At 42.0% G+C, this 144,179-nt stretch overlaps 1 protein-coding gene and 1 long non-coding RNA gene across 5 annotated transcripts; one reads left to right on the top strand and one right to left on the bottom strand.

The window, feature by feature from the left end:
• Window positions 1-37,014: 37,014 nt before the first annotated feature.
• On the bottom strand, window positions 37,015-40,424 carry LOC147302027 (uncharacterized). The gene is made up of 3 exons (XR_015127079.1): window positions 39,526-40,424; window positions 39,060-39,299; window positions 37,015-37,611 (listed from the first exon to the last, which is right to left on the bottom strand). It is a non-coding gene; the product is annotated as an uncharacterized LOC147302027 (long non-coding RNA).
• Window positions 39,004-138,293, top strand: zeb2b (zinc finger E-box binding homeobox 2b). 4 transcript variants are annotated; one of them, XM_086281728.1, is made up of 10 exons: window positions 39,004-39,685; window positions 41,086-41,226; window positions 112,962-113,216; window positions 119,698-119,766; window positions 122,901-123,089; window positions 124,485-124,699; window positions 128,506-128,614; window positions 129,659-131,661; window positions 134,376-134,556; window positions 136,085-138,293. In XM_086281728.1, exons 2-10 carry the CDS (start codon window positions 41,154-41,156, stop codon window positions 136,657-136,659), a joined length of 3,669 nt encoding a protein of 1,222 aa, XP_086137854.1. In that variant the 5' UTR covers window positions 39,004-39,685; window positions 41,086-41,153; the 3' UTR covers window positions 136,660-138,293. The 4 variants fall into 4 exon arrangements, with proteins under 4 accessions (XP_086137854.1, XP_086137855.1, XP_086137856.1 ...); XM_086281729.1 differs by having other exon boundaries at window positions 39,005-39,685; window positions 112,965-113,216; XM_086281730.1 differs by having other exon boundaries at window positions 39,005-39,685; window positions 134,376-134,478.
• The last annotated feature ends 5,886 nt before the right edge of the window (window positions 138,294-144,179 follow it).

Raw genomic sequence — 144,179 nt, 5'->3', positions numbered from 1 at the left:
ATTGCAATGAAAAAAAAATCTATTTTTTAAGAGAGCAACAGAGACTGCAACAAATATAAACACAAAGTAAAGAAAGAAGAACAAGTGATGCACAGTGCAGGCTGGTTTTATGGAATAAAATGTCAAGAACAAGAGAGACTTCAAGAGCAGCCACCTAAACTCCTTCTGACACCTCCAGCTCCTTCTGTACATTATTCTAGGAATCAGACGCAGAATATTTAAATGGCTTTTTTTCTGCTCTGACTCTGAGGACAACCATTTCCCAAATATTTTAAAATATTTAACAGCTGAATGAAGCTGTTACTATCAAATTTCCCAGTAATCAAACTGTGTTTCAGATGTGTGGCATTGTGCACAGATTAAAAACAAGGGTGAGTAATTAGCTTTGAGAAACTGGGACTGGCTCTCCACAACAGTCCCAGTTTCTCATGCAGCCCCTTGGGAAAATTAACTGCTCACCCCTGCTCTATAATGTCGTGCACGTTGTCGTTTGACATTGTACAAGTGCATTCGTTAGGAAGATCCTACTTTTCTCTCACCTTTATGGTAAACATGTAACTACAATACTAATGACTTTTTCATCGTGTTTTGGGATTTCTTACATCGTCTCACATAATGGCCACAAACAATAAAAATCTTGCAAAAAGAAAAAAAAAATCCTGGAAATCCCCATCTAAAATTCATCCAAAGACCAAACAACAGTTTTTCGGTGGGAATGCACACAATCTCCAAGCCTGAAGGCAGTGCATCAGGTTAGGTACGTGACCGGGGGAAAATTGTTGCTTGACATTTGTGAATATGTCAAAGAGCTTTCCACTGTTACGGCAGTTTAAGGCCCTGCTTGCCGGATTTGCCTCCCTGTGACTTTGCATGAAATATGTCCTGCACTGTGTCAACACAGGAGCCCTTCAACTTTAAATTTCATTCTGGGTAAGAGAACAGTAAGTGCACAAGTCAAGTGACTCTAAGGGGACTTCCAGGGAACAATATGAAAATCTTCTGAGGAAAATGCTTTTAAGGGAAGATTGTGGGTTTTTTTCCCTTTATTAAGCTAGGAACAGTTGAGAGATGACAGGAGTGCAAAGACACACAGTGCATTCAAATCTGGGTCGCCTCGTTGCATATGGGTCACCTGGTTAACCCGGTGAGTTAAATGGCACCCTGAAAGGCTGGCTACATTCAAATCAAACTTTACTTCTTGAACTTAAAAAGCTGTAAAGCTTTAAATCAAACTGACATGGCTTTGTCACTGACAGTTGAGCCATAGATTATATAAAAAGAAAGTGTGGATATGAAAAGTGAAGCCAATGCAATGCAAAAATGGTAGCAAAAAGACTTGTGGTCTTATAAAGTCTATGGGCTCGACCTCACAAAACACTTTCCTGATGAGTTTATGAGCTCAATTACTGATTTCGGGTGAGTGAGCCCATAGAGATGGATAATCCAGTTTATACTCATGTCAAAGTAAGAGCCACACCTCCTATTTCAAATCCAATTACAACACAATAAAATGGCGATGGCAAAACTGGTCAACTCCAGTTCTCAGAATGAATGGGTACCATCCCAGCTGGTCTTTTTAGCTTCTACTGAAAATGAATCCCACAACTTCCAACTGGAATTACGCTGAGGACAGGAAGTTGGCAGGGTCAGAGAAAAACCTTTACCTACTTCCAGGTGAGCGACTGAAGCTATGATCAATGAGGATAACGAATATCACTGATTGACGTATGACCTGGTAGTAAAGAAATTAGAAGGTTACCTAGGCAACCAAAGCCTAGCATGTCCACGAGCAACCGGCTTCAAATTCCAGTGTGGACGCAGCTTTATATTGTCTACAGGTGGATCCCTACTGGATATTTAAAGCTATAGTTGCCTAGGTAACCCTCATATTTATTTACCACATCATTACCACATTATTAACATTCATCGGTCCCTGATCACCATGCTAGTTGCTTCCTCTGTGGATGCCTCTTTTACTCTTAATCCAAATAACAATTAAGATCCAACTATGTATTAATAAAGCTTCCACATGAATTTGTTAACCTAATAAAATACAGTCTCATATTCTGAATCTCGCTATAGCATAAAAAAAAGTCCTGAACCCAAATATAGACATATGTAAAAATACCTCACTTTATCTATTTTTATGTGTTTACTGAAAACATCAGATAAATAGTTTTCTGTTAATCAAGCTGCCACTGATATAACATTTCACTTGTGTGTTAAAAAACAAAGGATTCAAGCTTCAGTATTGAATGCAGTTTATTTTTTATAGTGTACCCATAACTTGCACATTCACACAAAAACACAACAAATCCCAGGCAGGAAAGAACCGGACAACCTCAGTCCTTTTGGCTGGATATCTGGGGGCCTCTGTGACAACTCACGCCCCCTCCATCGCCTATACTGCCTATCAACCTCCGACAGGTCAGGTCCTCATGCACACGTTCGCCGAAGGTCCCCAACACACGACCTCTCCCCTGTCACAACTGTCACTTGACTTTAGCAAGCAGAAACCCCTTTTATCAGAAAACCTGAAGCTCGGCTCTGACAAAGCCGGGGAACTGCCAGAGACTGACCCTAGTGTATATTTAGCAGCAGCTTGGCAGTCGCCCATCCCAACTGTTGAGGCTGTCAGAGCCTCACATGCAGAGCAGCCTGCCCTCTTCCCCCACCTCACTTTGATTATGTTGAGAGGGAGTCACACAGAGTGGGCTCATTGTTCATTCAGTGGCACATAATCAGGTAAAGGCACATTTGTGGCATAATTATCCTGTTTAGCCCTGTTGAGACTCTTTGAAGTGTTGATATCTGAAAGTATGACGCAGGCTTCTGAAGGTTTGCTGGCAGTTTCAACATCTTGCAAAATTTGGTGTCCAACAAAGAGGTTTTGGGCTTCCTCCAGAGGAAAATCACTTGCTTAATCAGCTTTCTTTAAGTTCTGATTAATTTATTCAAGCATAAAATACATTTTATATCAGACAGCTAGAAAATTGACAGACTTCTGTTAAGTAGGGTCACACTGATGCTATGCCTACACTATATGCATACCAATTGTACTTAGGTTGGCTGACACCCCCCCCCCCCCCCCCAAAAAAAAAAAGAAAAAAAAGAAAAGGCACATTGTTGCCCAGGGAAATCCCTGTTTCAATCCTTGTTAACAAAGATTCCCAGATGTGACAAAGTTTGAAAGGCCCAACTCAGTTTTCAATCCAGGCAACGATTTTGAAATCTTGCATCGCTCGTTTAAAGATTTATCTGCTTTTAAATTTAAACTAAATGTTAATGCTAGATGAGTAAAACTCCTTCTCATGTACATTTGCAGATTCTCACTAACTTACAGACTCAACCTGTATTCAAGATTACAGTCATCACATTGGGTTTCTGTTAGTATCCACTCCTACCTACAGATGTTCACCATTCACTTGCCAGGTCATCTTGTTTCCTTGTTATTCAAGTCAAGTCAAGTCAAGTCTTTCCGGCTTTCATGAACTTTTGGACTAGTTTTTGTTTTGCTGTCTATAATTTATTGCCTTTATTTTATTTCTCTTTTATGAGCTCTGCCTGATTCAGATTAAAGACCAGATTTTAATTCCCTTTTGCTCTAGTAGGAAGCTCAGACCAGAATTTTTTTTAGGATATTCCTGAACGTGGCCTCTATAACTCTCGAGATATTTCACTTTAGATCTGAGTACCAGAACCAGCGACCAGACCAACATATATGATATTTCGCTAGCTATAACTAATGGCATCTGATCAAAAGTGATGATGTTTGGTCTAAAATGGCTTTAAAAGTCATGAGCTGACTGATTCATTTGATATATAAGGTCAACTGCCATCAGAGCTATCTCTTTGTGCACGTCTGGATGACTTGCAGCTTGGTGGATATTTTTAGCTCGGCTCCTGGAAGTGCTGTGTAAGCATACTTACCTATGCATTTGTAGTGGATCTCCCTTCTTGTGTCAAAATGACAAACATTCAACTTGAATTTCATTTTGGGGGAAGAGGACAAAGTCAACTATGGCGAACAGAGCAGGTGTAAGGATTGTGTCGGTCTAGCCAAAAAAACTTCAGTGTGAGCAGATGGACAATGTTTCCTCTGAGGTATCAGGATATTCACAGAACTTGAGCACAGTCCTGTGAATGTCCAAAAACAGCACTTCCCATTCACGCCCTTGACATGTTGCACCGTCTTCGGACCGGGACACTGTGGGTTCTTCCACTGAAAATTGCTTGTTTTTTCTCTGGTTTTGGGAAGAAGAACACGCTCTAATCTGCAGTTTTGCTCCTAAATGTGAAGGTTAGGTCAGTATGAAACAGAACTAGACGTCTGCTCTCTGTCCAAGTTTGAGGTCCATGGGGAAATCACAGAACACGAACGTGGAAGCACAAGACCTCAAGGGAGCGATCTAAAAATAAAATAGTGCTGGAAAAAGTCCAGACTTGCACAACAAGTATTAAAGCACCCGAATTTTAATCTGGAAAGTTTGTTTGCTTATCTGTATTTGTTTATTAGTTTTTTCCTGCTGTAAAATTGTTTATAGAGAGATTTAAAGAGATTATTAATGACTGAGAGATACACAAAGTGGAAGATACACAATATAGTATTTAGCTACTGTCATGGATATATAAAATCAAGCACCTAGCTATTCTTTTCTTCCTCCTAGATATTCCACCATCAACTTAATTGATTTATTGCAAAGTGGAAGTGCTAGCAAGCTTCTAAATTTGCTCAACCTCTAAAGTAGGGATGTTTTATAAAAGCACGGCACGTCTTTTATAACCGAAATCTGACGGTTTCATCTTTTATAACCCTCAAAACCCCATAACCCTGCAGTCTTCTGATGAAGTGGGCCAAAGGAAGTTATCTAAATTAGACATTCAGCATCAATGCAAAATGAAGCAGGGCCCCATCACCTTTCGAAGCTTTGAGTGACTTGCAAAAAAAAAGTGTGCTATCACATGAAGTTTGCCACCACTTGGGCATTACCAGGGGTGGGTTGTACTTTTTTTTTCATGCTTCATAATGTTCTTCATAACATCATAATGATATGCCCTTGTTATGCCCTGCTAATACCTTTGCTTCCCTTAAACCCCAAGTCAGCTCAGCTTCAGCGTGATCTCCCCAGCATTCAGGACTGTGTCATCTGCAGCTTGTTTTCTACAGTAAGAGTGAAAAAGGTTCCAGTGTTATTAACATACAGGCTTACCTTTGTTCCCATGCATGCTTGCATTATTCCGTGTCAAATCGATGCAATGTGATGTGTGGTTATTGTGGCGAGAGGAAACGCATGAGGTCTCCTTTGCTTACCTTCATCTCTGTAGCTGTAATACAATGAGCAGCAGTGCAGTGGTGCAAACTTTGAGCTTTAGATGATGTTCTTAGACACACATCTTTTAGCAAGAGGGGACGGTGTGAATTATTCAGCAGCGCAAGATGTCGTCTCTTCTTCCACTTTGCTTTTTTCTCTTCTTCCTCTGCTGTGCATGCTTTCCTATTTTTCCTCCTGATCTTTTTTCTTTTATGTCTGAAGTCTCTCTAAACTTCAAATAAACTGATTAATTTAATCTAGAAATGTATTCGTTATAATTCTTCTAACAATAAAATCTTAATTTGTGTCTTAAAGTTGGACGTCAGGCATTAAATTGGCACTAAATAATATAGCTATTTCCAAAACAAATGCTGCTTTTAAGGTGCATTAGATAAGCTGCATGTAGTAATAAACTAGAGGAAGTAATCTTTTATGAAGTGGAAGGTAGAAGCGCTGCCTTCGTCTTTTTCGGTGTGTTCACAGTCTTCCCGTTGAGTTACCTTGCAGGCCTCAGGGAAGTTAACACACACTGACTTTCACTGTATCCGAGCGCTCGCTCTGGCTGAGCGCCACACATTGCTTAGCGAGAATCTCAAATTGAACCTAATCGGTTCTCCAGTCACCGTGTTTAAATGGTCTTTCTGCCAGGTTAATGGGATTTCTGTTGAAAGGTCTGCGCTCGACGTCTAAAGTGGTCCAGACAATCGCAATGAGCTCCGAGTCAAGTGTGATTAACCCGCTGACCCGCCTGTAGCCATCGCGCCTCTGCTCCCTCTCAGCTCCACTGGAACTGTGTTCGAGTCAAGTCCGATTTACTTATTAGGATGTAAACAAGGACGCAATGAAACAAAGAGCAATGAGTAGAGCGGACAGGAGAACTTTATCCCAAGCCACAGGGCCTGCAATTTTTCTTTTTTTTTCTCTCCCCTAACACCTTCAGTTCAGAAAAACAAATTCTGAATCCAAGTCTTGACACTCAACAGCCATCTTGGCAATGCCTAGTTATTCTGAAGCCCCTACAGTATCTCAGTGATTGTGGACAGATGGTTAACTTTCATTTAAAAGGTCTTAAAATCAGATCTGAAATCTGTGATGAAAATTAAAAGTTTTCTAGCATTTGCCTAAAATAAGGCCAAAAATGGATAAGACTTTAACTATTTCATGAGTTCCTCCTCAAAACACTTTGGCTGGCAATTAATTATCAGTTATTATTGCTTCTTCAGCAGATCATCTACCTCCATCTCACCCTCCCACGCCTCACTTTCTGCCCAGCAGCTCCATCTTCACCTTCTTTGTCCAGTATAGCTACTATCCCTCCTCTGCACATGTCCAAACCACCTCATTCTTACCTCTCTAAACTTTGTCTCCAATCTGCTTGACCTGAGCTGTCCCTCTGATGTACTCACTTCTGATCCTGTCCATCACTCACAGTGAAAATCATCTTTAGTTTGGCCTCCTGTCTTTTTGTCAGAGCCATCATCTCCAAACTGTACACCATAACAGGCCTCACTACCATCTGGTAAACCTTCCCTTTCACTCATACTTCTAGCCTTCTGTCACACATCCACCTGTTTTTGTTTCTGCTGACATTCATTCCTCTTCTCTGCAGAACATACTCCACCTCTTCAGGCCATTTTCTACCAACTCTCTACACTCACTACATCTCATTCTTGATGATCTGCATGCTTGATTAGGCAAAGGTTTTATATTAGATACCCTTAGTGACGCAACCCTCCCAGTTTGTCCAGGCATGTTCACTGCCTTGTGGTGCCAGTGGATGTGTTACCAGTTATTATTGCTTACTGTTCTTAAAATAGTTAAAGCAGACAAACCTCTAGCTTCAACCAGATTGCCTTCAGTTTTTAAAAATTTGCGTGTGCAAGGCTAATAAATAGGTAGGTTCTGTCAAGTATTGGCCAATGAAATCAAATGTTTAAACGCTCTCAAGTGCACAATTCGGCTCAAGTCAAATTCTGTCCCTGTAAAAAAAAAAAAGCCAAGATATTCTTGCGTTACTGGTGTCTTTACACCTTCTACCTGTGGTTTTGCTAATAGTACCTGGAGATATAAATGCACTAATTAGTAACTAGTCTTACTATCAAGGTTTTGCAACTGACTTCCTGTCCAGTGGAAGACAGAGTTACAGAGACAAGCTACATGAGGCAAGCACTATAAAGATAAAGCCCATTTAAAATGAGTTTTCCATCTCTTCCAGTGGTGCATGTTGATATCACTATGAGATTATGTACAAGTAATTCCTGCGAGCCAAAGGCTCTCTTGGATCAGGTCAAAGAGAGGAAATGCCCTTTATATGATCACCTTAGGTAGGTGGAGTCCCTCCCACCTCCTGTTTGTGAGGGACAGCCAGTATGAGGAATCAGAAGATGGCTTCTTGTGAATCATGCAAAGCTACTGGAAAAGAGCTAATAAGGCCCCATTTAAATAAATGTGCTGTACTTTCGTAAGCTAATGATTAATTTGAGTGGTATAATGGGAATTATCAACAACTTTGCAGGTGCTTTTAGGTTTTGGTGGTTGCAGTGGTATAGCCAGCGCTCACCTCACCAATGTCAGTTTTGTGGTCAGTACCACAAGCACAACTTTAACTTGTGATAAACTTGAAAAATGGAAATTTTCAGGGAGGCAGAAATGAACACTTGAGTTGTCCTTTAAAAGTCTCATTCAGAGGACATATGGGACCATTTCCAATTCCCTTTTGCTTTTATGTTCCGGTATTTTATCATCTTATTTCTGGTAAACTTTTGTTGCTTAACGTATCGTCTAGTCTGTTGTCTAGCTATCCAGCCCTGATAATGGAGATTTTTCCGCATTGATCCACACGGAGCTTTTATGGCGGTAATCAACCGTTTGTGTGGGTCAGTGTCTGTAATGATTTCTCTCGTCTTCTGCCCCCTGACCTTCATGTAGTATAAATCTAAGTGTGTGAGTGTGTGTGGTGTATTATTGCTCAGAATTAGCCAGTGAACCGTCGTCGTACATGTCAGGGAGGCAGAAATGAACAGTGTTATCACCTCCGACGGCATCCCCTGAATGAGTATTCACTTCTTTCTGATTCAGTATGTGAATCAGTGAAGCATTGCTGCTCCTGCATGTGTGTGAGCACATGTTTATTTTACCTTTAATCAACAAGTGAAGTCTGACTAAATGTGACAGCTTTGTTTTCTGTTTGCTACCAAGAGAAGCCATCAATATCGGTCTTGACGCAGGCTACATAAATGTCTGACATTTGAGCTCTACCTTAGGCAATTTCAGTGCCTTTATTAAGTCCTGCAACTGTATTTCATGTTAAAGATTAGCTGAAGATTAGTCAGGGTGTTCCTGAGTAGCACAGTGGTTAACACTGTAGTATCACAGCAGGAAGGTCCTGGGTTTAAATCCACCATCTGTCTGGCTTCCTCCCTCTGTCCAAAGACATGCAGTTAGTGGGGTTAGGTTAACTGGTGATCGTAAATTATCTGTATATGTTAATATGAGTTTGAATGGTTATCGCTCTGTTTTAGCTGTGTGATAGACTGGCGACCTGTCCAGGGTGTACACTACCTCTTATTCTATGACAGCTGGATAGGCTCCAGCCCCTCTGCAACGCTGAATTACATAAGTACAAGAAAACAGATGAAAGGCTGGATAGTCCGTGTAGCGGGTGCGAAGTCAAAGTCAAAATGGAACTTGTTTGATAACTTTACTGCTGCACTTTAAAATAAATTTCCGTTCCAGGATTTTGCTTTTGTCAGCAATATAAGAATTTTTTTTTTTTATGGAGCCACATGATCCATAGTAGTAACTCCTAAAGAGAGCAGGCGGAAGAAGAAGGTCCATTGGGCCGTTTTGTGTAGATTTCGCAGCTGGCCAGGCCTGGGACTTAAACCTAAGCAACGAGAAGAAATTTTTTAAATAATTAAAAATTATTTATTAACAGCTCAAATTAAGTTACATTATAGAGTAGAGTGCCAACAATGGTAAGAAGTAAGAGAGGATCCTTGGAATGTAGATGCTGGTGGCGGTGGCTTGTCACGTGACAAGGATGAGGTGGGTCACATTAATGAGGGTCTGAAAGGCAGAATGACAAAGATCACTGAAAGTGGGATTATGGTGTCTATGTCAGTGTGTCCGCTATGGTCCAGTCAGGTCTGAGTGATGATGACAGTGAGGATCCGTGATGATGTTCACATACCTGCTTGTTTTTCTGTGACCATACACCTAAATTGTTTTCCATGAAAGTAAGACTCTGTTGTCCATGGAGAACTAACATGACAATGGACCAACTCCACTCTGGTAGCACAAGTCTACTGTACTACAGCAATAACCACAACCAGTCATGTCAAAGCTGTCCAAAAATACAAAAAATACTAAGGAGGCTATGGGATTGGCCATGTTTTGTTGGTTTGCTTGTTTGTTAGTAGCAATAAACTTTTTAAGCTGATCTAGACCTGAATCCATTAATTAAAGGAAGGATTCTTTTTCAAATTAACAAAACTGAGAGAAATCATGTTAATAATCTCTAGTAAATATGACAGACTAATGGATTAATGAGGATCCAGTTATCTTGGGCTTCTGAATTGCACATTAACAACACTACCTGGACCAAAGAGTAGAAAAGCTTCTTTTCCATCCATAACTGCAGAGGTTCAGGCCCTGACAGCTGACGGTGGAGTCCTTCCCATTTGAGGCTCTAATTGGGAGCTTTAATAATGAGATTTTTTCAGCATTAACCTACCTAATATCTATTCCACCAAGAGTTAAAGAGATCAGGTAATATCCCAGCTCAAAGCCTATAAACCACTTTGTCAACCGGAAAGCTAAGACACACCTACTGTCCATGGAAAATTGCCATCATTTGTTTTAACTGAGCACTTTTTGATGTCGCAGTCACTTGTCAGTGGATATCTCATTTGGGAGGAAATCTTCACATGTTCACTTCAAACGCTCCAGGCAAAGGATTTCCCCTCCCTTTTTGTCAAAAGGAGCTTGCTTTCAGAAATTGGGGTTGATTCTGTGACAGCTACAGTACATGTGTGAGAACTAGGTCACACAGTATTTAGAATACTTATTTATCAGCACTTAAAGAGGTTACTCGTGCCCACCTAGTGTGATTGGAAAGTGTTATTCCATCAACTTCTGTAAGTGAAGGGCTTATTTCAAATATTTTTGACCAGCTTAATAAGATGGTGAAAAAAATTAAACATGACGATAATTTTTTCTCGAAGTTCTTGGTGATGATAATAGGTGACATACAATTGTATTCCTTCCTTAATCAAAGAATGCTCACTTCCACACACATATTTTAATCTTGGACTCTTCTAAAGTACCAAGCTTTGGTGCAGCCCCTCAATTCATCCACTCTCTTAAACAACCAGTTTTAACCCCTCCTTGACTTGATCCATGATTATGTTTGGAATCCCTGCTGTCTCTGACATGCATGCAGAGGCAAGAAAAAAAACAGTCAAAAAAGCAATCTGATACGTGGGCTTTTGGCTATCAGGGATTATTTGAACATATAAAGTCATCTTTTGAAATCTGAAACCATCACCTTGAGGGTGCAAGCAATAAGACGAATGTTAGCCAAGTAGTTGGCTAGCATTTTTGGTAGCCAAGTAGTTGGCGCTTTGCATGTTTTTAAATTATGGCATATTTAAATGAATAACTTTCGCATTTAAGAAAATCTGTGATGTGTATGACTTGAACTTGGATCCACAGCTGACCCATTCAACCTCCAAATCTGTTGGAAGTGAGGTCTTTTTGCATTTAAAAAAAAAGTGTAAAATATTACTTTAGTGTGCACAGACATGACTCCTGTGTTCATGAGAACACACAGATCAAAATTTGTGTTCAGTAAATGAATCAGGAACACAATAAATGGCAGTTTATGACTAGTTAATGAACTGCTGTGTTGGTGAAACACTCATAAACTGCTGTGATGCTGCATTGTGTAGTAAACCAGGAAACAAATAATATTGACAACTATTAACAAAAAGTTCCATTAATATTAAATTGAGACAAATATTTCAGAGCCTGAAATTGTGACAATACATACTCGGTAGACATTCTTGCTTTAAGCATACAAGCTGATGTGTTGGAAAAAGCATAGGCCTGATTTATTTGTGCATATCCTTTCTAAACCCAGCTCCAGGATTCCCCATTTAAAGCATTAGGATGTTTCTGCTCCGCTGTAGTCCTGGACTGAAGCTGTTTTAATTCTCCACAGCTGAACTCCGCAGCTTCAGTATTAAAAGGGATTTCAAATAAAACTCACGAGCCAAGTCTGCTGTATTCACTTACTAATGTTAACGGTCGTGCCTCGGGAGTGGCTGACATAATATTTGACGTGAGATGCCAAGTGTGAGAAAGTGTGTTTTGTTCTCCTCAGGGTGTGGAGGTATTAAACCAACTGGCTGGATTGGACTGGAGAACCTGTTGACTGACGGGCCAGAACAGATGCACAGGTACACACACACACATACACACACACACATTATGTACAGTGCATGATGATACTGTGTTTGCCTTTCATGCCTCATTTTTAGATTGGCAAACCAAAAACCATACACAATGTGGATTTTTTTTAAATATTCTTCCTGTGTAGGAATATTGGAGGCCTAAGCAATAATTTTTTTTATTAATGAGTTTTGCTCAATATTACCTTCCTTACATCATATTTGACCACAGCCACGTTCTTCCTATACACCCCATGAGGCATGAAGCAATCATTTTTAAGTGAATTGTAAATGAAATGTAGAAAATCAGTGGTTGTTTGAACATCAATCAGTAAATAATCGTAATTAAGGTACAAACATTCGGTGCAAACTCAATGTATACCAGTCAACTAAATTTCATTTAACCAGATCCCATTCAATTTAACATTTCACACAGAGAGTGAAAAAATGTGAGTGAACGCTCAGTGCATCATGGGAAACACTCATCATAGGGATATTGCCTTACCAAAAAGGAAAGTTTTAAGTCTAACCTAAAAAGTAGAGAGGGTGGGATATGTGACTGACCAGGTTGGAACATGAATATTTTTCCCTGGTGACCAAAAGTTTTGATAACATCCTCTAGGCCTGTGTGACTGGGCCTAAATTAGCTATAGAGAACAAACCAGTTTTTGTACCAGCTTACTTACTTATTTTTGTTTATTTCTGCTGTACAGCATATTTTAGCACAGGTGTCTATGTATATCTACAACTGTGGCTGAAATACTATATCCATGAATATCTAAATTGCTCGCTTCAGCCCTGAAGTTTTATCCTGAACTAAGAATGAGCCAAAATGTCATCACTAACTGCGATTACCCGTAAAATTCCTGTGCACAAAACCGACACGCACAGACACACACGCTATTTCCCAACAGGTGCAGAAGAAGATCAAGTTGCAGCACTTTTTCTTCCTCCCTCCTCCTCTTGTCCTTCCCGCCTCTCTCTTTCTCAAATTAATGCCAGCGAGAGCGGCTTTAGAAACATTTCTGACGTGCTTGTGTATGTGTGCGAGGGGGTGAGGAGGAAGGAGGGGGGGTTGCTAATAACCAGGCAAGGTACACTAATCTCCGATGGCAACATTTGGTTTACCTTAAGCTGGAGGGACAGCTGTATTAAAAGCAGGAATTATCCTAATCAGTTCAAACTCCATCCTCCTCCCTCCCCACCTCCCTGCTTCACCTCTTTGCATATAAAACTTCCACATTAGGCTTAAGAGTACAACGGCTTAGCTGCTGTTCGCCCTACATCTGTCTTCCCTCTGTGACGACCAATCAGAAAGGTGGATAGAGGAATGAAGGGAGGGAGGAGAGACGGGGGGAGGGAGAAGGTGGATAAAAAAAATGAAAGATGGAGAAGAGTGGAGGGGAAGACAGTATAGGAAACAAGAGAAGTAAAGGGGAAGAGGGAAGGAAGGGAAAACTGAGAGTCGAGGATACAAACGTGGAGAGCTTAGTGGTAGTTTTGAATATCTAGTTGTATCTTCTACTCGTTTTACAGTTTGTGTGTTGAGTTGTTGCAAATAAAGGCATGTAAAGCCATGATATTTTCTAAAGAGAACCGGACAGTCTCGGTCGTTGTGTCCTTGGGCAAGACACTTCACCCGTTGCCTAATGGTGGTGGTCAGAGGGCCCGGTGGCGCCAGTGTCCTACAGTTGTGTTACATTATGCTTTATTTACCTCTGTGTTAAACAATGAATATTGCACCCATGGCACTAATAATGCATTGTGTTGATGGATTAATCAGACACATGTGAAATTTAAGTGTTTCGCTCATCTCACTCAATGTATCTCCAAAAAGTAACAGTAACTGTTTAAATTCAATTGTTAGATATGTAATCTCTAAATGAATCTGATTACTTAACATGTTGCTTTTGTGTAATATTTAGTGTAACTATTGCCTTTTCAAATTCATCATCCATTCATATTTAGTGATGAGTGAAACAAATTTTGGTGACTGTAATGTTACGTACGGGCTTATGATAATCATTACAGATTGAACAAATGGGAACGCGGAAATATTACGTTCACAGGGTGATGATGAGTTTGAAACTCAAAAGAACTGTGTTTTATCATATATCTTTCTTAAAACATATAGATGTTAATAATGGCTGCATGTGTGTTTATTGGGCAAAGTTTCATACAGATTGACTTACCGGTTAAGGAAGAGATATAATGTATGCAGACATATAGACACTGATTGGCTACATATTAAATATAGCTTATGCCGAAAGGTTGGTGAATAAAAATGAAATTCTCTAAAGAGGAACAGAAATATAATATGGCAAATAAATCACCACATGCAAGAATCACGTGCCTGAAAAATGCAGAAATTTAATGCATGAAACAAATATAAAGGCCATATTTCCTGTACTGTGCTTGCCACTATTTTAGGTTGGGCTGTTGCTCTTTTAATTGCACAAGCTCTTCCTTTGCAATGCTTTAAAGGCACATGACTCAGAGTAGCACAATAACTTGTCCTAATATGCTGGATTATAACAGGAATAAATGCAAAAGCACATTAGTTTGTATTTTATTTAGCAGACTTTCTGAAAAGAATGCCGTGCATTTGAATTGAAACTCATGCATATTTTACAACTATTAATGGGTCAATTTTTTTCTTTCCTACAGCATCCTTTGGTGGTTGAATTGACGCTCTGGCATTGGCGTAGGCACTGAAAAAGGAGCATTTTGCTTATGCTTCTCAACTCTACATTAATGGGGAACACTGGTGCATAATTACATCATTAAAGTGACATGTACTCATACCATGACTCTTAAAATATGAAAGTATTGAAATAATCCATTTAAAATTCTAAGGAATTTATAAATCTTTACCTTCAATACTTTTGTATTTTATCTTCTATTCTGACCTACCTTTAGGTTCAAATGTTCACAAATGGTTTTAGGTGTAATTAATTTATGTACGTATTAAAAACTTCCCATTTTAGTAATTTTTTTTTTTGGGGGGGGGGGGGGCACTGTGATTAGTTCAGGTGCAGTAGGAAGCAAGATAAACTCTGCCCTTAAACAGTTTTTCTGCATATGAGGTATGTGTATTTCAGACCTGCTCTGCAAACAGCTTCTATCTGGCTTTTTTTTTTTTTTTTTGCCTCTCTCCGAGGCCCTCGGCACCATAAATCCGACTGATTACTCCGCACCCCTTTTGCTTGACTGAACCTTCACAATCAGCCGTGGCCGCCAACAATGAGGCCCTGATGAATCAAACATCCATGGCATTAGTTTCACCTTGCTGCCCCTTTCCCATGCGCCACCGCCTCTTTGTCAGGCCCCGGTTTGATGAGAAGGACTACTGACACTGGCTGCACCTATTGATAGACAATTCTGTAAAGACAGACCTCAACAGCCCTACCAATCCACAAATGCTCCTCCCTCTTCTGCACACACCACAATTCTTTTACCCCCAAAAATAGGCAACAAAACTTGACTGGTACACCAAAACCCCTGATGTCTGTTTTGCAGGAGGCCTTGTGTTAAGGTTTGAGCTTTTGGGGTGCTTGATTGCACTGTCCGAGTATTTGCCAGACTTTTATGAACTGCCCCTACAGTGCACACAGGCAGCATTAAACACATTAAAACTTAATAGATAATGATAATGGACTCAGAAAAGTAGTTTGGCAGTGAGGCATTGCTTTATATAAAGGCTAAACAATTCAGCCATTAATAAGTCTTAAACCCCGATTTCTTTTCCAACTCTAAGAAAACCAACCTGTACTTGCCCTAAAAAATAAAGCAAAGTAAAAGATCAAATCTTACTCCATTAAAAGAAAATGCAACATTCAAAATTGTACCACAAACCATAGATGTACACTCACATCTTTATCTTTTATAAAGTTCAAAAGTTTCTTAGTGTAAATATCAGCCAATCACATGGCAACAACTCACTGTGTTTAGGCATAGGGACATGGGTGAGCACGAAGTTCAAAGTGAGCATCAGAGTGGGAAAGAAAGGATTGTTAACAAACTTTAAATGACTGAATGGTGCATGGTTGTTGGTTGTTGGCACTTCTAAAAAATAGCCGTAAATGGCTTGGTGACGCCAGAAGTAAATTCATACAGGCTCACCTGAATTGAATAAGAGAAGATTGAAAAAATATTGTCTCATCTAATGAGTCTTGATTTCTGCTGCAACATTGAGATGGTAGGGTCGAAATTTGGTGTAAACAACATGAAAACATGGATTCATTCTGCCTTGTATCAAAAGTTCAGGTTGCTGCTTGCTAGATTTACACCAAATGTTGTTATATGTTAAAATTTAAGTACCGTACATGGACATGCAGTGTCAGAACCAGTTTATGCCTTTATCCCATTATCCCCTAATGGTGCCCATATTCCAACACTTTAACTGTTTCTGGCTATGGTTATGCTAGGGTAAAACCAAAAGTGCAAAGGTTAAGCTGGGAGCTTCTCTCAGTTCATGGACCTCTTTTGTTTGAACCTCCAGCCCCATTTCCCTCTGATAAAAAGCAAATCTTTGAATGTGAATATAACGTATATTTAATACTTGTGTGGTTTTAGTCAAATTTGGCACCGAGCTTCCTCAATGAGCTTCTTAGGTTACACGCTCCTGTCCAGAGATGGGCAGTAACGCGTTACTGTAATCTGATTACTTTTTTCCAAGTAACGAGTGAAGTAAGGGATTACTACTGTAAAAAGGGTAATTTGATTACTGTTACTTTCCCGTAAGCACGCTGCGTTACTAAAACCGTGATTTTTTTGCGTGTCTCATGCCAAAGATGTAAGCGAGTGCCACGTTCGTGGCAACAGCTGTGTGCAGATCAACAATGGATAATATAATGAGTGCGGGAGAGAGTATGAGCATGCAGCGTTTAAAGCGTGGAAGTACTGACCTTACTTTGAGTTTGATTCTGTAAAAAGTGACAAAAACATTAGTGTCTGCTGTACAGTGTGTGAGAAGAAAACTTCTTTTTACAGCGAAAAAAACCCCTAAACTTCCGAACAAGCACTGACAGTACGCTGCTACGGGAATGTGAAATTCCAGGATCCTTCCACTGAACGCTACGACACCTGCACCAGGGTAAACCTCCGCCTGCCCCACTCCTGCTATACAGGTGAAAATAGAGCAACAGGACTGCTGAGACTTTGATTTTATTTATTTTCTGCTGTGTTTCACTTGCATTTATTTGAAAGACTGAGTGTAAACACAAAAAACTATTTTATTTCATATGCTGGAATGTGCAGAAAATAGGTTTAAATGTTAAACAAATTTATTCCAGTCAGTGAATGTTGCATATAATTTAATGCTTGCTTGATGCATGAAGTTAAAAGATTAAAACTAATAAAATAAGTTTTAAAAAGAGACTTTTCCATTTGATTACGTTTTATATGATGGATTATGCAGAAAAAATAGAATTGGGCTGAAAGATCTATTGTTTTATTACCTATTCAGGTTGTAAATCATTTTTTTAAAAGTAACTAAGTACTTTTGAAATTAAGTAATCAATAAAGTAATGGGATTACTTTTGGGGGGAAGTAATCAGTAATTAGTTAGTGATTACTTTTTTCAAGTAACTTGACTAACACTGCTCCTGTCAGAGCACTTAGATCTGCTACCCAACTTCTTCTGGAGCAACCTCGTTCTTGGCTGAAGCCTCGGGGCGACCGTGCATTTGCTGTAGCTGCCCCAGTCTTATGGGACAATCTTCCTGCTGCTATCCGGGCGTCTGACTCTATGCCACTGTTTAAATCATGGTTAAAGGCTTATTTATTTAATCTTGCTTTTCCACCTAGCTAATATTTGGTGTGCTTTGATACATTTTTATCCGTTATGCTTTGTTAAGTACTTTTATGTATTATGATTGCCATGGTTTTATAATTGCTACGTGCTAGCTCCTTTCTCTTTTCCCTCCCATCTCCTTTTTCCTATCTTATTTTGTCAAGCACCTTGGTATACCCTTGATTTTTTTAGTGTGCTTTATAAATAAAGTTTATTAAACACCTACAATAAGTAGCAACACTGATGGGTTAGATAGAGCTAAGTACTGCAACAGTTACAACCTTGGCTAAATTTTTTACTGCTATATTTTCAACTTTCCAACTTATTTCATACTTCCTGTTCATAATCGTTTTCTCCTTAGACTAATTTTAGCTAATGTTTTCTTTAGTTTGGTGAACTTTGTCACCACTCAGTCCATACTGCCTGACAAATTTAAATATTTATCACCCGCATTTTCTTAACCATTTAATTTGGTTATTCATATTATTAGCTATCAGTTTCAGGTGGTAGCCTGTAGTTCTAGAGAGCTATTTTCACAATTTGTTTATTTTTTGACTGTTTTTTAATCAGTTTGAATTTATTCCTTTTGCCTGTATATTTCCACAGCTTTTCTGTTATGTGTAGTTTTCTCAAAAGCTTTTATGTCTGCTCAAGTCCAGTTAAATATGTTGTCTATAACACAGGTGTTTTTTCTACCTGGGTTTCCTCTTCAGGGAAAATGAAGTCTTCGCTTGGTGAAAACCTGATTTCAAACAGCAAGTCCTTATTATCCTCTGCAGCCGGCACAGAGGTGAGTTTCTATACGGGTTTAAGTGGTCCTCTGCCTGTTTCTATGGATTGCCTATACCCTGTGCAGCAGGCAGCTCGGCCATGCTGCGCCATCATATCACTAGCAGAAGATCAAACTCTAAATGTACTGTGAAACTGTTTGGGGCCACTAACAGCGAGCACACAGCCTGGTGGAAATGTGTGTGTGCGGGGAAGCGACGAGAGCGAGAGAGAGGGAGTTGCTATAATGCTCAAGGCTGGTTCTAATGAGAGAGAAAGAGAAATGGCGTTCACTGTGAGCAGCGAAAGCTCATCCAACGTGCTACCCACAATGTTTTATTCATTGAGATATATTTGATTATATTTGAATTTAATTGACATTTGGAGATAAATGAAGAGTTTCGTTCCAAAACGAGACATCCACTATTTAACAAACTTAACACCTCTTCTTAGAAAGTGATGACTGGCATGGAAGTGAAATCATATTTAAAGCCTATTGTTAATTGTATTTATTACCTGAGGATACATTTTCTGAATAACAGTGAATATCGCGATTGTTGAGAATTGGTTAGTCTTTTTAAAATCTGTTATAGAAAGCAGCAGTATATTTAAAATAAATTCATCCAACTTTGCCAACAGATACAGTAATACAAAGAGCCATTCTGCATACTCTTTTTTACTACTTTTACTTTTGGTAGCTGTAATGTACACCTATGTACCTACTCAAAGATCTTTAAAATGTACTCACAGCCAGTGAGCTATTATTTCAGTCTTTTAAGAAATACATGAAACATTTTTACGTAACATAACTTTTCCATATGTTATTACTCCCCGTACTGAAAGTAGTAGCGCTGATGATATAATAGGTTGTTGATTTTTAGTTGATCAAATTGTGCCTAAACCCAAGTTTATGGTTAATAAATTGCAGGAAAGAAAGACACTGTATATGGGACATTCAACATAACTGTGAAAGTTAGTTTGGTATTGAAATAAAACACAATTTATCCAAGAGAATGATAAACTGAACTGACTAATTAAAGTTGGTGCCTTAATCTAACACATAGTTGAGTTTTGGCCCCTAAACCTAGCTCCCAAAGAAGTAGAGTTATTGGTGCTTAAACCTCATTGATTGGTTCAGATTAAATGTCTAAACCTAACTAAGTGTTTTAGTTTTGGTGCTTCAACCTCATCGAGTAGTTTGGTTTTTGTGCCTAAAATTAACCGACTAGTGTGGCTTTTGGTTCATAAACATAACCTAGCAGTTTAGGTGCATAAACCTCAGTGATTGGTTTGGTTTTAGTGTCTAAACCTCACTGAGTAGTTTTGTTTTTGTGCCTAAAGTGAACTAGTTTAGCTTTGGTTCATAAAGATAACCTAGTACTTCCTGGCTAGGTTTGAGAACCAGTTTTTGTGACTAATCTATCCGAGTGGTCTAGTTTAGATGCTTAAGATGTGGCTCTTGATGCTTTGTAGTGGGGTCCAGTTTGGTTTTGTGGTAGATGAACTGGTTCAGGATATCTACATCACAAAGTTCTGCTTAACAAGTCCTCTAAAGCTTCAGAGGTCTAAAATTATTGTATAAGTAGTAAAACAACTAGTATACGAGATACTATTTTGACCCATAGTTTGTCCCTTGCAACATGATATTTGGAAAAACTTCAGGGTATTTTCTCTTTAGAGAGAACTAGGCTTGCTTTTTGCACCTATTTCCAGATTTTATGCTAAGCTAGGCTGAACAAGTCTTGGCTCCAGCTATGAACAGATATATTGAACTTTAAATATTAACAAACAAAGTAATTTGTTAGAAATATTGAGGTTTGACCCTTTTAGTCAGAGGTTCAGTCATATTTCTTATGACAAATTGTATCTGGCATCTTATGTGAAAGAAAGGTCAGCAGGTACATTCATGGGAGGCTAAACTAGACAGATATTTCAGGACATCTAAAGCCACCTTTGTGCTATTATAAAATGATGCCCAGTCTACATTTTTTATATATTTTCCAGTGTTCCATAATGTATTCGGCAATTCATCCACTATTTTCTGTGCTGCAGTTTGAAGGTTTCAGAAACAGCACAGGAAACATTTAACAATGTTGCTTTCATTTGATTTCATTTTTTTTCTAACCATATAAATGCTGTCTCTTCCTCTTTCTTTACTGCACCTCTCTCATTTCTGTATGTGTGGGATAAATCAGTCATGTTTCTCTCTTTCTCTCTCTGTCTGTCTCTCAGTAATTTCTGTTTCCTTTCCTCCCGTGGAGGCGCTCAGCAGGTCGCTTCACATCTCCACCATTCCGGATGGAAAGGAGATAAAACACAGGTAAATATGCAGGGACGTGTTCAGTTAACCAGGCGGTGTGTGCGTGGGGGTCGGCAACTAGTTAGGAGGTAATCTAAGTGTGTGTGCATGTAGACTGGACTTTGCCGAGTTTGTGCACAGCAGTCTGTGCTTTTTTCTCCATCTACAGTATAAAGAAGAGTTAAGCTTTGTTAGTAAAACTACTACTAAAATCAGAAATAATGCTAGTGTAATGCAATATATTTGTTTTTAGTGTTCTTGTAGTCCAAGTTTTACCTGTTTATCGACTCTTTCACCTGAACCAACAGAGGAAAAGAGTGGTACCTAAGACACCAAAGATGATTTAGGTTAGAAACGTGTTAAATAGTCATAAAAATGTAATCTATTCTTGTACAAGGACAGAAATTGTCTATTTTTTACATTACATTCAGCATGACCTTCAAAGTATTTCTACTGGAGGAATGTGATGTAAAACACATTGTTTCCATTGTGCTTTTCTGCTCTTACTGATTATTAAAGACTGATAACAGTAGGGATGTCTAATTGAGCAGACTTAGTATCTAAACGCAAGCAAATGGTTGTGGTGTTTTTACCTAACTTCCATACCTAAACCTAACCAAGTAGTTTAGTTTGGTGGATAAACCTTAACCTGTAGTTTTGGTGTATAAAGCTAATGTATTAGTTTACTTCAAGATATTAAACCTAACCAATGTTTTCTAGTCAAACATCTACACCTAAGTGATTGGTTTCTGTTAACAACGCGCTTTGGTTTTGGTGCCTAAACCAAATTTATTTGTTTTCTGTTGGTGAGTAAACCTAACACAGTAGCTTTGGTGAAAAAAACATAACCAAGTGTTTTGGCTTTGGTACCCAAACCTAATTAATAACTTCACTAGTCCCTAAACCTGACCCGGTGGTTTTGTTGAATAAACCCTGTGTGAGCAACAAAACGACTTCCTCTTCCACCAGCCGCTCCAGCATTCAAATTTGGACTTTTTGACCCTGAAAGCATAAAAAAAATCACTTCCTGTTAAGATACACAAATCATATAAGACTGGGCAAAAAATGATAGTTATGAAAAAAGAGGCAAATACCTATGCAGGAACATGAACCTGTTAAACTTTTTCATAGAATTCATAGAAAGTGTTAGAAGTAGTAGTAGTAGTGGTTAAAAACTGCACCATTATCAGAAGCTGAAGAAACCTTTAAAGCGCCCGTGTAGCCTATCAGAACTTCATGTTTAGTTATTGTTTTGCCACTGTAAACTTTTGACAGTGGTAAGTTCAGTGTGTCACCTTTGAGCATGGTGCCATGAATGAAGACTGCAGTTCGAACAATAGCCATTGAAAAACAATGTGACCGGGCTCCTTTATGGAGAGCCTTTCATGTGTTTAAACACCATAAAGGTCCTGTGTGGAACCCTGTGAAATGGTACTTGGCAGCAGCAAATGGATTGTTGAGGCTTACATTCGGAGCGCTGTTTTGAACAGTTTCTGTTGCATGTACGCAGACATTTGGAGTTTATCCATGGAATGAAAAAAGAAAAATCCCTCTTTGTTCGGGATGATGGCTTCCCTTCAGTCTCAACATGTGTCCAGCCCAGTGAGGTTTAAATCTGCCCACCTGTCCACACACTAATCCTCCCAGCCTTATTACAAAACTGTGCAATTAATTAAAGGCTCAATCGCCAGGATTAGTAACCTACATTCAACCTGATACTCATATCAGTATCTACAGAAATGATGTTTGCAGGGATTTAGGGAGGGAGAAAACGCTGAATTTAAATGTCTCGAATAACATAAAATCCACAAAATGAGTGAACAAAAACAAACCAGAGGTGGGTTTCATGCAGCAGCACTGCTGTTCTCGTTTACAGTGGCATTACAGAGATTAAGATTATCTGTGCTGTATGTTTACAGCATAATGAAGCAGGTCTGATATAATGACCATCAAATCTGGATTAGGTCATTCACAGCAGAGGAGGGAATTTATTCCGGTGATTATTGTGAGCGGGCTGAGCTCCACGACAATCCCAGGCCAGGCTGACGTATGCCTGAACACCACACACACACACACACCTTTGGATACACTTATTGACTTTGTAACTAGATTGTTAGATTTTCTCAGGAGTGATGAAGAAGATTCCCACCTTGGATTTCTTCCTGTTTAACTCGTTCACATGTAGAAAATCACACACACACACATTCACACGGAAGAGGTGAAGCGTGCGTGTGCATTTATGTGTGTGTGTGTGTGTGTGTGTGTGTGTGTGTGTGTGTGTGTGTGTGTGTGTGTGTGTGTGTGCCGTTACAAAAGCAGGTTATGGCGGCACAGAAATGACACGGTGCAACAGATGATGGGCATTATCCCATCAACCTGCTGTTTCTGTACACTCTCTGTCCCCTCTGTGTTCTCTTTGAAAGGACAGCAGGAGTGTGTGTTTGTGCATGTGTGTGTGTGTGTGAGAGAGAGAGACATGGATGAAGGGAGGGAGTCCTTTCACACACACACACACACACACACACACACACACACACACACACACACACACACACACACACACTCTGCACCTGTCACAAACAGCCTGTCAGAGGGGAAGAAAAGAAAGTTCAACCATGAGGAAGAACTGAGGGAAAAGGGGTGTTTGTTTGAGCCGATTTGGGGTTTATAAGGCCATAACTGACTGCATGTGTTGCTAAAATTAAAAAGGTTTTTGAATTCATAATTCAGTAGGTGTGGGCAATCAATCAGATGTGATTTTCAGTTAAAGCAACATTTCATTGTCTTCCAGGAATGATCAAAACAGGATAATCGACATAAAAAAAAGGATAATTCTGTGTTATTAATCCAGCACATCCCTTTTCAGTACAGTGGTGACTTTGCTCCCTTAATGTGTATTTATTCATTTATTTTTAGTTGACACCATCCAAGTGTGAATTTTTAAAAATCTAAACGGCATATCTCATATAGGACGTGCTGTTGAAGCTGCTTCAGCCTGCCTGCAGTTGTGACACGTCTGCTGCTTTGCAGCCCACCTTGCCATTCATGCCAGCTCTTGCTGTTATTACAAAGCGTAAACTACATTTGTTGTATGGAAATTGGAATTTTCTCTTGAATGTAGGGTCTTGATTGAGTTACCGAGTTGTTTTTCCAACTAGTTACAAATAAAGGCTTGAATTGTTTTGGCAACAAAAAATTTCGACTAGCCAGTATTGTTCAGATATAGCAATGTGTTCTAGCGTCATGATGGATCCTTTGGCGTTGCTGCCTTAAAGTGGTCGCTGTTGCATTGTTGAATAACCACAGATAACAGTGCTCTTTTAAAGAGTTGCAAAGATTTGTTGAGTAGAGTAACTCAGTAGGAACCAGTAAGGAAACAGCAATTTGCTTCCTGTTTGGGAGATTTTTGTTTGTGCTCATTTTCCATTGCTTGGTTTATACTTTACCTACTATACTTTCCTTTTCTTTCCGTTTAGCTTGCTGGTTACAATCAAAGGCAGAGTTCAAAATTAGTCTTTGGCTTAGTAAATTTGTACTACCTTATTTGACAGAAATCTGTGCTACTTCCAATCGCTTAATCTTGGGTAAATAATACTCCAGTTAACAAAACTGGATAAGTAGTGGGGTGGCTGTGGCTCAGATGGTAGTGTAGATTGTCTACTAATTAGAAGGTGGGTGGTTTGATCCTACCCGTGGTTCTTCCTTCCCTTAGAAAAAAGGGGGTTGCTTTGAAATGGCAACCCCGGCTGGTGTCCATAGACTTTGTCTAAATCTTTTAAACAACCATTTTAAAAAGAATGAGATTGCAATTTTATTCCACACAATCACAATAATTTAAGTCTTGCTGCTTAGATCTTATATCATTGACACTGCCACGTTATTGTCATTACAAAGACGAGAGTGTTAAGCTTTTGGCAAAAGATTTTGATTTGGGTTCAAAATTCGCCTCTTCACACCATGTTAAAAAACAAGAATGTGACCCTGGCAATAATCATCAAATTTTACAAGCTGTCCCACTGTTTCCAGGGAGTTCTGAGTGTCACCAACGCCAAGGGACACCTCAAGGGTATCTTAAAGTTGCCAGTGACTTGGAAAAACGTCAGCATTTGACTCCATGTGAATGGAGATGGAAAGGCATGAGGACAGTTGAATTAAGGATCTCTCACAGCAGGAGGAGCGACGAGGATCCTGACTGATGGACATCCTGGTCTTGATAAAAGACCAGTATCAGCGCAGCATATCAGCAAACACGAGAAGATCTGCATGCGTACGAGTATAAATGTACCTCACCAGAAGGTTAAGTTCACTGCCTGTAAATTGCCCCCCCGCTACCCCCTCTGTCACCCCCCCGCCACTACCACCACCACCGGACAATAGGCTCAGCAGTGGCCTGGTGATTGCCTCTTTTCAAATGGAAATGCCGGTTGCCTCTCTTCTGCCTGGTTCCCCTAAGCAGTGTACAAATTACAGTTTACAAGGCATGCAGGAATAAAAAAAAAAAGATGGAGTAGATAGACTGAAAAAAGAAGAAGGTGGGAGGGAGGGTGAGCAAAAGCAGAATATCTTTTCTCCCGCTATGTTTTTTTCTTTTTTTAATTCGGCAAAGTGACATGTAAATTAGCCTTTAAGTGCTCCACTTGGGGACTGCGATCGTGCCCTAATTGTCACAGTCAATTGTGGCCAACAGTCTCTTCAATCCAGGCAGCTTTTGACAACAAGCACGCTAGGATCAAAAGACGAATCATCGACTCCCCTCCTAACACATACGCCAACACACGCACACATACAAAGAGAAATAGAAGCGAGAGGTGCGAGTGATGGTTTTACTCGGCGAGGACCAAACGTGGAAGGAAGTGTTGAACACAACAGCAATTTGCTTCCTACACCAGCTTATATTCCCCAAAATCCTTTGAGTGTCAAGATAACAAACGCCATGGATGACAATGTTGGAAGGATAGTGCGTCTAAAATGAGCAGTGGAGGTATACAGTGCATCCAGCAGAGCGTGAACTGACTTTCTACGAGTTCCTACAGGGCCATAAACTTTAGCAGAGGATGAAACAGATCTGTTTGTCTGAGGCAGCTCTGAAAAATAATGCAAACATCTGAAAGCCCAAATGAGCAAACTGGGAACTCTGTGAAGTCTTATCGAAGAGGCCAAGGGTTCAAAGCTGACTTCTCTGCAAAGTTACCCCACAGTTGATGGCAAAAAAAAACAAACATTCATTTGCTGCAGTCTGGTTTAAAGTTAGTGATCCTTTGGGAAGACACACATAAACACACTCAAACCAGTTGTAGTCATGTGGTCCTAGGCAATAAATTAACTGATAGTGAGTTTGGACAGTTGTAGGTGATATTCTGGGAATCAGTTTGTTTTACTGAATTACTTCTGTGGTATAATGTGCTTGTTTTACGCTTTACTTCACCGATAACACCAACACCCTAAACTCTAACCCTTTGCTATCATAATATGTGGCGTTTAACTAACACACATCAAACACGTTTTCCAAATAAAGTAATTTTCCTTCCCTCCAGACCTTTTGGGGTTAAAATTAGGGGTTCAACCATCCAACGCACCAGACTCACTCACCGTGAAACTAGAAAAAGTGCAATGCAAACTGATTGCCTTCAAAGAAAAATTGCGCCTCACCACCAAGTTTTACTTACACCAATCAGGCATAATATCATGACGACCTGCCTAATATTGTGTCGGTCCACCTTTTGCTCCTAAAACAGCTCTGCACCATCGAGACATGGACCCTACTAGACCGCTGAAGGTGTGCCTGGGTATCTGTCACAAGGTATTTGGAGTCCAAGTCAACACCCAAACTTGGTGTTGTGCTACTCAAACCGTTTCTAAACCACGTTTGCTTTGTGGCAGAACATTATCCTCCTGAAAGAGGCTACAGCCATCAGGGAATACATTTTCCATGAAATGGTGTACATGGTCTGCAGCGATGATTAGGTAGGTAGTACGTGATAAGGTAACATCAGACCAGGCCACATTCTTCCATCGCTTGCTCTCTAATATATCCCACCCACCAACAGGTCCCATAATGAAGAGATTATCAGTGTTAGTCAAATGGTGTCCATTTCTGGTTTGTATCACACGTTGCAGTTTCACCACCACTTTGGCGAGCAGTTTGTGACTCCCTTGCGTCTTCTATGCAAACAACAGGTGACTGTGGCTACGTCCACGCTAATGCGTTTCCGTCCACACTGAGACGGCGTTTTCGCTGATGGAAAACGCGTTTTGAAAACGCTCTCAAAAGCGCATACATTTGGTAACTGTGCTTTCGTGTTGCAGTGTGGACAGCAAAAACGCAGACTTTCTAAAACGATGATGCATGTTAGTCATATGATGCAGTCATGTGACCTATTAAACTAAGGCTACGTCCACACGTACCCGGATATTTTTGAAAACGCAAATTTTTCTATGCGTTTGCACCTTTCGTCCACATGTAAACGGCGTTTTTGGTCACTGAAAACGGAGATTTTTAAAAACGCCTGCCAGGGTGGATATTTTTCGAAAACTCAGTTTTTGCATTTACGTTTGAACGAGAAAAACGGAGAAAATGCAGCGTCCAAAGGTGCGCGCCTTTTTTGACGTCACACTGTGCGCCACATTATTGTTTCGGTGAAATGACTTTTTACAATACTGTTACTGTTAATTGTACTCTCTGCAGTGTTTAAATGCTTACATATACACACACAGTTTCTGTCCCTCCACACATACGACTCAGTTCTGCTTCTATGCTCCAACTTTGTTTACTTTTTCCCACCGAGGCTTCTAGACTTCTGATTGGCCAACATTTCTGCACGGTTAGGAATATATCGCCACCTGTTGCTTTGGCATGTTCCTAGCAGCGTTTTCTTTTATTTCTGCGTTTACGTGTGGACGGGATTATTTTTTAAAACGAAAACGGAAAATCTCTGTTTTCAAAAATACCCGTGTACGTGTGGACATAGCCTAAGAATAGCGGAGGGCATTATACAGCAGTTGTTTTGTTTGCTCTCAATTTTGACTGCCCTATTAAAGATTAATATCAGTCGGTACATGCTCCAGATAGCTTTTCTTCAAATTCTTTAACTCTCACTCGCTTTTGCTACTTTGTACTTTTGTGTTACTCGCAGCAACAACTCCACCTCATTGTTAGTCCATTTAAAAAAAACTCTGTGCTTTTCCTCGACCTTTTGGCGCGACGTTTCAAAGAGGCAGGTCGAATCTTCTTGCGTTTCACGTATGCGCAGTACTGGAACGTAAGCGTTTTTTGGCCGTTTCAATGTGGACGCACAACTCTGTAAAAACGACTGAAAACATAGATTTGAAAAAGCCGTTTTCAAATCTATTCGGGCTAGTGTGGACGTAGCCTGTGTCAGACTGCCAATGTCTAAAGCAATCCACAGGAGGTTTTTGGTCCAGTGCAATCTACCTCATTTTAATAAGTTTCCCCTAGCAACCGTTTGGGGAATATAGAGGGCCTGAGTCTCTTTCCCTCTGAGTCTTTTTCTTTTTCCGTGAGTTGGCTAAATCACAAATTTCCATTCCTGGAGGCAACACCAGTTCTTAAAAAGTGGCCAGCATCCAACCCTGGTTGAGAGGATGGTTAGCTACTGTGCCAATCTGAAGAGAGTACAACGGCCCTCCAAACAGTTAGTGACAGAGCAAACTGGTTAAAAAGAACTCGTGTCTATGTATTTATAATCTGTCAACTTGGCCTATTTAATGGAAGCTAAAATGTTATAGCACCTAAAAGTAAGACTTTAAAGAGAATAAAAAGTGAATGTTGCTCTAAAAGCGAGTAAATGCCCCATAGACCATTGAAAATAACAAAACAGAGCATCTAATTTATTGCTAAAAATGTTTGCCACCAAAACCCACCCAGTGTTTGGTTCAAAATTGATTGGTTTGATTTCAGCCAAATGTGTTTACTTTTTAAGATATCTTGCTAACAAGCAGACAGGGGAAAAGCTTTAAAGGCTGATATTATTCCACCCAAGACTCATCCACTTCATACCCAACAAACTTTTAATACAGCTAATCATTTCAGCCTTTTTAATCAGTCCACATATACTTTACCTATTCTTGAAAAAGAAATGATACTAAGGAAAATTTTTAGCTGCAGTTGCATGTATTTGCATTCCTAGGTGTTGCAATATTACGTGGGATTGCAGGTCTTATTTTTCGCCTTTATCCATATGTTTAGAAACTTTTCCTCTCTGAGCAGTGCTTCTTTCCTCTCTGAGTGAGAACTCGCCGAGAGCCGGACAAGGTTTCTGCAGATGTAAGTTAGATCTTTTAATTCTATCCGTGCATCCTGAGAGGATGTAAACTCATATACGGAGGCAGATATTAAGAGCACACCGATATGCAAATGTCTGTCGAAATTAGAGCTACAACAATTATTCAAATGTTTGATTAATTATTCATCGGAGACGCCGTCAATTATTCATTTCGGTGAGCGATAAGTCGTCTCTCTTTTTCTCCCCCTTCATCTCGGAGTGAAAAGTTTTCTTGAGGGATCTATCAGAATCCCAATCAAAACCATTTTATTTGCGAAGTGCAGTAAACGTGCAGGATTTGTTTTGGTGGCAGCAGACAGACGCTACACTTTAAATACTGTCTCTTTGTGCTTGTTCAAAAATGCTCAGAGCGTTTCTGATAATGGTTTTTACAAGAAATAACTGATTTCTCTATATCTCTGTTCTCTATATCTATATTCCTTAGATCTCCATATTTCTATTTTCTCTGTGATCTGCATCTTTCTGTCTATTCTTTATTTTTCCATCTCTTCTTTCTATATCATTATCTCTATGTGTCTATTCTCTGTATTTATATTCTCCATATCTCTCTATATTCTTTCTATGTAGTTATCACTCCCTTTTCTGTATCTCCTTTAAGGTCTGCCTCAACATAGCTGTTCTCTATTGAAATCAATCTGTTTTCTAATGCTACACTGCGGTGTAATTATCTTAAGCCACCCCTCCTTTCTTTACATTTTGCTAGGATAATGGAAAACAGATGGGCTGGTTTATTGACATGTGCAAATATACGTGTAAATGCAGCATATAAGGCAAAATCCAGAGTTTGTACAATTCTAACAAGCTTGAAATTCAATATTTGTTGTGACCACCTTTATTCTTCAGCACAGTCTGAACTCTCTTAGGCAGCTTTCTTGTCATTTCTTTAAGTCATCTTCAGGAATAGTTCTCCAGGCTTCTTGAAGGACATTCAAAGCTCTTCTTTGGATGTTTCTGCCTTTTGTTCTGTTCTCTGTTCAAGATGACCCAACACTGCTTCAATAATGTTGAGGTCCAGGCTCTGGGGAGGCCAATCCATGACTGATAGTGCTCCACTGTGTGTTTTTCTATCCAGGTATGATTTTACTGCATTGGCAGTGTGTTTGTGATCATTGACATGATAAAAAATAATGCTGTTGACAGGATTGACCAGATTGTATTGCATAGCGAATCAAACCTGATGGTACTTTCTGTGTTCATAATTAATTAATTTTGACAAGATCGCCAACACCACAGACCCAAATGTAGCTCAAACCATGACAGAGCCTCCATTGCATTTTACAGATGGCTGTAGCCACACACTGTTGTTCCTTCCTGCTGATCTTTGTACATACTGATGATGATTTGAACCCCAAAATGTCAAATTTGGATTCATCACTCCATCAAACCTACTTCCACTGATTTTCAGTTTAGTGCAATCTGCAGTCTTGTAATTTGGCATACCTCAGCCTTTTCTCCGTGTCAAGAATGGCTTCTTGACAACCATCCTTCCACAGAGACCATTTCTGATGAGGCTTCAGTGAACAACAGATGAATCAGTTGAGGGTTCAGATGGATCTCTTAGGTCCTGTGTCAGGCCTTTGCTGGATTTGTTCCTGTTTCTTAAGGTCGTGACTTTCAGATACAGTTCACCTGCTGTAAATAGTAGTTTTAGTAGATAGTAGTTACTGTAGTTTTTTTTTCTTCTTTTGTCTTCCACATTTCCAGTTTCCTCAATTTTTTAAGGACACACTGCACACCATGAGAAGTTTTATATGACAAGTTTTCAGCCAATAGCTCTTTGGTAATCACAAAAATTGTATTTTAAATTTGTCAAACTGTGTTATCTTTGACATTTTTCATAGATTTAACTGAAAAATGACTAACTAACAAAATGTCAAATAATTCATAGGTCACTGCTTAACAAACTAGAATTCCTCTGAAAATGGTGAATACAAGAACTGATCCAAAGAAAAACTTTGAAATACCTCGAGGAAGCCTGGAGAACTATTGCTCAAGACCACATTAAAAAAATGACAATGAGGGGTTGGCTCAAGACTTTTGCATAGTACTATACATCTACTCTAAATGTCAGTTACGTCCAAGAAAATAATACATACATACATACAGTTATGTACTTGTACACTGAATATGACATATTTAAAAAGCTCACGTTTGACTTTCCTAAATTACAGTTTAACAAAAATTAAATAGTCCCGATCTGCTGGGGTTTCTTTACTCTGTTGCTGGTTAACCTTTGTGTCACGTGAATATGACAAAAGATGTCAACGTGTGTCTGGCTAAAATAAAAGTTTTCATTCAGTTTTCTTTCCCACACGGTTGCTTTTTTCCCCTCTTTCTTGAAGACTGTCCACAGGAGAAAAGGGCACAGGATGTGTTTGTCTTTCTTTTTTTTAAAGTGGCTCAGTCGTGGTCATTTGTAGAAGACTCTGCTCGGGTTTTCAGCTAACAAGAACAGCATGAAAAATCAATACCTTTTTTTAGTGCGAGCATTTGTTTCTGCACCAATCAGCTATGCAGCGATCTTGTTCTCTCTGCGAGCTTTCTTGTCCAACTGAGAGAGATCAGAAATGCTCAGAAAAAGAGCAGTTTTTCCTCCTCTCGCCCTTTTTCTTCCTCACGGCCAATGTAAACTAAATTCATTTTGCATGTTTGAAGAGTCCTCGCAGATCACACGCTCCAGCCTTCGCCTCTCGCTCTTTAATTGTCCGTCAATCTCTGGAGTTGTTGTGGTGCCGGGGCTCTTGCGGTGGCTATCACAGAGCCAAACCCCGTCGAGAGATTTCCAGTTTGATGTTGCAGAGCTGGAAGAGCCACAAACGAGTGCAGAGAGGAGCCAGAAAAGGAGATGTGATCTGGGATACTTCTGTCGTGCATTCAAACCCTCTGAACGCCAACAACAACCGTTATTTTAATTGAAAAGAGGCGAAGCTCGCTTTCGGGGCTAAAGCACAAACTGTATGCTGAGGCTTTAACACTCGAGGGGCTGAGCTGCAGCCACTTGACAGCTGTTTTGAATTGTAGAAGTGCATTTTCAAAAATGTCCCTCCTCTTTTTTTTCTAGACCCACTTTCTGGTCAAACCAGCTTTGTTTGATTTTCTACATGAAGTGGTTATAATTGTATTTACACCAGCTCCCTCCACTGCAGGCATGTTGTTCAAACTCTGTCCATCCTCATAACTTTGTCTAACCTCTGTCTTTCTCCATATCGCCATAAAACAGGAGTGGAGCAGATTTGAAGTTTCTAGCAGTTTAACTCGACACCTAGATTTCCACCCTGTGGGCAAATCTGAATCATTGTGATGATCGCCCAAAGATAATAAAAAAAATCCCCTCTTACTTAATGTCTAAGAGATGTCATATGCCCTTGACACATGAGCAAAGCGACACCACCCATCACATGAGGTGGAGCTGGTGTATATTACTGTCAGACTTTGTGGTTATATCACAACTGAACATTGAGCAGTTGTTGATTGAAACTCTGCAAGTGCCCCTTAAAGTCTCCATGCTCATAAAGGAGGGTAGGTTTTAAGAACAAATGCTGCTTAATGCTACAATCACACAGGCAGCGGCACGACCACAATTATGGCGGCCGAGTGCAATGAACTTGTGATCCTGACAAGTCCTGCAATGACTTGTGGTCAGTTGACGTCCTCAGAGCAACCCTGGTACATCAACTCAGTCGTAAAATACGATGGAGTCAGCGTGCTGTCAGTTTGTGATTGATCAAATTGGTATTTAAATGTAATTGTCACACACACACACATATATTCTTTGAGTCGCTCTTTTTCATGATTCACACCACTCAGTGCCTAGTTGCCAAGAAGTTGGTGTTTTCTATGCAAACAATGTTCAACAGAAAAAATCTGCTGTCATCAAAGCAGTCACGTGACATCCTCCTTGCAACTGATTCGACTCCCAGGAACTGCTTGCCAACTAGTTGAGGAATGGACGGTTTTCCCTAGTGACCAGAAATAAATGGTAAATGGACTGGTGGGTGGATGCAGCTGACATTTGACATCCAATTAGAGGATGACCTGCACAATCACCTGAGCTACAGCCACCCCAGGGGTTGCAAAGAGGCCCTGGTATGTAGTTGCACATATTATACATAAAGCACATATTCTCACACATGGTTAGAAAGTAGGGTTAGGGTTAGTCCTAACCCTACCCTCTGGTTTACCCGAGTTCTAGATTGATCAGCAGCCTGGCTCACTGTACTATCATTCATCGATCATTGATCAGTGCTTCAAATGTATCTTATTGGCGAAGAATTCGCGAAGAATTCGTGGCAAAGCCAGGTGTAGCTATGGCCTCGCAATCATTAACAAGGAAAGCCGACCCTAACAGCACTTACGGATTAGGTAGGATTATGATGGAAACCATGTTTATCAAATGTACAATGATTCTGTGTAGTTAGACAACTGTTTTATGGCATGTTTTAAAATTCAGATTTTTTGCATAGCCGGTATAAAGAGGGTGGCTATCACCTCTTCGTTTGAAGAGTGAAACCAGTGCACAAATGTGCAAAAAGCAGGAGGGTGACTCCTCTAGTTGTAGAGAAGCCTGAAAAAAACAGGCTTACTTCTCACTTACTTACTTTCCTAATTAGTTTTTAGGGTAATTTGCTACTTTCTAGTCTAATTTACTACAACATGATAATAATTTTGATAAAGTATGGTTTAAAAAAATAAATTAAAAAAAGATTGTTTTAGGTCAAAAGTTGCAAATGTGTGTGATGTGTTTGCAAACCAATATGGTGATAGAGAAAAAACTAAATAGTCTGTAAACCAATGAGAAACGTTACAGTTGCCATTCTTTATATACCGTCTATGATTTTTTAGTTATGTGTATTGTCACTCATATTCAAAATAGCAGTTTTTATAGGAGTGGGGGATTTTCTGTACAGAACTGAACAGTAGTTATGTTACTGGGACATTTGTACTAATGCTACTTCGCGATTACCCTGAATTTCATCTGAATCTCTCATTTCTCCCTGGGGAGTTTCGGCTTCCCATGTCGGACAGAATTCTTTGTAAGGCTATTTTCTGCTTTGATGTCATGAACCAAACTGAGAGGGAAACGCTGAATCATTGTTTTGCTTGGAAAAGTGTCAGATTTGTTTTTGGCAATAATTAAACTATTAACTGTGGGCACGAAACAGCAGTTTCAGCAGCTTCAAGCCAAATGCATCAGCGTCGGGATCGTCCTCCGTCTTGACCTTTGACCTCCATCGTGTCAGTTGTGCGTAACTGCAGATAGCGTTGAAAGTTTCGCCCAAATCTGGGCATTGGCGTCGACTGACAGCGTTTTCTCGGCATCAGCTCCACTCCTTAATGGATGGATATCGGTGTGTCGTGACACTTGCAATTCCCCGACTGAGGCGTCGGTGCCAAAACGAGCTCAGCTTTGGCCCGAATGTGTCTGCTGTCTGGCATCTTTAACCTGATCTGTAGTCACATAAAACCTTTCCTCTCTCTTCCTCTCTCTTTGATGTGTCATCAGCAGTGAAACTCCTCTCGGCGACCCAAAATGAGGCGTATCACCCCCTCACCGTCATCCTCCACGAGGCTGATTCTACAGCTCTCGCGGTGCAGATCTGAGCGGCACAGGTCAGTTTTAGATAACAGACACACCCGAATGCATCACTGTCATGCAACACTCTTTTATTTCTCCCTGAAATTAAACCATAAGAGAACAGCACGCACAAACGACCACAATGAGTATTCCCCTCATATTGTAACAGGTTTGGTTGAGCTGCTTCTGCTACTGATGATGCTGCTGCTGCCGGACTGGGCATAGATTCATCACCGCTGCGTCACGTGACGCTCACAGTACTAAATTAGGCCAATAATCAGGGACGCCTGGCGGCTGAGTTGTTGAATGCACAGCATGTACATGCAACAGTCCCGAGGCGTGTTCTGCAATGGCATCCTTCTCTCTCGCTCCCTTCTTGCCTTATTTCAGCGTGCAGCAAAAACCAGAGACGCACACAGACACGTTGATCCCTGCAAATATATCCCTAGCACATTGTGGGCCTTGTTAATAACCACACGCACACACCGGCGGTGTCAGATGGCCAGTGATGTCGGCCACGGAGAGGGGAGAGCGGGCACGGCTGTAACACAAGCGACCACACCAATCAGGGAGGAGACGGGAGTTGTTTGGTCATTTAAGGTTGGAAACAGGTCGACGTAGATCCTGGAGGGTTTTTTCTTAGTTATTTACACTATTCCAGATTAATTGATGTGATTTACACCAGAGCGAAGGGTGCAATTTGCAGGCAAAAGCGGGGATGGAGTGGGTTGTAGCACACCTGTAATCCTCAGTGTGTGACCCTAATCCCAACCATGTCTGAGACAAATGGCATCTGATTTTTTTTTTAGGGGGTGTAAATGTAAAAATAATATAAATAATAATTTGTTTTAGTTCCCTGATTGCAAAGACTGAGAAGAATAATTTTCAAAAGCCCACTCCCCCCAAAAATCAACTTTTTTGTGAGGGTTAGGGTTTGTATTTTATTCAGTTAGTGCAGATTATAATATTATATTTTTATTATATTAGGCACATTAAGACTTTATTTTTTGCTTCCTCCTTGTCCGTTTAGCGTGAGTGCACACCGTTACACTGAGAGACTGGAGAACACCACCCGACACGAAATCAGGAAGCTTCCAGGATGAAGATCTAGCCGTCTTCTAATCGAGAGGTCGGAGCGTCCCCGGGCAAAAATACTGAACCTCAGACTGCTGCTGACAGATCCCTCATCGTGTGTGTGGGGTGTGTGAGCACCGAGTAGAAATTAATATAAGTACAAACACATTTACACTGACAGAGGTATGCAAATTAATATTTTCAAAGGACAAAATCACATGCAAATTTTTACAAACCTAAAACAAAACCTTGATTGATTGAACAATTGGAAGCCAGAGGAGAAGTAAATATTAGCACATATGTGTGTGTGTGTGTGTGTGTGTGTGTGTGTGTGTGTGTGTGTGTGTGTGTGTGTGTGTGTGTGTGTAGTCTCTGTTTTCTTTCAGAGAGATTGCAGATTAAATTTTCACAAGGCAAAAAAAGAGAAAAAGATTCCATGTTTGTAAAAGCTTTTGAGAATAAGGGTGGGGTTTAAAAGTAAGCTGTAAGAGGATCACTTCTCAAAGGATACCTGCACGGACAGAAGTTAAGCCGCAAGTGCACGAACGTGTCTAACAGGTCAGCTTGTTACAGACGGACTCCCTGCACGCTTCTTCTAGAGCAGGAAGTTCGCAGCATCGGGTGAAAGTAACAACGAATAGCGTCTATCACAGATTCTTCTTTAATTCCAGCAAAGTGCTTTTTCTTATTATTATTTTATTTATTTTGAATTTTTTTGCTTGAAGCACAGCACGCATCTCTGCCTCTGATTCGGCTTCTTATTGCTGATTTTTTTCTCCTGCCCCATTAGCGGTAAATACGCCGCCTTTTGTAGGTTTGATTTGTGGTCGTTTACGTGAAATCTTCTGAGGACTCAGTCGCTGTGGGCAAAAACGATCTGCAGAAAACCCACTAAAAGTCAGCTGCTTTGACCTCTGACCTCCCCCGTTCGCCGCCTGTGATCTCAAAATTGCATCCTATGAGTGACGTTTGTTATTATTAACACGGAGGGTTTTTTCTCTCTCTCTTTTTTTTGTAACAGCAGCTGACAGCGAGCGTAACCCGACTGCTCAGCAGTCGCACAAACAGAAGCCGTAATTAGACCGACAGATCCTCCAAATACTGCGAGACGTTCCTGCAGAAGCCTCTGCACTGCTGTCTTTGTGTGTTTACACCGTCGAAAAAAACTAAAAGTGGGCCTTCTCTCTCTCTCCCACACACACACACACTGAGGCTGGGAGAGAAAATTAGGATTATAATCTCGGTAATCAGCAGTCACGCCTGAGGCGGGCAGCTGCAGAACTGCAGAGCTCCAATTTAGGCGTCGGACATTAAAAACCATTAAAACCCAAGTGAATTTCCCACTTATTGATTTTTCTGGGGCAACAATTCAACTTCAGGAAGGAGGAACAACAGAAAAAAGAAAGAAAGAAAGCCAAAAGAAAAAGCAACAGCGGGTAATGTGCTGCGAAATGTTCTTGTTTTTATTTCCAGAAAAGAAAAAAAGCCATAAAAAAACACACGTTTTGATCATTTTCACTTCAAACCTGCACAGTTATCTCACACTTTTTATTCTGCAGGTAATGCGCACACACACAAAATGATGAATCATGCATGTGTTGTTTCGGGTACCCCCCCCCCCTTCCCCTCCCCTCCCTTCATTGAAACCAATATATTCATTAAGCACAAGGTCCCCCTATAGGTCACACACCGACTGTAATCCGTTTTCACGGTGAATATGTGGTGGCCCCACGGACGATGGAGGGGTGGGGGTGTGGGAGAGGTGCCACTCAGTGGGGGCAGAGCTGGAGCTGCGGTTCAAGTGTGTGTGTGTGTGTGTAAGAGAGAGAGTGAAAGAGGAGGAAAAAGGGGGTGGGGTGGGGGGATTATGGCGTGACTGCTTGGTTTACACCGTGATAGCAAATTACACGTGACAACAATTCACCCGGAACCAGAACCACTCTGGACCCCGAGCAGCAACAGCAACGGGGGGCGAAGCAGCTTCGCTGGTCCTCGTCATGCTCAGGTTCCTTGTCTTCCTCCTACGACATCATCCTCATCAGGGTTTAAGGAAGGAGACGAGAAGAAACGATGGAAGTGATTAAAAAAATACAGAAAAACAAAAATAATGAGAGAGAGAGGACACTTCCTCTCCTTGCAGACAACAACAACAATAATAATAATAACAATAACACAGAGGAGGGGTTTCTATGCAAAAGTTTCTTTTGCAACCTCTGATGTTTTTGTTTTGTTTTTTTGGTGTGAGTGTTTGGGGGGGGGGGGGGGGGGGGCATAGGGGTGGAGGTGGTGGAGGTGATGGGGAGGTTGAGGTGAGGTGGGGGTAAATCATCCAGTTCAGCCCCTTGATTGATGATTTAATTAGCCATACAGTGGCGAACTGCAGGGAGGACAGGACGCAAAATAATGCTTTATTTACATAACCAATCAGAGCACTGCAAAGGTGGAGCTTCCTCCCTCTCTCCCTCCCTCTCTCTCTCTCTCTCTCTTTCTCTCTCTCTCTCTCTCTGTGAGTGGTGCAGAGATGGTTGACTTCTGTAATAAATGCGGGATTCATCCTGTTAAGTGGCGTCCAGAAACACACACACAGACAGAGAGGGAAAAATCACTCGAACCATCCCGGAATATTCCTCTGATATTCCTGCGCGGGCTCGTGCGGCTGTGGCGGTGTGACATCACACTCACTTTATTCCAGTTGGGGTCTTTTTTTTATTTTTTTTTTAAAATAAAAACAAACAAACAGAAAAAAATGTAATGATTTCCCCCCTGCCTTCACACACGCGCCGAGGCTGCGCGGCAAGCATCGGGGGAACAAACGGCGAGGACTCCTGCAAACCGGCAAACATGGGACTATTTTTTTTCGTGTTTTATTTTCAGTTTTTTAAGTTGGATAATGCGCCGAGTTTGCGCGCAGGTGCATTGATTTAAACACACCTCCAGAAACGAACCGCAAAAAAAAAGAATAAAACTTGTTCCAAAAGGATCAAAAAATAAATATGAGGGGGAAAAAAATAAAAGAATTAAGACGAGCCGAAAACAAGAAAATGATCATTTCTAACATTTTTAACTAAAAAACGAAAACATTTTTTCAGAACCCAAAAACTAATAAAATTGAGGAAAAGCTGCGTTTTCACCAAATTTACATATTTACAGCGTAAATAAAAACCGAACATCCGCCAATCTTTTGCAGCCAATTACAAAATAATAATAATAATAATAATAATAATTAAATACAGAACACATGTAACTGCCCCCCCCCCCCAGCTCCAGCATCCCTCTCCTGTTTCTGCGACTTAAACCACATTACTCCTAACAACAGGCACACATTTCCACGAGCGAACACATATAAAAATGAATCATCCTTATGAGTTTTTTTTCCTTTTGCCCCCCCTCCCCCAACCACCACCACCTCACCTCCTCCACCTATCTTCTCTCTGCAACACAAACACTCAGAAGACAGGGGTTAAAAAAAGAAGTACACTCACTGTCGCCTGGTTCTTACTCCGTGTCGAAGCCCGACATAGTTGGTTTCACGCTCCAAAAAAATAAGAAGAAGAAAAAAGGGAAAAAAAGAAGACGAAGAAGAAGAGAGAGAGGGAGGGAGGGTAGAGAGAGAGAGAGAGAGGGGGGAACTTGAGCCCAGAAAGATGCTCACGTTTGGCTCTCCTCAATTATCCCCTCCCGTGAAGATAGGTGGCGTGCGTTTCAGGGGGCTTCTCCTCTCTCTGTGTGTTTGCACGGCAAAGAAAAGGAGGTGGAAAGGGAAAAAAAAATGTCATTAGAAGAGGCGTAACACGTCAGTCCCTACCCAGGTTTGTTTCCTGGAGTGGGTGTAAGACATCAGTTGTAAACCTGCCCTAGCAGGAATAGCGGTCCCTCCCTCCTCCCAACTATTTCTAAGGCTTTTATTTCTAAGGCTTTATCAACACCGGTGGAACAGGACCCGCTCACCGCCGCCAAGCTCCCGCTATCAGCCCGTCCTCGCAGCTCCTCTTCCCCGCAAAAAGAAGCCTCTGGACCCTCCTTTAAAAAAAAAAAGCAAAAAAAAAAAAAAAAAAAGAACAAAACAACAAAAAGAAAAACCCAAAAGAGAAAAAACAGAGCCGAGCAGGTATGTGCATCCTTACTTTTCTATCATTTCCACTCTTTTTTTCTTTTATATTCCTCCTCTCTCGCGCTCTCTCTCTTTCTCTCTCTCTCTGTCGCTCTCGCGCTGTCGCTCGCTGTCTCGCGGACAAATTGTGTCGGATATTACAACTTCCACGCGCTCGCGCCAGAGTTTGGGAGCTCCGAAACTTCGACTTACCTGCGCAGGTGGAGAAAGGTGCGCTTGGGTTTAAAAAAATTATTTATTTTATTTTCTTTAAAGGAAAAAAAATCCTCCGCTTTTTACATTTTTCCCACACACACACGCAGACACACGCCTCCCTGCGCTCTGCTCGCCGTCTCCCTCCGCGGTGTCCTATAGAGGCGTCCTGCGGGGTTGTGACAGTCGGGGAGAAGCTGCTTTTTGTCGGGCGTCTGTCGCCGCACAGCCCCGGAGACCCGGAGAAAAAAAAGGCGATTCCGTACGGGTGTCTTTGTTTTTTTTATTCATTTATTTATTTCCTCTCGTTCTGGATCTTATTTGAACCATTTCTCCCACTCGCTCGCTCACTCAGCTCTCCACTCCAATACCCACTTTTCCCAGTAACGGCGATTTGCGCTGATAGATTCGCAGGCGAAACGCGCAATTTGGCTCTAATCGCTTCTTCTACTTTTATGTTTATGCGCCATTTGTGCCGTAAAGCTTTCTTTCCTCTCTCCTCTTTCTTCTTCTTCTTCTTTTGGCACATTTGAACAATTATCTCTCCCCCCCCCCCCCCGTCCATCTGTTATTTATTAGCAGAGTTTGGATTCACTTTATTAAACCTGAAAGAGCAATTTTTGCTCAAGTGTTTATCGGGTGTTGCGTGACTTTTAAATCCCAGGGAAAGCCCTCCGTTTTTAAAAGAACAGAGTGACTGAAATGTGAGTTTGTTCTCCCTAAAAAAGCGCAAAAAACTAGAAAATGATTGTTTTGAAGTTTAATTAAAAGAAGTGGGTTTTTTTTTTAAATATTTTGCTTACAACGGAGAGGAGGAGGTAGAGAGCGGGCTGTGAAACTTTCCTGATTTTAAATAAGAAGAATTCCGCTTCTCGTCCTCAGCCCTGATCTCTGAGCCGATCAGCTGAAAATCTAAATTAGACGGACACGGATCTCCCCCCCACCCTCCACCTCACCGCTCCTCTCCTTCCTTTCCCCTATTTCTCCCATTTTTTCTTTCCTCCTCTCTCTCTTTGAAACGATCTGTCCCTCCGATCCAACACGCATTTTCAGCTTCTCGTCCGGGGCGCAAGTGGATGTGGATCACTCTCACACCCCTCCTCCTCCTCCTTCTACTACTTCACCACCACCACCACTACCTCCTCCTTCCCTTCACCCCAACTCACATTGTTGGTGCTGGTGTGTGTGTCTGTGTGTGTTTTCAGATCTCAAGCTGAAATCAAGGAATCGAGTCCATGCGAGCTGCCATCTGATCCCACACACACACTTATCAATGAAGCAGGAGATCATGGCGGATGGCCCCAGGTGTAAGAGGCGAAAACAAGCCAACCCGAGACGGAAAAACGGTAAGAGAAAAGATGACGGGACGCAAAGCTGCTGCTGTTGTTGTTGTGGTGTTAGTGATGGTGGTGGTTGTGTGTGTGTGTGTGTGTGTGTAGTGTAGAGGTGGTGGTATCTTTGGATGTAAGCCCGCTTTCAAGGCTTCTCGCTGCGGTTCAGGGGTCTGTGTGTGTGTGAGAGAGAGAGAGAGAGAGTCCGCGTTCATTCGGGCTTAAAAAATAAATTATTATGACTATTTACTTTATTTAGTTTTTACGCGTGGATGTAAAGAGAGCGTTACCCCGGGAGAGAAAGTGTGCGTAAATGCGTCCTAGGATTCAGTTTCTCTGTCCTTTTTTTATTTTATTTTATTTTTTTTAGTTATTTATAATTTGAAATAATAGCGGCTTTTAATTGTGGTGAAGCGAGGGGGAGGGTGGAGGGGGTGAAGATTGTCAGGAGGCTTGTGTTGAAAAAAACAAAACAAAAGAAAAGTCCAAAAATGTTAAATAGTGAGAATAAACTTGTGGATGTTGGAAAGTTTGGCGGTTGCCGGCTGCTTTCTCTTTGGGGAAAAAAAGAGAAAAGACAAGAAAAATCGGCCATGGGGGAGGACTGAGTGTCTGCCTGAGTGTAGCGGTCACTGGCTGTGGAGGAAAAAAAGTCCAGTCTTGTGACTTTGAGTTTTTAATCCACGCGCTGGCACTCCGTGACCACCACACACAAAAACACACACACACTTTCCCCCTCTATTTCTATAATAAATCCACGCTAATGGGCCTTTATATTCTTTCTTTTTCATTAGTATTTTTCGAAGTCTTTGAACGCCTCACTGTCGCTGCTTTTCCGGGACATATCTCACAGGAGGTGGCACTTGGCTTCTCTGGTTCACTTTTTTCCTTTTTTGAATTTTTTTTAAACGATTAAAAAAACAACAACAACAACAACAACTTTATTTTCCTATCAGTAAGTGAAGGCAGCACGAGAGGCTTGTATAAATAGGGTGACATGTCCGATAAATGCTGGACATTAATTGGGTCTGGACTGGGGAGCGCTGGAGGTGGAGATTTGTTGCTTTTCTTCCTCCATTTGACTGCACCACACTTTTCCCCACAAGAGGCAAATCTGCAGTGACATTTCCTGGCCCCCGTTATTCCTGATTATTCCATACAGGCTCAGAGAGAGAGTGTGTGTGTGTGTGTGTAAGTGTGTGTGATTCAGCAGGTTTTTATTTGCAGTTTTTAATTTTAAAAGAAAGGAAAGACAGAGAGAGAGAGAAAACTGTGCCCCCACAGGTTATTTATCTAGATCAGATTTCACTTATTGATCCCGCACAATCGATGGCAGACAAGCATTTTGTTCCACGCTTAAAGAGCCTCACAACAGTGCAGGAGATCTCTCACGTTCTGGATCTGCGGCAAGATGGAATAACAAGGACGGAAGAGATGTGATGGTGTGTGTGTGTGTGTGTGTGTGTGCATTTTAGCCTTGGCCACCTGTTTTGGTTAAAAAGGAAATAAAAAAAAAATAATAATAATAGGAGCACAAATATCATTTTCACACCCTTAAACCTGACAGAGCTCTGGCACGGCTGCAGGGAGATTATTTTTATCCGTTGTAGGGAAAGCATGCAGCGTATTCCCGTCTTCTTCTTCTTCTTCTTTCCTTATTTTAAAAGAAAGTACATTTATTAAAAAAAAAAAGTCAAACAAGCCCTCTCTGATGACACCCCCCCCCCCTACTATTCCCTTCTTCCTCCTCACTCCTCAACCCCTCACCCCCCCCACCCCCCCAACCCCCCTCCTCTGGGAATTCAGAGGCTTATTGAGGCTTGGCCACTCTCTCCTCTCTGTCCTCTTCCTGCCCGGGCTCGGGTCGCTCGGAGGGGATGGCGGTTTGTTTACGGCTCGGCTGCCACAAAACACAGATTTAAAAATGAAGAAGAAGAAGAAGGAGGAATGCTAAATATTCCAGCAGATGGATGTCGAGTTAGGCGCACTAACTGGCAAATCAGATGAATGTACACAAATGCGATATACGTTGAATTAGAGCTGGTGTCTCTGAGGCGGCGGTGCGCTAATTCTAATTTGTGTGCCACCTGTTTTGTTATGTTTTTTTTTACTATTTTTTTAAAAATAGAAATAACACACACACACACACCCCTTCCTCCTCCTCCTCCTCTTCTTCGGTGGAGCGCTTTCTTGGAGCCCCTCTTTGACATTCTCCTCCAGATGACTGTTGGCCTTCAGGGTTGGAGTTGCTGCGCTCGCTCTCACGTCATGTGGTATTTAACAGCGCAGTTCGCCACTTATCCCTCTCCCAAAAAAAACCCGCCTCTCTTGCAGATTTCCGAGGAAAATATTTTTTATGAAAAAGCGCAGAAATGACATTTTTTTATTCTCACACGACTGTTAGAACCACCGCAGAGAGAGGGAGAAGAGAGAGAGAGGGTCTCTTCTTCCTGCTGTGAAACTCGATCTCAGCAGCGTGAAGCGTTTGAGAGTTTGGCCTTCGCCAGGTGTTGCTTGTCACATCCAGCTGTGACAGCACACACACACACTCACACACACACACACACACCTGTCCTTATTTTCTTATTACTCAACCAGCATCAAACACAAAAAAGAAACCACGAAAAGCTCGACTCTGTTTTTGCAGTTTGGACTCCCTGCACGAGGAGAGGAGGAAGGAGGAAACACACATGTTGCAGATGTTGCAGGTGCTTTTCCCATCCTGCTTTCTTTTTTCCTTTTCTTTTTTTCTTTTTCGGTGATTCTTCGCCCTCCAAAATACTCCTATTACATAATCCGAAGCAGTCCGAATCCTGCTCTCTATCTATTGCTGACTCTTTCTCCTCAGTTGTGCGAATGTTGTCACATATTTATGAGTAAAATGGAGGAAGAAACCATCTTTTTATTCTTCTTCTATTCTGCTTGTTTTTTTTAAAGTTGTGTTTGGAGCATCTGCAGTCAAAAATTTAGGGGGGTGAGGGCGACTAAGCAAAAAGAGAAGGAAGAGGTTGGGGGTGAGGAGGAGGAGGTTTCACGGGGCGCTCGCGGACAATTGATTGTCAGCGGTAATGTGTTTCATTTACATGTTTATACCGTCAATAGTGGCGAACAAGGGGGGGGGGGGGGCTGGGGGTGTCCACGGCACGCCATTCACTGCTGCCATTCCCATACGGGCTGGCGATTGTTGTGCACCAGCAGACAGAGCAGGAGAAGAAAGAAAGAAAGGACAGAGAGAAAGAGTTCAGCTGTGCGTTATTTTCTTTAAGTGAAATGATGACATCAGGCAGGGACGACTCCTCCGAGCCTCCTGCCTGTCACTGCACTGCTTCGGCATCGAGAGGCCCGATATTCCTCCTGCACGGAGCTAAATATATCTGTGAATGAGATTGCTGTGGAGGGAGGAAAAGCAAAAACATAAACAAAAATATATTCAAAGGAAAATAGAAAAGGAGGGACTTTTTATTCCTTATAAAATTCCTGTGATTGGGATTTATTTCGGAGATGCGGTGTGATGTCTGCTCCTCTTAGCGTGTGCTTTCCACCAGGAATTAAATCAGGAATGTTGCTGCAGCACATGCACGTTTTCTTTCTTCGACTTCTTCCTCTTTTTTTTCATGCTTTGATAAGGCAGATAAAAGCAAATAGCATGGCTTGTGGCTGTACCCCCCCCCCCCCCCCCCCCCCCAACACACACACATATTTTTAAAAAAGGAGGAGAGGTAGAAGCTAATGATCATCTCACCTTCATCCTAAACGCAGGACAGCAAACTTTCATCAATTCCCTCCTCCACCTTCTTTTAATTTTTATTATTATATCCCCCCCCCCCCCCCCCCCCCCCACACACACACACACAGACACACACACACACGCACCACACACCCCAGGGGAAAAAAGGCATTTTTTTACACTTCTTTTCTTAAAAAAACCAAAAAAACTCCTTCCTCCTCTTCTTCCTCCTTCCTCCTCGACCGCCCTGCCTACTTGTGTGGAGATATTTTTTCCGCCTGGCGGCCAGAGAACACACACTCACAGAGGCACGGCGAGCCCGGACCCCCTGACACCGCGGGTCTTTGGAATGCCTTAGGTACGATTTCACTTTCGCTCACATCAATGCTGACCTGAATGCCTTTCATATCTGATCCGCCGCGTCTCTCCTGGTAAACATCCCCCCGGGGGGAGGAGGAGGGAGGGAGGAAGAGGAGAGTAGAGAGGGGTGGGGGGGAACAAAGAAAAGGAGCTCCTCTTCTCCTCCTTCTTCTTCTCCTTCTTCTTCTCCTCCTTCTTCTCCCTCTTAATCACAATTCAGCCCCTTTCGCCGCCAGCAGCAGGGCTCGCACATTTGCATTCAGCATCAGGAAGAAAAAAAAGGGCCTGAGATGAAAAGGGGGGCGAGAGAGAGAGAGAGAGAGAGAGAGAGAGGAGAGAAAAAAGGGAGACGAGGAAAGGGGGGAAAACTAGAGGTGGGTGGGTGGTGGGAGAGAAATAACTAGGGTGTTTGTGGTTGTTTGTTGGTTGTCCCCTGGTTACAAGCCTTTTATAGCCTCCCTTACTCCATTGCAAGGGTCCCCGGGCCCCTCCTGACAGACAGATAGTGTTACGAGATGCCCACACTATTCGTGGCCACTCACACTTAAGAAGAAGGAGGAGAAGAAGAGAGAGGTATAAAAAAAAGAAAAAGATCCTGGCTGCGACCGATTGGATTGTGCACAAAGAAGGAGATAAGAGTCGGGAGCAGGTGTCTGCACGATGCGCTTTTTTTCCCTCTGCTTCTTCTTCCTCTGTTTGGCACCAACTTCTCGGCAACTTTGCACGTGAATTCAAATAAATAAATAAAATAGTAGCCGCAGTCTTTAATTATTTATCTGTTATCGTCGGATTGCCAGAGCTGTAAAGTGTTGGATGGATGGAGAGGCGGGGGTATCATGTGATCTGGATTTCAGTTTTCCTTTCATCCCTTCCTCACCCACAACTTTCCTCTCTTTATTTTTTTTCTTTCCTCTTTCTTTTCGGTTAAGAAGAAGGATTATCGGTACACCTTCCCTCCCTCCCTACTGGCCCAAGCTGCGCAGGATTTAGGCAGATTTACTTCAGCAAACACCTTTGGACACTGGGGCTTGTTGGTGTGGTGGTGGATGGGGGGGGGGGGGGGGGGGGGGTGAGAGAGAGAGAGGAATACGAGTCTGTTTGCAAAAGGGGCCTTTTGTTCGGAGAGGTTCTGGATAATGCCTTACCAGGCAGCCACGATATTAACCCGTGCGTTGGAGAAAACAGGGGTGGAGGGGTTAATGCTTTGCATGAGAGCGCTGTGACCATCCCTGCCGCCGCCTCCTCCTCTCTTGTTTTCTGGGTTTAGTTAAATAAAATTCCCATAATTTTGAAAAAATTCGACTCACATATATATATATTTTTTCATGCAGAATGTATTTGGGCTGATGCACACTCACACAAACACGAAGCAACTGCCAAGAACGATGAAAGCGAGAGCGGTGGCCGGGATCCGTTGCCTGACTAACACCGAGGCATGAATCAGCCAATAGTGAGCCAACTCTGCCCCTCTCTGACTTGCCTTTATGCTTTTAAACCCGCTTGCAATGACACGTCAGACCAAAGAAAAGCAACTCTTTAAAAAAAAAACTTTTTACTGTATCTGTTCCCTGAACCGCCGGTAAGGGTCGAGCTCGGTTTGCTTGGACTCTGGCAGTTTGTGGTGGTGTAAAGGCGGCGGCAGCAGTAAAGATGGAGCAAAGGTGACAGACTTCAAGGTGTTTGTGGCAGCCGGCTTGTCCCCTCCTTCCTTATTATTTTTTTTTATTCCACCACCACCATCCCTGAATTTGACAGCTCCTATCAACTCCCCCTCCACCCTCCCCCTCCTCCTCGCTCTAAAAGTTGCACTCAGATGTCTTTCTCCTGCTTCCCTGACTTTATTTCATGCCTCCATGCGTGTTTTCTTCCACCTCTTGTTTTTTCTCTCTCATTTTTTGGGGGGGACATAAAAAAAAAAAAGCAAACACAGAAATTGAAACTTCACTGGTCCGGCAAATAATTGCATGCATTTGGACTTTTCATTTACACTCTTTACCCTAAGCCCAGGCATGTTTTATGCATCGCGTAGGAAAGATGGTAGGAGGAGGGAGGGAAAAAACATGCATTTTCTCATTTTTTTCCCTTAAAAAAAATATCATGCCTCATTTGAGTCTTTCTCAAGTGAAGATGCAAAGTCTTTATTTGGCCCATCCGTTCCATCTCGTTCCTGCTGTTTGCACTTATTCAGTCGTTGCATTTTCTACGCCTGTGATTTTTCTGTTTTTTCTTTTTTTAAAAATGCTTTTCGACATTCTTTCCACGACTTTTTTCCCATTTGCGAGGGAGTCTGGGCGCGACAGGTGACAGGTTGCTGAGCAGGTGTAAACTAACGTTCAGATTTCATAATTACACAGGAAGGAGGGGGGGGGGGTGCGAGGAGAGGCAAAAAACAGAAAAAAAAGAAGACGAAGAGAAAGAAAGAAAGGAGAGACAACTTAAAAAACACTGACTTCCTTTTTTCTAACAGCGCCGTCTGTGTGCACGGCAACTCTTCTAAAATGTCCCGTTTCTCTGCACATTCATCACGACTACTGCGGCTCAGAGTCCCCCCCCACACACACACCACAAATATCGATCATAATGGGGGGGAGGCGAGGCGTCAGCTCCGATTATGAAGCGCTTTTAACAAACAAGATTGAGTCTTAATAGAGCAACAAAGAATCAAATATAGATTTAATCAAAAGAGCAAACACCTCACAGCTGCTTTGAGCTCGTGTGCTAGCACGCGTGCGTGACTTATCGCTGCTGCTGTCAAGTGTAAAGCAGGGCACAGCTTCATGAAATAATCTATTAAAATAATTTTTTCCCCATTTCTTCTTCTTCTCTCCCCGTTTTTTTTATTTGGCGGCAGCTGCTTCAGAGATGACACCTTTGTGCAAACAAGTGTTGAAAGGAGCCTCCAGTTTTTCTGCTCTGATGTCGGCGCTGCTGATCTGCAAGCGCCTGCTCGCTGCCACATGTACACACACTCTCTCACACACACACACATTTAGTAGGAAACAAACACACACACACACACACACACACACACACACACACACTCTTTGATGTATGTTTGATTGTCGGGTGGAAGAGCTCTTCTGGCAAGGTCACGGCCGCGTGGAACAATCAATAACAGATCGGCAGATTAAGGCACGGTGACATCTGGAAATCTAGGTCCCTTTTTCCGCGCTCGCCTTCGTGCTTCCATCCCACCTTTAATTCTGGATAATAGAACATGCTATTTGATCAGGGGGCTCGCTTTCTTACCATAGTTTATTATTCAGAAGGTGTCCCGCTTCTCTGCCACCTAAGTGCGCCCCTCTTGTTACCTTTTCCTCTTTTTTCTTTCCTTCTAACGAGGACTTGCTGTCCGCTTCTCTTTGTGCTCCGGTCTCCCCCCCTCCCAGCTCCAATCCCGTCTTGCGTGGAAGTAAATTCAGATGTGTTATCTCAATTTAATTGCACCAGATTGCCAAGTGAGATTAGGACAAAATTAGGTCATTTTGCGGTTGCACAAATTTCACTCACTTTCATCTCGCTGTTGATCAAGCACCTTCTTAACCGGAGGTTGCAGCGCAAAGAGGGAGATGGTCAGAAATTGCCCCGACCTCCTTGTTATTCAGACGTTCATTTAACCTTTTGGCACGAAGGAGAGCTGGAACACGGACAGGGAGCGCACCCTCCCCACCCCTTTTAAATGTCATCTGTGGTGCAGGCAGTGGACTCTGAGAGGTGAATCCACGTGTTAATGGGTTCTGACTGGAGAGGGAGCCCCCTCCCCTGAACGCCTCATGTCCCGTCGCTGTCAAACACGAATGTCAAACAAACACCTCCTCAGGTAGAGGGGGGATAATCACACCGACAGGCCTGTCCTCAGCCTTTCTGACACGCAGGAAGAACAGGATGGGGGGGTCTGCAACAGAAAAAAGCTTTTTCTGGCAAGAGCGCAGGTCAAGGTTTTTCGGCAAGGTGGTCTGGCAAAGAGTTCGTGGGTTTGAGTGTAAAATACATGACGGTAAATTAAGGATTTTTGGAGCTGGAGGCTTAGGTTTGACAGGGTCGAACTTTTTGTGGTTGTGGTTGCAGTTTTGGTTTTCAGGAGTCAGAGCACGATTCTGGTTTTGGATTGGAAAAAGCTCTGAGGCTGAATTATTATCGACCTTTAGAAGTCATGATGAGGTGATAAACCCAAGGTTTGTGTGGTTGTAGCTGCTGCTTGCTTTTGAGGTCTTGAGAAATCCGATGAGACCTTTTGGCTATGGCATGCTGTTCACGCTGGATTGTTGGGACGAAAGGGTATTTCCTGACCTAGAAACCTTGCGGGAGACAACTTAGATCTGGTCCGATATGAAGACTCGAGTTCATACTTGGCCTTGTGACTCAGTCTAAGACACAGCCTGGTCTTTGGTTGAGTCAACATTTTATCGCTTGATAGCCTGGGGATGTTTTTGTACATCGCTGAGGGTTTATTCTTTGGGGTTTTCAAAAATCTTACGAATTCCGTAGGGGGTAGCTATCAAGTCAAGGGTTCACCTCTTCTCTTCTGTGTTTTCCCTTCTCATTTTTGGTTGGAAAACCTTCAGGTTAGACTTGTGTTGCACTATCAAGTCATTAGATCGGTGCCTAAACTCTAAACATGAACAACCAGGGGGAATCTAACTCTCCTTTTTGCTCCTCGCCCCACCTTTGTGTCGCCCAACCAGTCCATTTCCCCTTACCTCTACTTCCATCCATCCCAGTCAGTCATCTAATCAGTCAGCCGTCTCTAATTACTTCTCCCCCACCCAAGGGAAGCTACTTCCTTATCGCCTGGCCGTCTTGCTCCGGCATTCCTGAGATAAATTCTCCACCACTTTGTTATTCTTACTACTTAGGGGTATTGGAATTAGCATGGCCATCAAAGCAGACCTTGTACTCTGCCTTTTTTCTCACACACCCCCTCACGACCTTATCTGTGGTCATACATTACAGTCGGGCATGGGGGGGAGGCGTGCCCACAGGCCGCAGAGGTGAATAACGGACAGAGGTATCGAGCCGACTTCAAAGACGTGTGGGATGATGAAGCGATGCAAATGTGCAGCTTGTGGCCTTTGTAGCCATGCAGGTACTCGAGGGCTGCGTGGTAAAGGATTAGTCAAATTGCACTCGGCAGTCCAGGTATTGCATGTGTCCTTTCATATTTCCATGTTTGTATTTATAGAAAACGGCACACTAAAGGGCTTCCTGCGCTGCCAGAAAGCTGTCATTTACGCACCGAGCCAGTTTCACAACCTCACCAGCTCCTTCATACCTGTTAAAACCTCCACTTGGCAATCTCAAGCATCCTGGGGTAAATAATCAGTGCTCCATTCATCCCCACAAACCCCACTTTCTTTTTTTTTTGCTACCGCTTCTTTTTTTTTTTTGCAGATGTACGGGTTCGCCCTCGCTTCCTTCCTTCCTTCCGCTCCTCGCCGTATGTTACCCAACATGGTTTATACCTCAACAGCAAGCAGACGCCGCCTTATAAACTGGCAATCACAGTATCCCTAATGTTATTACTTTTCATAATTAGTTACAGCAACACTCATTCCACGACTGGCGGAAAGGAGTATTCCTTAGTAATTAAGGTAATGAAATATTCATTTATGCTACCTTTTCAGCGGTCTCACAAATGAGCCAGCCATGCTTAATGTCCGCCCTGCCTCTGATTTTATTATGATGGCAGACTGGCACATCTGCAATTAGTACTCGCGCTGACAGTTAGCGTTTCAGTTAGCGGCACTAAGCAGAGGGAGGCGAGGTGAGGTAGCGAAGGGTGGGTTGGGTGCACCCCGGTGCGATTACACGCCCCTCTGCCACCCTACCTACCCCCCCTCCACAGCTTGCAGCTTTTACTCCACTTGTCTTTTTTTTCTTTTGCCCCCCTTTTCTGCTTTTTTCCTGTTACCTTTTTCTCCTCCCCGACGGAGAGGTTACCTTTTCCCAACGGTGCAAAATTGACTTGACATAACTGTTCATCAGTTTCAGTCCTCCCCGCTGCTGTCACCGCCACCACCGCCGCCCTCTCTCTCCCCTAGCTCACCCCAAGGTAGTTTGCATCAAATCAGGCCCAGTCAAGCTTCAAGTGGAAATTGGCAGGCCAGAACCTGACAGTGGAGGAGAAAACGAAGGAAGGGAGGGAGGAAAGAAGCAGGCAAATCACGGCACACAAGGAGAGCCCTGAACTACATCCAAGATGGTGATCGGGAGGTCAAGCTTTGGGGTTAAGTGCTAATAAGTCAGCTCGGAATCAAATCTTATTAGCGAGAATATAGCTAACAGTTTGGATATTTACTGGGCCAGATTGCCACATTTCTTCTTGCTTGGAACCACTGACACGAGCAGTTTTCCCACCGGCTCGGAGCCACGACGTAGCGAAAAACATAAATTTTAAGGAAAGTATGAATATTAATTACCAGCTGGGAGAAAAAGGAAGTCAGAGGAGTTTTTATTTTGCATATTTTTAAAGGGGTGGTGGCCATCTTCTTAAAGAGGGGCCACAAACATGCATCCATATTTGCATATTTTTGGACACATGTATTTATACGCCACCCATCTGTGCATGCTCACTGGCACGCAGGTGCACATGTTTTCCCCTCCTCCTGATCCTCGCTGTGGCCCGCAGTGGGACATTTAGTGATGAAACTTTTAGCGACTCTTCGCATTTGCTCCAGTTCTGTCGCAGCCACGTCACACGAAGCTCAAACCCCTCCTCGCCTCCCTCCTCACAGCTGCTATATATTCTTATTAAGCGAGAGAGGTGAGTGCTCTTTTTCTCTTTTCTTGTTGTTTTTTTCTTGCCCCTTTAATGGCCTCTGAGGATTTTTGACGCTCCTTCTTCACTCTTGCGTCGCCCCATCACACCTTCTCCCTCTTTATCTTCATCTACTTGCGTCATCCTGGCTCCTTCCTCGCTCCTTCCTCGCCACTTTCTCCTTTTCTCCCACCTTCTATCTTAATCTCCCCCCCCCCCCGCCTCCCTAGCCTAGCCCTCATATTTTCGCCCTTTCTCTCATTCCCATTCCCTGCCTCCCTGTCCTCGGCTTTGCATGTGCCTCCGATGGGCTGATGGGCTGTTGCGACAGGGCAGCATTGAGGTAAAACGGTGTGACGGCAGAGTTTTGTTAAGCCGAGAACAAAGGCCTCGGAGATGCCGGGGCCAAGCCATTGTCGTCCCCCCCCCCCCCCCCCCCCCTTACCCCCCCCGTCCCCATATTGGCCTTGCCACAGTTTTGCAAGATTTAATGCTCTGTTTACCTCCAACCAATCACCACTAATATTCAAAGAGGAGCTTCTTCCTTTAAGATAGATCCCTCAAAAAAGAGAAAGACCTGCGGGTTTGCTTGTAGAGGAGTGTAACGCAGGGTATTCATCGAAAATCATAAAAGGAAGTTGTATTCAAATCAAACTGTCAACCTTGGGCCTGCAGTTGTACGGAAGTAGTGGCATGCTCCTTATATACATCTCAAACTTCCTGCGAATCCCATAAATCTTTAAAATAACACCAAATGCTTTTTGCAAACAGCGAGACTGACGGTGACTGTGAGAGAGATAGGGAACAAGTGTATGTGTGTGTGTCACACAGAGGGAACATGTGTGTGTGTGTGTGTGTGTGTCTGGTCCGTTGGAGTTACCCTGCATGGTCTTTGGGCAAACTGAAAGCAGTGCTCAGTGGGATTAGAGAATGAGTGTTGCTGGGGGTGGCGGAGGGTGGGTGGAAGGGGGGCAGAACACAAGAGGATTCTGGGAGGTTTTTTTTTCCCCTGTGCTATAGCAGCAATCTGCTAAAGAGAGAAAACAACTGCTTCCTAAAGGGCGCGTACAAAAAAAATCCTAGATCCTGATCGCTCCTGATAGCAAATCATTTCCCAAAAATGTAACCTGGGAAGCTGGGAGATTTAAAGAAAGGTGCTTAATTTGCACGGAGTGCATAAATAAATAAATCTACAAGTTAAAATACAAAAATATATATATAAATTTATCACATTTTTCCTCTAGCAGGTCTCCGTCTTCTGTCTACACCTGCATCACTCTACAGGAAAAAGTGTTTATCTACCTTTGATGAGAGGGCGTACTCATTAATGGCTTCCCTCTCAATTTGGCTGGCGGATGTAGATAGCAGACAGAAAATAGTTCCTGCATGCTAAAAGCTACTGCTCACACAATGTTTGTGGATTTTTTGAATAACCTGGTCATGAAAAGCTACTTTCAGCTGCTTCCTCCTCTTTGATCCGGCTTCTGACACAACCCTGAAAGGATTAGTGTCTTCTGCTGGAATCAAACCAGTGACCTCATGAAGGACCAGGTCCTTCATGAGGTCCTTTTAGCGCCATTTTACTCAAATTATTCACTCCAAAACTGTGCAACTCACACCAGAAACACCTGCAACACCTAAATTTGACCTTTGTGGCTCAGGGTAAAAAAGTCGCACCTCCAAGCTTACACAAGCATTTTAAGGATTTACTCCGCAATGTGGCACGTTTGCTTTATTTATTTATTTTCGCTTCAAGTGACTCAGACAGTAAAATCAAAGTTTCCGCGAACAAGGGGCCGTAAACGCAGTCGAAAGCGCCGTCATCGAACCCAATGATATTTTCACGAGCGCATAAAGATTATGAGTCCATTTTGGTCGCACCCCATCTGTGCTTTCATTTGCGTCTATATGCCGAGCAGTTAAAGGGGGGAGGCAGAGTTAAGACGCGCCGGTGACTTTCACTCGGTTAGATAGTTTGTTAAGGTCAAACGAGATGGTTTAATCCACATGCCCTTCCTCCCTCTCCTCGAAAAGCCTTAAAACCTCGGGATGATTGACAAGCAAGGAAGTTGATGGCAGTTGTTCCGAGGTGGTGGTGGTGGGGAAGAAAGTAAATAAGACACTTCCTGCCAAATCCTCCCCATACTGCGGCAGCGATTAACGAGTTAACTAAATGAAACAATTTGTCAACAGACGAGTCTATCCAAACCCCCTTCTTTTCCACTGCTGGTTTTTGCCTTTTTTTGCCCCCCCCCCCGCCTCCCTCCCCGCAAAACAATTACAAAATTACAGTAGATAAAAACTGAACGTCGCTCCGTATTTATGCAATCAACATAACGAAGAAACAAAACAATTTAATGTGGAAAAATCATCATTCATCTGCATTATAATTGCTTCTCTTTCACATCTACGGGGATGGTTAATTAAAATTGTGATTAAATGCGCCTGCACTGCCTAAGATGTCTTCCCCCTAAACAGGTGCTACAGAATTTAAAAGTAAAGAGAGAAAGCTAATTAGCATTGGAAATTGAGAAATTGCCTGCAAGAATCGGTGTTAATTTCAGTCACTGATGAGGTAATTTATAAAGGGGGAGCACCAAGGAGAGGCTGAGATTGCAACATGGACTCCCCCACCCCACTGCACCTCACCCCAACCCCTCCATCCACATAACTGGTTTCCCAGCATGCAGGTGAAGCTGTTTGCAAAACATCGAAGCCGCTTGGTATTCTGTCTTAGTTACCGCCGCTTTACGAGTAAAGGCAAACACATATTTTCTTTCCAAGAGGTTAAAAAAGGGAGTCAGGAGAATCGTTTCCAAGCAGTAAGATAAGAGGGGGGTTGAGGAAGTAGGAAGGAGAGGTTGCATCCTAAATCTGCCTAGAAGTTTTTTGGTTGTAGCAGCGCTCAAATGGTGGTTGTAAATCTTTCAATCCAAGTCAGGGAAAACACGACATCGAAGCTGCGGTGCTGTGGGTTTTTTTTCCCCGCTCGGGCTTTGTTGGCCGACGTCCTTCGTCCCACTCAGAGTTTCCAGAAACTTCACAGATACCGCTGATCTCGAGTTCTCGTTGTATGCTCTCCACCCCTCCCAACACTAGTAATTACCTGTCATTGTCCATCATTATAGTTGGCCTTGGAGAAATGTCAGGCCTGGAACGAGACCGAGCCAAGCTGTTCCAGCGTGTTCTGAACTTGGCCGCAACCGGGTCACATCTCCCGTTTCTGAACTCGCCCCGTTGACCTATCTGTCTCATTTATCTGCTTTATCTGTCTCTCTTGAAACGTGTCAGAGTTTGCATAAGTTTACATGCTTCTGTCAGTGGCTCTTCTTTGACAAAGACAGGCCTTGCTCCCGAATAAAAAAAAATTCTTCTTTGATGCTTGACCTTTTCTGATTTGTCACCAGCAGTGGTTTTTGGAGCAAAAAAAACTTCAGTGGCATCAGCAGCTAAAGTTTTCACAGAAATTGCCGTTTTTGAACCGAGAAAGGGGGTTGGACAGGTGGGAGGAAGGGGGTGAGCTAGCAGGCCGGAGATCATTAGGCTTCCACAGCGGTGGAGCTGAAGCATCAGCCAGCGCAAGGTTTAAAGAAAAAAAAAACTAGGAAAGCCAATTTGCTGAGACATACTCTGTCGACCTTTCATCATAACTGGGGCCTTTTTCTTTTAGATTAAGTCCAGTGAGCAGAACCCAGCCGCCTGTCAGCCCGTTAAGCCCCCCTCCTCCTCTTCCTCCTCTTCACTTTTTAACAATCGCCTCTCTCACTCAGCCTCAAAGCTCCCCTAACTTTCCACAGCTGCTATGTGACAAATCATCTACTTTATACCCCTCTTACCCCCTGCTTTTGACACCAGAGATGCTTGTTGCAGCATCCACTGGAGTTCTCTCATCCTAAAACATGAGGTGTCTAGTGTTAAAGCCTCACAGTGGTTGTAATTTGTTCAAACATACTGAAAATGTCAGGATGAATTTGTGGGGGAATATTTATGTATATAATTCAGAACAGTGATTCCAAAGCATGGACACCAGTATTCCTCATGGACTCATGGAGTATGTGGACAGATTGGTTTTAATTACAAGAACTGACTGGTCCTGAACAAGTTTAAGCTGTAATATAACAGACCTGCAACAGAAACAGACTAAATGCATATGTGATTAAAGTTAAAAATAATGATGATACTTGAAATAGCTCTGTACAAGTATGGCTAACAGCTATAATTGTTAGTTAATAGTAATGAAAACTTTTTGCTAGAAATATGGAAAAGCCATTGTAATTGTTATGTAACAGTTTAGATCAGCTAATAAAATTGTAAACTATAGATACTCAATAAACTATTAGTTAAAATGGTATATAAAATATTGGATTTACTGGCTAAAAGTGGAAATGGATTGCTAAAACTTCAGATTAACACACTGAAATCGGTCAAACTAGCTATCAGTATTGCTATTGTTAGCTAACAATGTAAATAAACAAACAAAATTGTTAGCTAAAATGATAGCAGGTGAATAGTTAGCAAAACCTTTTACTTTAAACTAACTTGGGCATAAACTGATAACAGCTAAAAATGTATGGATGAACAAGATTGCTCCTAAGTTGAAATACCTCAAACTAAAATGAAATGTTGGTAATTATTAGTTAAAAATTTAGCTAACAGTTGAAGTTAGCTAAAGCTACAGATTAGCATTTTTTAGTTAGGTAGAAATATAGCTAAAGGAACATATCAAAGTATGTATCATGTATTAGAGCTAAAATTGGTCGGTAAACATAATATATAGCAGTTAAATGGATTAGGCTTTGAAGTCAGTAAGCGATTTTCCTAAACATAAGTGCTAAATGATGCTACGTAAAAGTAGTCCAGATAAATTTTCAAATTAGTTTCTGAATATCTGACAGGCCTCTGACGTTACATCTCGTGAAATAAAGTTGGGCACCGCTCATTTAGAAGCCGTTTTGACCTTTTCCATGTGGTGCACTGGGCAAAAAAATTATCCTAGGTTTGATATTTTCAAGCCTTTGAGGCAGCTTTATGGTGAAACAAAGAAAAGGAAAAGCTGGAGTACATGTCTTACAAGTATATTCCAAAACAGGAATAAGAACGTGAAGGAATTTGCTGAAACTGTTCCATGGACATCACCCATAGCAGAACTCCTTCATGATTATTTTATGACACCCCCCCCCCCCCCCCACCCCCCACCTCTCCTTCCTCTACATCCTTGTCCATCTTCTTCCTCGTCTTCCTTTTCCCCCGCTCTTTGAGTCACTTCGCTGAACAGGTCAGGCAGTAAGTGACAAGGTATTTCGTCGTTTTGTGAACCTTTGCCAGACTGATTGTTCAGTGCAAGTGTAGTGTAACTGAGCCGCTTGTAGCTTGCTGGAGTGTGGAAAATAAGATCGAGGACTGATTTTTTTTCTTTCTCCCACTACCTCCCTCCTTTCTCCCTCCCTCTCTGTCTCCGTCTTGGTTTTACAACAATGTAAGATAGTAAAATAGATATCCAGTGGCTCAGTGAGCGCTCGCTCCCGTGCTCCGACGTTGCTGTCGCTCTTCATACATTTCCGTTCCACCTGACAGCCCACTGTATTGCTCCAACATTTACACTTGCACCAGTTTGACCCGTGACCACTTGTAGTTGCCTATTATGCTATTACCGGCCAGGCGGTAGCCATACTGACTCCTCTGTTTTCACCGGGGTTAGGCATGAGAGCCGTCCCTGTAGTGTCAGAACGGGTCAGAAACTGTTGTCAACATGTTTCTGCACCAATGAGAAGAGGCCAAATTCCACTTGTGTTTCTTGTTCCCTGAAACCAGTTTGTTTTATGGACTACATGAGGAAATCCCTGTAGATACACTTGTAAGATAAAAAAAAATCCACTTTCATTGAGTATTATTTAATAAGGATCTTTGATTTAAGGGATATTCTTTAACTTTGTGAGGTCTTTTCCATGGTTTCAATCCATCTAGCCTCTTTGTGAAAAAATACTTGTATAATCTTACAGCTTCCAAGTTTATGCATCATTTGTTTCAAGATAACCTGTGCTATCAGAATTTATGTACTATAGCAATGTCACGTGAATGTATAGAAAGTTTTGTGTCTATAAAGAAAAAAGAAAAAAAAATTGATTTCTACAAGTTCTTAGCTCATGGCGCTAGTTTAAAGGGGTTGATTTCTCGAGGAAAGATCCTTAAATATTCTCACTATACTGGTGCTCTTTTGCTTTTTCATCCTCTCATGTGCTAAAACATGATTTGCAAGGCTCACTTTTGCTGCTGCTACTCTTATAGGTGACCATCTCGAGTAATAAATCCCCAATCCTTGGCTGAGCTAGTGTCTCGCCTTCATAACCAGCTACTCAGTGCCACAAAAGAGTATTTATCTTACAGGCGATGGGGTAAACCTCCTGTGCGTAGTACTGCAAACTCTCTGTTTATTGCTCGAGGCGCAGTTGAAAGAAGAAGGTGTATTTATCAAAGAAAATCATCCTGTAGCTTGTAACTGTCTTCCTTTGTGATTAACGTTTTAAAGAAGATCTGAAGCGGCCATTTTTTCCCTCCCTTCAGCTGAAAATGAAATTTATGCTTTTATATGGCTTTTAACGGAGGATAGGATGTGATGTTAGTGTTGATGTAGTGGTGGCAGAATTGCAGTTTATAAAAGGGGTGAAAGGGATTTTCTACAACTTCAAAAACAAGCCAGAGGAGGAACAAGAGGAAAAGCCTCCCTAAAACCCCTCCGGGAGAGACTCACACAACGACACCAGGGGGGAGAAAACAATCGCTAATATTAGGAGGAGAGGTGGCAGGGGGGGAAGGAGGTGAAGACACTCTCTCACACACACACACAAAAAAAAGAAAACCTAGAGTTTGTTTATGTGCACATAATGCGAGTCTGTGCGCCCGGTGAAGCGCCGCAAATGGGAGAAGTATGCGTGGGTTTCTCAGGTAACAGGATTACGTGGGCACATAATTGATCCATTTGGGGGAAAAATGACAGGGCTCTAAAGAGGCCTCGGCTTTGGAAATGGAGTTTATGAAACAGGCATTCGTAAATTCAAAGGAATCAATATGTCAATTTTATTACATCTCCGGGCCAGATGGGCATTAAAGGCACAGCTCATCCCTCTGCTTCTCAACCTCTCTCTCTCTGTTCTGTCATCTCATTCGCGGGGTCTCTTTATCTCTGTCTTTCTTTCTCTTTTTTTTCATTTTCTGCTGCTTCTTTCGCTCTCCGATTCCTCCCGTTGTTTTCTTTTTTTTCTTACTATCTGCAAATGTTTGACAAAGGTTTATTGCCTCCCTCCTCTCCCCTCAGCTTTTTACTGTTTCTTTGTCAGCCTCACTGTGTTAGTTGGACTAAGCCGACCAATTCTGAACACATTTACAAAAGGAAGGCAGCCACACTAATGTTTTCAGGTCATTCATGGGAAGCCCTCCTTACAAACAGGAAAACAGCCATTTTCCCCTTTATTATCACATTTATTGTTGGCAAAACTATACATTGAATAGTGGTTGTGCTTGACTCAAAATAGCAGGAAAAAAATGGATTAATCTACCGCCAGGTTGAGAGCTAACAAATTTGGGGTAATATTTCGGTTTGGTTGCATTTTAACCACATGCTAAACAAGCCTTGTTTCACAAACTAGAATATGTTACCTCTCAGATTAAAATCTGGCCTTGCAAGTTTCCGTCTGGGTAGGTCAACCGGGTGCAGATTCCATATAAAGAGATCTTTTAGAGATGGCATAATTAAACTGGTGATTTTTATTGTTTGTTGCAAATAAAGGGTTTTGAGCTTTGTTGTGTTCGAGCCAAAGGTTTCTTTAAGGTGTTCTGTAAACTAGTCTCACTTAGGTTCATTCAGTGAGGGCTGTCGTCAATTGGCCTTGATTCTGAAATGATCAATAAAAGTATATTTACATCTTAAAACTGTCCAGCAACTAAGAGCTGTTACATTTAGAGGTTTGATTGACCTAACAAGTGTTTTTGGGGTTATTTCTGGGGTATTTTGGTGACTGGATAAATCTGCTGAAGTTACAGGGCTGGCTAATTTTACTACTTTAACGCGCAGGCTAAGCTAGACTCCTGTACTGGAGTTCTAGGGTAAAAAACAATGCAAATCTAATCTCTAACATGCTGCCAACAACCTGGTGGAGGTTAAAGATACCTGCTAATTAGCTGACGATGCTTTCTGGCTTATGTCATGGATGCAAAAAGAGGGCAGGCAGTCTCCACAACACATTTTATAAGTTTTTTTTCCCGTTTCCATTTGGGTATGTCAAAGATATCATACAAGATATAAACATTACTTGGACAAGGAAAAAGATTATGGTCAGGGTTAGGGTTAAAGTTTCACGTTACAAAGGAAAAGACAAAAAATGCTTTAGTTAAATGTAACTGTTCATGACAATACGAAAAGCTATTATGTAGGCAGGTTCCAACCCCTTTAATATCCACTTGGTTCGTGATGAACTACTTAGGGGTAGGGTTATGTTGTTACCTTCCAAATGAAGTCTCTTCATTTGGAAGATAAAAAGCAAGGTAATGACGTGTTACTCATACGTCATTTCATGATACCAGACTGATGTGCAGGCAAGTTTTTAAAAGTTTACAGGTTCCAAACTCATTATTGGTTTTGCTCATCCTTCGAATGTATGACACAAGTCTCCCGCCCCCTCTCGCTGTCTTCTTATCGTCTCACTTCTGTTGGTCGTCCCTCTTGTTATCTTTCTGTCTCTTCCTCCCTAATTCCTTAACTCTCTCTCTCGTGATCTTTTGCTACATTATCAAGGTCTCCCTCTCTCGCCGATTCTCTTTCTGTGAGTCGAAGGTTCTCAGTGCCCATTTTGTGGGCCAGATTTTGTATGCCTCCATACATGCGTGTGGAAGAGGAAGCTGAATGCAAGCATGTGGGTCTCCGAGGTATCAAATAACCCTGCCCAGGCAAATGCATCAGCTGAAATATGCTCATCAATGCAGCTGTTGACTCAACACTATTATTCTCAGGAAAAAAATCTGCGAGAACAATAAACAGTTTTAAAGCTTGGCCAATAGTCGAGCTCTTAAAAGGCAAAAAAGAAAAGGATAGAGAGTGGGTGGGTGGGTTGGGGAGGGGGCAGATTAAGCATTCTGCATTTCCCCCGCTAAAATATTCACATTTCATTTAAATACAACAGCATACCAGGCAAGATTTAATTACCATCCAGCGCTATAATGCAAATGAATAATGCAGCAAAGACTGATGCAAACGGATAGAAATATAAGACTCCTGCGCTCAATAGGGGAATGTGAGCGAGAGACAGAGAGAGAAGGAAAAAGTGGGGGGAAAGGAAAGGGAAAAGGTTAAAAATGCCTCTTGATGCTCACTACTTAGCTGGATTTGAAAGGGAGAAGGAGATTGACAGGAAGGAGGAGAGGAGAAGAGGAGGAAGAGGAGTTAGGGAGGCAGCAGCAGCAGCAGCACAATTACAAGGCCCAGCTTCCCTGGCGTTTGCCAGGATTTTCCTTCTCCCATTCCAGTAGTTCATTTTTGGAGTAAGTAAATAATAAGAAGTTGGTGATGCTTGCATTTTTAATTCCACCCCCTCCCCTCCCTGCACTTTTTTTTTTTTTTGTTCAGTTCACTGACTGACATCTGCTATCAATGCTAAGCAGGTGTTCCCGTGCAAACAGACGTGCCCCTGTTTGTGTTTCGCCATCCCCGCCACCGTGCACCCAAATGAGCAACGTGATTAAGAATCCTGTAAATTTTTGAAAGGAAACGGATGGCTGCCCGGCTAGAACGTAATTACACCGCCGCCGACATCCGCAGCTCACCGCTGCAGCAGCCAGAGCCAAAGCAACAGCAGAGAATTAATAATATATAATGGCATCTTTCCTTGTAATTCATAAATGAAATAAAATGAAGGAGGAGTAACTGCTGATAAGTTTTTTTTTCCTCTTTTCTTTTTCCTCTACTCTGTCTCTCTCTCTCTCTCTCTCTCTCGTGGGGTGGGGAGTGAGTGGGGGTGTAGCAGCAGTGGCAATTTTCAGAAATTGAGTCGAGACGATCATCTTCTGCGATGCGTTAACTCAGCTCAGGCTGTGTGTAAGGCGAGCTTCCTTTTCCCCCTTTAGCTCATTTATTTACTAAATGACACCTTCACATATGTCCCCTCACTTCTTTTCTTCCTTTCTCTGTTTTGTCATTATCCCCCTCTTTTTTTCTTCTCCTCCTTCTTCTTCACTTTGCTCTATGATCTTGTATGCAATGGACAATTAGCTATGACATCTCAAGTGGCGTGTAACTTCCTTTTCCTTGAACTTCAAAGGCAGTCGGCACATTAAGTTTGCGCTCTTCTTTGAGACTTTCAGCCTGCAAAAAGGTAGCGCCTTAAATAAAAAGACAATTATAGAAAAAATATTAAAACAAGGGGGGCGTAGAATGAAAGATGAAGCTGAAATGTGCAGCAAAAGGCAAGGAGAGGAGGGGAGCGGGTACAGATGGTAACCTCTGGGGATGCGAAATGAGGTGAAGGGAGTGAAGCAGGAAGAGGGAAGAGGAGTGTAGCGTGACATACAGGCCGACTAAAAAAACTAAACAAAAAACACAAACCCAGAATCCTTTCATTTACTTCTTGTTTTATGTGCTCAATCATCGCTTGCAGGTGCAATATAATCGAGATTTACAAAGTATGGCACGGTGATTTATAATAGAAACCTGCTGCAAGTGCAAAGGGACATTTGTACAACATTTTCTGCTACGCCGCTACGCTCCGCCTCCACGCAGGGATTTGTGGGGTTACCAGAGCCTTGTAATGCACTTTTCACCCAATTTATATCCATTTCTCAGTCTGTATTGCAGTCCAGGCACCTTGGCTACTGTTTCCTCCCACGGCAGCTATTGATAGTGGCTGACAGACATTGTTTGGACAGTGAAAGGTGCGCCTCCCCGTAAACGGTGGCTTGTAAAAGGGAGGCGACACTCCTCTCCTGTCCCCTTTAATCAGAGCCAGAGATGGTTGCATCCTCCCATTCGGATACACGATAATTACCCTTCTCTGTGAACGCTGGGACTTCACTCTGAGACGGGGAGGGACAGACGCTGACAATTATATTAGGCATGTGTGTGTTTGTTTCTCTGTATGTGTAAATCCCTGTACGCTGCCTTGTAGCTACCTTTCCCCAAACCACAGCTGAGAGAGTTCGGAGCTCATGATGATATGAAATAATAAGGTGTAGTTATGTGTGCGGCTCCCGGCTGTAGCAGGACAAACATTGTTTTTGTCTGTTTGCTATCTCGATAAAGCGCTGCTGTGGCTGGGATCAGTGGGCTGACTGTATGTGTTGCTCAGTGGGAAGAACAAGGCACTAACACAGCTGGGGTGAAAGGGTTCGGGTCTATTTGGGACAGCAACACGAAATATGGGGACATTTTTACATAATTTCTTACAGTTCATTTAATATAGAGTCTTCTATGGTGTCCTCGAACTACATCAAAGTTGCTGTAGATCACACAAAGTGATGCACATAACTGTTATTGGTATATTTTTAAAGTGGGGGATGTTTGTTGTTGACGTGTTTTTGTAGTTAACTGTTGTTGCAACTTATAGTATTGTAAGAAAAAAAAACTGTTACTGTCATTTTTTAAAATTAAGAATCAGTTTTTGTAGATTATAGTCCACACAAAGTAAAACAACACTCTTGTACTGTTCTATTTGTTAAAGTAGGACGCTTTTGTTACAGATTACACAGACAGTGTAAAACAATGTGTTTTACAGTAAAATGTCTTAAATATAAAGCTGTTGTTAGATTAAAGTGCTGTAAAACAACAGCGTCTTGCTATTACCGTTATGTTTTCTAAGTGGGAAACTGTTGTTGTCCACACAGTGTAAAGCAACTGTTATATTTTATAAGGTTGTTAACCGTTGTAGATTACAGTGGAGACCATTTAAAACACCCGTTATTGCTATATTTTTAAATGTCCCCATAATATAAGAAAAATGCTTTTACTTCAAATTTCTAACAGTAGGAAACATTTGTTGTACATTGCATTAAAGACTGTAAAAGAAACATTGTATTACTATTTATGTTCTTAGCTTATTGTCTCTATACTAACAGTAAAATTTAAAAAAAAATGAGAGTATTGCATTTTAGCTCTTAAAATCTATACAGCATGTTACAGTAGAGTGAAGTAGGGGCACTGTAAAATAACGGTTTCCTATAGAAAAGTTTCACAGTGAGGATCTGCTGTTGTAAATTACAGTGCAGACCCTGTAAACCACTTTTTTGTTTACAGTACGACACTATTATTGTTGATCACAGTCTGCTCAATGTAAAACAACAGTATCGCACCGTTACTGTTGGCAAGTCTGTTGCATATATTATAATATAGCGTCATTGTGTGTTTAATGTGGAATAGTACATCTGATATGGGAATTTGAAATTGTGTAGGATAAGTGCACATGTTACTGGACAGGATCCTTTTATAGGGAGCGTGCTGGAGCCTTGTGTATGGTAATGTGTGGCTAAATGATGTAGCAGGTTTTATCATTAAGTTTACTAATCTGCAGAGACTAAGTGTGGTAAGAATCTTCTGTTTCCACCTTAAAGCGTGTGTTGTAGTAACCATTAGAGCAGTATATTACTGTGCTGTAGCCTTTAGTGTTAATATGTAACAGTTGACTGGTGAATCTAGTTAACATGTGTGACAGCTGCGTTAATGAATGAATAGGACAACACTGCTGCTCCTCTGCTGGGATGATACAGTAGCACACAGGGGGCTGTTGTAACCTATAGAAAGCCTTTTTAATAGCAGTGACAGCCTAAGCAGTGTCCGAGCTGTGTTAGCTGAGCAGAAAGACAGCGCAAGTCTGTCTCAGCTATCTCTGTTTGGGCTCGTAATCGTGTGCAGACAAGGTTTTCCTCCTCCAGCTGCTGGGAGATGATTCGGGTCACTGCGGGCTGCTTGTTTCGGGGGGGTTGGGGGGCAAGCTGACTGAATCAAGGGGGCAATTGTGTCTGGTGCCAGTCAGTCGTAATTAAGAGCAGGATCAGGGGGTGGGCGCACACATACAGATAGACCTAGGGACATAAAATGGCAAAGATACACACATGCACGTAGACGTTCACACACGTACTTAAGCCGGGCCGCCTATACAGAGCAGCTCACCTGAAAATAATCGCTACGAGGGGCAGCAGGGGATGCAAATGAGGCCGGAGGTTAGCGTGGGAAAAGTGGAGTGGGGTAGCCTGGGACTAGGTGATCCTCCGGGCAGGGGGCTGGCCTCAGGAGGGGCCTTTGTTTCCAGCCTCCGTTTAAAAATACCCACCGCCGCCTCCTCCTTCTCCTCCCCCCTACTCCTCCATCACCTCCCAGTCCAGGCCAAACAGGGAGAGAAAAGAAGAGATATATGGTTTGTTTAACAAAGAGAGAGGTGTGTGTGTGCATCCTTTCAGTGCTTTTTTTAAAAAAAAATTGGAATCACGGTGACAGATTTTTGGACACTTTGGATTTGAACGGATGATATTGTGTGCCAATAATAAATATTTGTGTTTCACCAGAGTCAGAAGCTGACAATTATTCAGTGATTTATCAGGATTTTAAAAAATCTGAACATCATATTGTTCACTGAAAGTTGATATTGGTTCAGTTGGGCAGCCTTTGACAAGCTGCTAGGAGGTTGTGAGACAAATTCCAGGACTCAAAAGATGACTGAAAGCTTTAAAGTGGTCATTTACTAATGAGTTTCCTCTTTGTCTTTCTCTTTTTTGTACTCCTGGTTCATGGACTCCTTCCACCTGTGCCTCTTCACTCCAAAGCAGGTAAGCATTTCATCTCCTCACGCATGCTACATTATGTAAACTGCACCTGCATTACCCCTTTTGTTTCACATAATGCACACAGACCTGGCTATCTAGGCCCAATAGATTCCCAAGCTATAACTAAGAGGGAAATACTGCTCCGTGCACAACACAATCTCATAAATATTCAGCACAAGCCAAGCTGTAAAAACGTGTGTATGAGGAGGGGAAAAGTCTCCAAACAAGATGCTCAGCATAAATGTAAGAGTGCGGCTGCAACCTGTTTGACTGCACAACAGCGGATACTCTTCTTCCCGTCCTCTAGACACCCTGCCGCTGTAATACCTCTCTCTTAATTATTATTTATTGGCACTACCTCTGTCCCTTTCCCTCTAAATAATTTCTACAAATGAGGAGGTTTTCTCTACTACAAGCACGCACGCCCGTCTGCCCTAACCCGCCTGCATGCTCTCAGCTTTCACTCATCAAAGTTTAATCGGAGCCCGCGTTTTAGTTTTTTCGAATAAAGCACACTTAAAAAATTTAGATGCAAATTATTTTGCATTATTCATGCCTTCTCCCAGTCCTTGTAGATTTAAACATTTCCGAGGCCACCTTGATTCAAGTAATTACCTAGGCCTCAGCCAGCTCCGTCATGAATAAGGTATTTCCTACAAGCCGAGTATGTGCTTGATGAGCTTTTAAAGTGGCTGTACACCCAACTTATGTATTGCTTCTCCCGCATGAGTGACTAGAACATGCATCGCAATTGCTCTCAGGTGGGGTGGTTCAGAGAGCTGGAAGGGTGAGGACTGCTGGCAGGGGTTCCCAAGAGTGACAGCACTCTCACTTTCATACACTGGAGGCTTTCATGTCACTATCTGTGGTCTGCTTTGTCTATGCTCAGTCCCTTTGCCTTTCCTTGTGTCACTGCTCTGATGGTGTCAGGTTGCATTCACATATTGGAAAAAAGAGCCATCTCAGCAAGTCCTGCCAACCCAGTTTTAACCCATTTCCAACATAAATGTGCTCAAGAGAGGAAAATTAAACTCTTGGTACAGTCTGTGTTAACCTGCAGGTAACAGAGACTTTTCACTGAACTTCTTTATCTGCCTCCAAGCGAACTTTTATCTTACCACTGGAAGGTGACAAAAGCAACTAAAAGCAGCCACCTGTACTCCAGGTCTGATTTAGTACCATATGTAGCAGTGGCTTCCAACCTTTTTCATTATGGACCCCCTAAGCACTTTCAAATTAAGTCAAATCTCTGTGTTAATGATGTCAAATGTGTTTATTTGAACTCACTTTAAAGTTGATCTGGGCCACATTATTATTCCTCTTTTAGTAGTGTAATTAACAGTTTTTCTTTGTCTTGCTGCGTCTTTTCTTTATTTGTGTTGTTAGCTTATAATTTCAGCTGTTAATCAGTACTTTCAGCTTAAAGTTTAACAGTTACATTTTGACATTAACTAATGATTTGACTCCAAGATCATATAGTTTTTAATTTTACTAGACTATTTTTAATGTTTTTGTTTTTATTGTGTTTAGCTAATAACCTTAATCCAAACTTTTAGCTACTAGTTTTAGTTTTAGCTAACTACATTTTTGCTAATAGGATTCATTCTTATGCCTTATTTACATTTTTAACCACAAGATTTACTTTTAGCTAACAATTTAGAGTGCTAGCTATACAGTTTGAACATAATTTTACATTATGTTTGTTACACTGTGAGCTAATCATTTATCTGCTATTTGTACTTTTAGTTAACAGTTTATGTTAACTGCTAGCTTTAGTTTTAGTTAAAATTAAACTGCAAGTTGTTAAATGTTATTTTTTCCCAACTTTATATTCCTAATCTTAGCTAGTTTGGGGATATTTTAGTCGACTAAAACCTCAAATTATGCCCCTGTCATATAAGCTTACACAGAAACTGATAAAAACTAAACTAAAAATAAAACATTTAAAACTATTAGAAGCTAAAATAATTTAAAAAGCTACACTCAAAATGAAATCACAATAAAAAATTAACTAAACAAGCATGGAGGTATAGTAAATATACACCACGGGTATGGTTGGGAATCACTGACGTAGCACATAGCCCACATTATATGGTCTAGTGCTCCTTCCAGACAAGTTAGAAATATCAGTTAAACCCTCAGCTGCAGTGTGAATGCAGCCTCTCCTTTTCTAGGTCTGCCTTTGCCTCCCTCTCCATCCTTCTCTCTTCCACCCCCTTCTCCTCCCTTCCCACCTCCCCCCTGCCCTCAGCTCTTTGTATCTTTATCCATTTCAGTCTGAAGGATCCCAAAGTATTTCAGATGTGAGCAAGTTAATACCCACCTTTAAGCTAGCAGCTTTGAAATCTCTTTCTGACTAACAAGGGAACTTAGCTTCCCTCCACTTTACCTGAGTGGCGGTGGAGATCCTTCTAAATCACACCTGGCTTTGTTGGGCAAACACTTTCCCCTCCTTTCTTCTCGGTAACACCCTGTAAGCACTTCTTAACGTCTGAGGGGTTCCATTTCGAAATGAAGCGAGCTGCTGCTGCGTGGAAGTTATCAGCAATCTGGAGTCATTTGCACAAGAAATATTAATATTTTACTGAATGATATCTGTAGAAGTGAGGCTGTGGAAATGAGCATCAGGTGATAATTACTTTTTGAAATTTATTCATAGTGTTTTTGGACTGAAACCACTTCATGTCCACTCTGTGAGATGACAGTCACCTTGACAAAAAAAGAAGAAGCACTTTTTAGCCAACATAAGCTGCCGTTTGTGACTGCGTCTCAAAAGGAGTCTTTTACATCAAGTGCATGTTGTTGTAGCACTTGAAATGTGACCTCACCTTCGGTCAAGACAAGAAGTATTGATTTTCAGATCAAAGTTGCTCAGATGACACGTTAAACCCTCCGGATCCTTTCAGTATTATCACGTGCGGTACAACGTTCTGCTTAAACATCAAAAATTAACATGTTGAGCTGTGAAAGGAATCTGCAGAGTGACCCTGGGTGCAAAGAGGAAAGTGTATTTTTCTGCAGGAACAGGGAACAAAGCGAGGTTAGATGGGAAAAAAAAATAATGCAGCTGTGGCCTACAAGCGGGGGGAGGAAAAACAAAGTAGTTGACTCCGCGACTCCATCATCTTTACTACCCAGCAGAAGAATTAATATTTAAACATTCTAATAATGTAGCTCGCCTTGCATGCACTTTTAAGCAAAGCAACAATATTTTTCACCTGGGGTAACACAATGATTTTTCTTCCCGCTGTGCACAATTTCCCTTTCTGATGATCTCCTCCAAGCTTCCCACCTCCACGCTGCAGCCAGGCGCGCATCCCCCAAACCCGTTTTGTGATTTCCACGTTATTTTTCACCTCACAAAGAAAAAAAAAAGGATGAAGAAAACGAAAAATATTCATGGAGATAAATATTGAAATGAATTTTCCCAGTTATATGAGCAGAGACGGCCGGAGCCGTGGCTTTAGGAATGCACAATGTGTTCCCTTGAGGAGCAAGCAGTGATTCATAAAATCGAACCTGTTTGAAGGAGGAACTCGGTGTGAGGAGAGAAAAGAGAAACAGCAGAATAACAGGACAGCCTTGTGGTTTTCAAATGTTTTGTTTATTTTTTACATCTGCTGTTGAGCTGCTGAGGCTTTTGCCCTTTCATACTAGGAACTTTTTTTCTTACTACAGGCAGCAGATAATTCAAGCGCTGGTATTTATCTGCTAAAAATGTTTAATATTTCCTCTGGATTTTTCATCCTACCCATCACTGGGCGCCCAACATCACTAAAACCTAGATACATGAGTCTCTCTGTGTTAGAAGCTTTTCAATAACAGTTAATTTATTTGATAGTTAATTATATAATGGTCAAAGAAGCTTTAAGACTATGGATTAATCTAAAAATCATCAACAGCTCAAAGGTAGATGACACTGACTAGATATTATGAAACAAGCTACTGTCAATCCAACAAATGGTAATTTCTCACGTTACATCATTTGGTTCTCAATTTGAGTACCAGATGAAACAAGAAAAGGTCAAAGTTAGGCACAAAGATGAAAGATCAGGATTAGGTAAGGCCTAACTCTTAAGCAATGAGAAATAAAATGGAAAGTCACGCCACAAATCTTCTTTAAAGGACCAACCGGTGATGGATTTGGTAAATTGCTGATAACCGATAGAGTTGCCCAGTCGCACAGTGTTTGAGAAACAAAGTGGTCAAAGTCAGGTCCAAAGGTCAAAGGTCCGGATTAAGATAAATTCTCCAGCAGGCAAAAATCAAACAACCAAAAGCAAAAATCACCTCTGAAAGACCAACATGCGATCCGCTTGGCCTATTGCTGATAGCCGACAGAGATCCCCATTCACCCAATGCTTTAATCTAAAGAGATGTCAGTGTGGCTATAACATATCAACTTCAAACAGAAAAGGTCAAAGTTAAGTCCAAAGGTTAAAGGTTGGGATTTGGTAAAGCCAAATTTCTGAGATAGACAGACCACTCAATTAGCCAGATAAAGGGCCAACCTAGAAATTCCCTTTTAAGAGACTAAACAATGGTGAGCCCATGCAGAATATGGCAAGACATCAATATAAGCTTAATTATATCATCTTGAGTGGCACATCAACAACAACAGGTCATAGTTGGGTCCAAGTTTTTTATTTTTTGCCATTTTTATACATCCTAATTGGCGGTAATGTTGATAATCAGGTACGTAAAGTAGTTAATAACCATTTTACCCACTGCGAGATTCTTATATCTTCTTTGTCCCTGAAACTGGCCATTATTTGCTCTTTGGCTCAAGTCAGATATCCAGAATCAACCCTGTTCTTTGTATCTTTGCAGTACAAATTACCACTTTGCTGCTTGTTTCTCATCTTGTTTCATACAAGCTCAGTCAGCTGCAGACACACCTCACACGAGTGTGCGAGTTCAACACAACACAAAGCCTGCTATTAGCATCAAAGGTGTAGGTAACTGTTGACTCCCGGGGGATAAATATAAACAAATACTCAATGAAAAGAGAGGAAAATTCGCCAAATCAGCCTATTCTCATAGGCGCTGGAGTTGAATATTTTACAGCTGTGTGTTTGAGCGAGCATCTGTGAACGCGCCCTGTCAAGCCAAATGCATTACAGATGCCTTTAGGTTTTGTAATTGATCATGAAAATGAATTGCCAAGCGACTGGGGCTAAATTGAATGACATAAATAAGAGTTATGCATTAAGCCAGACTCCCTGGATTTGTTTATGTGTAGCTGAGCGCTGAAGGCTTGTGATCGGGAGCTGAGGAGGATGTATATCTTTCAGAGACCACAATGGTATTTACTCTACCCCTGCACATCTCACCTTGTCTGAAACCTGCACACAAGAGCAAGCTTTCTTAAAAGATCATGTCGTAAGCTGATTTCGACATCTTATGCAAGGTGCCTCGCTGAGGAAAGAATAGTTTGTCTGGTGCCTCGGGCGGAGATTAAAGTCGCTGCTAAGGTGTAGAGGCACCTTTGTGTTGGTAAAGACTCCTTCCCTTTGATACATGGTGTAACCGAGTGAAATCCAACAAGCTCACTGCTAAACGGTGCAGAATGAGGCTAAAACCCTTCCTACCCTTTCCCACAGGTTTGAAAGTTTTGGTGGCGAGTGATAGCGGTATCAGATGTGAGCTATATTGAAAACAGAAACAGAGGGCTACTTGGAAAGAGGCTAGTGGTTTTAAATGGAGGGTGACAGGGTGACCCAAAGTTCATTAGGAAAATAGTCGTTTTAGCACCAGCAAAAGCCTGAGCCATAACAACTCAGCTGTTTTCAGTTTTCTACTTGAGTGATCTCTGCATTCAAATTGGGCCCATGACTTCTGCTAGAGCCACTTTGTGTTCAAAAGTGTCACAAGTTTAGAATCGCGCAGGAAAGTCGTCGTCATATTTTTAGGCACCATGTTTTCCTCACGTTTGGCAGTCTGCACTAGAGCTCGCTTGATGTCTCCAGGCCTTCTTTCTAGAGGAGATTTTTTATTTTTTTGTCTAGACTGCCAATCGTGGATTGGTGACCTGTCCACAATGTAGCCTGAAGGCTAATTTAGATACCTCTCTCTCCATCCCAACACCCACATACAAACATTTTCTTAGCTGCTTATCCAACTTAAGGTCACGGGGAGGCTGAAGCCTATCCGAGCTGTCAAGAAAACTCTGTTGAGGGATGAAAGATGTAAAGAAGTTAAACTTTCAGCATGTTCCTAGGGTCCAAGAGTCAATCAACACTAAAACAACCGTGTAAACTTGCAGATCAGGCGAAACGGCTCTGCCAAATTCACAGTTATGTGCTTTGCTTACGACAATGGTGCCATTGAGGTGTGTGATTATGTGTGTGTGTGGTTTCTGTTTTACCCCCATGGGACTACCCTTCCATTCTTTTCCTCCTGCCAGCCTCCTCCTTTCCCCTTCATTCCCTCCCAGGAATAAAGCCAGACACTGCGTCCAGGAATCACCTTTTTAAACCTTAATTGATTTCCTTAAAAAAGAGGCCTTTGCTGCCACCCTGCATTAAAACCCCGGAGACGGGCTTCATGTCAGATTGGCCTGCCTCTCTGCATTTGTCCCTCTCCTGCTACTGCAGCCGGCGGCGGCCTGGGACATTAGTGCCGTCAAGAATTCAGTCTAGACTGCAGAGCAGAGGGGGGATTTAGCAGGGTGAAGGTTGAAGCAGATGACTTTCACCAATTAGGCTAAATCCCCAGCTAATTTAAGGTACCTCTCTGGCCATTGCAACTCCCACAGTGTTAAGCAATGTGTTATTTTGGTGCGCACGCTCATTGGTTGGAACAATAGCGACGAGCACGATTATAGGTGTTAATTTACCTCTGAAAAGTAGAATCATGCCGGAGTGCTTGGAAACCGCAGATTTGAGGCTTGTTTGTTTAGTCATGTACTGTAGCTGGCATGGCTCTGCTCAGGTGATTAATCACCCAATGTGGGTGTGGAAAGAAAGGTTGTTGATTTTAAACCTCCTCCTGTAATATCTGTTGATCTAAGCGTCTCACTTCTTGTCCAACTCTGATAAGCAATCGGTGTGGATATTAAAAAGCTGGATTTAAGGTTGCCCCCCCCTCCCATCCGTCCCTATGGGGAGCAACTTGTAGATCTTCTGCCATGAAGTGCACAATGTGTTCCCGTGGAATGCAGCAAGTCGGCGTAGGAGCTGTTTACGGTCGTGGCTTTTTGCAACGTGTTGGGACGCCCATCTGGTCTGAATCAATCAGGACCTCGTCCCCACGCTAGCATCTCCTCTGGGTCTCCCAGCTGTAATAATATGCCCCGGCTTCACCAAGAGCCCACGGGTCAGATGACCCAGCACCTGAATAGAAGGACACTGAAGAGTCCTAAAGAGTCTTTTTTTCCCGTCTAAACTAAACTTTCTACTCATGATGGAAAGTTCAAACCAAATATAGTCTGCTCTTATCCGTCTGTGATTTGAGAGCGAAATGAGAGCATTCAGTCTCACCCAGTTTACCAACAAGCTAAAAATAAAACCTGTTTGATGTTGAAACTAGATCAATGCATCAGCTGGCCTCACCGGCCTTAAGGAGCTGCTGCAAACTTCCACTCCAGAGCTCTCGTGCGCCGTGATAGCGAGGCCTGAGCTCTGTGGCTTTCTCCCCTAAGAATAAAACAAGCAGGAATCTTTGGATTTTTTTTGGCACCGTAAGCGCCCACATTACATGCACCAAAATATCAGCACAAACTACCACCTTTGCAGTTTTTTAAAAACATCTGGCTTCACCTCTGTGTCACTCCACGCCACCACTGGGCTGCAGAGACGTGACCAGAGAGTTGGCCTGATCGCTGGCCGACATGGCCGCCTCCAAGTTCCAGCGGCAGCAACTCTGGGGCAGCGACGCGGTTGCTCTTTTTTTCTTTTTCTTTTTTCGAGGCAAAGAAGAGCAGGTTTTCTCTGTGAGAGAAGAAGGAGGAGGAGGTGGAGGATGGAGGAGGAGGCGGAGGGAGGGAACATTCTGCATGACAATACCTACATCTGTCTGCCGTTTTGTTCTTTGTCATATCGGGGGCTGTCTTTGTGGCAGAGCGCTGTCGTGGTAACAGGAGGTTAGAGGTACGGGGTGGCGGGCGGGCGGGGGGGAGAGGTGGGTGGCGAAGGAGGGGTTTGTCGAAGGGAGACTTGTGACTCAAACGCCCCTGTGACACAGCTTTTGTTGTGCTTCGATATTTGATCCTCTTAGCAGTTTGCCATGCCTCCGCCCCCTTAGTACCCTCCACCACTATTACTACGACTATTAACACACACATACACACTTTCATTTGCTCTTTCTCTCGTTTTCTCTTGTCACCTGTTAGAAAATAACCTCAGCGTGTTTGTTTTGAGCGCTGTTACCTCCCAGCAAGGTGGGAAACACTTTTCTGTGATTGTTTAAAACCGAGGTGTCAAACTTATTTTAGTTTGTGGGTCTTAAGTAGGCCAGACCAGGGGATATATTGCCTAATAGCCTACAAAAAAGCACATGCAAATGAGTTCTCATGGTGGAAAAAAAGTTTATTCAGACATTTAATAAATCATTGATTTAAAAAACTGATGATAAAAACACCCTGAGAATTCGAAAATCTGAGGTTTAAGGCATTATAGGTGATAATCCTAATACTGCTCTAACCTTGTATTTTGAAGATGCAAAAAGTGACTTTCTTGGAAATATGTCTCTAGTTTTTAAGGACGTTTTGATAGAATAATTATTTTCTTTGTTCCCTGAACGGAGAGACTGGAAACAACCCTGATTGTCTAGGGTTGGGGGTTACGGTTGTATGACCAATGATATCTTTGACCTCAAAGGGTTAACTTGATGCTACAACTAGATATCTGCCATTTAACAAAGTAGAAGCCAGTCTTGGATGCCAAGCTGTGGCATTTATATGGCTTTGTGTGATTTCTCGGGTGCGTTGAATTAAAGATTTTAACACATTGAGGTCTAAGTTGAGTTCAAATGATGACTTCAACCCTAACCCAGAACCTTGTACTTTGGAGACCAGAAAAAATGACTTGTAATTCACAGTATGTCCTTTCTTTTTTTATTGTGGACCGAACTGAAAAGATAAATAGTAAGAAATCAGGAACTTTTTGCTCATTTAATGGTTTACCTTTTACTTTGGTGTAGCATGCCAGGCATTCAGTCAAAAGTCTAAAACTTTCACATTTTCCATATCCATCCAGTGGGCTGGTTTTGACACCCCTGGTCTAGACTTAAAAGCTTTGCTATCGCTATCATGTATCTTCTAGGTGGCACCGATGGGCACGGTTGGTTAAAGAGCAAGAAAAGTTTATAACCCGGCCCTTTTTCTTTCTTTTTTTTCTCTCCCTGCCTTCTCACACTTTCAGGAGAAACAAAGTTGAGGCAGCAGGCCTCATGAGAGACCATTACAGGCCCTTTATTGTTTCAAAGCTGAGGTCATCCTTCTGCTCAGCGTAGTCGAAACAAAGGCCAAGGGTTTATTGCATGCCCGACTGTGTGAAAGGAAACACACTCCAACATTGTTTGATTCTCGGAGATAGTCGGCAGCCATCCCTGCTGCTTCCTCTGAATGCTTGTACGGCCGTATTATCACTATCAAGCAGGTCGGTTTACATCTGAACCGAGAGATGTGGGTTTTGTTTTGATGTGGGGTTTTATTTTTATTTTTTTCTGTGTGGATTTTTTCAGTCACGCCCGCGAGCGCCCCAGCCAAAGTGTCGAGCGTGACAGTTCACTCGTGTTGGGATGTCATCCCCGTTTTCCCTGACACGTTGACGGGCGTCAGGGAGGAAAAAAGAAAAGAGAAGAGGGAGGGTGAAGGGCAGTAGAAGTCAAAATCAGGAGGAGATATCTGTGTGAACTGTTTTTTTTTTTGCCTTTTCACCTCAAATGAAACAAGGATTTTGAGCTTTTTTTTTAGTTTTTTGGAAATTATTGACCTATATACAAAAGATAAAACACTCGAGCCTTTATCTGTATTTATCGCCATCACATATAACAGCACCCCCCCCCCCCCCCCCCCCCCACCCCCCTTCTCTGTGATCAGGATTCATAATAAAGGCTCATCAGACTCTATTGCTCCGGTCACAATGTCAGCCCCCTTTTGTTTTTGATGCAGTGACCTTGATAATTGTGATGGTAATTACAATAAGTGGCCATTATATTTCAAGGTGCGGCGACCTTCATTATCCAAATCAATTTGAGTCACTATCAATTTGATAATACCCTAAATGCGTGGCCGCATGGAAGATGCACACTCGGCACGGCTGTCGTCTGCCATATAATGGAATGCTGTTATTGAGATTGAGCCGGCCCCTACTCTCGTCCGCGGCGGCAATCAATATTAACAGCTTGCAAAGAGTTCGGCAAAGGATTAGCCTCCCCCCAACAAATGGAAAGAGATACTTAAACAAAGTGTAGCAGATCAGATAGAAACTCAAGCGTTTGTGGTTAGTGAGGAGGTGGTTAGTGAGGCAGCAGGTGGATATTTCTGAAAATGATATTCACCAGTCGATTGGGAAGACTTGACTCATCCAATTCATGCTTTTTCCCATTGGCCTGTGGAGCTGTTTTGGGGAGATGGCTTCAATATAATAGATGTAGTCTTCTGAAGGACTCCAGGAATCAAAAAGTACTAATACATCTTCATACAGGAACTACTTTTTTCCCACAGCCTACATCCGCCAACCAAAAAAAGTATCCATTTTCTTACATTTCATTAAAACCAGCGTCTTTTGTTTCAGTTGATGTGTATTGGAGAAAAATGTTTAAGACGGAGGCTTTAGCAGGGACATTGTGGACATTTAAAGGGCCAGTTCACTCAAAAAAAATGCTTCTTTGGTAGAAAGAAACCAGTTCCTACATGAAACTGCTCACAGTAAGGTTTGTGGAGTAACTAGGTCATGGTTTCTGCTGGGGTTTTAATTTTTGGTTTCTTTTTGGCAGATTTAAGTGCTACAAGGTGAGCAGTATTTAGTTCCTTCATATCCAATAGTAGGTGGACATCTCTGCAGCTTCCAAACCACAGGAGAAATATGTAAATTTGGTTTTGGAGGTGAACTGTCCCTCAAAAAACTTGGAGTTTTTACTGCGTATGCAACAGAAGTATCTTTTTATCAATATTTTAATGAGACTCAAAGTTCAACTGGATCAGAAATGATATATTTAAGCATTTATAATTTGAATATAAACAAAAATAACTTCACAGAAACATAAACCACTGATATATAAGTTAAAAAAGAAAACATCGGTTAAAAAAAAACAAGCCAAAAAATCCCTGCTTTTGATTTTTTTTTCTTGATTCTCCTGCTTTATTATCCACTCATATCCATGGTCATTTCTAGAAAACTATTTTTTTTTAAAACGAGTCTCCTAGGAGTCAATTTTAGTCAGAAGTGACTCGCTGAGATGGAGTTTGTTCACACTAGCTCCACTGTGGAGGATTGCCAGGCCCTGCAGGCTCAGGGAGATCTGTATTCATGTCTTTAACTGTGTTAGGGGAATAAATGTGGGGGGACTTGGCTCGCGAACACGATCCACCTGGATTTTTTGTGACCTCGGCTTGAAAAGGAGCAGGCGTCCTGGCGAAGGCCTATCTCCCTCCTCAATAGAGCCGAGCCACAACGCAGCCTGACAGATTAGGACGTTTTACAAGCCTCTTTATGCTGCAGGAAAATCCACACCACTGAGCTGCACCTGTATTGTGTTGCAGGAGGGGGAAAAGAAAAAAAAGTGCAAGCCAGGCACTTCTCCTGGCCTTGTCCAGCAGCAATATTCGAAGCTTATTAATAAAAAACAGACAATTGTTTGGCAGTTCTTTTGATGTATGTGCCTATTCGCTGCGTAACCCCCCCCACCACCACCACCACCATGTCTGACAATGCAGGAGGGAGATTGTTTTCTTCAAACAGACCTCCCCCGCCATCTCCCAGCTGAAGCAACTTAGCCGGCCACAGGCATGATTTGTGAGGTACCTGACATCATTTACTGTCCGGGCGACTCATATTTCAAAAGATGAGGACAAACGGTATTGAATGAACCGCCAATATAATTAATGGCGATCATGATCGTGCGGAAATTGTTCGCCCACTTACCCCATTCATGCATTTAGCAGATGTAAAATAGTGATCGGGCTTTGTGTTCAGGGTTACAAAGCAAAAACAGGGCAAAGGGCAGAATCCATCAGACTGAATATAAAAGATGGATGTAGCCCCTGAGACCCCACCCTCTGGTTTTGAAGCCTGAGCTCTAGACTTATGGCTATGACCATCCTGTGGTTTTTAATTTTGTATTTAAAAAAAAATACGATCAAACTTGAACTTATTTGGAGGCAAGGGTGCTAACTGATTGGCTAATGCTTCGATAAGTTGGTTGGCAAGCTGTATCCACAGATGCACACCCCCGATGAGTACTAAAGCTCACTGATCTCAGGTAATTGCACTAAACGAGCTCCAGAAGGCTTCAAAATCGCAGGGCAGAGAGGTCATCTTCAGTAATTTGAATTGGCTGAAGTGAGCCTAGCATGAAGCTATGGCCTGTGCCTAACTCTAATGTACTTAAAATGGGGGCGATTCACCACCCTTAAAGCTCTCACAAGGGTGTAAATTAGCTTTAGAAAGCAAATCTGTTTGTCGTGGCAGGTGATAAATGTGTTTATTTCTGTTATAAAGGTAGGCTTTTTAACATGGTATTCTATGGGGATTGACTTACTTTCCGAGCAAGCCTCTAGTGGCCATTTGAGGAACTGCGTTTCTTAAAAACATCAGCGTACATTAGGAGTTACCTTAAAATAATTCTTCACGGGCTCAGTTTGATAGTCAAACGAGTTCTCTGTCATAAAATCTGTCCAGAAATCCCTGCAACAGGTAAAAACACTGGTTCTTGTTTTTCTTTGTTCTTTTGTTTTTTAATCACTTAATTTGTAGGCACTACACTTTTTCTGGAGCCCAGCAGCGGAGCAGGATTTGTACGCCTGTCGTTGTTACTTACATTACGCTGTGCAGTTATAAAAAACAACATAAAAAAACAGCAATTATTTCAGTGACCTCATTGTCATCCACTGGAAAAATGTGTAATTAGCGCATGTTTACAAGTCTGGCACACCTGCAGCTCATCTTTCGTTGTAATGTTTGCCTTCAAGAAGCCGGGCGGCTGCCAGCCACTGTCACTGGCTGTCACCGGGACGAGCAGGAAAAAAATAAAACGAGAGAGAGAGAGAGAGAGAGAGAGCGAGAGAGAGAGAGAGAGAGAGAGAGAGAAGCGAGGCAGAGAGAAAAGAAAAAAGAGAGAGAGAGGGGTGAAGTAGAAAAGAGAGCGCCACTGTGTGTGCCATTCTTCCAGAAATCTCTGACTGGCTTAATGCCGTCGTTGCTGTGCATGTGAAGAAATGGGCATTTACATGGGTATACAATAGAGACTACATTACTTACACAGTAGCCTCATTATATCCCCGACGCCTACCTTCTGCCCTGCACTGGTTTACTCACTCCTAGCTCTTATTGTTGGGGTATAATGGCGCTTGGGCATTTCTGAAATTCCCTCATTATTCAGCTTATTAAGGCTGCACCAACTCGATAATCGTGCCGCATTTCGTGTCAAAGGGGGCGACTGTGCTGATTTGCCACATTTGAAGGCTAGACAAGGCTCCGAGCTCAATCCTCCACGCATTGCAGGCGGGATGAAATTGCTCTGTAAATACAGGCGACGTGTAATGCTGCTTTTTTTTCTCTGTCTTTCCGTGACACAATGCACGCTCCTCCCCATAGTCGAACCCGAGGCAAAGTGCACCTGACAGATAACCCCGCCGATTTGGATGTCATTACAACGGTGGGCTGCAGCAATCCGTCAGCACAGACACACATATTTAAACAAGAAAAAACAGAAAAGAAAACACAACAAGCAGCATCTGATGAGCGAAGAAGCATGTTGAAGTGAGGAGGAGGCCATTTGCGTCCTTCCTCTGACTTCAAATGCTCCATAGTTTCTGGGCGCAAAAACCTGAGGGGTTTCGCGGCAGGCTGACAGAAAACGCTGAGAGATTTGAGCAGACGTGTGTCGAGCTGTCACTGAAATGTTGCTTTTTTCCCCTTCCTCCTCCTCTTTCTTCCTTCTTTTTTTTTTACAGTAGATTCACTCTTTTGCGATCAGAGACGATTGTCCCACATTTACTTTGAGACAAAATAGGTGTGTCACTCGTGCTAATGGCACTGACAGCGACTGTGAAGCAGCAAACAGGCATGTCAGTGGGAAATATACAGATTTTTTTAAAGAAGGAGAAAATGCCACCATGACGAGTCACCCTGTATGTTTAAATAACAAAAAAAAAGAAAGAAAGAAGAGGGGTGAACGTGCGCTCTCTCTAAAGCTTTGTGGCCTCCGAAACGGAAAATGGGTCACAAAGAAACAATCCGCCGCACAAAGAGCGTTTTTCTCTTTCTGTCTTCACATGCATTGAGTTTAATTATTGTGTGAGGCGCTTAAGCTCTCTCCCTGTTTCTCTTTTTTCTCTATTTTTTTTTTGAAGAATATTCACAGGCTGCTTGGGATGCCAAGAATATGTGGCCGCCTTGGGCTGGTCGAGGACTGCATTTTGCTATGTGACATGTTGTCATATGCGGAGAGGAGGAGGAGGTGGATGGGGGGGGGAGAAAAATCAATTGGCAATTAAATGATACACCTTGTGAAGATGACAAGAGGCATTTGGTTGCACAGGAAGAAGTGGGTAGTGAGGGGCTTTGTAATGAAGGCCCTAATGACTATTCATAAGCGATTTTCAGACCGCTGATCCACTCAACTGGGAAGCTCTGCCCTGGAGAGTCGGTGCTGTCACTTTCCCTCACCTCAAAAAGGCGCCGCAATCGACGGTGTAGGATGTGAGCGAGAAATTACCCAGAATTCAGCCCCGGGCCTGTCTCAGGTCACATGCAGGAGGACGGGAGTTGGAGTGGAAGTGGGGAGGGAGAATCGGCAGAAGGGGTTGGGGGGGGGGGGGGGGGGGTAATGCACATCTGGCACACTATAGGTGCCACCGGGGGACAAAAAACTCCAAATCAGGAGGCTGCGAATGCACGGGATTGACAGCGGCGGATACCTTTTCACACAACAGCGAGTTCGTAGCTTTTTGTTCTTCTTCTCTGCCTGGATCCCGTTCGTATTATGGAGCTGACAGAGCTCCATCTGTAGAGGCAGCAGCGGGGATTTATGACTTTGCCGTGAACTGTGGTCAATAGGTGATAAATCTGACAGGGGCTCTTTGCAGTACTTTAAATGTGAGCTCTCCAGGGGTAAGGAGGCAGCAGTCCAGCTGAAGTAAAATAAAAAGGCTTCAACGGTGACCTTTCACCTCCAGCGTCAGAGCATTAGGCCACTTACAGCCTACTGACCCTTTCCCTGATTCTGAAGGATTTGGGGTTTTTTTAAAAAAAAAAGATTTCAATCAGATTTTCTGTGATTGTTGACTGTTCAGGGGCATTTCTAGGATTTCTTTGAATGGGGGGACCACAACCCAGCTGGGTGGGGGGAGGGTGAAATTAGAAAATTTTCAGTAATCAGTGATAAATACCAAACTAGCCCACTTGAAAATTGAAAAATCAGTGAGCTATAATAATTTTAATTGTCAGCAGACCACCTGCCTCCATAAATGCACATTAGGAGATACGGCAGCCCCGCACTGAAGCACAAAATTCAACCAGGGAGGTAATGGAGCCAACAGAATGCAGTGTGTTTACAAGACTGATTATGTTTGACTCTGCTGAGAGGAAGAAGTACAGATCAGTGTCTCACATTTCTTTTGATTTAAGTTAGGAGGAGTTAGGGAATAGTAGCTAGTGGAAAAAAACATGCTGCGATTGGGGAGGCGGCGCTTTTTAAGATCTATTATATTAACCACTGATTCATAGCTGGACTTTAATTTCATCAGGCTTTAACTTCACAAGTATATAATGATATTTAAACAATTTCTATGACAAATTTAAAAAATAATGCCAGTACTAATCTAAATTAACAAATGCACCAATGTGTGATCAAAAAAATTGGCAAAGAACAAAACTGGGGGGGAACTAGTCTAGTTATTACAATTTTTTTTATACTTTAAATTAAATATAATCTTGGAAATCATACAAAAACAACAATTCCACTGTGTGTATTATTGACACAACAAAGATTTCTATTTTTACAGCTATATTTGCAATGACTTCAACATTATTATCCCTGAAATATTAAACTCTTAAACTGATATGACAACTCTATTTGTTGTGGTAGGGCTCACTGTGGGGTGGTAGTTAAATAATAGCGCCCCTCTTCACCCTCCTTTAGCCACTCCCTGTCTCCCCTTTGATCCAGGTGTATCACATTCCTCTTCAACCTGCTCACCAGATACCAAACGATCCACTGCGTGTATACGTCCGCTATCCAAACACAGCATTATCTGTCTGTTATCACCTCAGGTGGCTCACCTTATCTAAGGTAAATACAATAATGTGCTCATTAGGATCTGCTTCATGGCTACTTGGCAGGCGTGTTTGCTCAGTAATAAGAGCCTGTCAGAAGCAGGCCAGGGCAGCGGAGAGAGAAGGGGAGCGTGTACACTTCCAGCACTGCTCTGCAGAACAGTAATTGAATAAGTACCTGAGCAAGCCTGCAGCCCACGTGGCTTTTAAACCCTGATTCAAGCCAAGGGTCTACAGCTTCTTTTCTTTCTTTCTTTTTTTTCTTTTTTTTTTTTTACCTCTGCTGCAAGTGGCACTCCGCCAAAACGACTATTACATAATTAATCTGCATTGATCATCTGGTTAGCACATGAATCAAATGCCGGGAATAATTGAGTCATGAAGTTTTCAGGTGCCCCCCTTCCTTCCCACCCAACCCGCCCCACTCCACGCTCGCTCTGTGCGTCTCTCTCGATGGTCCGTGGCAGCACGGGTTGGCCAGACAATGCTTTAACATTTTGAACTCGAGGTGACGAGTCAGTCTCGGGTCTTAATGAAGGTTACAAGTTGAGCTTTTAAATTAGGGGAAGCTCAGAAGAATCAGCTCCCCGGAGGAGCGTCGTAAAAAACTTTTCTGCATTTATTTTCTTATTATAAACCGCTTCAAGAATCCAAACTGGGTCAGGTTTCCTCTCTTTATTTGGATTGTTTGGAGCTTTCAGCATGAGCAATAAAAGCCGCACTTGCGAGTTTTAAAAATGGCCACCTTTTATCGTTCTTTTATTAGAATAATTTACTGGTCAGGAGTGGGAAACTTCCTCTTTGTGAGGCCTGGATAGCAAGTGCGGCACGTGAAACTGACCTCATCAACAGAAAAAAAGAAGTCAAGTCGCGTTCACTGCTGCAGGATTTAGCAGGAAATGTACAAATATGTGCAGGGGGACTAACGGCGTCCCTATACAGGCACGGATGGTGGGAGAAGGTAGTCGGCTGCAGTGAAGGGGAGAGAGGAGGGAGTGAAAGTGAGACGTGTAAATCAATGCCTGCTCTATCTCATCCAGATACGAGCTGTGTGTGTGTGTATGTGTGTCTTTTTTCTTAAATCAAGTGAAAATCCTTTTCATGTATACCTCTTTCTAATACAATACAAGAATTTAACATCTAACTTCTTTTGCCATTTTGCCTCATTTTGTCCTATTTCTAGATACTCAAGCTGTTTTGGAAACAATAATATTAGCTCTGAAAACATTTTGAAAGAAGACAGGATGAGGCTGAGAAGCTCTACGTAGACTTGAAAGTTACAGAAAGTCTAGAACTGCCTTGAAAATAGAATAACAATGCACTATACATTTTCTTGCTAACACCAAATTTCACTTTCGGATTTTAGCTATCAGTAATAAGTGTTATTGTCCCATTATGGCTTTCTTCCATCACTAATTAGCAGCTTTTGCTGTGCGTTAGTCTTCCTTACGTTTGTTTTGTCAGCCACTTTGAAAGCACTTCATTTATTTCAAAAGTTTTCTTCAAGTCAAGCTTGAATGATGCGACACAGAAGGAAATTCTCTCTTCTAAGTAAATTTAGACTATTTTTAACACTTGAAAAGAAAGTTTTATTGACACACGATTAGTATTTACATAAAGGCGATTTAACTTTTTTCGATGCTGTTAATGCATTACAGGGATTTTTTGGGATGCTGATTGTAGCAAAACTCCAGCACTTTATGCTGTGTTATTATCTTTTAAGTTGGTGTAACAACTGTATTCTCCCATGTCTCTCGTAGCGTACTAGGTAGGTATTTAGAAGACAACCAAAAGATAAAAAGGCAAAGATTGGCTAGTTTTGCCTGTTTTGAATGCTAAAATTCATATTATCAGTTTTTCCAGTCCAAGGTGTTACAGCTTTGCAGCTGTTACTGACTAAACTTGGGAAAACATATTTGGGAAAGTTAAGTTGGCAACAGCTGGGACTCACACCATTAAGAGACTTATGGCATTTAAATCCATACATGGAGCCCAGGGCTTTTCAGTTAAAAATGTCGGAAAACAAGGGGTTAAACCAAACTTTTGGATCTTACTGCCAAGCAAAAACAACGGAGTGTAAGATAGAAATCCTCCATCCAATCGGCTGCTTTAGTCTGCGTTTGAGCCCTAAAATATCGGTTTTATCAAAACAAAATCAGTGTTCACAGTAAATTACTTCCAGAACTTTATTTTTACTGCAGATGTTTGCCCTGAACATGCTGTCAGATCCTGACCTGCACTTGATTTTAGCAAACTAGTGCAACTTTAATCCCTGTGATTATCTCTAAAGTAGGTATAATAACGCTAGAACAGCGCCAAATGACCCTTCATCCCAAACTGTTCTGGAAACCAGTCGATCTCTATTGAAAATATTCTCACTTGGTTTAAGAGAATTAGGCTCCACAATAGACTCCAAATGACCTGATGATAAAAGGAGGATTTTTTCCCGTGAACGAGGGAGACGGAGGACTAGCTTACCTCTCCACTCTCATGGGCTCAGTCGGGGTCAGCTGTAGTAGCTAAGTAGTTTTAATTGAAGCAGCAGTGCCATCATTAACATTGCTATCATTATTACAAAGCGAGCAGTTCGGATCATACTTGTTTCCCCAGCTGCCGCCGCCGCCATTGCCACCGCCGCCGCCGCCTTTTACCAGTCCACCCCCAGACACCAGCACATCATTATGCGGTGGCATCTATCAGATACTAGCTTAATTAGGGCCTGTACAGCACATTAAGCAAGGGGAGTAGCCAAGCTCAAATATTTATAAGGTTGAGTATATTTATGATGTGTCATAATCCCTTATTGGAAGATTTCAGCAGAGGTTTCAGAAAGCAGACCCTCGCTCTCGCCGTCACCCTCCTATACATTACCTCTCCTGCATTTAATATAACGCACCAATGTCCACCAAAATGCACTTTCAGCAAAGTTTCTTCAGGTAAAAATATATTTGTTGCGTTGCTATGTCTGTTGTTGCTACTGTACATGCACAGACAATTTGAGCGCCCCTGAAAACAAGATTAGCTAATCTAAGGAGACAGAGAGTCTGAACTTTTACCTGTTGAACTATGATTGTTATTTTTGCCTGATACGCCCTATCTGCAGGCACACTGTGGTCTTATAAACAGCTCAAATACTTAGATTATACTCTTGAATGATGAAAATACTCTTGCAATATAGAATTCCTTGTCTTTATTTCTCCTGTCCTGAGTGCAATGGGGTTAACTTTGTGCTATTTTTAGAGAGTGCAGGTCTGAGTGGCTCTGAATGGCACTTCTGCCTCCCCTCTCTGATAACTCTCCTCGTCTCTTTTTGTCCAGGCGAAGGTATCATTGTTGTTGTTGTTGTTGAGAGCCCTTCTCTTTCTCTCTCTTTTTTTTAAATGCCTCGCCTTGGGAGAAACCACAAGGGTCATGTTTATTTAAAATACAAAAACATGTTGCCTGTCCTTGTCCTTAAAACCCACTCACACTCTCTCTCTTTTCTATGTGAAAGGGGGGAGGCAGGTAAAAGTTGTGGAGGAGTGCAACCAGGATTTTAAGCTGGGCTATTTCCTCTATTCAGTGGGAGACAGAAAACGTTGGAGTTGAATGAGAGTGAGAGCAATTTAAATGTTGTAAGTGCAATGTTTTCCAGTCAGGGATACTCCAGGGGTGTAGTTCAGTAAACCTGAACAAAGTTAACAGTGAGCCTAAAAGTATGGATGAGCAGAAGAAATATATGACAGTAATGGTCAAAAACCAAATATAAATGTTTGAATAGCTAGAATTGTTGTCAATAGATGAAACTGATAGCTAATACTAAGCTAATAATGAATTAAAAGATTCTTAGCTAGCAGTAGTGCTACCAGTTGATGCTATTAGCTACAAATGGCTGGCTAAACATAAAGGATAATACATGACATAGCTAGCTAAAATTACTTATTGATAACAGATTAACTGTTGAATTAACTAAAAACTAAAGTAAAAGTAAAATTTGGAATAAAAAAACTGGACTAACTAACCGGACTAACTATTTAAACTTGTAGATAAACATAATGGATTGTTGGCAGAAATAGTTAGCCAAAATTGAGTCGTTAATGGACAGAAACATACTTATAAGTATGAATATAGATATAAACAGTAGAAATTGTTGGCTAACAGTGTGAATTATTAACAGTAATTACTGGCTGACAATGTAAGTGGGAGAACTGGTAACTAAACATACACAAAAAACCTGTTAAATTGAGTAACTTCTAAGATATGATATACACAAATGGTTGAAATTGCAGTTTCTCTGTAATAATAAGCCAGCTTTTCTTTTAAAGTATTTTTTTTAATTCCTGGGGAAATAATGGCTAAAAACAAACTACCAAACAATCAGACCGCCAGAAAAGTTTCAGTTCTCCAGCGTAACCTCCACCTACATCGCTCAGCTCGACGGCCGAGGGCAGTAGCTGTGACCCTTATAGCAGCTGGCCGTGATGCGGTCTCGGCGTGGGCAGGCCTCTGCTGTAACATCCCAGCATCCAGGGGATTGCTGGCATCCAGAGCCAAAACCTTTGGAAGAAAAAAAATGAAGGAAAATTCTCCTGGTCACTAAAATCCTTCCTTTAAGACGCTCTAATACAGATTGCAGTGGAGGAATGAGGAACCGTAAGAGGCCATTTCTGCTGACCTCAACCACAATACTCTCTCCTCTCGCCGGGTGAGTGGAGAAAAGCACCGCTCTTAAGAGTTCAGCCGGTTGTTGTTCACCAATCACTCAGGTGGGGAAGTAAAATGGTGCTCACCTCTAGGTGTAATTGAGATTAAGTCGCACTCTCATATTGTGTGGGAGGAAACAAGTACTCTCTTTACAGGGTGCAGCAGCATTTTAGGGCGAGTCACAGTTGGAGTGCATTAGGGGTTTTATGTTGTTTTGCCATATGTTGCCAGAACAGTGTGTCAGAGTGGAAGAGAGAAGGAGGGAGGGAGTGTTGAGTCATATTTTGATTTTAGCCATTCAACTGTTATCCAGAGGAGCTCATGCATGATGTCAGAGGGAAATACTCTGAAACAGCCAGCGAGGAAGGGTTTCTGACTGAAACTGAAGTAACTGGATTTGGCACAAGCTGGTGAAGAAATTAAAAGCTGTAAAAGAGCCAGAGGTTGAAAAATACAGCAAAAAGGGAAAGTGGAAAAACCTCAAAGTCTTTATATAAGGCTTGTTTATATTAAAGTCACCTCAAAGCAATAAGACATTAATGTCTCTGTAAGGGTTGTACAACAGGACGAATCTATTGATTATTGATCAGCAACTCTTTGGTATTATCTCTCACTTCATCTAGCAATTTAGACTTCTGCCTTAAGGTTGGGATACGAGATGGATGGATGGATACCTCGCTGAGATTCCACTTCAGTAAATAACTGCTTTCAAAGTAACTGCTTTGGATTCAGATAGACGTCAATAGATATATTGGCAGTTGCAGGTTGTTGAACACATTTTTAACTGTAGCTTTAGTGCTTTGTTGGTTTGGTCAGACTGGTGGAGCTGGTCTTAACTTAACAACCCTTGTGGATGCTAACCTGAACTAGCAAACCAATAATGGTTAGCGTTGGTTTTTAGACCTTTTATAAACAAGGCTAGTTTCAGAAACTAGAAGATGTTACCTTACAACTGGAGCCTTTCTAGAAAAAACGTGGCCTTCCAGTTCACATGTGAGTATGTCAGAGGAATAGATCTGAATCCTACCCTTAGCCCCAACAGGTTGTTCTCAAACCACTTAGGGTTTGCTTGGACTGGAGTCAGAGGCTAAACAAGCCTAGTTTCAAAAGCTAAAAGATGTTACCAAACTGCTCAATTCCACTTAATCAAAGGTTTATAACCCTAAACCTTACTTTGGGTCACTGGCAACCTGGTAGATGTTAATAGGTTAGAAATCCACAGCCAAAACGAATAATTAAAAAAAAAAACCACTGAATAATCTCGAGAAAACTACTATCGAGGCAAGCCAAGGAAAGCTGATAAGATTTCCTGATAGTTGCCAAACAACGTCTGACCTCAAAAGTAAAAACAAAAGACCTGATGTAAGCAAAGAAACTTTCCAAATAAAGATCCTTTGGACTTGGGACAAACGCAGTAACTTCTCAGACAGGTCGATTTGTTTTATTGAATGTTTTTTGCTGTATGTACAACTAAAACACAATTTTTTTTCTTGCTGGGCCTTTAAAAACTTTCTTATAGAAGTGCTTAAGATATTTGGTTTTGATATTTAAGTAAACCCTCCCAAACTCTGGTTTGCTTCACCCACCTTTCATTTGCAGAATGTAGTTCACACAGTACCACCCACACTATTAGACTGCCAAGTGATCTCAGCTCAAAATACCTCAACAAAGACCACTTAGCACCAGAGATGGAAACAGCAAGGATTTTGACTTCACAACCATCGCTTTAAATACCTTGAATCTGACTGTAGGTAGTAGTGCTGATGGTAATAGTATCCAAATGATCTGTGGCCTTCTGCCCCGACTCGAGAGCAGTGCAGACAGCCCATGGGCAACACTGTGGGAGGAGCCCAGCAGCTCCTCCGGCCTCCTGTGAGGCTCCCCGTGGTCTCCTCTTCTCAGCTCCTCCATGCTGTAGCTAGCGTAGGAAGGAAAAACCTAGGAGGGAAAGGAGCAGGGCTCGTAACAACGTGTATGAATACAGCGAGCCTTTGGCCAGGTGGTTGGTGGTGGGGTCTTGCTTTTATTGATTTTCGTTACTTTTCTGACAAACATCCTCCTCTTTGTTTGGCCACTGAGGGCAACGAGCGGCGCGAGCAGCGTGGGGCGTTTAGAGTTTAAGAGCGAAAGCCGAGAAACCGACTGTGCTGCCTAGCCCGGGAAACCTTTGCCTCCTTATCCTCGTCTTCTCTGCGTTTTCTGTGCTCCCAGTGGAGCGCTAACACATTATTATGCATTTTGCTTTATTTTACTGCATTGATTCAAAGTAATTTGAAGGTTCTGCAGGGACTGGTACCTGAGTTTTCTCGCAGAGAGCTCAGTGTGAGCTTGTGTGTTAAAACAGCGGGGCCTCTGCTGGATACCGGGCCTGTTTATCCCAGAGGGAAATTTTAAGTGTCAGCGAGAAGGTGGGACACAATAAATACATTATATCGTTGAAATACTGAGAATCCAAGCTGTTGGAGTGTTACTTACTCTCCCTAACGGTTAGGCAGAAAGGACATCCTGCTATGTTCCCAATATATATCATATATTCTCTCTTTCATATCTGCTCGAGAGCCGCCACTTCAGGAAACCCACCAAGGTGTCCAGTCGTTCACAGTTCCAGCCCTTCAACCTGTCAGACACACTTTTATGATGCCAAATCCCTCTATTCATTTTTCTCCTCTTCGGCACAAATATATTTTCCCTTTTTTTCACCTCCTTTCTCTCTTTTATCAAGGGCAAACCTGAACTCCATGGAAAACACACACACACACATCCAGGGCTGGGAGATCTCCAGGGCCTGTCATTTTACATTTACATTTGAGCCGTTTAGCTGACGCTCTCATCCAGGGTGACTTACAGAGACAGTGCAACGGCAGGGCTGAACGCGAATGGTCAGATGTAGGTGAAAGCAGGAGAGCCGAAGGAGGAGACGTCAGGTTTATATGTATTTATTACAATTTGGGGAGCTGGTTTGGTGACCTTCTGATCCCTGAAATCCATCTTTCAAAAATTTAAATTTCAGATGGGTGTGATAAATTCAGGACAACCCACGCTTTTGTTTGTGCAACACCACCTCCTTTGCTTACATCTATGTTAAATGTGCTGTGGAAATCAAGCCCTTTTACTCAGCGGAGTTTATTCTGAGAGTCTGCACCTGGCCACTTGAATTATTTAAAGGTGCAAGGAAGCGCCTCTCTCGCAGGTTGTAAAGACCAAAATTGCTTCATCACGCCCGTCAAATGAAAGTATGCATACATTATTCAGTTGAACCCGAGGAAGATCAGATGTTTCCCCTTCCCTTTTTCCAAATGCTAGCATCAAATTGAAAATTAAAAAAAAAAAAAAAACTCAAAACAATCCACGTTTCTTCTTTAAAGAAGAAATTATAAAACACGCACACCTTAAATTGCTCCATCTGTACTCTGTCCCTGGACTTTTCTTCCTCTAATTGTTTCTCCTTTCTATCGACTGCCTTATTCATCCACTGTTCCACATAATGAGAGATAAGTCGCTTCATGCCATCAAGCACCTTTCTCATTTGTCTTGCACGCTAACACACATGCACTCATATATATCTGTGTACAAACACACATCCACCCCCCAAACACACACACATGAGACATCCGTACGCACACAGCATTGGGCCTAGGGCCTACTGTATGGCACTCTTATCTGCAACGCACAGACTTAGCATTGTGCCATCAACAAGCTGGTGTCTCCCAGACGCCACCGCCGCACTGATCTCCTCTCAGGTTGGACTTCTTCTCCCCTTTTCTAAATTGACGTTAATTTAGCATTGCTAATCAAATGGGATGGTGTCTTTTTTTAAAATAAATCGCCAAATTCGCTCAGTGTCAGAGGTCCTTTTCCACACTGGCAATATTGTCTCTTTTTTCCTTTTAATTTGCTGCTCATGTATGCTATGAATATCCCCACGCCGTGCATAATGTAATTAAGTATGACCAATGCTGCGCGGGCAGCCGTCCCAGAGCCAGTCAGTTGACTAACTCAAAATATAAAAACCTTATGAACTGCCACCGCTTTGCTGTTCTGTCGCTGAGCTCTTGTGGCAGTGACACCAGCTGCGTTTATCTGAAAAGCTGTGTTGTAGTTCCGATTTACGACGTTATTTGTCTGAACTTGATATGTATTTTCTATAAATGTGACAGTTAAAAGCATCTATTAGATAAATACGTATTGTGTGGCATTGTGTGATGCATTTCAACCTAATCTGGGCTACTTTTGGCTCAGCTACGGCACTGACAAACACAGTGTGGGCCAGACATGGGCCCAAAAATCACCAGCCAGATTTGACACAGGTTGTGTTGGCACAAGTTTGCTCAGTTTTCACACACATTTCGATCTAATCAGTGCTATTTTGAGCATTTACAACCTTGACAAATGTAGTACAAGCCAGACATAGGCCAATGTGTTATGGAAAGCATTGTGCGGATCAGAGGTGGCACAAAAGTCACGGTACACCTCACATCTGGCCCATTAAAGGTGGACTTGGAGCTACGACTCACCCTGCCGTCACACGAGGCCAAATGTGGGCCACGCTCTGTCTGTAGCAACATTTCAAACACAACATAAGTTTGGCGCACAAAGTTCAACTTTTCTTGATGATAAAACAGCTCCCGTTGCTCAAGAAAATAATTTCAAAATGGAAAGCTAAAGTTCACCGGAAAGCTGTGGGAAACACGAAGCTGCTGTCTGCTGTAAAAGAGAAGGGACGGGCGGATATATGTGATCCTGGTGATATCTGGCAGGTTATTGTTTAGACTTTTTTCCTAAACAGCTTGGAAGTCATGTTTGCAGATTAGTGTAGGTTTGCGTTCTTGAACATTTTGACGATCTTGCAAAATTTGAAACTTGGATGCTGTTTCATGTGAGGGAGAAAGCAGAGCAAGTGTCACAGTGTAACAGCTCAAGAATCCCAAAAGGAAACAGCTGCATGGACAGGCTGAAGTGTTTCTGTGTGTGTGTGTGTGGTTGTGTGTGTGTTTGATACGGGCCTGCATATTGCCAGCATGTGTTTTCCCATAGTTTCCCAAAGCCCCTGTGTGATTACGTGTTCGGGGCAATGTGTTTGCATAAGAACGGCAAAGATTGCACCAGATATTTTGCAAGGTTTAGGGTAAAGCCTGGAAGTGCAGTTGTTTTTAAGGAATATCCTGCCAGGTGTAGTCTTCGGAGTTGGAAAGACAGTGTCTTCCAGTCTTCTCAGCTGTTGTTCTGTCATTCCAAACGGGACTCGGGAGAGATTTCGGGAGGGGGGGGACTTAAGGGAAAGCTTGGCTGAATGTAATTTCTTGCCATCCTGACAGCACCACGGAATAAAGTGGCGCTCTCCTCCTGGGTGATTTGGGGGGAATTGCTTCTCAGGATGACAAATGATTAGCCATTATCTTGAGCAGGATTTGATTCCTACAAGCAGGAAGGCAAGTCAGCTGACAGTCAGTTGCCCGCCGGACAGACTGCGCTGAGTCAGGTAACTTCACGGGAGGATACAAGGGTGTACTCACAGGAAATGAAGTTGCCGGCCATGGCTAACCCCCGCCTCCTTCTCCTTCCTCCCTCTATGAGGGTCCCTCCAGGACAAAACCTAATCTGCTCTGTCAGGGGCAGATTATGACTGTTTAATTGGAGATGGGCTTCGCAAACAATCGTACCTGTTGTTGCTCAGTTGTGCAGGTGTTTTACCGGTGCTTTTCATCACCATTGAGCATCCGAGAGTTGTGGAATAGGCCCCCAAATTACAAGGTTTTAGGCAGGCTGATATCTATGACCCCCACTCGAAGGATCAGATAAATGCTCGAGCTTGAGATCCATTGAAATCATGATAAATACTGAGGTGAACTGGTATTTATCATCATTGTACATCCAGTAATGACTCTTAGATTCCTAGAAAATACCTCACTGAATTACTAGGTTTCGAGAGACTTATATCTGTAACCCTGAGTGGAAGGATCAGGTAAATGCTCAAGCTCTTGAAAACCTTCAAATCATTTGAAATGATAGTAAATGCTGAGGTGAACTGACATTGCCTCTCTTTCCTTTATAGCGAGACCTAATAAAGAGAGCTCATTGCAGTGTAAGGATTTCTGACGCATTAATCGCCGGGTAGACTTCAAGCCTTTGTCCGTCTAATGGCTCTTTGGCACCTTGGATTCCTGTTGGAAGCCAATTTGTTGCACTGACATTGAAGCGGTGTAGCGGCTCAGCAGCGGCGGCCACATTCGGTGAGAAGAGTCAAGGTGTTAAAGCTTGATTGGTTCCTCTCTGTGGTGCAACGGGCGGCTGATTGTCACCCCATGAACACATGTTTCTCAAATGGGAAAATGTGTAGACATTGTCCTCCTTTGCACCTCGCCGTGCCCTGCACAGATAAGAGAATTTGAGAGTTGTAGTCACATTAGAGGAAGAGCTTGAGAGGAGGGAGAAAAATGTCTGAGCTGAAATATTCCTGTGTCGCAAGAGTAAATAAGTTCTCCCCATGCCAGCGAAGCCCCATGTGATCAATTAGCTGCCCATTACCATAGATACAGAGAGTTTCTTACGCAACAGCTTGCTTCAAAATTTGAGTGGAGGACGGGTGAGGAGGAGAAGAGGGGGAAAAATGTTTAAGGATCTTGTCAAACCTCACCTCTGGCTTGAACAAGCGTGGCGGGAGGCTCTGGCACGTTGTCCAGGTCATGAAAACAACATGAAAACGTCTCTGTCAGCCACTCTGTTTTCATTACCTGAAACAACAAACAGTGTAGAAAAAAAATAGGAGACGAGGAAGGAAAGAGTGAGTGCTCCCTTGGGGCGCCATTTACTTCCTGTGTAGATGAGGAGATAGGTGAAAAAAGACTACTTGGCTCCTGAGATTGGGTTAAGATTCTCACTCTTGTCTGTTCTTTTTTTCCACTTGCTCTTTGTCATCTTTTATGGATCCAAGCTTTTTCATCCAAAAATCCTCATAGTCCTGGCAGATGGACTGAAGAACAACTTAATTCAAATAGCTTTATCTAAACTCATCTTTAAACTAGATCTGAATTAATTTCAGCTTAGCATTTGCTCTGAGTATTACATTCAGTTTACCATTTATCACTTTAGCATAGCTAACGCTTTATAGTTTCAATAACGCATTCACAGACTACTTTTACTACTTTATTGACTAAGCATTTTATTTAGTCACACATTTTAACTACTTATTCGTCAGGTTTTGCTTGTTTATCCATACAATTAGCTAACAGTTTAGTTTACACTGTTATTTCATTCTTGAGGTAAAAACACAAACTGATAGCAATGGAAAAAGTTTAACCACTGACCGGTACTTACGATGACGACTTCAGCTGGTGTTTATAAAAAAATTATATAAATCCGTATTTTTTGGGATTCAATATGAACTGCTAGCTAGAAAAAAATAATTGGTAGTTGTAATTATAAGCGGTCATTTTGAACTTTTAAATCTTTCTTTTATCTATTTCAACCAGTTATCCACATTTAGCTAAGTATTGTATTTTTCTCTTTTTCTGTTAGCTAACAACAATTCAGCAATTTGTTCGCTAATATTAGCTTGCTATTTTAAAATTTTATTTACTTTTTACCATGTTTTTACTAATCCAGCTGTTTTAGCTAACAATTTTAACTGCTTTTAGCTGGCAATTATAACTACTAGCCATACAGTTAGCTCAGAAAGTTTGAGCTTTTTTCATACTGTTGGCTTTTACTGCAAGCAAGAATTTTAACTTGCTATTTCAGTGTTCCTTTTTACTTTTTAACCACTACTTTATTGTAATATCTGTTACCTACAGCTTTGACCTTTTAATTGCTTCATGTCCATATAAATGATTTTTTGAAAAATATGTTGCAAGTGTTTGGTGTGTGATTCTGCACTGGGTTCTCCAGGGTTAAAGGTTCAGCCCTCCTGGAGCAACAATGTCAGACTACCAGTCTAACTCCGACTGGTGTCGCCCATGCTAAAATTGTACGCAGCAAAAATGCTTTGGATAAAAATGTCCACCAACTGGCTCAGGCTATGTTAACTGTACTTGAGGGAATTGTCCCGCAATAACAACCACCCACTGGAGGTTCTGCATGTATCCTCCTCTCCAACCACAGGGAAGAGGGCATTGTTTGGCAGCCCCCACCTTCACTGGGCTGAGGTTGCTGATATTTTAACTAAGGTGATGATAGCCTTAGTTGTTTTCCTCTGAGGGGCGTTCCCAATCCCAAAACCCCTCTCTTTTCTCCTATCTCGCTCCCTTCATGGGAGCTCAACTTTTCCAACTTCTTCTCCGTGATTTATGACCTCTCCATCAGATCCGTCCCATGGGCCCTCCCCCAATGTGCACACAGCCCTGCCACAGCGACTCCTGACTAAAATGGATTAGGTACAGTTATCCACAAATGGATTCTTGACTACCTCCATCCTGTTAGCCGAGATGTTGCCTGGTTTGATTGCAAAGGTGGAGTGGGCCTGAGCAGCTTGCTCTGATCCGTGGCGTCTCTGTTTGCCCGCCGTAATTACCTGTTTTGAATGAGTTAATAGCCATAGGAAACCCGTTTGCCGGGGATAAAAGGGACAGTATCTGGCGTTCAAAGCACTGAGAGGTTTTTAGCCGCACTGGGGTGTGCGTATATGTGTGTGGGAGGGGGATACTTTCCTTTATGCACTCTCGAAAGGGAAGAAAAAAGTTTCCTTATCAGGTATGTACTTAAAAGGATCCCACTGCTGGAAGCACACTGTCTTGGGGGGAAAGCAGAGAGAAAGATGAAAGGCTTTTGTTAAAAGTGACGCTTGGCCCAGGTTTCCTGTGCCTTGCCTAGACTCCCCTGTCCCTCCCTGCCTGAGTGCTCGGCTCTCTTCCTCCTTCCACTTTTGCCTTCTCTGTCTCGCAAAGCTGTCTTTGAGGGGGGAAAAGTAAACCCTTCTTGCCGCCTGCCGGTGTTAGATTAAATACCGAGATGGCGACAGGAAAAAGGCAGGGAGGAAAAACAAAAAAAAAGAAAAGAAAAAAAAAAGAAAGTGGCTGCCTGTTTAGCTGGCTGGCTGAGCTGCGGTGAGGGATGTTGGAGGAGAGTTATCAGGTTGGCGATGGAAACTGCCAGTTAGTCAGCAAGACTCCCAATCCGGTGTAGTCCAAACATGCCGCCGCGGGTTTTCGATGACACGGTAATCTGTCCCAGGGAGTTCAGGGTTGATCTAAAGAAGAGGGCTCATCTTTTTTCCTCCTTATCACACCGACATAGCAAACTGGAGGTGCCTAAGGCCAGCGACACAATAACAAGAGAATAAAATGATCTTCTTGAGGAAGGTTGTATTGAGTTCATTTTTCATGGCTGAACTATGTGTGTGTTTGTGTATGTGGTGCTTTTTGGGGGGGTGGTGAGGTGGGCTTTAATTCACTGGTAAATACAGACTTAACAGGAGCATTTGAACACATTTCCTCTCATTTGAAATCATTTGCCTCTTACACAGGAAAAATAAAAATGATATGACTTCCGGAAGCTGTGGAGATCAGACTACGGCGAGCTGATTGAGGGGCCTTCTCGGGTTTGGTTTGTGAGGGGAAATATCAGGAAACAATAAGACTCAGATCTAAGATGTCTCTGTTTTTCTGCCTGAATAATCAGGACTGCTGAGAAAAATGCTTGGTGACAGTGCCCTGGCAGGTTTGTAAGCATCTCACAAGGGAGAGGGGGGGAGAAAAGAAAAAGCAGCCGGGGCTATGCATCCTAGAAATGAGCCTCGGCGAGCGCTATAATGTGTTTAACTTGTAAACCAGTGTGGGTGACAGATTACGGGCGGTCCAGGGAGTGTGGCGAGGAGCCCGCTCACCTTTTGCCTCTACATCTGTCCTGCTAATGGGCTTCGCTTCCACACTTCCCCGCCGTTAAGAGAGCGGGCTCCTAAAATCCTCAGGCGAAGCGCTCATTCCATTTCCCAATTAGACGCGAGGGCATGATTAGTTTATTAGCAGTAGCAAAAGCTCCGGCGAATGTGTTTGCGGATTCTTAGCCGTTAATGAGCAAATTCAAACCCTATTGAACGGACGCAGGGGGAGGAGGGTTGTACGCGTGCACAGTTGGCTAATAATAGCATCCCAAAGACAAAAGATGGAGGAAATAGCATTATAGGAAGAGAAGGTGGAAGAGGAGGGGGTAGAACAATGGAGGCCTACCGGCGCTCTTAATGGCATGCTCTTTCATTTTGAAAATTGTTTCCCTTTTGGAATTATGTATGCTCGCCATCCTCTCCTTCAGGGTTTGGCAAAGCGTATATACACATTCCCCTCTTCCACTAACACCAGGGACCAGAGTAAGGTCTGGAAGCACAGGAGACAGTAGTTCCACCTGTGGGAAATGAACTCTGGTGCAACCCCTCCTTTGTTTTCCCTCTGCCTTGGCAGGCTTAACCACCTCCTTTACAAGCCAGGTAAATTGTTCATTAGGGCCGAGGTAAAAGGAGATGGTGGTGGGGTAGGTGGGTGGTTGGGGGGGGACTTTCTTTCTTTTTTTTCCTGCTTTTTCCTCGCACGGCGACCGAGAAGTGCGAAGAACAAACAAGTCGGAGCATTTGTTCAACGGTGTAATCTACACATCAATTATCCTGCCGAGCTAATTAGCACCTCTGCATACCCCAGGTACCTGAGCACTCACACATGCTCGCCTCTTTCAAGCCACTGATCAAAAAAAAAAAAAAAAAAAAAAAAGCAGGGGATTGACAGAAACACGGGGAGGCAGAACCCAAGGGTAGGTGGGGGGAAAAGCCTTAGATCAAAATTTCCTTTTTACTTACAGTATACCACAAGTGTGCGAGTGAGTGTGTGTGTGCCCGCGTTTCAGCCATTCACATCATGCCAATGGAGCTGCTCAATTATGTAAGCCCTATATACATATACATTCATACACACATGGGGGTGAGTGTATGCAATCATAGCCTATAGTAGGAAATTCTCATTTTTGCATAGACTGTGACCTTTGTTTGTACTTCTCTCCACGAGAAACCTTACCAGTACCTGAAATTTGATTGGAGATATTATGTTGCATCTATGATGGAAAATATCATGTTTGGAGGTGACTTTAAGAAGCACATACATTCACCAGCCACTTTATTATGTTGACCTTGCTAGTACCGAGTTGGACCATCTTTTGCCTTCAGAACTGTCTTAATTCTTCATGGCACTGATTCAACAAGGTGCTGGAGACATTCCTCTGAGATTTTGATGCATATTGACACGAGAATCTCCCGTTTCACAACATCCCAAAGGTGCTCTGTTGGATTGAGATCTGGTGACTGTGGATAGATCCATGCGATTATTATGCTTATCTGAAATTTTGACCCTGCCATCTAAATGTTGCAGCAAAAATTGAGACTCATCAGAGTCCAATTCTCATCTTCTGTTGTCCATCTTCATGAATTGTAGTCACAATTTCTTGTTCTTAGCTGACAGTGTGGTCTGCTGCTGCTGTTGAGATGCTCTTCTGCATACCTTGGCTGACCGAGTAGTCTGGCCATTCTCTTCTGACTTCTTCAACAAGACATTTTCTCCTTGAGAAAACTGCTGCTCGATGGGTAGTTTCTCTTTTTTGGCCAGTTTTCTGTAAACCCCAGAGATGGGTGACGCAGAAAAATTCTCATCACGTCAGATTCAAAGCCACCTTTCATCTCCATTCTGATGCTAAGTTTGAACTTCAGCATGTCACCATGCCCTAAATGCACTGAGTGGCCGGCACATAATTGGATAATCAGATTTCTGCCTTAAAATGCAGCTGAACAGGTATACCTAATGAAGTGACCACACAACTTATGTAGTTACAGTAAGAAATGCACCACAAGAATTAACCGTTGTACTTTTCTCTGCATCGAGTAAAGCGAAAGCACAAGGCTTTACTTCATTGCTTGTATTTTTTGATCTAGGGATTAATGGTAGGATTAGAAGTACAGCCTAATACCTCAAGTCAAGTCAAGTTGGCTTTATTGTCACTTCAACCATATACAGTTTAACAGTACACAGTGAGGCGAAACAACGTTCCTCCAGGAACCAAGGTGCTACATGCAACATAAATTACAACATAAATTAACAAAAAAATAAATAAATAAATATATATAAAATATAACTAGAAATATTATAACTTTCTTAGATGTTGTCTTTCTTGGGTTTTTAGCCAATTATCTTGCAGGATTTTTTTTGCGCATCTGTGTCCACAAAATATAGTTTGGTGTTGCTTTGAGGAGTCAGAAAAGGTGTTAATTTTGCTGTTAACTGCTAAGCTAATCAAATAAATGGCTTTCACCTGTGCACATCGAGGCTGTTGCTGTTTTGAACTTTGCCGTTAACGTCTGAGCTCCCTTATTAAGGTGTTTTGAAAAGAGCCCAAGGTATTCACACACACACACACACACACACCTCCCTCCTTCTCCTTCCCTCCATCCCTCCACTGCTACCGCCTGCTTCCACCCTCTACTCCCACCATGTAATTAAAAGTGTAGCTTTCGCCCTCCTGCAGCTAGATAAGAAAGACAGGTACAACATTAAAAAAAAGCATCTGGCAAGAGGGAAGAAAGGAAACAAAATGCCTCGATCTGCTCCTGTTTACACCCACCCACGTCATGTGTAAGTCATGGGCTCTGGGGCCCTCCAACTTCAGCGCTGCCTGTTTGCGCCGTTTACCGAGATCGAGAGAGAGGTTAAGTTGTGTCATCTAGCTACTGTCTTACACCTGGCGTACCTTGCCGCTGGCACCATCTAACACATACACACACACAGATCTGCACATATGAAGGTGTGCAAAATCTCATTCAACTGGAAATCAAAATAAGAGCTAAAATCAATTGAGGAAGGCTGTAAATATATATTTATAAGCATTTTTTTCACCTCAAGTTCAAGCTTTGTGTTTTTTTTTTGTTGTTTTTTTTTTATTCCTGGGCTATTAGCATGCTTTGCATGATTTACAAATCAAAACAAGCCTTTATGGCTCCTCCCCTCAGAAGGCAACTTTCTTTTAACTGGCTGCCGCTCACAAGCAGGTGGATGGGGCTTCTGTCAGATGACCATACTAGGGTTATATGATTTCTCTGATGTCATAAAGTTCCAAGAGGAGAGAAAACTGTCAGAAACAGCATATTTAGAGCACTTTTATGTGTTTATTTAGCCTGGAAGTAAGACCGGTAACCTGGCATGATCTCAGCAGTGTGAGAAACCAGATAAGAAAAAGCACAATAGGTCCCATTTAACCAGCTTTTATCATTCCTAATTATGATTTTGTAGGTCTTTGTCACGCTTAAGGGCAGCTTATTATATCATAAGGTGCTAGCAGACAAGCTGTAGGGGATCATCACGTGACCTTTGGGTTACAGGGGCACCTCTAATGCTACCGAGCCAGATATTTGGCACCGAATGCTGCTGAGATTTAACTGAAATCACCTCACAAAAGAGCCCCTAGGAGATGGTTGTGGACGCTCAGGTAGTTGCTGTGACAATAAGCTGTGCCCCTGTCAGCCCAAACCCTAACACCCCCCCCCCCCCCCCCCTCCTCCTCATCCACCTCCTCTTTTCTCTCCTCCCTGTGGCTGGCTAGTAGCTAATTGGGAAGTTGGTAACAGTGTCAGAGAGAGTTGCCTTTCTCCAGAGGGCTTTCCCTCTCTGCAAGGGTCCAGGCCACCTCTTCTATGTGTGTGTGTGTGTGTGTGTGTGTGGGGTGAGCCCAGTTTGCCCGCTGGGAACGTTACACACACACACACACACACACAAGCACACACATGTACACACACACACTTCCCCATTTCCTGGTCCTTATTTGATACCTGGTGGGGATGCTATTCAGGTGACAAAGAGCTTCAGTGTGTGTGTGTGTGTGTGTGTGTGTGTGAGGGGGTAACAGATGTGATTTTACACTCTCATTACCATGTGAATGAGGCCCCAGGCCCCCAGATTGGCTTCAACCACAGAAGAAGAAGCAGATTCAAACCTCCTCCTCGCTTTAACGTGGTGGCCCCTCACCTGGACCCCCCACCCTCCCGGTTCATCCTGTCTGATCTCTTTAGTCCATCTGAGCTCCCTGTTCATTCCACACACACACTCATACACACAGACGCACACACAGATCGACCTTTAAACAGCTGCTGATTGGCAGTTTTATGGCTGCGCAAGGTCCCACTCTGCTCAAAGAAATATTTCACAGGAGCGTTTTCTCTCTCTTTCTGCCGCCGCTGCCGCTTTTGAGGACTGAGAAGTGCTCGCTTTCGCTCTCAGGTGCTGTTTTGCTGAGATAAACGCGGCCGTGGCCCCATCGCTGTGGACAAGAATGCAAAACAACCTTGGCCAGATCAAACCGGTTGTTGTGTTAGTGTGTGTGTGTGTTGTGCTTTTTTTTCCCCTTGCTGCTATCTGGCCAGTGCGACAGTTTTGTCGTCTGAGGAGAAAGGTGAAAGGAGTAACCACGGTGATGTGTCTCTAGCAGCGAGGTGGCTGGTTGTCAAAGGGTTGGAGGGGGTGGAGAGATTACTTCAGACACTTTTATGCAAGCAGAATGAACCAGACTGATGTTTTACTGCTTTTTTTTTTTTTGCAACATTTTTTTCTTTTTCAGACCCCCAAAGTGTTGCCCAACTAGGTCTGCAACTGCTAACCTTTGCAACAATTGCTCAACTCGCAGACCAAACGACTTCTTCCACAAAACGAAGTCCTCCAGCTTTCCAGCTTTTGGAATTTTTAGCAATATTAAAAGATGAACTTCAAGCCTCGTGATTAATTCCTCCAAAATAGACGCCTTCATTTTTGTTTCCTTTCACCGCATCCCCATTCTCCTTCCTCACGGTGAATGAAATCAGCATCAAAAAGCTCCCGTTAGCCGGTAATTACAGCTCAGGTTCTGCTTAACTATTATTAACAAAAAAGTACAGTAATCTGGCCTGGCAGTGCAATATGTTACCGTCGCTTTCTAATTAATCTTACAGGGAGCGTAATAAATTTACAATATCAGATTGGCGCAATACTGTATATAGATTTATTAAAGCTTTTAATCAGTTCTGGCAAAATTAATTTTGCAATGATTGCTTACATTTGAATTTGCATATACTTAGTGCGAGTAATTTATTTTTATAGATTCTTTTTTATTAAACTGAGGCACGTGGGAGCCGTCAGAGATGAGGAATTGCTGGGGGTTTTTTGGCTTTCCGTGCTGCGAGGGAAAGGGTTTCCTCTTAGGTGTGAGGAAAGGTGTCACAGCACCTGTCCTGACAGGAGGCGACGGGTCACGTGGTGGCAGCCCGGGGTGTTGTGAGGAGGCTGTTTCATCCCTGTTTCCTGTTGTTTGTAATGTCTCTGCCTGCACTGAAGGTCACTGCGTATTAGAGCCATGGAGGAGTGTGTTTAACACCGCTGTTTTAGGGTTTACAGATTTTTATTAAGGCTTGAGATATGAGCCTATTTGTATATGAACATAGAGCTTCAGAAAAGCTGCAAAGCAAGTTTCCTGTTTCTTTACATTCTGACCTGTAAATAGTTGTTTCCAGAGAAAAATGCCCATTTTCTTTCAAAGTGTATTCATTTTAAGTTTATTACTGGGGGATTTCTTCCTTTCATTCTTAAAAATGTATTTCTACATACATAATGGAGACCAAATTCACCCTATTGCAGCACCAGTTTGTCATAGAAATACTCTTCAAACTTGGAAATGACTGACTTGAGTATGTAATGTGCGATTAAAATTTAGCGTTTTCAAATTATTTACCAATTTCTTGGAAAAAAAACTTTCACTTTAATGGGCGGAATGTTCCATTACCAGTCTAAATTGCTTGCCTGTGACCATAGCAACATTCTAGAATACTTCCTTCGGTCTGTTTTGACATTCTAGAATCTTGCCATAGCAACAATCCCACTGCAATTTAAGCAGTTGTGTATTTTACTTTTTCTCATTCTTAAGGGATTCCTGGAATCTTATTGATCATGGAAGTTAGCTAATATTTAATCTCTAACTTTGGTAAAAATGTTGTTCAAACCTGTTGAGTAATCCTGATAAATTCGCAAATCAAAGAAAGCACCTTAAATGCCACTTTAATGCCTCGTACCGTACTGAATGCTACCCTTTGCTGCCCTTTTGGCCTGTATTATCATAAAAATGCAAATATGGCCTGTAACGGATTCAGGTGTGTTTGCTACTTGATAAAACGCCACCTTCCTCCTCGTCTCGCTGTTTTCCTCCCGTGTAAATGCTCACAATAACACGAGCCTACAAAGAAACACACACTTGGGTACACAGGAACGCAAATGTACACACATACACAAGCACACGCACACACACACTTGCAGGGCAGATAAGAGTGATTCATAAACAGATGAACCCAAAGCAGATGTGTTATCATGGTGGCACTGTGCACAAAGTACTGCAAGGCCACACCAGCTCTCCTGGGGCTCACACACACACACACACACACACACACACACACACACACACTCACACATTTGATGAAGTCAGGTTTAAACATGGAGACCTGATAACAGAAGGCTGCCTCTATCAATTTGTTACCCCCACCTCCAACTTGATCCAAGGCTCCGTCAGCAGATTCCTCCACCTGAGTGTGTGCTAACATGTTTGTCTATATTTAAAAACGCTATTTTTATACATGCATGTTGCGGCTGTGCAAAGGTGTGTGTGTGTGTGTGTGTGTACATGTGTGTTTTTTGTGGGGCGTGGACTCATGGCATTGAGCCACAGTGTCCCTTTGAGACTGGGCAGGAGGAGGAGGAGTGGACACCGAGAGAGAGCGAGAGAGAGAGAGAAAGAGGAACGATTTAGATAACAGTCTCAGCTTGTGGCATGCACACACATACACACATGGACACACACACACACGCACACACACACACACACACACACACACACACACACACACACACACACACACACACACACACAGCTGCTATCAGAAACACATTATTATTGGAGAGAGCTGACCACAGGAGAACCCTGGCAAGCACCCCGAGATAGGCTCTTATATTCTTCCTCCCTCCCCAGGGAAGAATTCATGAATTAAATCTTTCTATTAAAGGTAACTCTCTCCTCCTCCCACAAGAATACAAACAAGGGGGAGAGAGAGAGGGAGACGTATTCAGTCTGGACCTGCAACTGGTGATTATTTTCATTACCAAACAATCTCCTGATTATTGTTTTGGTAAGCTGATCAATAAGTTGTTTTAAAAAAGACCCAGCCACTCTACTGTCAGCCGTCGGAGCTCAATTAAAGTCAGCACAGGATTCAGAGATGTTCAAATTGAAACAGCATGTTTTTACACTGTTAACATGTAGGAATAGATGGCACTTTTCTTCAAGTTCTGATTAGCAAGTTGTTAAGTTATGTAAGAAGTGTGCAGATATTTGTGTCAAAAAATGGAAAAAATCCAGCATTATATTCAGTGCAAGTGTTTCATATTAAGAAGCACGGCATAGTTCCTGTTAATAATTTTAAAAAACGTGTAGGGAGAATTTAGTTATTTTATTTTTCATTTTAATGAGAATCAAGTTCAAGAAATAGATTGAAATATTAATTATAACTAGCTATAATTTTTTGATTAAAGTTGAGAGGTGTCAAGAATAAAGTTGAAAAGTAGGGGAAATAAATAAAATCAGAAGTAAAGTGGAAACAAAATGTAGAGAAATCAGTTGGAATTGAAGTTAATGTTTAGAATACAGTTAAATTATTAAGAGTAAATTTAAAATGTTTCCTAATAAAACCAACAATTTTGCAAAACTGACTTGTTGACAAAGTTTAACAAATAAAGATTCAAAATCTTAATATTGGGAGTAAAGTTAAAATTTTGAGAATAAATTCTGAATGCTTACAGAGAATGACGACAATGTGAGTACGGGTGTAATATCAAGAACAAAGTCAGAAAGAAAATGACACCGTTATATAGTATAATTTAAGCCTAAATAAAGTTGAAATACTGAAAAAAAATACCATAATTTTCAAGATTCTAGTTGAAATGTCAAGAATAAAATCACAAATGTAGGAAAATTAAATCAAAACTTCAGAAGAAAGATAAAAGAAGAAGAAAGTTGGAAAGTAGATTAAAATCAAAATGTTAAAAAATACAGTTAATTTTTTAAGAACAAAGTTAAAATAAGTTTGAGAATAAAGTCAAAAAGTTGAGCAGAGGGTAAAATCAACATCTTAAACAAAGTGAAGTATAAGTTAAAATATCAAGACTGAAACTTGACCGTACAATAAAGTCAAAATGTTGGAAGATGTAGTTAAAACTTTTAAAATAAAGGAGAAATGCTGAGAACAAAGACGAAAAGTAGAAGATGTGATGAGCGTGTCGAGAAAACGTGAAAAAGTAAATAAAAGTTTTAATAATGGGACTACAAATGATGGAGAGAAGACAGGAGAAAGGTAGAGTAAACAAAAAACGATGGAAAGTTCGAAGAATAAAGATGAAAAGAGGAGGACATGATCAACTCATCCACAAAATGTTTTTGAAAAGTACGTAAAATAATGATGGACTAAAAGTTCAAATGTGGGAATAACATCACATCTTCTGATTTGTTTCCTTTTTGTTTCTAACAAACAGTAACACCGAAAGTCCTCCTTCCCTAGCGTGGCCCTGGTACTTGTCCATACTCTGGTTTGAATCCACGTGCGATCATTGTGTTTCGGCTCAGCTGTAGACACGCGTGTAAACATGTCCGTCTCTTTATTATGCTCGCAGCGGCTCCACACATCTGTTTTATTAGCTGTGTTTCCTTCTTCATATTAACCCGCAGGTGCTCTTGTCGCTGCCTGCACTGATGCTTCTTCTTCTTCTTCTTCTTTACAATTCACATTAATACCCGCACGCACAGAAAAAGCCCCGCAAATTTCAAATAGTTTAAAGCACTTGCTGCATTCATTCAGCTCCGAGCATTAAAAAGGGCCTTTATAGTGGAGGGGAAATTAGCGATGGTCTCCCTTTATGTGTGTAAGAAGCCCTGCTTTGCCTGTGACGACTCCAAAACTGGAAGCAGTTCACCCAGCAAACGTTTTCTTTTTCCCCCTTCTGTGTGTGTGTGTGTGTGTGTGTGTGTGTGTGTGTGTGTGTGTGTGTGTGTGTGTGTGTGTGTGTGTGTGTGTGTTTGGTTAGTTACAGTAATTACGGCCCAATAACTGACAGCCAAAACCAGGCAGGAGAAAGTAGAAGGGGGCTGTTTTTCCTCAGCCGTGCGCAGCCTCGCTGCTGAACATCTGCTGAGAGATTTGCATATTAATTAACCCATATTAACTCTAATTATTCTGGGAAATTATCAAATAAATTAAATTTTCTAATTTTAACCGTTTTTTCCCCCTTCTTCCCGTTGCTTGACGAGTGTCAGGTAACGTGAGGAGACGAAGGGGAAGCTCACCTGTGCCGAGAAAACATTTTATATATGTATGGATATATATATATATTCCATCACCACCTCCCCCTTCTCCTCATCCTTCCCCTTTGCCTCCCAACCTTTCCCTCCTCTGTTCTTCTTCTCTGAATCCTCCCTCCCACTCTCCTGGCCTGGGAGTCCTGAGGGCAGCCAGGGGAAGCTTTTGTGTGTCTTTTTTATTCTTCTTCTTTGGCTTGTGTGACGAAGAGGAGGCAGGCGGTGGGGGGAAGGACGGGAGGTTTACTTCTTCGAACATTTGTTGGAGGCAGGAACATGTGTGAACTGGGGGAGGAGGAGGAGGAGGAAGGGGCGGGGTGGGCACAGATGGTGAATCCATGCAGGACCCGGCAAAGGTGGGACCTCTGAGCTGTTGAGCAAACCTTGAAGCTTTCTGTGCCTCCCTCGCCCTCCCCAACCTGTTGCTCGGGCCTCCTCTGCAAATAAATGGCGCTTTAATTGAATTAGAGTCAGGGCTGCGCGAGGGGCTCCTCGTGGACACAACCCAGCGGAGATTCGACGCAGTCCAATGGGTCGGAAGATGCCACGAATATCGATGCTGCGAGTTTTTTCTTTGGTAGTCTCTAACAGAGGAAGAAAATCTGCCATTTGGTGGCCTCTTTACCCCCTTATGTGTCTCCGTGTAAAAATCCTTCTGTAATCTCAGTTTAATTATGCACAATCGAGTTATGAGTGTCGTTTGTTTTCGGGGCAACCTACGCTATCGTGCTATAGTGCTGTCGTATTAAAGTTAAACGACTGCAAACACGAAAGAAAAAAGGGCTACGATTGCCTCATTTGAACCCCGCAATCGGTCCTTTTTGCAATGCTTTAATGTCATCTGGTCAACAAGACTTATCAGACACATTAGTCGGAGCAAATTTCCTGAAAAACGCTCATGCTGGGAGGCTTTTCTTGGCATGAAAACAGTGCAGTATTTCTTACGTTTCACTCTCTTGCAAGCAGAATGATTTAAATTCCGTCAAAACTCTCATCACGTCGCAGTTTTTGGAGTTTATTTTGTTTGCCTCACTCTGGATGTCCACAGTTAGACTTTCTTTAACTTACTAAGCTTCGACAGTGACTTCTTTTACTGCTATTTGCTCATAAATCTGACTCAAAATTAGCTCTTAAACACCTAAAGGTGTCGTCCCCAGCAACTTATATCCGTCACTTACTTCACTTTGCAGCAGCACACCTCCCCCTCTCTATAGACGCACACATGCAGTGCCCAGACAGACGCACACACACAAACACTCCCAGGTTGCGTTTACACTTCACTGAGTTTTCACCATTCATCGTCTCTCCCTCCCCTCTCTCCGGCCCTCACCCCTCACTCTCCCCCTCTGTCTCCTTTCAGAGCTTTTGTTTGCCCTCTGCCACCGTCCTTTCACCGACTTGGCCCTGATTTGCCCCTTGTGCTCGATCACACCATTATACTGAGACAAGATAGCACAAAATATCCAAACATGTCTGCTATCCTTTTGTCTGGCCTGATTTGGGTTGGGGTGGCTCTGGTTTAGCGACTGAAGGAGGGTGTATTCTTGTTTTGAACACAAAGGTGAAATAATCTATAAAATAGTTCCTCTTTAAGGAGCGCTGTTAGCCCAGTTTGAGTTTTATTTCAGAAAAAATGCCTTAAAGTCTGTCTAAGGATATGTATAAAATAAGATTTAACCGTCTTCGCTGTAGGTGTGAGCTTTCCATCAGACAGGAGTAAGACTTACCCGAGGAAGTGCTTAAACTGTTGCAGACAGGAACAATGGCAGACAAAAGGTCATCGCGAGAATCCACTACTGCTGGCGGTAGCCACAAGGCAGCGACCTCGCTTCCACCTTAATGCCCTCCCACACACACACAAACACGGACACACTCTGACTAACAGAGCGCCCCTGCTTCCCCATCTCCCTCCCAGCCATCCAGGTGATCCGCTTGGCTCACATTCATGAGACAGGGAGCGAGCGCGAGCAGTTATCGTCCAATAGGGAGAATGTCCTGGCTCATTATCGGCGTAGGAGGCCGAGCGTGTCACCTGGAGCTAAGCCTCGACACTTGACTAAAAAGTCAGCCGGGGTTAGCGTGAGAGCGCGAACGTGGGTGTTAGTCATTCTCCCCGCAGCGATCACCTCCACCGTTGGCCTGCCGAACAGTAAGAGCTCTTTTTCCTCTCTGGCTCGGAGACTCCAGCAGGAAGGGCTTTTAGCACAGCCTCCTCTGGGCACCTGATGACTACTTTGGGATTGTTAAATAAATGTGATTATACCTGTTAGCATTGTGAAGTGGTTTTTCTTGGCAGAACGCAAGTGGAACACCTCTGAACTCGGGCTTTAGAGCATAGGAGGGTGGATTTTATGGCATAGAGTAACCTAGTGTACTTGGGCATTGAAGAGAAATGTTCTTGATTTGTTGTAACCCAGCTTCATTTAACTTGATGCTACAATCAGATATCTGATATTTAAGGAAGCAGAAACAAGTTTTGATGCTTAAAATGAGGCACAGATATGGGTTTGCATGATTTTAAGAGTTAGATTTAACGACTAATGACCCAAAATACAGCTCTGAACCTATTTGCAACCTTGTAGACAATCATATCTCATTTTTTGCTTTTATTAAATTAGAAAATAATTTAATGATTTAAAAGAAAATAATCATTCCATCTGACATACAGTAAAAGTTGTTCACCTTTTACCAAAAAAGTCAATTTCCAGCCCAAAGTCTAAGTCATCAAAGAGTTAATGTGTCGCTACAACCTGATTTCTATTATTTAAGGAGCCCAAACCACTTTTCTATGTTAAAAATAGGCCAAATGTAGGATTTGGGTGATTTTAGGGGTTAGGTTTAAGTACTTAGACACTAATGTATTTTTTGTGATGAAGTCACAATTAAATGATGAGCCCAATCCCTAATGATGAGTTTAGGAGACAAGGAAAAAAAGTCTTTTTGATGCATATCAGTTAGAATGATCCTTTTTTGTTTTGGTATCCTGATTGCCAGAAAAATAGCAACAAAAAAAAGATATTATAATTGCCTAGATTTAGTGTTGTGGTCATAACCAGTGATTACTTAGACCTCACAGAGTTTAATCAGGTTTCGTCAGATGTTTTAAAAGCAAACTTTGGTATCAAAGGCCCAACGGATCTGAACGTAAGCTCCTTTTTTGACTTTTTATTCTGTGTCAAGCACGCTCGGCTTGTACAGACTTATCATATATGCAAAAGTTTTCCGACAAACAGATGCGTGCGGTCAACATCAAAGACGCAAGTTGGTAGCTGCCTATTCCTCCAAGTGACTTTGGGCATCTTTGAACGCAGCATGTGGCCTGACAACTGTTATCTTTGGTGGGGTTTTTTCTTTCTTTTTTGTGTGCAGGAGTCAATTGTGATTCCAACATTAAAAGCGTGTTTTGATCACTGGAGCTACTCGTTCCCTGTCAAACCTGAAGCTTTGTAAATACAATCATGTTAGAGTTGGACTAAATTAATTCCACGGGCTTCTCTGTGTCTGCAGAGTGCAACTGTCACAGCTGAAGAATTGCCTGCGCCATTGTTGTTTTTTTTCTTCCTCCCTGACTTTATCAAAGAAATGATGAGATTTTAATAAGACTTTGTCCCTTTGCACTCTTGATTTTTTTCTCAGGCTGTCATTGCTGATGCTTCCAGCCGTACTAATCAATATTAGTCCTCACTCTGTACTTTTTTTGTGAGTGACAGAATAATGCTGGGACTGTGAAAGGGTTATGTCAGATAGCTTAAAACCTGATATTAAACAAGAATTGCGCTGCTACACATGTCACTTTAATTATCAACAAAAACGCAAGTCGAAGAACCCCCCCCCCCAATTTACCTTAAGAGGAGTAGAAGAAAGCAAACAGGTAGCGGCAACAGTTTGCGAAACGTCGTTCATAATTGCTTTTGTCAAGGATGACACTTAAGGTAAGAAAAGGAGAGAAGAGGAGAGGCACTGGAGAAGTAAACACTATCTTTTCTTTGTCTTTCGCTCTCCTCGGCAACACAAAAGACTGATTAAGAGTGAGGTTCGGGGAGGGGGATGAAATAACTGCCTGCGAAATATTAGTAGGTTAGAATTACTTTGTTGCTTGACACAATACCAATAGATGCTTCATGCTCAGAGAGGGAGAGGCTCTTGTCAGCAGTGGCACCTAAACAATGGCAGCTTTCTTGACGTTAATACTGCGCGTTTGACTTGACGAGCACCCCACTGTCATTTTGCCTTCTTGGAGGTATACGTTGAATGCGGAGGAGACAGCTGACGTTCGGGGAAGATTGCATCCACGGAGACAGTTCAACGCCCCCGTGTTTAAATTTGTTCAGAAACTTGAGGACAAGACGTCACGAGAGATAAGAAAAAGCAGCAGGAGACATAAACTGGTGTCAAAAATAAAAAAGAAAGCTCCTCTCTCTTTTTTTTTCTTTTTCTTTTGCTTTACTTTGAGGTCCGGTGTTCTCAGTCCTGCCCTGAAAAGTTTGCTCCGCTCCCTCATTCCTTATGTGGGAAGTCAGAACGGTGTGCATTGCTGCGGTGGATGTGTTGCTAAACAAAAAGAAGCTCCCTAGCTCCTTTTATTAGGGAAGAATAGGCCCTTTAAAACCTGTCCAGCCTTAGATAATTTCATTCAGCCGGCCCCTGCCCGGCCGTCATTGAATCTGCATCCAGAGATCAGGTTCACAGCAACGGGTTGATAGCTTCCCAAGCCTCTTGGCCTTTTGTTCTACCAATCCTGTGCTGCTGCCCCCTCCTCGGCAAGCTGGGGAGGAGGGGGATACAGAGCTGATGGGACATTGCTGAGGAAAGTTCAAAACTTCAGGGGTGAAGGGGCGCAGAGAGGTGAATTCCAACAATTTTTAAGTTAAGAGATTTCTAAGTCTGGCAAACTTTCATCTCATTCAGACGTCTAGACGTTTGACAGGTAGAGACGGCTCTCTTTCAATCCAGCCTTTCAAATAAAAGCACAATATCAATTGTACCAAGGTGGATGTGGACCACCCAGGAACTCCTAACGTCTCTCTCCACTCGTGGGTCTCCTGCCTCGGTTGCCTTTTTTGTCGTCCCCAAGGAGCATTACTGAGTCTGAACTTGCCTAAACCCTTGTGATCACACCTCTTGAAAAGGTTTTGTTTCCTCCGTCGATTGGTATTCGAGGCAGGTCACCGCACTCCCACCCTCCTCCTCGTCCTCCTCCTCATCTCCTCCCCCACTTTCTGCCTGCCTGCCACCCCTGCCCACCACCCCCAACTGCCTCCCCTCCCACGTTTGAAAGCCCTGTTTTCATTTTAATTTGCACCTGTTGTGCAGTTGTTCGCTGAAGGCAAGTGCAGACCAGTCAATCGCACAGAGACGTGTCAGAAGGAGATGTGGGGAGGCTTATCTTTTGATATGTATAACGTTTTCAGAAATGCCGTGCATGAACTTCATCTGGTTGGCACTCCTGATTCTCAGAGAGTTCAAGAGGCAGGGACACTTGTAGCTATAACTTTGGCATAAAAACCGCCTTAATTAAGCTTGTTCATTCCTCGCAGGGTCACAATGTGAGGAGTTCTGCATATTTTCCACAAACAAGATATAAATCTATTGATTTTCACCGAAGCTCTGCTGACTTGTGGGCTCACTAAGGCTTTTTTTATGACTCGGAAACATAAATTCAACGAAAGCCTCCACCTCTTCACTTCGGTGGCTCAGACTCTGGGCCCTCCCATGATTGGCTCTCACCACAGAACATTTTTGCACAAGCTGCCAATGAGGTGTGTCCCCATGTGATGCCATCCATCTGCACTGCTCCAATAAGTCCTCTGACGTCCCTTTTCTGCAGTGATTTACGCCGTGGCGCGTACTCGCTGAGAACCAGCCGATGGTGGTGACTAATTTGCACGAGAGCCACCTTTGATTGAGTTCACAGCCCTTATTTACAGGCCGTCTATTTTAAGAAATGCAGGCATATGTCTGGGACCTGGGTGTTGTGGAACTGGGCGAGCCCTGCTGTTGGAGTTTTGAATGTGTGTGTGTGTGTATGTGCCTAAAGGCGCTGCCATGCTTTTATATTTTAATATGTTAGGAAACATTTATATTAATGTTCATGGTTCACTGGCAATGCAAATGTGAAGACATCCGAGGGCTACATGCAGTGAATAATCTAAATCACTATAGGTTAAGCCTTTTGTATGCATAGCAACAACAGTTGTAATATTGTACGTGCTATGTGGAGCATCTCAAATGTGAGCGGTATGCTCCGGAGCAGAGCCATCCTGAAAGGTGCAGCTCGTTGGCATCCAAGGCATGTGAGCACGGCTGAAAATTAGTGGCTATTTTGGCTCGTATCTCCTCGACAGCTGTCTGCCCACCGCTGTGGTTTAGTCACAAATTCCAGCCGTGGATGCTGTAATTGGGGTGTAACCCACCAAAAGAAAAAGGGGCCTACGCCTTGCATTGAGCAGTAATGTGGGGTTATCCTTTTAATCTGCGGATAGACCTCAGTTTTCCAAAACTGGTCTAAATCCCTCGTCAGATTCATCTGTCCACAAGAAGTTGTAGAGAACTGCATTATTTCTCCGCCGTGCTTTCCTGTACTGACCAAATTTGTTCTTCCTTTGTATCACAGCTCTCAACTACGAGAATGTGGTGGAGACCGGATCAGAGACGGAGGAGGAAGACAAGCTGCCAGTGTCTGAGGAAGACCCTCTGATCAACGGAACCGGCAGCCCGGCCAGCCTCACCAACCCTGAGGTCTCGCCACGTATCGAGGGACACGGCCTGCTGAACAAGGACGACGATGACGACGAGATGAGGGACAGCGGCGTGGAGCACATTTGGCCCGACAATGACATGCTGAGTGCTTCCGTGGACGGTACTGGTGAGTGTAGAACAAGTAAATTCAGTCATGTCAACTGTAGGAGTTTGGTAATAGTTGGGTTGCAAAGCAGCTTGCACAGGCAACCTTAATGGGACACTTTAAAATGAGCCTTGGCAGTTGTCAGATGTGTAGAATGGCATCAGCTTGATGTCGTGATCGCGGATAAGCTCTGTGACTTCCCAAAGTAACTCTGTGCTGGATTTTTCTTGAGCTTGTAAAGCTGGCAAAACGGCAAATTGATGATTTCCTAATTAAATTCTGCTTGGCTTTCAGTCTAGGTTTTGTTGACTAGAACAGTTGTGGATCTGCCCACTGAGGTTCCTAAACAGGCAGCAATCTGTTGCCTGAAATGACAAAGAAAACATATGGGGGTGTTTATTCCAAACTCGGATATCCACTATTTGAGAAACGTGACCTGCACTATTAGAAATATCAGAAGATGATAGAAGAATATATTTTAAATCATGCAAACATCCATGTTCTTTTAACCCTTTGCGGTTTAAGTTCTTATAGGCGGTAACACTAACACCTTCCCTACCCTCAGCCTATGTTTTGGGCTTTTTTGTAGAAGAAATGTTAAGTTTGGTTGATTTTGGTCAATTAGGATGGTTATTTTCTTTGTACCCTGATTGCCAAGACTTAATAAAGCAAAAATTAGATTTTAGATTTTTTTAGGTTTCGAGTTAGGGTTGGGGTTGGGAAGATTTAGAACCATAAGAACTCTTGGCTTTTCTTACCAGATGTGTGGGGTTCAGGTGAGCTGTCAGTCAGAAAAACTACCACTAAGCTCACTCATGGATACTCTATAGTGAATGTGTGCTCATCCTGCCACTTGTGGTATCATCTTATGCTGTAAACCCCACCCATCTGGTGCCCGAGCAGACTTAAACAAACGCCACGGAGCGTTTTGCAAACAATGCTTGAGCCAGGTCTGACGGTGAAGCCCCGATGACGCTCCCTCAGCAGACAGACATGATAAACAGTTTCTCTGTGAGCGGCAGAGACCATTTGGTTCACGCTTAGAGAAAAGCTAAACAACAAAAAAATATTTACAGTAATGTATAAAGAGGAGGTGGAGTGGGGAAGAAGCCTGTGCGCTGCAGGAAATGAAATCTTAGCGTGTTTTTATGGTGTTTCAGCAACGTCCAGCAGTGACTGATGCTGCTTAATTCGTCTCGCCCCTAACAAGCTGCCTAATCCCAGGCAGGTGATACCTACCCCAACTTGACTGACTTATTGTCTTTTGTTTGAGCAACTCCTTCTGCAGGGGCCCCAGTCACAGATGCTTGAAAGATAAATACTTTTAATTAGGGGGCAGGGTATAATCATTAAAGGAAGCCAGACTGCTGCAAAAAGTCATTAACAATCTTAAATGAAATTTTTATTTTTATGATAGCCATTTACATGTATAATAAGAGTCAATGATTCTTGGAAGCATGTGACAGGAACAGAGTATGGCGAGAAGTCATGTAAGACAGCCCATTTAAATGAGCTGGGCTTTGCTATTCATTTCTGCTAATGAACTAGCTGTGCACAGTGCCGAAAAACGGGGGAACATTCAGCAGTCTTAAATTTTAATATGGGGGAAAATTGCACATTTATTAGGGATAAGGGGGGGAAAAACTTAGCGGGTATCAACTTTCACTTCTCCTAAATAACCGTTCATATTGCCTCCTTAAGGGGTGGAAGAAAGAAAAGACAGTTTGGTAAATAAATCAAGATAAAGGATAAACAAGCTGTCATTGCACACGGTAATTGTTTATTTGATAAAGACCTGCGGTGCCATAATGTCTGTAATTCAACTATGTTGCAATTCCCAGATAATATGCTTCTTGTGTGATAAAGCGTCTGACATATTTCGGAGAGCAAGTCAAGTTCATTAGAGCGTTTGGGAGTCTCTTTCCCAATCTTGCGGGTGCTGTGTTTCCCAGCCTGCCTTTTTCTTTTTTTTTTTTTTTTTTTAACATCCGCGGTGCCTAAGTGTCTACAGTGATACCTCAGCACATAACTCAGGCCTGAGATAAGTTAGCACCCTCCCTCCTTCCTACTCGGACTGATTTGGTCGTCACTCCCCTATCGAGAGTTTTTGCACAGGTCTTGGAAGCGTGATTGAATGAAGGTCCTGGGAAGGGTTGGGAATATTCGAGCCAAATAGAAACTGTACGGGGCAAAAACAGCCGAGGTGACTCTCCCAGACACAACTACAGCATGTAAGAAAGAAAAAGTTTATCGCAGAGCCTCGTCTGATTCCACCGCACAATCAGAGTCTTGTGTCTGGCATTGTCCTTGACATTCCTTAATCCCACAGTGAGGCTGGACACGATGTGCTGGAAAGCATGACATCATTATCACTGACAGGCGTTTTCAAATAAATCACCTGTCTTCCCCCCATTGCCCTTTTTAAACCCCTTCTCCCAGCCGTCGGTGGGGGGGCAGGGGGATTTCTGACAGCAGCGCTGTTTGCTTCATGTTTGTGTTGTTTGCAAACAAAACAAAACGAAAAAATATATTTTTTTAGCCAAATTTGGCCTTCTGTTTTCGATCAAACAGTGGTTCTTGTTTTCTTTGCACATCTATCGAGTTGTGCAGTTATTAATTTGTCATTTAAACACCTACTGCAGTCCAGGACTTTCCCATAGCGTTTTAGATGCCTATCCATCCTGCCAAGAATAAAATTCAGAGGAAAACACTGTGTTCTTTGGCTGCTAAATGCTCAATTTTGAAGCGATGGAACAGAGTATCTGCCATTGACAAGTCTAAAAATATCCCATTTTGCATTAGCCTTCTAAAACCTTTAATCCTGCCACTTTTGTTTTGTTTCCGAGATTCAGAACTATTAGGCGCTTGACTCAAACATGACAGATTCAGGATAAATGAGGCTAAATGCACAAAGGCAGAACTTTAAAGCGCCTGTGACTGCGGTGACCGGCCATAAAAACAGGAATGTTTTCAAAATAAACAGCATCTGAGCTGCTATGAAAATAGGTGGAATTACAGTCGGGCCAAAGGTAGTCTGGACTCCTCCTGAGTCCAGAGTCGGCTCTCAAACCTCAACATCACTCTTCAAGGAGGTGTGTACCTTACCGCCTCAGGTCTTCAGTGATTTACTGCTAACAAAACACACTTTTCCACCATTTAGCGGACACTTTCATCCAAGACGCTTTCCATGACCAAGAATAGGCACATATTTGTGGTATAAGTGGATCCAGCAGAAATCAGATGCCTCTCTTCTTTTGCTTTTCTGACATTACTTGCAGTTTTTGTTTTCATAATGTAACATTTTTAAGCTCCCTTTCAAGGATAAACTCACTTTTCTAAGAATTCTTCTCTAAACAGAAGCTAATAACACTAATGTTGGACGTTTTTATTAGTTTAAGGCAGCAATTCCCAGCCAATGACACTAATCATAATTCCCATCCATTGCCAAGGGCGTGTTTCTATGTTCTGTGCCCAGCCCAGCTAATATGAAAAACGAGAAAATACAGTTTATTTTACAAACTAAATATAATTGAACTGGCTATCTTATTAGCTAATAAGCTATCTTATTAGCTTTGCTAATAAGATAGCTAACAGTTAGCTTAAATTGTGGACAATAGTTGAAATAGGTAGCTAAAATTAAGAATTTACAGAAAATGATTTTTTTTAGTAAAAGTATAAATAACAATTGAAATAAAGACTTAAAATTATGAATAGAGAAATGAAGATTTTAAAGCTGCCAGGGTATTAGAAATATAGATAACTGTTTGAAATAGCTAAGAGACTTAAAGATATTTTCATGGTTTTAGTCCAGTTTGGCCCATAATTTCTTTGGATATACACTTAAAACAGTGAACTAAAATTGCAAATTTTGGTTGGAAATAAATTTGGAAATTCTTTATTTAACAGTATGGCTAGCAGTCACTTTGAATTGCAAGCTAAAAATGTGGATTAACAAATGACATAGCTAGACAACAACATGGAGTAACAGTTATTACTGATCCCTGTCGGGGGAAAAAGCACAACTTAACATAATGATTAAATTGTTATAAATACATCGCTAAATAGAATAAAAAGGCATTACACTCAATGTAATGCCTTTTTAGTACCAGTTTTAAAACAAGGAAACTAATTTGAGTCTCTCTGAGAGAGGGTTGTGCGATATGTAAACAGAAAAAGTTAAAAAGAGCAATGAGCCACTGTCACTCACTGCAATGGCACTTTGTCCCATTTGAATGTAGCTCAGCACTGGCATGGATCTATGTATTTAAGTGTCCCAGAGGCCATAGCAGAGAGGTGTATGTGGTGTTAGTCTACCTCCTACTGGAAGCAGCCGTCCCTCCCTTTAGACCACAGATAACAAAAGTTCTCCAAGGTAAATAGGGGAGAGTGAAGGGCCAGTAAATCCCACTGGTCATCCCCTTGCGTCAGACTAAAAGTATGCAGTCAAATTTGATTACCCAACGCAAACACGGTGCCTACGAGGACACAGAAATGTGAGGGAGTTTTAAGCACAAAAGGGTGGACGGGGTGGGGGGAGGCTTTTCTACATTCTGATATCTGATACTTGTGGGTATATTTTAATCTGTGGTGGAAGTATTTTTTTAAATCTGTTTTGTTTTGTTGTAGCTTTAATTTATGTTCTTTAAAACCCATTTATTTTCCCATAGTGCGACTGTGGTTTTGATGCTGTTTGGCAGACGTGCAATCAAATGTACAGCATGGGGAAAGTTAAACTAGGACATACCCCTGCAGAAGAGTCTGTCATTATTCTCTGAAGCCATTGACAGGGGTATTTATCATTTCACCGCAGAAGCCAAATCTCTAATTTCAAGCAAACCCGAATTGCAAGCCTTAGAAAGCATTCCACAACGATCAAGCCCATTGTTTCCAACTCCAAATAAAAACTCTTTTTGCTTCTGGCTTTTGTGCAAAGCAATGTAAGCAGGATAACATTATTATCAACAACACACCCACCACCTTTCCTGTATTATCTCAGCCAGGTTGCTCTTATGTAGGCGCTCATCCTGTTTTAATAGCCAAGGGATAGTCCGATACATCGGATCCTGCTGTCATCTGGGAAAAAAAATAAAAAATGCTCACAATGCAACGCTTGTAACCTCCTTGCAGGAGCAGCAGAGCAAGAACAGATGCGTGAAAAGAAGACAATGCAGGTTTTTTGTTCTTGTTTTTTATTTTAAGACAAAGGCCTCATGTTCTCGGAAGCACCTTGATTTAATTTTTACTGACGAGGCAGGAAGGAGGGACCAGGGACTTCTTAAGCTGATTGTCAAGTCTCTGTCCTCCTGTCGACCGTGAGGTGGAGGTGGAAAAGAGGGTTTGTTTATGAGCTTGTCAATCCACCCTTTATTTACTGTCGCCTCACCTGTGCCAGGGCAATATCTCCCCGTCTGCACAGACCGGGAGCCATTATCCTGATTGGCAGTAAGAACTTGTCCTGCTTAAACCAACATTTCTCCGAGGAAGGGTTTCTTTGAGATGAAGGAATAATCTGAATAGCTGAGGTCAGGCTTGAGTAGGTGGAGCCAAAAAAGGAAAGCCACAGATTCTTAGAGCCTAAAATCTAGCCAGAGACTGAGGAATATTGCTTGATAACTTTCAAATAAAAGGCTTTTATGAAAGGCTTTCAATCAAGATAGGTTGCTGTAGAATAAGGAATATTCAAAGGCCTGTAAGGCCTGGAAAAGTGGTAAATAGGGCAGATCAAATGTGTGTCTTTTTTTTGGTTAAAAATGCACTTTCCCCTTCAGTATCGTGTGTGCGAGGCTTTGAAATAATAGTTTCCGCCTGTTTTACATGTTTTTCTGTATTGTCGGGCTTCATACCTCACCAGAAAACATTAATTTATTTATTTTCTGACTCCACCCACCTGAGGTTTACCCCAACCAATGAGGTTATTTCTGCCCGGGAGAAATGTTTGTGCAACTAAAACTCTTAATTTGTGGTTAAGGGTTGTATTCCTTTTAGTTTCGGAGCAAGGCACTACTAAGTCTCTGCCAGGGCTTGTGGTGAATCACAAAAATGTGCGCGCTCACAATACTCCAAGCTGCTTTGGATAAAAGCATCCACCAAAATGACATATGATAAAAAACAAGCGTGATCCTGCATGCAGCGGATTGCAGCGGCGTCACAGCCGGGGAGTAATAAGCTCAGCCTGCGTGTTGGCTGGAGCTCTATGATTGCTCAGGTGGATGTGTTCCGTGTTGTATTTAATCGCTCTGTTTGGCGATTGAAGCTTTCTTCGCCTCCCCCGCCGCTTGTTGTCACGTTAAAGGTAAATAAGTCTCTGTCTGGCTCAGATGATAGCATTCATTAAGCATGCTGAATAAAGCCGTGGTGCACTGCGATGCACAGCGGTGCCTTTATTGGTTTCACCATACCTTCTTCTTAAAGGCCTCATTGTCAGCGTTTGTCAGCGTGCATGGTACATCGAGGTACTCACCCTCCCTTCTCTGCTTTTTCTTCTTCTTCTGTTTTTGTGCAGATGAAATAAAAGATGATTTTGACACCCTGGGGCCTGATACCACTTTGCAGACAGTTGGAAACGGTACAGGTGAGTTCAGATATTTGCTGTATGTGTGTCAAACCTTTCATATTAAGCCATTCTTGTCTGGTGCCTTACGTGCATGTTTCTTTGTCAGTCTGCAAGTCTTTAAGGTCTGACAGCCCTATCGTTGATGATTAGTACTCTAACCTATTGGAACAAATAAACATAATAATGGAAGTCCTTTGTTTTTAACTCCGAAATATAGGGTAAGGGTTCTCTACCTCTACGTCAAGGATTGGATATTTTAGTTTTCTTTCTCTTACTGTCTTTTACCATCTTTACATCTAGCAGGTCATGTTAAGAGGTTAAAAACTTACTTCCAGCAGCTCAGCTGCAACTTGTAGGACCTCGTAGATGTTAAGAGCTTCTCAAACTGAAAGTGAACTGTTCAACATGACCATTTCACGCCCAACACTGGGTTCAAATTCAGCTAAAGTTGTACATTTTAAAGACCCCAAACTACCGACTACTGATCTAGTGTTAGGCTAAGCATATGTTTGTAGTTTCTAGTTTATGAAAAATTGACTATTTAGTAAGTGATTGAAACTAAACAAATCCCTCCTTCTTAGATGTGTTGCTAGTGACCTGGTGGATGTTAAGAGGTTAGAAGGTCTTTGATGTGCCATCAGGCTGAATGTGGCTTGTTTCAGTGGGGTTGGATTTCAGCTAATATCCAGCCCTTTGATGGCACTTCTGCCTGTTTTAGATACTCAGTTGGATAATCTCAAAAAAGAAGAACTGTAATGCCAAAATGTATGTAAGACATTTGATTAATTTGAAGGGTCACTAGTTTGTAATTCTAACCTTAACGTTTTATTGATAACGTGCTGAAGACTGATGGGGTCAAAATGACTAATTCCAAGTCAAAACTGGGTTTAAAACTAGACTAAATTTGGCTGTAACATAAAAGGTTGTAATAGTTATAACCACTAAACCACAGAACCTGAATCTCTTAAGATCTACCAGGTCACTGCCAACTGATCTAGAGCTAGAGTTATGGGTTTCCAATTTGTGAAAATTTGCCTAATTAACATGTGGATAAAAGAAAAATCAAACCTAAATGGGTTGCTGGTGGCCTGGTGAATGTTAATAAGTTAATACAGGCCTTTTTAGCTTTTTGCAGTCCCTGGAGGAGTTCCTGAACAGAACAAAGCAAACATATCCACAAACTGCGCGCTGTAATTAAAAGGAAATCTTCCTCTGCTGACTCAGTGATCACTGAGGCAATCCCGTGTATGTTTATAGGCAGCTGAAGTGATTTTGATTTTAATAACCATTGATTACACATGCTACTTTCAGCTTTCCCAGTTAGCTAAGTGTTTCTTCTGGTGGAGTCGAACACGACCTGCCATTTTTCATTAAGCCACCAAAGCTGATTTGTCGCCACATACCCTCCCTTCCATGATATCATCCTGGCCACCCTGACAATTGGCCTCGGACGCCGTTATGGTAAACCGAACTCGCCCTGCAGAACGCCATGCAGCCCTGAATCAAAATCCTCCCTTCAGCTTTAATTACCGTTACTTTCTGCTGGTGTTTTCCTCTTCGCTTTCTTTTCTCCTCTCCCCTTCTTCATGTTCTGGAAATTCAAGCCCAGCAAATGTTTTCCATTTAAAGGACTTTTGGAAACAATACTGTGGCACCGCTGTGGAAGCTCCCCGCCACTAGATCACATGTGATTTCATTTAAAGACATGAGCAGTTTGATCACGTCCCCCGATGCCAAAGCACACTTTGATCCAGGTGATTTCCTCGTCCGTTGGAAAGAAAGCTGGTCGTTTTCTCCTTAAAGAAACACTTTGCATGTATGTTTTTTCATCCAGAATATGTCCTCATTTTATTATTCCTGACGATAGAAGCTTGGTCGCTTGCATCAGCTGAATGTTAAAGTAAACCATGTTTCATTACCCTGAAGCTTTTCAGCTTTAAGTCCAGGAACTGCTTGCACTGAGCCGCACCCAGTCAATCATCAGTCAATCATCACAATTAGCTTAGCACTTCCTCCAAAGCTACAAAGAATCATCTAATGAGAAGACTGAGAATTATGCCATCACGGTTATCAAAAGCGATCCATTGGCACCGATGACATTTCGGTGCCATTTTTGACATCCAAATATGTACTACCTTGACCTTTCGCAAATTGGCCTGCAAAGTCATCACGGTCTAACAAATCGCTCTTTAAACTTCACCTTGGCTCGCAGTCTAAAAGCCTAATTAACGGGGGTGAAGTCTGATGAGATGTCACTTGGTTGTTTTTGTTTTGTGAGGATTTTTTTAAAAAATATATTTTTGGTCACCAAACATCCTCCAGGATCTCTCCAGGTTGTAAACAGTATGTGTGCGCGCGTACGTGTGATGTTTTGAAAGTCGGCCATCCCCTTGACTAATGAAGGCTGCTGATTTTCTTTTTGCTCCGGTTTGTTGTTTAGGAGGCAGCTATCTCCACGCTGCAGCTTAAGAGTTTCCCTGAAGAGAAGGGACTGGGAAATAATTTGAGAAAATGCATTGTGTGGCCTCAGCACTTTGGTTGGCTTAAGATTCATTCAGCTCAGCTATGGCAAAGCATGCCCCCCGCCCCCACCCCCCACACTCTCTCTCCTCTCTCGCCCTTTTTTTCCCTTTTTTTCTTCTCTTTTTGTGGTTTGGCCCTGGTAATCTGTTCAACACAGAATCAACAAAAGCCACAGCCTCTTGATTGACCTTATATGTGAAAGTCGATACTGAGAAACGTGGCTCTGTTGCTGATTAAACCAGGCTTGTCTGTATGTGTATGTATATGAGGCTCTTTTTTTAAAAAATTATTTGAGTAAATTAGGTCAGTGAAGGTTTTTTCAAGGCTCATGGTAGCACCTTTATCTCCCGACTTTTGTTCGGATTAAGTTACAGTTCTTGTTTTAGCCGACGTGGCGTGACAAGCAAGCCCAGTAATTTAGATGCATTCTCCCCAAAGCACGGCTGTAATGTTTTAGGGTGGCTATCCTCATCACATTTCCACCAAGATGTTCCCAATATCCTCCTGTAAGACATTTCTCTGGGGACGAAGGGAATCCAATTTATTCCTCTCGCCTCCCCCCCACCCTCCTGTCCTCAGTCTCCTCCTTCACAATCTCCATCTCTCTCTCTTCCTCTCTGTCACTTCAGTCAAGAGCGTCGATTGCACTTCAGAGTTGGAGGACTTCTTTGCCAAGCGGAAGCTGGATGACAGCGACAGCCACGTGGTGAGCATCGCCGAGTACCTGCAGCGGGGTGACACCGCCATCATCTACCCGGAAGCCCCCGAGGAGCTGTCCCGCCTGGGCACACCGGAAGCCACTGGACCGGAGGAGAACGGTACGGGTCCTGTCCAAGGGTTTGTAGGAAGGATCTGGGTCGAAAGATTAGGGTGAGAGGAAGGAAACAAGACAAGATGTAACCCAGAACAGCTATGACTCAGAAAATATTGGGAATTGATGCTAAGTTTGACCTAATTTTGATAACCTATCTATGGTTCCCTGTGTTAAGGAAGAGTTACAGGTAGGTTTGACCTCTCAGAGTCAGGGTTAGGGTTATTTTTAGTCACGTGTTAAAAGAAAGTAAAGTCTAAGTCATTGGGGTCATTGGCACTGACCCAACCCGAACCCTAACCTATCAGAATTTGTCATTATGTTTTTTTAATTGTTCTTCCAAATGTTCACAATCATGGGATACCAAAAAGGATCCTTCTAGATGGCAAGCATCAAATCTATTAAAGTTTTTTTCCTCTAAAATATAAGTAGGTTTAGGGTTAGACCTCACAGGGCTAAACAGGCATATTTTCAGGAAGGATAATATGATATCTTTCAAATTAAGCCTCATGCATTTGTTCTGGCATCATAGTTTTTCAGTTCAAGGTTGTCCAAGTAGACAAAACCTAACCCAAACCCTGCTCTTAACTCTAGATGTGTTGCCAGCAGCTTGGTGGATGTTTTTTGCAGAAAGACACCCACAATAACCTTTAAACTTGAAGAATGTCTTAAAACGTTCTTTAAACCGATGCATTTAAAAACCTTTCCTATTACTCCAGACCATTTTAAAGGATATCCAGCCTTAAATGTGCCTACTCTTATAGCATAACTGCTGCAGTAACTGAGGGTGCTTGCTCAGCTAATGTCCTGGCAAATGTTAAAAAAAAAAAGAAAAGAAAGGGGGAGAAAAAGTCTTCTCGCTGACACGACCGGGCAGCTGTTGGTCCCACAGATTCGCCGGATGCCTGGGTGTTTACCTACAGTCTTAAGCAACAGCTGGGCAGGGGCTTGAAATCAGATAGCACACCTCCGAAGCTCCCCGGAGGGAAAGAATTGGAAGAGGGGGGCTTGAATTTGAGCGGGATTGTGATTCACGCTACAGACACTATGAACGTGCCAGCGGTGGTGGTTAGGTGTGGGGGGACTAGAAAATGAGGGCTGTTTAAAGAAATTCGGACTATCTGTGGAATAGTGTGTGCATCCAGTACCGTGTACGTGTTTGTAACTATGTGGAGGAAAGTGAGAACGAGTGGGAGTGCTGTGTGTGAGTCGGGAGGAGGTCGTAGTGCAGCGGATGCCAGCCTGACACTGTGACTCTCATGTGGAGCAGATTGCAGAGATAACTCCCATACCACTCTGGGCAGCCCGCCCGTTAGTTGCCATTGATTCGCTGACCTTTTGGCCCGCTTTCCTTTCCCCTTCCTCCTCCCTCCTTCTCCTCCTCCCGCTGTCTCCTGTGCAGACCTGCCACCTGGAACGCCAGATGCCTTCGCCCAACTGTTGACCTGCCCCTACTGCGACCGGGGCTACAAGCGTTTGACATCGCTAAAGGAGCACATCAAGTACCGCCATGAGAAGAACGAGGAGAACTTCGCCTGCCCCCTGTGCAACTACACGTTTGCTTACCGCACTCAGCTTGAGCGGCATATGGCCACACACAAGCCTGCAAGGGATCAGGTGAGGGGGATATTCTTTCTTTTTTCTCCTTCTTCTTCCTCATCCCATCCCCTTCTTCCTGTTTTTCCCTCCTTCCTTTTCCTCCTCTGCCTATCCCCTGTTTCATTTCATTTCTAATGTGCCCCGATCCCTCAGAGAAGGGAGATCATTTTTTCTGATTGGCAATCATTATTAATTTTTCATGGCATTTTGAAGATGCAGATCCTTTAATGGTAATAACTTTAATTGAGGCCCTAAATGGTTTTTTGATGGCCCTCCCTGATATGATTTTCCAGTCTCGTGTTCACGATCGAATGATTGTGTTAATTTCCAATTTGGAAATTTTTATCAGCTCCTTAACTTCACTTCACTCCTGGCCTTTAATGTTCTTCTGGTGCAGCCCGCAGTCGTAGCACTCCATCAAACTCCACCCCCCTCCACTTCTAATTTCATGCACTGCATAAACATCTGTGTATACTTTAATTTTTTTCTCCCACGATTTATATCCTGTACGTCTGAAATATAATGTGAATCCGCTGGCAGTTAGCATGAATCACCTTAAAGTTCTGTGAGGTGAAAACGCATCCAGCAGTTACGGGTGTTTAACTCGCTTGTCAGCTTTTAGTTGAAGATGTGCGCTGAGATAGATTGTGGCAAAAAAAAATTGCACGCTTTCAGAGTTTTTGCACATTTGGGGATAATTATAAGTTCTCAGTAAGCTAAAATCGGAGCAGTAAATTTCAAAGTAGATGAAGTTGATGTTTTTGCTTCGGAGGATAATTATAATTGAAGAATTTTTGCTTTATTAAAAACTGCGACTTAACCTCTAAATATAAAGAATCCACTTATGCAGACATGTAAACAGCGCCATGCAACAGTCATGCCAAACTGTATCGTATTATGAGTTAATGACACTTCAGCCAGCAATCCATTGATCCACCTATGAACAATCACTTGATGAAAGTAGGAACAAGAAACTCCCTTTTTCTCAGGAAGAGACCTCTAGCAGGCAGCTGTTTGGCCTTTAAAAAAAAAAAAAAAAAAAAAAACAGAATTTTTTTTTCACTCAGACACCCTGAAATCATTGGCTAATAATTTGTAAAAATTTGTTAATTTATTATTTTTAACTACATAAATAATACAATTCTGTAATAGTTACATTCTGATTATATAACAAGCTATTAATGATTAATAAATGTTACCATTACTTTCCTAATTTTCTTAGCTCACCTATAAAACCACAGATTCAGTCAACCCTGATCTGAACAGCCTTCCCCAGCCTAATGTGAACCTAGACTACAAACAAAACCAAACAATGAGTAAGACAGGAAATGATGTTTAACCATCTATAAACACAAACTATTAAGTAGCAAATAATATTGTCATTTCGTGGTTTGTTAAAAGTAGAAAAACTGATGTAAATCTGTGTTGCAATGGTTATTGTAGACATGCCAGTAATCAGATTATGTATGGGTCTCAGTAAGAAACTTAGTTAAACATTTTACTAATAACTAATAGCAGTAATAACTTGGCGGATTGTAATAATAACTAGACTAATGTAGGGGGTCCAAAATGAATGTAATGTACTTGTCTGCCAAACTAAGTGAAAAATCAAGAATGAATTGGTCCTGGAGAGATACAAAGGTAACTACCAATTTATCGTTTATTACCAATGTTTATTATAAAATGTTAGACTTTTTTCTTTTACATACAGAGAAACTACAGCTCAAATGGGTCAGCCCCGTTTGGAGAAAAATAATCTGTCACGTCTCGGTGTCCAATTTTCTCTTGGACTTCCTCTGCTAGAAAAACCTTGTGATGCAAGTAGAGTTATAAAAAAAGAACTGAGCCATTCAGCCAATAACAGATGATATCATGTACTCTGATGCTTTGCGGTGTTCAGTCCCAGGTCGTGGGTGTTGTGTTGTGCTCTCTGAAGCGAGGATGACAGGCTCAGACTGTGGCTGATTTGATCAGATGTCAGCAGCCAGCACTTTCACCTGATCTACCAGCTGGGTGTAAACGTGAGCAGATGGGCCGGCCGACTGAGCCGCTGTCCCAATCCTCATATTACAATGCTGTTGCTGCTCCCCTCCGGAGTCCAGTCAATGGCCAAAGACTCCTATTCAAGCACCGTGGCTCCTTCTACAAAGCCAGTTATCTTGATTTGTAAATGAGCTGGATTGTTTAAGTGCTAATCCTCCAGATGAGATTGAGGTGATGTCTTACTCATTTTGATTCCTTTCCCTAGGTGGCGCTCTTGTTTTTTTTTAGCCTGTCCTCTAATTATCGACACTGACAAACTCCACTGTTTGCTTATATTAGATGTACATTTGGCAATTAACAACAAGCCGAGCCGCAGTCAGATTAACATAAAGAGAAATGTTCTGATAGGTAAACATGTGCTGCTCCGTTCTGTCTGCTATGTTTACAAGCGTTAATACTCCTCCTCCTCTTAAGCAATTAGCTGAAATATGACTAATTAGAGGTTATACATATGCAAACATCCAGTCCAATCCAGTCGGGCCCCCGCCCACAAACAGCAGTGGTGGCATTCACACAGACAACAAGCCATGAAGGAGAGACGGAGCGTTTTCGCCAGTGCCATTCACAATTATGAGCGCGGAGCAATTGTGTCTTATTAGCAGTGGTGGCGAGACTAAACTTTACCGGGCAGGGGTCCTCAGGGAGGGGGAAGTAAGAGGAAGGTGGTGGCGGTGGCGATGGAGGTGGGGGCGGAGGTAGCGAAGCAGCTGTTGCTGTTTGTTTATGCAACTCAGCAACATACGAGCGGTGGGGTCCCTCTCCGGCGCTTGGCGGGGCCTCGACTCTCCCTGCTTGATCTTTGAAGGTTGGGGCTGTTTGAACAATTCCTCCCAGTCCTCCCAGTGTCCTGCGCGCCACCATCTGTCTCCCCAGGAATGTGGGTAGAGTCAGCACACACCCCAGCATTTGTCAAGGCTGAATTGGGAGGAGGGAGTCGCTCTGCTTTTCCCCCTAGCAAGCTCAGAGAAAATGTGTCTCTCTCTCTTTTTTTCTTTTATCCATATTTACTAACCATTTAACATCCCTACCTCCCACTTGGAATTAATTGTTTTGTGAGTGACGAGCCAGGTTTACACACCCCGTGTTGTTGTTGCTGAGTATTATTATATTTTGATTTTTCTTTCCCTTTTTTTAAGAGAGGAAGGCTCTGTTTGAATTGCAAATGTGATGGATTGCAACTGATGTTTACCTTTTTTTTGAACAGCAAAATCAAGGCCGGGCCCATGTGCTGGCTTCTTTATCCCAAGATTATTAAAGAGACATTTGAGGGTTTTTTGTTTTTTTTTTTTTGGGGGGGGGACCTAATTACTGCAACACATTTGCAGAGGGGAGGAAAGAAAAAAAAGTGAAATTCAGAGATGGTGTGAATACAGGTATGCTGGCGAGAGAGAGCTCACAGATTATTCTGAATACATTTTGGACTGATTAGACCCCAAATTAATGAAAAGTAGATCACATCGGCACCTCTAATGAAGGAGAAACGCTCTAAAAAAAGACTCTTTTCATTTATTCTATTTTCTGGGCTGCCAAATTCTAAAGGCAGGCCTCCTTTGGCTGTGCAGCCAGGAAATTAAAAGGTATGTGATTCTCTCTGTTATCGCCGCCGCTGCCTGTAGTTGCTCAATGGAGGTGGGAGTAGAAAGCCAAGATGCTTCGTTTGCGACAGGAGCCATTTGGCTTGTAGCGTGAACTGAACTCTTACCCCCTCCATGTTTGTACATTTTTCTTTTTTTTAAATCTCTTTCTCTCTCTCTCGCTCTTTTTTTTTCTCTCTCTCACAGCACCAACTGCTCAACCAAGCGGCCGGCAACCGCAAGTTCAAATGCACCGAGTGCGGCAAGGCCTTCAAATACAAGCACCATCTGAAGGAACACCTCCGGATTCATAGCGGTGAGTTGCAGGAAGAACGCTGCCCTGCTCTTTGAATATTCATAACGGTGATTTAAGGATCCACAGATATTCCTTTTGGTTTATTTTGGACACTCGTCGGCTGTTAATGGACACTGAAGTCCTCGGGGTGTGCAATATTTGCTTATGTGTGTGAAGCTTTTAAATTGAATTGAATTTATTTGTTTACTTGTTGCAAACTTTCCTTTTTATCAGCCTTAAACAAAGAGTATTTTGTTGCAGAGTTCAGATGTGTACATTAAACTTACTTCAAAACTTCATGTACTGTGGAGCTGTTATTCTGGTAATACAAGCATGAAACAAATAGTATCCTTACCTAGGAAGCCCTATTGCTCAACTATAATTTATTATTTTATATAATTTAATTTAATTTTAATGCAGTTTTTTCAGATTATATTGACTTTAGGTTCAAAGCAAAACATGAAGAATTAAATAACTTTTACATTTTCTTAACAGTGCCCCAACTCTTAAGGAATTTGTTTTTTCAATTAATTCCTACAGTTTATTGGATGGGAGCCTTTTTCCCTACAAATAAAATCAAATAAAAATAATTTCATGTCCATCACACTTGTTTGAACATGCTTAAAATGTCCAAAACAAAAGTAGTCAGTGAGGTTTCCATGCCTTTGTGTTTAGTGTCTTTGTGTGCTCACTGAGCTGAGCAGAAAATGTTAAAGCTAATAAATGTTAAAGAATGGTTTACTTTCACTCAAAACATGTAAGTACAAAAAAAGAGCAAAGATCTCTAAACCAATTCAGTTTGGCAGAAAATAAAGAAAACGCAGACACTATACTGGAAGATTACCGGCTCTAGCGCATATCGCACATCTTGGCACAATTCAGTTAATTTCAATTCTGTTTTATTTACATAGCACCAGTTCACAGCAACAGCCACCTCAAGGCATTTTATATTGTAAAGTATAGACCGTAAAATAATATGAGAGAAAAAGCAAAATTGCATGACCCCCCTTTGAGCCAATTGGTTGTTTACTGGTCTTGGCTAACCATCTATATTTCTTGTTTCAGGTGAAAAACCTTATGAGTGCCCCAACTGCAAGAAGCGCTTCTCTCACTCGGGCTCCTACAGTTCCCACATCAGCAGCAAAAAGTGTATTGGCTTGATTGCAGTCAATGGCAGGATGCGCAGCAACATGAAGACAGGCTCCTCCCCTACCTCTGCCTCCGCCTCCCCCACTAACACTGCCATCACCCAGCTGCGACAAAAGCTTGAGAACGGAAAGCCACTCAGCCTCGCCGAGCACAACAACCACCTGAACATCAAGACGGAGCCGCTGGACTTCGACTACAAGCTGATGATGGCTTCTCATGGATTTGCCGCTCCTGGGCCTTTCATGAATGGAGGAGTGGGGGGAAACAGCCCACTTGGGATCCACCACAGCTCGGCCCAGAGCCCCTTGCAGCATCTTGGGATGGCCGGACTTGAAGCGCAGCTCCTGAGCTACCCGGGTCCACTGGGGAATAACCTGAGCGAAGTACAGAAGGTTCTCCAGATCGTGGACAACACTGTGTGCAGGCAGAAAATGGACTGCAAGCCAGAAGAGCTCTCCAAGCTCAAAGCCCACATGAAGGAGCTGGGATCCCAGATAGAGGAGCAGAAACAAGCGCTGACAACGGCTCAGGTCGGTCTTCCACTTGTCAATCACAACGGCGCCACCAAAAGCATCATCGACTACACATTAGAAAAAGTGAACGAAGCCAAAGCCTGCCTCCAGAGCTTGACTACAGACTCAAAGAGACAGATTAGCAATATCAAACGAGAGAAACCCAACCACATGCTTGAAGGAGGTGTGGATGAGAAGGTGCAGGAAAACAACATGTTTACACCTTACGCTTGCCAATACTGCAAAGAAACCTTCCCCGGGCCAATACCTTTGCATCAGCACGAACGCTACCTGTGTAAAATGAACGAGGAGATCAAAGCTGTGCTGCAGCCCAGTGAGAATTTGATGCCCAATAAACCAGGGATATTCATGGAGAAGAACACTCACTTACCCTCCTCCGTGTTGTCTGAGAAGGTACTCACTGGGCCTCTTAACCCTTACAGGGACCACATGTCTGTGTTGAAGGCATACTCTGCCATGAACATGGAGCCCAACTCGGAGGAGCTGCTCAAGATTTCCATAGCGGTCGGTCTTCCTCAGGAATTTGTCAAGGAGTGGTTTGAGCAGCGAAAGATGTACGAGTACGGCACTAACAGGACCCCACCACTAGAGCACAGGAACAACATGGATATGGTTGTCGGAACAAATAACCACCACACTCCACCAAAAGACTCTTTGGCAGCTAGGTCGCCACTGTCTCTAATCAAGCCTACTGACCGCATCACATCACCCTCCATAGCAGAGCTCCATAACAACGTGAACAACTGTGACAACTCGCTCAGACATTTGAAAAACCACCAGTTCAGCGGCAGCCAAACCAAACCCACAGGTGAAAAGTTGGACCACTCCCGCAGCAACACCCCTTCCCCGCTAAATCTGTCCTCCACTTCTTCCAAAAACTCTCACAGCAGCTCCTACACTCCAAACAGCTTGACTTCAGAAGACCTGCAGGCTGAGCCGCTGGACCTGTCTCTGCCGAGACTCATGAAGGAACCCAAGCATGCACTGACTGTCAAAAGCAGACCTAAAGTCAACAGTATTACCATTGACCATAACAGCATCCCTTCTCCCCGAGAGCACTTCGAAGAGCCTTTGAACTTGGCCTATCTCAAAAAGGATTTCTCAGGCTCTACCAACAATGGAAACTTAGAAAAAAGCACTAGCCCCATCTTCGGCATTAACCCGTTTGCGGCCAAACCCTTGTACACGTCGCTTCCACCTCAGAGCGCTTTCCCACCCGCCACATTCATGCCCCCGATGCAGGCCAGCATACCAGGTCTTAGGCCCTATCCGGGCATGGATCAAATGGGCTTCCTACCACACATGGCCTACACTTATGCAGCAGGGGCAGCTACCCTTGCCGAGATGCAGCAGAGGAGAAAGTACCAGCGGAAACCAGGTTTCCAGGTAAATAAGCCACCTGTGGTTTTGTGAAAGCCCCAGGCTCACTCAGATTCTCTGAAATGATCTGAACTCATTTCTGTACTAATTAAAAAACCACTCAGGAGTTAGGAGAGTGAAACGCTCACCTGAGGTAGACTGAACTGGCATAGGCGATGGAGATAAACAGCTGTGACACTACCACGGGGTGGAAAAAGTGAGGCGTCATTAGTGGGAGGAAAGGAGGGCCTGTGCAGCCTGTGTTCAGCTGTTTTAGCAGTAATATCATTCAGTGATGAAAAAGAAAAAGCTTTGAGGATTGCTTCTACTTCCTTGACTTCATTTTAACTGGATTATCTCATCCCGTCTTAATGAGCCTCCAGCCCTTCTACCAGAGTTTCATTTGCAGATTTATGAATGTTAGTGGTGTTTTAATTTTTACCCTCAAAAAAACACTGGCACAAAATATCAAACAGCATCAGGTTAAAATATATGACAGGACCCATATTGGCCCTAAAGTTTAATCTCGTTAAAGCTCTAATTGTTACCACTCTGCACAGTAAATTTTACCCGCTGGAGTACATTAATGCTCTCGACTCCAGTCCTCCTCCAGAGCTGGCCTGAACTCACATATTTTGTTATTAAATATGGGTGAAAGGCCTTTGTAAAAATGACAAAGGTGAGCCCCGGAGCTGTGCACTTCTCTGAAATTTCCCATTGCAACTTTGCTGCATTTTAAAGAGAGCCAAAGCCAAAATGAGCTTCTACATGTGGATTAATAATGCACAGTCTCCATGTTCATTACCAGTGAATGCTGAAGGCTGTTTAACATAGAGGGAGCCATTTTGATGAAAAAAAGTATTAATAATGTTTCCTATTCTAAGTTATTAAATTAGATTTTAAAAATACAGCTACAGGCGTTTAGTTCAAATTGATTGCAGAGTGATAGTGGTCCCTTCTTAAAACACAGTGCAGTGCTGTCCCCACATTATCACACACATATTCATTAAGGAAAGCTTCAGTGGCTCAATATTGGCCATTAAGGTGCACCTTCTGATTTTAATCATTATATGAGTTTGCAATGTCAAGAATGGCTCACTGTGCCTCCTCTAATGTTATAATATTGTTCTCCATCAATTCATATTTAAGACTAATCTTCATCATAAAAGAGAATTTTAAAGGAATGTGCAGAATTAACGCTCGTGTACAAAATTAGACCACACTGAATACACCATTATAGCGGTGTTTCATAATGAGGAGACTGTCAGTTATAGATGGGTGATATTACTGCAGAGCTGAAAGTTTTATAAGAAATAAACGCCGGTATGTGCTGGTAATCAAAAATGCATGAGAACATGTAGCGTTGTGTGATTGTTTGGGAGGAACGCTTCAGTGTAATGATCCTATGTGGACAAATGGTGTCTGGCTAGATATTTTTATGATCTTTCACCAGCTATTGTTTAAAGAAAAGAGGATATTCACAACTAAATAACTTCCTTTTTTTGCGTTGATCTTCTGGACTTTCCTTTAAAATTTAACAGTTAGTTTAGAAATTAGCATGCTATCAGTAACTTTATATTAATGTAATATGAAGCAGTTATGACCTAAACTCACAAAAATCAGCTAATAATGTAAATCAATGTAATTTAAAATAATATAAGTATCAAGTATGAGCTTTTCCACCAACGTAGATTGAGCTACAAAGTGTTTGTAGTTTTGCTAAATGACACTCTCAAAGCATACTAATTAGCTAACAAACACTTAGCTGTTAATATAGCAATTAGCATGACACCTAATTGCTAACTTTTTGTCAAACTTCATACAATTTTTCAAGATATATCATAGCAAACCTAAATATAAGAAATTGCAACTAAAATTATAAACATTAGCTTTCTCTCAAATTAGTATTAGGAGTTAATAAACCGGCACATGAACACAGGCACCTTATTTTTCCTTAATTTAGTTATAATTAACTGTCACCTTAAAAGATTATATAGCTTGAAAATGTAACTACTAGTACAAGGTTGTTTTTCTAGCAAGACAAAGTTAGCAGGAAAAATAAACTTTAGCATTTCTAACATACATATTCTAAAAAAATAAACAACTAATAAACTTTTTTCACATTTAAAAAAGTATGCACTGCTTATAAAGAGCTTATAGGTTTTATAGCTTTATAGATAAAATAAACTCCACTTTTCATTAAAACCAGATAGTGGGTTAACAAATATTAGCTTTTTTGCTACAGCGGCTTAAGGTAAATACCCTTCTAAAGGGGTTAAAAACTCCCAGCAGCTCAGAAAATATTTATTGTGTTTGCTAAAAAAAAATTTGTCACACCTTTTGAGATTATAACACGAACGCTCTTTGAGCAATGTGTAGCATTTTGATATTTACTCTTAATTTACAGTTAGCTTAGCAATTTACACTTCAGAAAAGGGTGTCTTCTGGTTAAACATAACTATAAATAAATACATTTTTGTTTGAGTCACATTAAGAACATAAACTCATAATTTAAGTAAAAATTTAAAGGGATTACATGTGGAATAATGTCAGCAACAGATATTAGCAACATTTACATGAAGCTAGCTTAAGCTAGAGTCATGTTATTTGCCACACACACAGTGACCACCTCACTGTTTTCTCACTTTTAAAAGAATATACAACATCTCATCATCACACTAAATTCATTATTGTGTTATCCTTTCTCCCTTTTTTTTGTTTGTGATTTTTTTTCTTTTTAGGGGGACCTGCTCGACGGTACACCAGATTACATGTCAGGGCTGGACGACATGACAGACCCCGACTCCTGTCTGTCGCGGAAGAAGATTAAGAAGACCGAAAGTGGTATGTACGCGTGTGACTTGTGCGACAAAACATTCCAGAAGAGCAGTTCCCTTCTAAGACACAAATATGAACACACAGGTATATACTGTTCTAGACCCTTATTTTAAACCCCATGCTTTTTTTATGTTTTAAATGTTTGTGTTGCCAAATCCTATCAGTATGAATATATTTTAATATATATAAATATTTTTTTATGTTATCCCCCTTTTCCCTCCTTCTTTCCTTCTCTGTTTAACCCTTAAGTTGTATATATGTAAACCCACACCTAACTTGCTTCTTCATTGACAGGGTTGAAATCCAGCGAATGAGTAAAGGCTTTGTGTGTTCTTTTTCTGTAATTTTGCAGGTATAGGCAGGATTGTACCATTTATTTCCCAATCATGTCTTCCTGTATGAACCACTTTGCTATCTTTAAAGACACACATCAATTCACCTAGATATGTAAAGCCAGCAAAAGGCCCCCTAATGCCTTTATCGGCCCTATTATTGACGATAGATCACATCAGCGGAGTAGTGCTTAGAAGCTTCAGAGCACCGATAACAAGTCTTTCATTATAGTTATTATACAGAGATCCTCTTTCACCAAGTTGCATCATTTATTTTATCCACTATCTGTAGAGAAGCGCTCTGTGCTTTACGCAGCCTTCGTGTTATCTGGTTGGACATAAAAGGGAGGGAGGCTCCACCGTCAGATCTCCTCTTCATTTAAAAGAGAAAATATGGGGTGGGGCGCGGGGATGCGTTATCTCCACTCCTGATGCGTCGCTGTGTGTTTTTAACAATATCGTGCCAGATGTTGGACCTGGAGTGCAGTTTCGGAGCTGTCAGAGGGGGGAGTCATGTGATTTGTGCGAGGCAGGAAGCCATATTTCCACACGTGGTGAGCAGCAGTTAGGGAAATGCCAAAATTAGAGGCTTCTTTGTAGCTTTTTAAAAAGAATCCAGGTATATTTTAGGTGAAGGAGTGTGGGGAAAAAGTGCCATTTAGCCAGCCATAAAACTATCTCACCCTGCACTCTTGGACAGCTCGGGTTTCTCATTTTGAGCCTTGGCATCTGAGCCGCGCCGTCATATTTGGTAGGGAAGGAGCTCCAGCTCAAAACCTAATATAGTCCCAGGCCTCGCCATGAACTCGAATTGCAATTGGAGATGAGCAGGGTTACCCCTCGGAGCCTTCCCCACCCCACAGCCCCATCTCGGGTTTGTTTACCCCTTTGTCGCCTTCTCTGTTTGTTTGCTTTAGCAGTAGTTTATTTATGTTGCATTCATCAGTGTGGCACGCAGGGCCTAAAATAAGTAGTTGCGGTTGAGTTTCTTCATGCTTCAACCACAGGAGGGGAATTTCCATAATGTAGGTCTGTGAATGCGAGCACGCTTTTCTCATCGTGCTCCCAATTTGAATAAACAAATAGCCCAAAGTCGTAAGTTGGATTTAATGCTCGGTGATGTCATTTTTACTCCATGCCATCCAGTTCATCAGAGTTTTTCCTCAATATTTTGCTTTGATTCTGACTTGTGTGTGTGTGTGTGTGTGTGTTTGATTTGCTGTGGCTGCAGGACGCCTCTCACGTCCCTTTCGTTTTTTCTCTGCTTTGTGTCTCCGCAGGCAAGAGGCCGCACCAGTGCCAGATCTGCAAGAAAGCCTTCAAACACAAACACCATCTCATCGAGCACTCCAGACTGCACTCGGGGGAGAAACCTTACCAATGCGACAAGTGCGGGAAGAGGTTCTCGCACTCGGGCTCATACTCGCAGCACATGAACCACCGCTACTCCTACTGCAAGCGTGAGGCCGAGGAGCGGGAGGCCGCAGAGAGGGAGGCCCGCGAGAAGGGCCACCTGGAGCCCACCGAGCTGCTCATGAGCAGGGCGTACTTGCAGGGCATGACTCCTCAGGGTTACCCAGAGCTGGCGGAGCGAGAGGCTATTCTGAGGCATGACGTGGTGAACGGAGGGATCAGAGATGCAGGGCGAAAGGAAGTGGATGGAACGTACGCAAAGATTGGACGGAGGGACGACGAGTTTGAGGAGGAGGAGGAGGAGAGCAAGAGCATGGACACGGACCCGGACACGTTGAGGGACGAGGAGGAGAACGGAGAGCACTCGATGGACGATAGCTCGCTGGACGGCAAAACGGAAACCAAATCGGATCACGAGGACGCGATGGAGGATGGCGTGTAATCGGCGGCGACACTTCAGAAGCTTCCCATCTTTAGAAGTTTAAAAAAAGAAAAACTAATGAAAAAAAAAACAAAAGAAAAGAAAAGAAAAAAAGTTTTTAAGTTTCTCTCTTTTCGGTTCAAGTATTCTTACCTGCTCGGTTTAAAACGCCGTGTTTTAAGCTGTACGTGCACGTGCCTGAAGCTTCCGGGAAGCTTGACGGACTCCTCAACGTGGACTCAAATATCAATCCGGAAGAGGAGGAGGAGGAAGAAGGAGGCATTGAAGGGGGAAGGGGGAGGCTTGGGTTTGTGAAATAAGCTGCATTATGCAAACCGAACAATGAATAAATGAATACATTTCAAAAAATGTACAGTACTAAGGCCTAAAAATATGTGTGGTGCTAACCTCCTCAAATAAAAACCCCTGTGTTCCATAGTATTTATAGCACAACTAGTGACTTGTACAAATTGCACTCCGCTTCTATAATCATGAACAAAAATAATAAAAAGTATTGCCTATGTATATATTTATACAGTGTTGGAAAAAGAGCAGTAGTATCTGCACTACTACAGTCCTTCAGTATTACCTTTGTTATCACCAACCTACCTACGGTGTCGTCTTTAGTTTTCATCTCCAGCCACACTGTTTTAGGCCTCTTGAATCAAATGAAGGAATTAAAATTCAAAGACTGTGTGAAGGAGCTTTCCCCCCCGTTTATTTTTTTGTTTGTTTCTTTATTATTTTTTTTAAAAGAGACCTTCATTTTAAGGGAAAATACAGTTTTACGGACAGATGTTGTTTTTTGGGGAGGGTCAAAAAAAAAAAAGAAGGACGAAGCCTTTGTAAGGTGTTTTTGATAAGAAAAAAGAAGCCTTATATGCAAACCTTTTAACCTGTGTGTTTTCTGCAAGTGCCACCCTCGTATTGTGTAAAAGGAAGGTTACTTTTTTTCACCAGCTTCAGTATTGATGAAATGGTTCACCGTTGTTCTTTGAAGCACCCGTGTCAGTATTATAGGCAGCAGTTCCTTAGTTTACATTATGTTGTGCAATGTTTTCTCACCTCTTTTCTTTGTCAGTATTACACCAAACCATTTTTTCTTCTTTTTTTTTTGAAAACAACAAATTGCATTTCATTTATTTGTAGGTTGAAAAGAAAACATTATTTATGTGGCCCATTTTATATTTCCTAATTTTATTTATTTCATACTGTTGTGTACAGTACTATAGTTCTTCAATATATAGATATATTTTAGTAAAAAGGAACATGGTGTCGATCATAGGGGCAAATTTTACGTAAAGAGAGCATTTATTGTGTTTTGAAACATTGTGAAATGCGAAGTTTAATCTTATTTTATTTTTATTTTTTTTTCCTTTATTTTCCAGCTACTGGAAAATTCCAAATTTGGGAACTTTTATACAATTGTGAAAACACTGTATTTTCGACTGAAAAATTCCACTTTCTTCATCTTTGTTTCTTTTTTTAAGCTAAAAAAAATGAAGAGGGACTGTTAAATACTATGTATGATATCATGACTGAAGAAGAATCTTTCCTGAAATGTCTTTGTAAAAGTATTATTGAATTCTTAATTTGTAATTTCTCTTGAAAATGACCCTGCTCGAATAAAAGTAGCCAAATTACAGAGTACCAAACCCTCGGGGCTTCGTGTTTGTTCACAAACGGTGAGGTGTGCTTGGCTTCGTCACAATGAACTCTTTCTTTTCAGATGGATTAAAGTCAACTGAGCCCAGCCCTCCTGCTGATTATCACTATTTTAAGATGAGAAAACAACATAAATGCCACGACCAAAGTTTTAAACAATAAAGCCAAAAATATTCTGTATTAGTTTCTTAGTAAATCACATTAAATGACTAAAACTTGGATTCCAGTCACTGGAATGTGTGAATGTGAATCAATCTGCCAATGAAAATAGTCTCATCCTGTTTTTACTGAATTTGCTGAAATGTGCTGTGTCCAGCTGTTCTGGAAGTGTTCTTTTACAGGTTAAAAAATGCTGTACATATAAAACAAATTATTAATTTAGACAAGAAAACACAAAGTGAAGCTTTTTAAAACCTCTAAAAAATATTAAAATCATATTTGGAAGCTTTTCTTTTGAAACAAATGACATTTTAACGCTTTAATTAAAGCATCTTGAGCAAATTGCTGTAAGCAGATAACATACTTATGTAGCTGTCAGCAGGTTTAAGAATCAAAATGATTTGCTTTGTTTCACTGAGTTACTCCCGCTGATTGGAGGACCAAATGTACACCAGAGCAAACCTACGACTACTACTTATTTAAAGGCTGGTTTAAGGCAAGAAAACACAAGGCGAAGACACATTTAAAGGTTTTTAAAGCATATTTGAAGCTTTTATTTTGACGCATGACAATTTTGATAAACTCCTTGTTGTTTCACTGAATTGATCCGACTAACTGAAGGATCTAACATGCACCGATCCAACTTATCCCTGATAATTCTAAATAAATACACCACCTCCGCTTAATAACTGATTAAAAGCTACTACAAGAAAACTCAAGACACATTTAAAGGATTTAAAACCCTTAAAGGTTTTATTTAAAGCTCGTTTTGAAGTATGAGATTGTATGATAATATTTAATAGTTCATAATAAACCCCCCTCTTCCTCCCGTTATAGTGAAGCAGCTGAGAAGCTACAGTGATGACAGTAATAAAAATGCTGCATGTATCATTCAATATCAACACTGATTATTGAAAAAGCACGAATAGTTTAAATAAAAACACATTTGGAAGTTTTTGTATTAAAGTATTAAAATATGGTGTTTATTGAGCCTTTAACTATATTCTTTATATTGCTTTCAGCTAGAATAGATGTGTGATTTAAAGGCATCTTTTGCTGTTTCTCCACATTTTTGAAGTAAAGGGTAGTTCTATATATTCTATATGTGATTTTCAATTAAAAACCAATATTAAAAAAAAAACAAGCAAATGCAACTGCATTCCCAGATTACTTTAAAGGCTTCACAAAACTGTCAAAATCAGTGAAATAACACTAGATAAAAAGAGCAGAAGCTTTTAAATGTAAAGAAACTTTTTTGTGATTTTTATTTTGAAGTATGACAACATAACATTAAAGCACCTTCAGCTGATCTGAGTTGCTGAAAGTACATTTAGGGAAGAAAGTATCATCTTTAGGTTAGGTTCAACTATCTGAGATCCTGGGACCTGCGATTTTTATGGTTTTGTGAGGATTATTTCAAATATAAAATGTTAGGAGCTGATGACTAAAATTCTCTGCTGCTTTTGTTCTACCAGCATTAAACAATAAATGTCATTCAGATTTAAAAGTGTCACATTGGACATGAAACATGTGACCTCGATTTTTTATAAAGTTTCACAGTGAAACATCTCTAAAAATTGAACATTTTTATAACAGCTAGTGAAAAAAAAGGAACTTTCTGCCTTTTAATTGTTTATCTATCAATTGTTTACTTCAGTGTAGTCTGAATGGACATGAAGGAAGTGTTTATAAGAAGATAAAAGTTGTAAAACCTTAGAAAATAGAATAAAAATTTAAAATTTATCCCATTTTCCAAAGCCTTTGCTGGGCTGACTCTGGCCCCCAGGCCTTATTTTTGACACCTGGGGTTTAAACCCTATCAAACTGATAATATCCAACAGAAAGACCAAAAAACTACTAATAATGAAATTCACTGCCTACAGAATAACACATGTATTAATCTGCTACTGAAAATAGTACTTATAAATAGTCCAAATGCACTACTTCATTTTGATTAAGTGTAAACTACAGTGATCAGCTGTTTTGGTAAATTACTAAACTTTTTCTTTGATGAAACTGTGTGTTTTTACCTGACTTATTCAATTAATATTTATTTGTCTGCACAAGACAGCATTTATTTTTAATGGAGACAATGGACGGGGTTAATCAGAAGCTCTTTTAAAGCTTCTTGAATGTGTGTGAGTATATAAAAGTTGTGAAATTACATAATCTTCTATTAATTATACGTTCTTGATTGTCAAAACTTGAGCAATCCTGCAATCTGCTTGAACAATTAAAGTACAAGTTTGTGAAATCGTGTGTCCAAATCAGAGCTGCCAACAAATTTTAACTGTCTTAATGTGGTTCGTTAGCCGAGGGTTCATTGCAGGGTGGTCTTCCTTGTCACCTAATAAGTGAAAGATCCTGGTTTGATCCAGGAAGAGAGATGCAAATCCCTTTGGGACTGCGTCTGGAATGATATCTCGTGTTAAAAAAATTTACATTTAAAAACCTGCCAAATCAAATGTGTGGAGCTACCATTTTCCAACTAGGTTATTTCGTGTCTAGCATAAGAAATGGCTTTACCTTTTCAGGCACATTACAAAGATCTGTAAACAAGGATTGACTCAATTTCTCCTTTCAAAATAAAGCTACCAATTTCAAATTAAAGCATTTGCAAGTATCTATTCAACATTATAATTAAATATAACAAAAACAAACACTGCAATTATGGTTCAAGGATGCCAAATGTAAGCATTTGTTTCTTTTCTATCATGACATTAAAGATTTCTTGGGTTTGGACTTGTGGCGAGACTGAAGAAGACATCTGAAGGTTTCATGTTGAACCCGTGACCTGCATTTTTTCACCGTTTTCTGACATTTTTTTTCTCCCCTAACCAAAAATCAGCTCCTCATTTCCTGAATCTCTTTTTTTGAAACTTCCCTCTGCCCTGACAGGTGGACTCCATCGGAGGAGTCCTCTCCAGTGGAGAAGACGCTCGCTTCTATCATCCACTCACGCGGCATTATGCAGATTAAAAGCAACATCAAAAGGCAGAGATAAAAGCGCCAAAGGTTGAGCGATGCCAAACATCAGAACGCGCTTTGCATATCTCGATTTTCCTATCGATCGGCACGCCATCGGATCATGCGCGGACCTTCTCGCAGATAAAAGAGGGGGTCTTAAATGATTAGCTGATGAATTTGATAATGTGCCGTGAACCGCCTGGACAATTACGCATGCGGAAAAATGAGCGGGTGAGGAGGGAATCCTCTGGAGTATATCACTATCATTAAGGGAGAAATTTTCAACCTTCCTCTACTTCTGCATTTTACATCTATTAGACTTGCATACAAGACTGCGTTCGCCACTCTCTAACTTTACAAGCCACTAATGGGGAAGGTCAAAGGTCGAGATGGGAGTGATGAAACATTCCTGCAACCCTAAAGTAAAGGAGGCAGAGAGTGAATTGGAAACAGAGGAAAGAAATGACAGGATTTCAACTTATTAGATGGTGTAGAGGAAAATAAAACAGGGAAAAGGTGCAAAAGGCAGAAGATGAGTTTTCCACTTCTGTTTACATTAGAATCTGCTGATTTCTGAAGTGTGTCTGCCATCCAGCTCCTGCGCGTTTCTTCCTTCTGTATGAATTCCCGCTGTCACTCTTAAATATTGACTGACACTGATGTTGATCCAGTCTACTCTTACATTTACTGATCAATACTGTCTCATACTATTAGCCCTGGGCCCAGAGGAGGACAGCTTTTAATTGCAATCAAGCTGCATGATGGTGCCCTGAATTGATTTTTTTTCTGTCTGTGTGTTTCTGTATGTTTGTGTGTGTGTGTTTTCTATAAATATGTTTTGACAGAAAATTGAAATTTGCTCCTTTAAAATTTTTAAGCTGCACATCACACAGAAAAAAATACATAAAACAAATAAATCAAAAATAAGAGAGGAAAATAATTCCAGTAGCTGCAGTCCCTCTGGCAGCCACTAGAGGCTGGCTCCTACAGTGAGTCTCTCCACATAGACTCCCATGTTAAAAGGTCCAACTTTACAGCAGAAATAAACACAATTATATAGGGTTATGAAAACAGTTTTAATCTCTATACCTGAAGCCCAAATTTGTGAAAACTGCACAGGTTTTGAGTTTTTTAATAACTTACCCATTTCAATTGTTTCAGGACTTAAAATTATGCAGTAGTAGGGGTGTGACCGTGGATGCCAACCACAGACAGTAAGAAGTAGAAGGTGGGAATGAAGATGACTGGACTACAGCAGTGAGTTTGATACCATGAGATGTAAAGAGTAGACAACAGCTAGAAAAGCAGGCAGCCCAGTGAGATCTTCCTTATTGTACCTGCTTGGTTCTTTGCTAATATTTCAGTCATGTGTAGACACAACACTGGTTCATCAGCCTTTCTTATGCTTGAATTTTAGGTCAGTGTAAAATAGCTTAACAAACAAACAAAAACAAAACCATCCACACGAGGATGGTCAGGACTGGACTGAAAATGAGTAAAAAAGCAGAGAAAAACATTGAAAGACCTTCAGAGTTACGAATTATGAAGAGAGCCTAAAAATCCCAAAATAAGTCACTGAAGATGGCCTATTGTTATCAAGGCAAATTTGAAGTCTGCTGCTTTAAATGCAGTTTTATCACCAACAAATATTCATTTTCACATCTTTCAGACTGATCTGTGAAAACCTTGAGCCTGATCGCATGTCTCTCTCTCTGGTGTTAAGAAGCTGAAAAAGCAGACCTGTCTGGCCGCTCTTCTCGGGCATCGGGGCAGCGATTTTGATCTGTTCTCATGTAAAACGGTGGTGGGAGCACTACCCGGCTCATAGAACATTTAAAAGGGAGGAAAAACAACAACACAAGCGTGTAGTAGTAATTCATATGAGTGTCATGCAGCCATATGCCTCGGCCAGATTGGTGGTGTATTTTGGACAGCTGAGCTCTGATGATTCAGTGCTGGGCCTTGTATAGACCAAAGCTAAGTGTACATTTTGCCTCGGGCTACTCTGCTGCCTCCACAGATACACTTAGTAGTAAAATCGACTCGTTTTGCATTTAAAAAATGCTTGTCCGTCTTGTATTATTCATCGTCTTCACTCCTTTACCTGCATTTCTCATCCTCAGAGAGACACAAAGGTCATTTGTCAAATACCGTAGGTGATTGTCAATCAACTCTATTTATACACCAGCTTATAAATACAAAACCGGCGCATACATGTGCTTTAAGAAGCCGAGGGGTTACATTATGGAAAAAGGGAGCCAGAGCATGAAACATCAACAGCGAAATGAAGTCGTAAGGGAAAAAAAGATCACGCTTTAATGCACAAAATATGACTGATAGAGCATGACAGAACACGTCGGAGGCCAGTGAATGAAAATAGGTTTGAGGTTTGGTTGCAACTGAGGATTTGAGGGGCATTTTTTCCATTTTGAAGTCAGTCTGGGCTCCACTGGAGAACAGATTAGTCCCTGAAATATTCAGAGTATATGACTCAGTGCTAGCTTTGCATTTGATGAGGAGAAGAGGAGGCTGTACAAGACCAGCCAATCCAATAAGTGAAGCAAAGGATACTGAGAGGTTTAGCATCCATGTAAACAGGTTCAACTTCCTTTCTTGTAGTTTTTCCACCCTCAGTGGAACAATCTAGAACTGTGTAAGTTACATGTGATCTCCTCCTCTTGTCTTTTTTAATGCTGATCCTAGACCTGTTCTTGGAGCCGGTGGTGTGTCCAGAACAGTTTTAAGTCATT

This window comes from Aulonocara sp. 'chitande type north' Nkhata Bay, linkage group LG23 (assembly GCF_057382095.1).
Source record: "Aulonocara sp. 'chitande type north' Nkhata Bay isolate Kocher_YH1m ecotype deep benthic linkage group LG23, A_spYH_male_GT1.1, whole genome shotgun sequence".
NCBI classification, from domain to species: domain Eukaryota; kingdom Metazoa; phylum Chordata; class Actinopteri; order Cichliformes; family Cichlidae; genus Aulonocara; species Aulonocara sp. 'chitande type north' Nkhata Bay.
Note: the sequence above shows the minus strand (reverse complement) of the source record. Positions and strands in the feature narration are given on the sequence as shown.

Excerpts from the sequence above, each read along its gene's own strand:
- zeb2b (XM_086281728.1), top strand. The coding sequence starts at position 41,154 with ATGAAGCAGGAGATCATGGCGGATGGCCCCAGGTGTAAGAGGCGAAAA. Across the intron at positions 113,217-119,697 it reads TGCTTCCGTGGACGGTACTG|ATGAAATAAAAGATGATTTT; the intron begins GTGAGTGTAGAA and ends GTTTTTGTGCAG. Across the intron at positions 131,662-134,375 it reads AGCGGAAACCAGGTTTCCAG|GGGGACCTGCTCGACGGTAC; the intron begins GTAAATAAGCCA and ends TTTTCTTTTTAG.